We start from the raw sequence: 144,179 nt of genomic DNA on the forward strand, positions 1-144,179 counted from the left end.
TCGTCTGCACCAGATTCCACTTCTTCAAGTATCCCCTCCTATTGCCGTTACGGCTATTGACGGTAAACCTCTACACCCTTCATGTATTACTCAGCAAACCTGTCCTCTGTTGTTCTCCGTGGGAGTTCTACATCAAGAATCGATGCGTTTTCATGTCATTTCCTCTCCCAGATATCCTGTAGTGTTGGGTTTGCCCTGGCTTCGTACTCATTGTCCGTCAATTAGCTGGCAGACTGGTGATATCCTGGCTTGGGGCCCTAATTGTGTTAATTCCTGCCTCTCCAACATCATGTGACGGCCCCGGGTTAATCGGTACCGTCTGTAATAATTATTACAGACGGTACCGATTAACCCGGGGCCGTCACACGTCTATTTCTACTATTACCTCCTCCTTCGTACCTTGGGTCTACCACTCCTATACGGATGTGTTTGATAAAAAACAAGCGGAGGTTCTACCTCCTCATCGTCCCTATGACTGTCCCATTGAGCTTCTTCCTGGCACCATTCCTCCTAGGGGACGTACTTACCCGTTATCTCTACCGGAGTCTCGTGCATTGGAGGACTACATTAAAGAGAACCTAATGAAAGGTTTTATTAGGAAATCTACCTCTCCAGCAGGGGCGGGTTTTTTTTCGTAACCAAAAAGGATGGTGGTTTAAGACCATGTATTGACTATCGCAGACTGAACCAAATCACAATAAAGAATAAGTATCCGTTACCCCTCATCCCTGAACTGTTTGACAGACTTCGAGGTTCTATTGTCTTCACTAAACTAGATCTTAGAGGAGCCTATAATCTCATTCGCATACGTGAGGGAGACGAATGGAAGACTGCGTTTAACACCTGCATGGGGCATTATGAATACACTGTAATGCCATTCGGGCTTTGTAACGCGCCTGCTGTCTTTCAAGAATTTATTAACGATATGTTCAAAGACATCTCCTTGCAATTCGTCATAGTCTATTTAGACGACATATTAATCCACTCTTCCGATTTGTCCTCACATCGTAGACATGTCCGCATTGTACTCCAGCGCCTTCGGCAAAATCGTCTGTATGCTAAATTAGCAAAATGTGTATTTGAAGTTCCTAAAGTGTCGTTTTTGGGTTACGTTATATCGGCCTCTGGTTTCGAGATGGACCCACAGAAACTGTCTGCAATCTCTGACTAGCCGCAACCTCAAGCTCTTAAACCCCTCCAGAGTTTTTTGGGATTCGCCAACTACTACAGAAAATTAATTCATAATTTTTCTAAGATTGTTGCACCCCTCACTTGTATGACCAAGAAGGGAGCTGTTTGTCACAATTGGTCTGAAGACGCAGTTAGTGCATTTTCTCAGTTAAAACTTGCTTTCGCCGCTGCTCCCGTGTTAAGACATCCTGATGTTTCTAAGCCATTTGTGATTGAAGTAGACGCCTCTGAAATAGGAGTGGAAGCTGTACTATCCCAAAGAAGGGAATTTCGCGATAAACTTCATCCCTGTGCTTTTTTTTCCAAGAAATTTTCTCTGGCAGAATCGAATTATGATGTAGGAAATCGTGAGCTTTTGGGTATCATTATGGCCCTTCAAGAGTGGAGACATCTCCTCGAGGGGGCCAGGAATCCTCTTACGGTATTAACAGATCACAAAAATTTGGAATATTTAAGCAGGGCCAAACGTCTCAATCCTCGGCAAGCTAGATGGTCGCTTTTTCTCTCTAGGTTTCAATTTGTTATTTCTTATCGTCCTGGTTCTAAGAATATCAAAGCTGACGCTCTGTCTAGACAATTTGATACTGTCACTAACTCTGCTACCCCTCCTGAACCCATTTTGGCTCCTTCTCAAATCATTGCTGCTGTTTCTACTCATGTGACGTCTTCTCTACTTACCCGTCTTCTTAAGGTACAATCTAGGGTCCCAGTTCACAGCAAGTGGCCTGTTGACACCTTATTCGTGCTCGAGGCGTATAGGGAAGAGGTGTTACGTTGGTTCCATGCGTCCCTACCTTCGGGTCATCCTTGTGCTCGGCGTACCAAGGAGATTATTCGGAGGAAATTTTGGTGGCCCACTATAGATAAGGATTGTAAGCAATTTGTCGCCGCTTGTATTCCTTGTGCTACAGCCAAGGGTTCCCATTCTAGGCGTATGGGTCTCCTGCTTCCTTTAGCTGTTCCGTCGCGTCCATGGTCTCACTTGGCAATGGATTTTATTGTAGAGTTACCTCCGTCCGCGGGTAATACCGTCATTTTCGTTGTCGTTGATCGTTTCTCCAAAATGGCTCATTTTGTGCCGCTCGCTAAGCTACCTTCTGCCCCTGACCTGGTACCTATTTTTGTCAGGGAGATCGTTCGCCTTCATGGGCTTCCTCAGCAAATTGTATCTGATAGGGGGGTTCAATTTACAGCCTTGTTTTGGAGTACCTTTTGTAAATCTCTAAATATAAATTTGGCCTTTTCCTCTGCATACCATCCACAATCCAATGGTATTTCTGAGAGAACCAATCAGTCTCTTGAGCAATTTCTTAGACTGTTTGTAGGGGTTCATCAGGATGATTGGTCCCAGCTTTTACCCTGGGCTGAGTTTGCCAGGAACAATTCTGTTCATGAAGCTTCCAAAGTTTCTCCGTTCTTTTGTACCTACGGTTTTCACCCTGAAGTATTGCCTGATTCTTTTCCCATTTCCCCTGTCCCTGCTATTGACCATTATGTCAAGCAATTGCCCTCCTTGTGGAAATCTGTACATTTGGCCCTGTCTAAAGCCGCCGATACTTATAGACTCCAAGCTAATCGTCATCTAGCTCCGTCGTATTCGGTGGGCGATAGAGTCTGGTTGTCAACCAAGAATTTCAAGCTCAAGGTGCCTTCTATGAAGTTGGCTCCTAGATACATTGGTCCGTTTCGTATCGTTCGCAAGATTAATCCGGTTACTTACCAATTACTCCTTCCCCCGTCTCTTAGGGTTCCTCGTACGTTTCATGTTTCTCTCCTCAAACCGCTTGTCTGTAATAAGTTCGCTAAATATACCCCTCATCCTCGTGCTATTTTGGTGGACTCTCAAGAAGAATATGAGGTCCAATCTATTCTTGATGCTAAAAGAATTCGTAACTCTATTAATTTCTTGGTCCATTGGAAGGGTTATGGTCCGGAGGAGAGGTCCTGGGTTTCTCATAGGGATCTTCATGCTCCTGCCTTGCTCTGTAAATTCTATTCCAAATTCCCTGAGAAACCCAGGATTATTCGGCCTGTGGCCGGCCCTCGAGAGGGGGGTAATGTCACAGTCACCCCTTCATTGCCGCACGCACGCGAGCAGAAGACTGCTCGCGCGCGGCCGCTGCTTCCTAGCACCCCTTCGTTGCCGCACGCACCCGAGCAGAAGACTGCTCGCGCGCGGCGGCTGCTTCCTAGCACCCCTTCGTTGCCGCACACACGCGAGCAGAAGACTGGTCCTCTGGAGATACTATTAATCCCTCCGATGCGGGTGGTCGGGAGTCCGACCACCGGCATCGGGGACGGAGATCCGGAGCTGGGAGTCTTGCTTCTGCCGGGCATCGTATTACCCGACGAAGCAGTGACCCCCAGCATCTGGTACTTACCCGTGCTTGGTCTTCTGCATGTTCTCCTGCTTGTCCTGTAGGGGGAACGGCTAGTCTGCCTCAAAGGCGGGGTTCTGGGAGGTCCTCCACTGCTATTGGCTCACGGGCTGGGAGGCGGAGCTTGTAATTTTGGCGCCGGTTTTAAATACTCCGGATATGCTTTGTTTGGCACCCTGTTGTGGTCTTTATTGCTGTATTTGATTCCTGTCGTTCTACTTCTGATATCTCTGACCCTTTGACCCTTTGCTTGCCTGACCATCCTTTGCCTGCCGATTTTGTACCGTACCCGCTCCGTTGCTGACCCGGCTTGTTGGACTACCCGCTCCGTTGCTGACCCGGCTTCTCTGTTTATCTCGTCCGTTCCTATCTGGCGTTGTTGTTGTGGCTCCTTCTTCCATATCTGCTATTCATACCCTTGCATCCAACTCATTCCGATATTATCCGCTTACACCTAGCCTCCTCACTGTTGGGATCATCTAAGTCCCGGCTCCCTGTCTCTAAGGGTTTCCTTTGGTGATTGGGTTCCGGGCGGAATAACTCCTGCGGTGTGTGCTATCGTGTTAGTGGTCATGACAGCAAATATACAATATGTGTGCAGTTCAGTCCTGAATTTGAATTAATTTATCAATACGGGGGTGCTAATTTTATAAGGAGCTGCTACTCCAAATCAATACAAAGTCCAAAGTGCACAATTGCACACCAACCTTAATTACTCTGCCCGGTGCCTGGTAACTGAAGCAGTAATATAGATTCCAAAAATAGTTACCGGCACTCCTGGGACTTGGTTTCAATAAATCTCTCAAAGCTGTGTGTTACAAGTCAACGTTTCAGTCTTTTATTTTCAGACTTTCATCAGGACATAACAGAGACATAGCGTGTCAAATTCAGGACTGAACTGCATTAATTATCATTAACAAAAGTTAACAATACTGGTACAGAAGGAGAAGACGACCCTGCTCTTGTGAGCTTACAATCAATTGATTGTCTGGGGAGGGGGGAAACAGTAAGAGAGGACTGCTTGGGTGATAATGAGTTGATTGTAGTAAGGGCGAAATAAAGAACTGTGTTGATCTTGGAGGTGGACAATGCAGATCGAGAGAGAAGAGAGATGCAACGCAAGCCCTTATATTGCCTTTGATATATGTGTAATACTTGCTTCTAATTGTACAGTGGAGAAAAGCTATTATGAGCCCCAGGGAGGATTTCGGCAAACAGTCAGTGATACCCTTTGATAATTCAGGTTCTTGGAAATGTCCCAAATAAAAAAGCAACCGGTCATTATGGACGTTCATAAGCTAAATTGTATTGACACTGCATTTACAAAAAGATTTGCTTAACAAACAAAAAGGCAACAATGGTGGGAAAGGTTGCACGATATATTGTTAGGTTAATGAGGTGCATGATACTGGGCGCTGCAGAATATTTAACCCATAGGCACCAATGTACTGAAAAAGATTAATAAAATTGTCACTAAACTGTACACTAACTTAAAAAAATATATATACACGCTTTCTGTATTCACTCAGAGGAAAGCAGGTGAATCAGTCTGTCTGCCAGACCTGTGTTAGGATATATGCAAATTAATACAAATTAGTTATTTTAGCCACGACACAGAGATGCAGGTCACAAAATTCTGAATACGCTTAAGACTTTTTTTTTTAACATAGTTATAAATATGATAAACAGTTGATACAGCTTAAAAAACATTAAGAACTCTCTTGAAGTCCTATGTTAACCCCTTAATGACAAAGCCCGTACATGTACGGGCTCAAAATTTATTGTTTTCAATGGGTTTAGGGACCACCCATTGTCCTTAAGGGGTTAAATTGAAACTAGTTAATAGTAATGGGTGATACTTGTTCTTAGATGCTATCAAGACAGTTTTCTAAAAAAGCAGGAAATAGTGGGAGGAATTAAGATTGTATTCAAGAGTGACATGAGCACCATATATATGTTAAGCCTTGGGAAAGAGAGAAAAGAGGTAATGAAAGTAGCAGAGAAACTGAAGAAAAACGATATACCGGATTGGCTCCAATATAGGCCGCACCCGATTGTAGGCCGCACCCTAAAAGTTTGGTGCTATTTTAAAGAAAAAAATATTTTTAAAGAAAAAATACACCTTAGTGGAATGGTAAAACAGTATTTAACCTAATAATTTAACATTTTTGGTATCTATTATGCATTAAGTCAACATAAGTTATATACAAACAGAAAACCAATAGCCATTTTAAGGTCCCCCCTTAATTCATAATGCACCTTACTTATAGATGTGCCACTCTGCCCCCTAGAAATGCCAATCTGCCCCCCCCAGATATGCCATTCTGCCCCCCCAGATATGCTTTATGTCCCCTAGAAATACCACTCTGCCCCCTGATATGGCACTCTGCTCCTAGATACGCCCCCCCCCCAGACGTACCAATTCACCCCCAGACTCCCTGGTGTCTAGCGGGGTCGGCCGGTGGACGCCTGCACTTCTGCCGGAGAGGAGGATCCAGGTCCCCTGCAGCGCTGCGCGGGATCTGCATCCTAACCCTGCTGCTTACCCGCAGCAGGGCTAAATGAAAAAGAAAACCATCCCTGCACTAAACCCCGAATATAAGACTTAAAGTGGGGGGGGTGCGGCTTATATTCAGGCAAATATGGTATTTGACAGAAACCTGGAGTCAGATTTTTGTCTTTGTGTCGTCAGATTACAAATTACAAAGCATCTAGGTTTCAGATCCTGGTTAATGACCAGTTGACAATAAGCTGTCACAAAGCAATGTACTGTTCTCAAATTCTCCCTGAATTTTGATCTCTGTTCGGGGGTAACTTGCAAACTGCTGAACAAGCCACAAGTTGTGTCCCAGCTGACTTCTCTGCATGCTGAATGTATCATTTGCTGTATAAAAAAGTAAACTGGTGAGGCACAAGCTCACAGATAATTTGTTTAACCCCTTAAGGACAATGGGTTGTCCTTAAACCCATTAAGGACGATGCATTTGACCATACACTGGAACCCTAGGTTTGACCTTAAGTTTCAGGGTTTTTGCCCCAGTCTTAGAGTGAAAAGACAGATTCTCAGGGTCACAAAGGCTAAAATTATATTTATTATATTATATATCTTATCATATATTAAGAGTCCTAGCTGGTGCTTTTGCTACCAGTATGTTATTAGACATGGTATTAGAGCCATTTGGTTAACAAGTTTGGCGAGTTACTACACAGAATCTTCACAATGGGCTAATAAAAGTTTAATATTTCAAGAGTCTCAACAGAAAGTTCTAAGATATGGTGATGACACAACCAGTGGCACATGCAGGCTGTTTGGGGGTTAGGATGGCACTGACGAACTGTTTACATTACACATGATTATCAGATACAGCAGTAAAGATGATACATGGTTAGAGCTCTAGTGTAAAGCCACAGACAGCAACATTCTAGTCGTTAACTATGTCTACTCTTGGTTTTGCTTGCTTATCATCAGCATGAAACTAGCTGTGTAGATAACTACTTAAAACATAACCAACTCATATAAATCGGATTTAAATTACCGTATTTGCTCGATTATAAGACGACCCTGATTATAATACGACCCCCCAAATCTGAATATTAATTTAGGAAAAAAAGAAAAAGCCTGAATATAAGACGACCCTATAGGAAAAAAGTTTTACCAGTAAATGTTAATTCATCTAAACTATTTTTTTTAAAGCTATGATTGAGAAAAATATTTTGGTTTTATTTCCTTCTATTTTCCAACCTGCCCCCCAGTTATGCACATCTGCCCCAGAAATGCCTTATACCCCCTATATGCCACTGTGCCCCATGATATGCCTTTTAAACCTCTAAATGCCACTGTGCCCCATGATATGCCATTTAACCCCCTATGTGCCACTCTGACTCCAGAAATGCCTTATACCCCTATATGCCACTCTGGCATTTAGAGGGTTAAAAGGCATATTATGGGGAAGAGTGGCATATAGGGAGGTTTAAGGCAATTAGGAGGCAGAGTGGAGTATAGAAGGTTAAAAAAGCATTTCTGGAGGCAGAGTGGCATTAAGGGGGTTAAAAGGCATTTCACAGAGCACTCTGCCTGCAGAAATGCCTTATGCCCCCCATTTATAACTCCCCGTCCCCCCCAAACTTACTGGTGCTTCTGACTTCCCTGTCATGTAGCCGGGGCAGCGTGTAGATCCCACGCACTTACGCTGCAGCCGGAAGGAGGCGTGGCTGGCAGCGGGGGTTGTCTGCATCCATCGCGCAGACCTTCCCCGACTGTCAGAGATCAGAGTTCCCCGCACCGGTGCGGAACTCTGATCTCTGACAGCCGGGGAAGGTCTGCCCGATGGACGCAGACAACCCCCCGCTGCTAGCCACACCTCCTTCCTGCTGCAGAGGAAGTTGTCTACGCGAATCGCGTAGACATCTACACGCTGCCCCAGCTACACACCGGGGACTCAGAAGTGGGGCCGGGGGGGGGGAGACAGGAGGATCCAGGTCCCCTGCAGCTGCGGGGGATCTGGATCTTAGTCGTCTCATAGTCAGACCTATTTGAGGTCTGATTATAAGACGACCCCGATTATAAGACGAGGGGTATTTTTCAGAGCATTTTCTCTGAAAAAAACCTCGTCTTATAATCAAGCAAATACGGTACTTTCCACTGAACCCTAGTTGCTACAAGAAAGGTGATCTGAGGAGGAGGATTCTCAGGGGTATAAGAATAGTTAAAAAGATCCCAGTGTAGTCCAGGTGGAAAACCAGATCTGGATTGAAATCTAGGTTGCATAGGTTTTGGAGATTAACAGTGGATTTGGTGCTAAACACTTTGCTGGGCCTCGGATAACTAAAACATCACTGACAGCCTAATGAGGCTTTAGGTGGTTACTGTAATGTGAAACCTTTTGGTGTGGCTGGTTTTAGTTCTAAACAGCATAATTTCCGTGGTAAGAAGTCTCATTTCGACAAAGTGATTGGTTTCAGTTATCACCTAATTACAGTCTTATTTCATAAACTCTGGTGAGCGGAGCCTGCCAAGCCTTCTGACTTTAGCGAAATGTACTTTTTATGTATTACCTTGATATATAGCAGCGTCAAATCTAGTACAGAAATAAAGTATAACAATTATAATGAAACACTCTGAATGAGGCTGTGATTATTTATTGATTTATATAGCTCCATCATATAGAGCAGCACTGTACAATTGAAATAACCATAAATAACTTTTTATATAAGTATTATATAAGTATTGATTTTAGGTATAAGATGTACCCGTTACCTACCCAATAGGTTCATTTTAAAATAATATATATATATATATGTGCATTCTTGTGCATTTAAACAATTTGGACTACGAAAAAACTTTGATTTTCTGATTCTAAGGATTAACTCAATGTCACACTCAAGAGTACGCTTGAATCATTAACCATCCGAGAAGAAAATGATGGAATGAAAAGAGCACTGTGTAGCACCTTCCAACCCCGTTGCACACTTCATCTGGAATTTAAGAAATCCACAATACTTGGCTCATTTTTGGCCTGTAGGTTCCATAAATACACTCTTTGGAAATGTTATTGTTGAAAACAGGGAATGCTATTTGCATCCTGCTTAATCTTGAAATGATGTCGTCCAAAGGTTGCATGAAACTAATGGGTAGGTGTCATTCGTCACCAAGCTTTAAGTAATCATGTCTAATACAGCAGTTGTCAAATATGGTTGGGATTTAGTAGCCAGTCAAAAATGTAGGAGCCAGGTTTTCTTTCAGTGATACTAATTAACACACACTAGAATACTCATACACTAAAACACATAAGCTTATGAATTCCCTAAAGAAACTTGCACAACTGGACAGTGACATCTTCTTCCTGAGCAGATGTAAAAAAGAAAACCTCATCCCTAAAGGATTAATTCTTAAGAATCCTACCTGGACACCTACAACAACCGGTATACACAGGAAATATGTATCAGAACATCGGAACGGATACGGAACAAACTCATCAAAATCTGCTACAACAAAAAAAGACAAGTTAACACAGAGATATCTACTCTCAACGAACAACTGGAACCAAACACAGAGGACAAAGAATATCTACAGCAGTACTATAAAAGACTCCAAAAAGCACTCATCAACACAAAGAAGAAATTACAGAGATTAAGGCTAATTTCGGGATTTTCAACAGAACCTCCCAAACCAACTGGACAATGCTGTGTGATTAACCTCTCCACTTACACTCCAAACAGGGATGAACTGTCAGTACTCACTAAAGGTCTATCATTTTGCCCAACAAGACCTCTGGACAAAATAACCCTGTGCAGTGATATGGAGGAATTCTTTCGAAAACTTAGAGTCAAGGAATTCTTTCATGACAGAACGGACAATGTAACCAGTGACACTATGGAAAGACACAACAAATTGACTAGAAAGAAATCCACTTGGACTCCAAAACCAGAATATAACCCTACACTCGATGGATATATAGAGAGCTTTAGACACAGAGTCAACTCGGAAATATTAGAGAAAAATACCAAACAAACTGCCAACCTAACTAAGAAGGAACAGAAGGCCATTCGATCACTTAAGAACAATCAAGAAATTACAATTAAACCAGCAGACAAGGGAGGTGCTGTAGTTATTATGGACACTGAGGATTACAAAAAAGAAGCACACAGACAACCAGGCCCGGACTGGGACAAAAAATAGGCCCGGGCATTTAAGCCTGAGCAGCCCATATTTATTTATTTATTTATTGTTAAAGCCCACCCTTCATGTACCATCTTTGCATGTAATCATTCACACAAATCATTAACACATTCATTAATGCAGTCTCACGAATCATTCAAGCAATTCATCCACACATGAATTCATTAATTGTCATACGCATTCACACAATTCATCCACACATTTATTCATTCATTCTCATACGCATTCACACTACCCCCTCTCATCATCTTATCTGCCCCTTCTCACTATGTTCCCCCTTTTCACTATGTAACCCCCTTCCCCACTTCTCAATATGTACCGCCTCTATCTATCCCCTCTCCCCCTTTCTCACTACCTAACCCCCCTCTGCCCCTTCTCACTGCAGCCCCTTCCCTCACCCTATTTACCTTGTTGCCAGAGCAAGCAGCAACTGCGACCGTGCCTGTGGCAGGGCAGGATTGACTTAGGGGCTGATGGAGCTGCAGCTCCAGGCTCCTACCTTAAAATAGGCCCAGTCAGGAGCGGACTGACTGGGCCTATATGGCCGCATTAAGGCAGAGCCCCTTAAGCCCGCCGCAACTGCAACCGGGTCCGCCACTCTAAGGCAGAGCCGGCCTTAGGTGTTCTGACGCCCTGTGCGGACTACTCCTCTGGTGCCCCCCCATCCCAAAAAAAGAAAGGAATAAAAACTTGTAACAAAACTCCCCTTTCTCACTATCTATCCCCCTGTATCACTATCTACCACCTCTGCCTCTTCTCACTGTTATCATTATATACTGAGGCAGACATTGACGGTGGTACAGCATAATACTTATCACTATATACTGAGGCAGAAATTGACGGTGGTACAGCATAACACCTACCACTATATACTGAGGCAGACAATGACGGTGGTACAGCATAACACCTATCACTATATACTGAGGCACACATTGACAGTGGTACAGCGTAATCCCTATCACTATACATTGAGCCAGACATTGACAATAGTGCAGCATAACCCCAATCACTATATACTACGCCAAACATTGTTGTGGTGTAGGCCTACCACTTCATTGTCTGGCTTAGTAGTAGGGATGCACCGAAACGAATTCTGGACTGAAACCGAAAATGCAGCATTTACCTGTCCGAAACTGAATATGACCTCCCCACACCATAAAAAAAAACCTTTTATTTAAAGTAACACACCAAAATAGGACAAAACAATTAAAAAACAATATTATATGTATATATATATGATTGTTAACAGCAATCACATTCCTATCATGCCCAGACATACCCAGATTCCAGGATGTACTCGCAGACTTGGCATGATAGAAGTATGATTGCCCTATCTACCCCTTCTCACTCCCTTCTGCCCCATCTACCCCTTCTCACTCCCTTCTCCCTTATCTACCCCCTTTCCCCCTATCTACCCCCTTTCCCCCGTCTCACGCCCTTCTCCCTATCTACCCCCTCCTAACTATCTACCCTCTCCCTCTTTGAAGTTCACTTACCTTTCAGGAGTCCTGCGGTGAGGGTGCAAGGCCTCTGCCTCCCAGCTCTGCCACTGTATGGAACAGTATAGAGTGATGGGAGTTATGATGTACTTTTAGAGCATAATTAGATCATGAAAAAGACATTGGAAATGGTACAGCATAACACCCATCACTCTCACACATTTACCAATCCACACATATATACCAATCCACACCTATATACCAATCCACACGTATATACCAATCCACACGTATATACCAATCCACACGCATATACCAATCCACACATATATACCAATCCACACATACACCAATCCACACATATATACCAATCCACACATATATACCAATCCACACATATATACTAATCCACTCTCACTGAATATTTTCCTACCTTTCCTCTTTTCTCCTTACAGCTCCTTTTCCTCCTCTTCGCTCCTCTTCTTCAGTTCTTCTGTCTTCTTCCGGTTCAGAGGGCACGGACAGCGGTGGGCGCGGCTTCAGTGTTGTGCGCCGGGATCTAACAACAAACCCCGGCGCACAGCAGCTGTTGCCGCGCGGATCACAAGGGAGCGGTATCGGAGGTCTTTAGCAGACCTCCGGCTCCCTTGAGAGCCTGCTCCTCCAGCGGCGGACATTACTGTCCGTCTCTGGAGGGGTGCCGGGTGCCGCAAGTTGGCACCCCCTGATGAGCGGCACCCGGTGCGGACCGCCCCCTAGAGTGTGACGCCCTGTGCGGTCGCACACGTAGAGCTCTAAACGCTGCCCGGACTAAGCACCGGGGACTCAGAAGCACCGGTAAGTTGGAGGGGGGGGGGCATAACACAGGAGGATGCAGGGGACCTGCATCCTCCTGTGTTATGCCCCCTCCAACGTACCGGTGCTTCTGAGTCCCCGGTGCTTAGAGCTCTACGCGATTCGCGTGGAGCTCTACATGCTGCCCGGACTAAGCACCGGGGGCTCAGATGCAGGGGACCTGGACCCTCCTGTGTTATGCGCCCCCCCCAACTCAGAAGCACCGGTAAGTTTGGAGGAGGGAGGGGGAGTGTTAAATGTGGGTTTGAGGCATTTCTGGAGGCAGAGTGCTCTGTGAAATGCCTTTTAACCCCTTTAATGCCACTCTGCCTCCTGAAATGCCTTAAACCTCCCTATATGCCACTCTTCCCCATAATATGCCTTTTAACCCTCTAAGTGCCAGAGTGGCATATAGGGTTAAAAGGCATATCATGGGGCACAGTGGCATATAGGGTTAAAAGGCATATTATGGGGCACTGTGGCATTTAGAGGGTTAAAAGGCATATCATGGGGCACAGTGGCATATAGGGGGTATAAGGCACTTCTGGGGCAGATGTGCATAACTGGGGGACAGGTTGGAAAATAGAAGGAAATAAAACCAAAATATTTTTCTCAAGCATAGCTTTTATTAAAAAAAGTGTTTAAATGAATTAACATTTACTGGTAAAACTTTTTTCCTATAGGGTCGTCTTATATTCAGGCTTTTTCTTTTTTTCCTAAATTAATATTAAGATTTGGGGGGTCGTCTTATAATCAGGGTCGTCTTATAATCGAGCAAATACGGTAATTTAAACCCTGTGCGGCCGCAGACCCGTAAGGCCGGCCTTGGTGGGGACTTCCCGGCCCCTTAGAGTGGCGGACCCGGTCGCAGTTGCGGCCGGCTTAAGGGGCAGGTGCCCCTTATGCCCTGCGTTAATGCGGCCGTAGGTAGGGTAGGGGCCTGGAGCTGCAGCTCCATCAGCCCCTAAGTCAATGCGGCCCTGCCGTGGCCCGGCCCGATGGCCAGTCCGGGCCTGCAGACAACTCTCTGATGACAGACACTACATCCAACTTCAGGAGGACCCCACAAACGCCTATACCAAAACACTCAAGAATATCATAAAAGCACTGCCGCCCAACATCAGACAACAGGTGGAAGGCTTGGTGCCAACTGACCCCAAAAGTGGGCTCCTTCTACATGCTCCCCAAAATAGACAAAGAGGGAAACCCCGGAAGACCCATCATTTCAGGAGTCGGAACCCTTACAGAAAATATTTCTGGCTGGGTTGAAAAAATCCTTAAACCCTTAGTAAAGGGATTGCCCAGTTACCTCCAAGACACCACCGATCTTCTCAACAAACTTACCAACATCGGCACATTTCCTGAGGGCACCATTCTTGCTACCATGGATGTAGAATCCCTCTACACCAACATTCCCCATCGATGCCGCAAATACCTAGAACAGGAGAACCTAGGAATGGAGCCCATAACACAACTAATACATGTTATCCTCAACCATAACTACTTCACATTTGGACAGGACTTTTATCTCCAAAAAATGGGGACTGTAATGTGCACACGAATGGCACCACAATATGCCAATTTATTCATGGCCAGACTGGAGGAGGACTACATCTCCACCTGCCACAACAAACCGCTGGTATATCTCCGCTACATCGACGATATACTAATCATCTGGACTGGTAGCGAAGAGGAACTCCTCAGATTTCATGAAGGCTATAATGACTTTCATCCCACTATAAAACTGAAACTGAGCTACTCCTGCACTAACATCTGCATAAGGAACAAGTCAATTCAGACTTCACTCTACCGCAACCCAACAGATAGACCAACCTATCTGAAACACAACAGCTTCCATCCCAGACATACCAAAAACTCAATCATATACAGTCAAGCTATTCGATATAACCGCATCTGTTTGGATCCTATGGACAGAGATAAACACCTCCAGAATCTCAAGGAGGAATTCATAAACCATGGGTACAGTACAAAAATCACAGACTCCCAAATACAGAAAGCCTTCTGAGATACCAGCAGCCACAAAAAAAAGATCGAGTACCATTAGTGGTCACCTATAATCCACGAATGGAAGCTCTGCGCAAGATCTCAAAGGAACTACAAGAAATCTTGCACACTGATGAAAGACTTCGGACGATATTCCCACATCCCCCACTGCTCTCATTCAAACAGCCTCCCAATCTCAAACAATGTATAGTGAGGAGCACCCTTCACAGGCGAACAACAAATGGTACCTCTCCCTGCCAACAAAAGAGATGTGAGACCTGTGCACACATCCTTCCCACAGATGAAATACAGATACCAGGCTCACACTTACACAAAACCAATGGCTGCTTTACGTGCAAATCATCTAACGTGGTGTACCTCATCACGTGTGCTAAATGCCCAACAGCGATGTACGTGGGGGAAACAGGCCAAGCATTACACAAACGGCTTCATTCCCACAGACATACCATCAAACAGAAAAAAATAGATACTCCTGTTGGAGAACACTTCTGTCAGCTGGACACAGCATTCAGCATGTGAAGCTGTCAGTACTGATGGGATCGTTCCGCACCCAGAGGGAGAGAAAGATATGGGAGATCAAACTAATATACCATTTTAATACCCTACTTACTGGCCTCAACAGAGACAGAGAATTAATCTCCCATTATAACATCACTAACCATTAATGCCTTCACAATTCAAATTAACTACAAACAACTTATTCCTGGGAACATTTGACACCTTCATGGATCTGGCATATGTCTAATGGTTTTATGGCCCCTCTAACCAGGGAGTGAACTGACCAACGATGCTTTGATTGAACCATATCTGTCCATTGGATCTCTGCTAGTCCAACTAATTTACTGCTGAACAAATTCCCCAATACCTCTGTGTTTATCTAAAGTCTTTGTTAATGTGTGAATTGTGCTTTTGTATTTAGAAAAGTCTGTGTTAGCTTCATTAATGCCTGAGGAAGAGACCTAACAACTTGGTCTCGAAAGCTCGCAATCAAACTCTCAGTTGGCTAATAAATGGTATCATTTTAACTATAGTTTACACTAAAACACACAAATTAACATGCATACAGACATATTAACATAATATTAACATGCTAATATTCACACACAGTAACACACTTACACAAAAGAACTCTGACTCACTGATTTAACCAGACACTGGTGTAGGTTTAAATACATCTAGAAGTCAGTGAGTTGGAATGGCAACACTCCTGCAACCCTTTTCTTTTCCTCTTTCAGCCTTGTTCCTGCTCTACAAGAATCTATTTTGGTCTCCCCCTCCCAAAAGAAGAAGAAAAACACAGACATTTAACAAAAGATAAAGACTATTTGACCCATCCAGTCTGCCTAAATTGCCCTGCCTTTAAGACCTTACAATGTAAGGCTTTGTCCAGCTGGTCTATCGCATTTCAATAATCCTTAATGATCTGATAACGTGTACCTCATATTTTCAGGTTACCACAAATACAAAGGTTATATTCATACTCCTTGTAATGGTTCAGTTATGTCGTCAAATATTACTTACGCTTAGATATAACTAAATGTGCCCTTTGTGACAAAGTAATGCATCTAAATAACAAAATGCAATACCAAATGCTAAGTATAAAAACTCCACAAATAATACAGTTGGTACAGTCTTCTAAAGATAGCAACATCCAAAAACCCAAATGAAGGTGATAAGTGAAGCGTGACTGTGATAATCCCACAATAAATGTTTGCGAAGGGAATGGTATTTCAGATCATTGTGGGATTGTGAGAATGGCAGTGTGTTCCTTGGCTCTGCCATTGACATAGTGTTTGGCAACAGAGCTAAAAACAAAAAGTTAATTGTAAGATTCAAAATCTGCCTAGATTTTTAAAAATAGTTCAACCTGTATGTTCTGAAAAGCTTTATGCTGGGGGCAGTCATCCCAGCCGACTTATTTTTGCCAGTTGCATACTGGGTTTACATAATCATTGTGGCAGAAAAGACAGAAAACAAAATAAATGTCTGGCCCTAGGGTACTGTGTTGGGGTGCACAATGGAGGGGACACTGGAGACATAGTAAATCCTGCCGTTGGCCCTCTAGAAAAGTCTTAAAAAACACCATACTGGCAAAAAAGATGTCAGGTAGTTTTCAATGCACCACAAAAAAAAAATGATGTAAAAATTTTTTGTTTAGATAACAGATTAAACTATGTAACAGATTCCAAGATAAAAAAATCTAAATCAGATCATTCTTGTTTTATGATTCTATGATGCCTAATAGGGGAAAAAGTGATACAAAACATACTTTCTACATACAGTGCAAGCCAGTCTATTGGGCACTGTGGAAAGTGTAATCTATCACTTTTTTTTGTAACCCTACCATTTATGGTGATCAAAAAAATAAGTATTTCTTAAAGTTTCAGCCTGCAAGGGAGATGGCCAAAATGTAGAGAGTTTTAAAATACATCTTTAGAGTGGATTTTTCCACACTTTACATTTTTTGTTCAGCACACTAAATAAAAATAAATTGCTTATCTATCTATCTATCTATCATTATTATTTATTATTTTATATAGCACCATCAGATTCAGCAGCGTTGTACAAAGGGTAGACAGGACATAACAGTTAATATATAACATAACAAGATGACATACAGAAACAACAAGTGAGGAGGGCCCTGCTCAAATGAGCTTAATAGAGTGTTAATATGTATATATACACACACATACACACATTTATACACTACTGTTCAGAAGTTTGGGGTAGCTCAGAAATGTCCTTGTTTTTGAAATAAACGTAAATTGTATCCATTAAAATAAACACATAAAAAACACAGTGTAGATGGGTTCAGACAACTTTTGTAAGCTTTGTACGCAGAAGAGTAACAGCTTCAAAACAGTTATTGATTTTGCCACGGTTCACAGATTCCCTGGGTAAAATGTTGAACCAACATCCTGCCTTTTTATTAACCCCTTAAGGACAATGGGCGGTCCCAAAACCCATTGAAAACAATGCATTTTGAGCCCGTACATGTACTGGGCTCAAAAACTGGTATAAGGTCCGTGGAAGTTACAAAATGGTCCAGGACATGACTAAGCAAACTGCGGATCTGCAGCTCTTTAAGACTTTCTTAACGATGATAAACAGCTGTTGGTCCATGGATTGTCGTCTTCTGTAGAGCGAGACCACCATCTTCAAACTGGGCGGTGCAGATGATGAAAATTGGAATATAAAAAAACAAATTAGCGACATTAAATAATTTGGTGTTTAAAAAGACCTCCAGATTGTAGCTAGATGTTAAGGGACTTGATTGTTACAGTCTACTGTATCATTTATTTTTTAAAATTCACATAGATCCACAGAGGATTTGCCACTCATGTCTTTGCCAGAAAGCGGTAATAAAGAAGAGCAGATGGTTGTCAACACAAAGTGGGGTTTATTTACATCTATATTTTGAAGTCATGACAGAATTGATCTTTCTAATGTGTAAGTAGAAATATTGTGGGAAACACTATAAAACATAATCTGGTTTAACATACAGAGCCATTGATCCTTTAATAGCCCAGAAGAGCATTGAAACCTGCTCAATGTCAAAAATGGCCCCAATGAAGGAATATTTCAGAAGAAGGCTGGTGGCTAGTCATCATTTCCGGGTATTGTTAGGTAACTGTTCTATTACCCCCGGCCACTGTCTAGTTACATAGTTGCCAACTCTCTTCCAAATTTGGAGGCCTAAATCATTAACAGGGATGTATTTCGAGTACATAATTTGCATTTAAACAAATCATATTTTACAGTGTGCACCCATTTTAAAAGAGTGCTTTTACACATAAAAAAAACACTTTATTCCTCAATAGTCTTGTCTTCCTGTTTAGCTGGTCTGGGTTAATGTCGTTATGCTTTCTTCCACTTCCGAGAGCCTCTTCAGCACTTGGCTTATCTTTGTTTCATTGAATTCCAAACATAAAAATTCTGATGTCTGCAAAATAAATCAAAATAAATATTAAATAAATACGGTTACTATTTTAGAGATGCAATCTAACCCAACTTTGTTTTACTGTAATTAATGCAGGATGGACAAAGATGGCTTGACTGCAGTTCTAAAATGCAATCCAGTCTACAATTACATACATAACCATTCCTTTTTTAGTTAATGTGAAAAATACTTTTACATTTGGACCTATCTCTGCGAAATTAAAAACAGCAATTTATAAGGGATGATTATGATTGTTTCAGTCATACACATCATTTATTGGTGTTCTCACAGGAACGTTACAATTATCATCTTTTGCAAATCTATTTCCTATCCATTGGCATGGTACCAACACCGACCCAAGGAAGCCAAATGTATAAGTTTTGTGGACGCCCTCCTGCTCCAACCAAGGCAACAAATACCATATCTCCTGGACTTCATAGTCTCAGCTGGCCAGGGGTAGTCATACCCTTTAGCACTGTTTACAGAAATAATTCTTTAGTCAGATAACATTTTCCCCGATACATATTTTCACAGAAAATATTTCCTTCATTCCAGTGCTCATTTGACACATGGAAAAAATACTAAAAGTGATTGTGGTTTCATGCAATTTTTCACGTTGCCGGAACTACCTTACAATGAAGCAGAGAAAGAATATAATCATCCAAGTTCTGGTGACAATTAATTAACGGTGGCTACTCTCACTGATGCAAAGAGTTACTGGCTTTACAACTCGCACATATATGTTCTGGATATGTTAGGTTTTTTATTCTGAACAGTAAAATGCAGAATGAAGAAAAAAAAGTTCTTTTTTTTAAAGTCCTGTAACTAGAACAGAAGTTCTCAAAAAGACCCCGACCGCTATCAAAATGTAGATTACACATGAGTACACTGCCTTAAAGATAATTATCGTTTTGCAAATGGAACATCTAATGATGCATAAAGCTGACAGCCCTCAAACCATCAAACCCTAGCTTGTAGTGGAAAAACAGGGTGCAGTGCATCCAGCACAGTATGCAAAACTACTCTAAGTGTGAAATGTGATGGGAAACATGAAGTAAACACAGCATTTATTGTACAAAGTAAGAGGATACCCTACTGAGAAATGCATTTCAGCAGATTCTAGGGAACAAATCATCATTACAGCTGCCAGTGGCAGGACTGATTTAGAGTAAGCGGTAATAATTTAACATTATAGAGGTAGATGTACAGGAACAAGAAGTCCTTTCCAGAATGCTCACAAAATAATTTTAATAAAAACAACTTATGAATGGCTGTGATTCATCAGGGTCAGCTATGGCATCATCATTACGCCCTAGCAGGGAGGCACACACTAGAGACACAGATAATTCTGTTTTTAGAAGAGACAAGCACAACTTTGGAGCCTTTAGAATAAAGAAGTAATAAACACGTGGCAGTTTGATTCAATCCTGGTCTAATACATCCTAGATTTTATAAAGATGTTGTTTCCAACAAAATTGTATTAATAGGGTTTAGTTAAAATATTTTTGCCAGATTTCCAAGCAAAACACAATCCTGACAAATGGGTGTTTACATAACTTTCCAGGGGTGAGCATGAGAACCCGCATGGACATGGACCTAACTATACTGTATGTGTCACGGCACCTGGTAAGTCTAGAAAAGGCTGGCTATGGATTACCTCCAGTACCAATCTTTCAGAGGAGCATCCTGGAGAACTATCCATACATTTAGAAAGAGCCCTAGGCTAAGGTCCAAGGATTTCCCGGCTACTACTGGTCTGGCTACTATAAATGGTCATGACTTGCATTAAAATTTACAATGTAGATGATGTTCTCCCCCCAAGAATTGCTCGTATGAAACCATTGACCTGTAAAAAGAAAGCTACCACACACACTTCAGTTCAGTAAAAATCATTCAGATAATCTGCAAAGGTTTTTGGGATGACATTTTCTAAATAGATGGGTAAAAGTTTAAACATCTTGGTCTCAACGAGAAATGTCCACCTGTTGTTTCCAGGAGATACGATGCACATAGAAAAAGGTAAATATGTTTTTTCAGCTTCCAACTGGTAAGACGTTATCCTGCTGACTAAGATTAAAATAATTAAACAATTCAGCACCATGTACATCAAGTTAACATTATAAGACAACCAAAATAAAATGCCGACAGAATGTTTAGACATTACTAATTGGCTTTCTGTGTGATACATTTGCCTTGATGGCAACCTCTTCAAAGTCACTCTCTCATAGTAAGGCTTCAGCTTTTGCTCAAAGAGCAAGGACAATGGGAGACTTCAAGAACGTTCACACTACTTGTGACTACCAAGTTCAGGGTCCAGGGCAGCATCCCTGAATTCCTCTGCCAAAAGGCAGCCCTGGGTAAAGTGAGGAATGGAATACAGAAAACTAAGAAACTGGCAATGGAAGCTAGCGCAGAATTGCAGTATACAAAGTTGATATGGAGTGTGAAACATCCAATTGTACAGAGCCAAGGAATATGATGAATTTATAAATTATATAAAAAAACAGATTGGTTAAAACACTGAAGCACTTTCCTGCGGAGAGGAGAGAGGATCAGTCAGAGGATTTGTCAGGCTGGTATGAGGGCATTAGGCTGAAAGCCTCAACAAACAGCTTGACTAAAATGAAATCAAATCACTGTGACCCCTTACAGAAACCAGAAACAAGTTCATGTCGGGGGAAAAAGCTAACACCTAGTAACTGTACCTGCAGAGCAAGGAAAAATAGGCTGTGCATTTTGGCCATATGACTACAACTGGGCATTCTGCAATCTGGTGACATAAATATCAGCACAGTAAGGGTGAGGAGTGAAGTGGACAGTTGGTGATGAGAGGACATAGCTTTGTGATGTTGACTCACTAAAGTGGCAAAGCTGTTTGGCTGTGAAGACTTGCTTTTCTTCCAAAACAAGATGTTATAGAAAAGCTAACCCAAGCAGTAGACTATGTAGGTCCAAAAAAAAATCAGATCTGTACACTGAATACTGTATTCATAAAGTATTTATTAATTAATTAATAGATAACATAAATTGAAAATTGAAACATCATTCAGCTAATCCTAAGAGATACACCTTTTTATGTTGTATGAAGTGTTTTGGAGCAAAACACTCCATATGCAGTGGCTTATTCTGGCCTAGGTTCATCACTTTCACTTAAAAACTATAGTCTATATTTGTCATAACACTTGATATGACTTTTGAGCCTGGTGTTCTAAATATTGTTGAGTCACACGCTGTTAATGTTGGCTACTGTAGCTATCCTTAAAATCTGAGCTGTTGGAACACAGTTACAAACAAATGTTAGGATCTGCCCTGAAACAAAGAATATTGACAAGAGACCCAACCGAGGTGCAATCATGTAAATCTAGTATATATAAGCTAATAGTAGTTCATGCTTGATATCCTAGTATCTTTTGGCTTCACAAAAATCATATTTATTATTATTATTTATTGTTTTATATAGCACCATCAAATTCCGTAGAGCTGTACAATGGGTAGACAAGACATAACAAGTAGCATGTAACATAACAAATTGACTTACAGAGACAACAGGTGAGGAGGGCCCTTTTCTCCCCATATAAATTGACAGCACTTTTGAGATTTTGGTACTGGATAATAGATCAGTAGGGATGACTGTATGATATGCTATGAAGGATATTTTTATTCTGTTTGATTTCCAAGTGATTTATTTATTTAGAACAAGTTTTACCAGGAAGATTTGTCTCGTTTTCCAGTATGTGCTGGGAATCAGCGATGTGTGTTATAACTGCACTGGAGGACAAATCGGCACTGCACATTGTAAAGCGTGGGTTTGCCATGCAGAATGGTAAACTACACGCCCGTAGTCTAAGACCGGCATTAATATTTGCTGGACACCACGTTTCTTGAGGGGGATCGAGGCTAGATTTGTTCCGGTAAAAAGTCAATCCTAGGATATACCTTTGATAAAAGCTTGTCAATACGGAGACCAAAAGAGAAGCTGGGATCTAGCCACATACCGAGATACTTGTAAGAATTTACCTGGATCAAGTTATAACATGATTTGGTCCTGGTGTTTATGTGAGGATTGTTTAAGTAGTTTAGCTTTTGTTCCAAACAACATGGACACAGTTATATCAGTGTTGGTTAATCTCTTCACAGTCAAGGTAACCAAACATCACCATAACTATATTAGCGCAAACCAGTTTTTCTCACTGTTTTCTCCGTTTTTTTCAGCTTCTCTTGGCTTCCAAGAATACTAAACTTAAAAGGTCAAACTATTTTACATGTTTGGCTTTGGGTATGATTGCTTAAAAAACTGAACTAAATGTTTTTACATTTGTTTGATTTGTTGAAAGAAGGCATTAGCCATTACTTGCCAAAATACATAGGTCTGGCTTGACTATAATTAATTTGTTTTGACAAAACTACTTTGGTGGTATTGTGTGTTAGAATACTTAAATGAAAAATATGTACAAAAAGGCAGGCCATGTGAGGAATACATTCTGAGATATATAAAAAAGTATTGGATAAAATATCCTGAAAAAGGGAATTTCTAAATTTTGGTCCTGATTGAAAATTGTAATCAGGCCTAATGCTCTTATATGTATATTTCCCCTTTATGACAACTATAAGGCAGACCTGAGAACCTTTGGGGGGTGATCTGGAATCTTTGGGTGAATCTTCCCTGGAGCTCCAAGTTGGTGTATTCGATCTGTGCGTGGGGAAGCCGGCTGTGAGTAAACTGGTGTAGGTTTATTACAGGTGGAAAACAACAGAAATGTGTAAATAACATCACACAATATAAATACTGCTTGTGATTGGTTGGAAGGTGCATATGCAAATTTTAAACTGCCCTGGTGTCTGCCCATTTCGGGGAGGTTTCACCAACTCAGGTCTAATCCCCACCCATTAAAGTGCAACCAGGACCAACCCTGCCCCTATGTGAATGGCTAGCCACACCCCTTATTACAGCCACACCTCCTACAAGGAGTGAGCCCTGGGAAGTTACCATTTACATTGGCAGGGAATAACCTAAGTGTCAAACATCATGGCAAATCCCTTATTCTACATTAGCTTATGTGTGGAAAAGATGAATTTGCAGTATGTTATAACATTAAAGCACCTGAGCAAGACAAGACTGGGGACGGGTAAGTGGCCCTTAAGGCCGGCTGCCACCAAAGGATGGCTGGATACGCACGGCTACCCATTAAGTATACCCATGCATCATGTGGCCATGTGTATACAGCCAGCAGCCATACTCTGCAGGACCAGATTCCCTGATGGAGTGGCAGATTTGACAAGTATGGGGTCCTATGGGCTATCCAGCCCACCAGGCATTTGCTTGGTATGCCACATGGCCTGTCCGGGCCTGCACGTTAGAACACTTTTAATGTTTGTTAATGTATACATTTAAATGCTTGTGTAATACGACATAATGAGTTCTGGATTTCATAATAAATATGCATGGAAGCTGCTAAACTGATCCAAATAACTTGACTTCGACAATACATTAACAAGACAGCTGGCAGACAAGAAACCTTGGTTGTCGGGACTGATGGCAGCTAAGCCTGAGACTCCTCACCATAGTATGTGTTCATATAGCGCTGTATTGTCCAGCAGAAGACAACATCCCACATTTACAGCTCAGTAAAACACTGTCTTCAATCACGCTTTATTTTTATACACTGCCAAATAACACAGCGCGCTTCACATGGGAGAATGAGCAAAAATGCAGGTCTATAAAAAGATTAACCTACTTTCATTACAGTAATGCATATTTTATGCTCCTGTCTTAAATCCTCCGAATATAACTCAACATCCTAAATATTTCAAAAAATTGAGCAGATTAACATTAAAAGGACACCTCATTTACAGATTTTAGCTTGCAGTTATTATATATTTCTTTACCCATTTTAAATATAATTACATATAAATCATTTCCACTAACATACTTGGATATTACAAAAAAATAAAATAAATCACTATTTATGTACAGTAAGGATAAAAAAAAGTATGTAAAAAGTGGTTTGCTTTAATAGGAGTACCTAAAGAACTATCACTATCCCACTGATCATTATGATTTGCCATCAGTTTAATTTGTGGCACAAGTTCGTGGTCACAGGCCATCGGCTGATGGGAGGAGAGTGACCTGGCGGAAACCATATAGTGTTTCAGCATCTCAAACAACTTTTAAAGGACATGCCGATGGATGCCTGATGAAGTTTAGCCACAGAGGTTCTCCTGGGTCTTTTGGACATAAACTTGAGCAAAATATGTTTACGAATGATTTGGCTGTGCACATTTTCCCCATCCTTTGTTCTGTTCTGTTACGTGAAATGGGGATATATGTCACACAGTATAAGCCATTCTGCCACGGAACACTACAAATGTTCCAAGATAAAGATGTTTGTTGCAGAACTTTCAACAAGGTCAGAGACAGTGAACCCCACTATATAATGTGATTTGTATACCATCTGTTGGGTTCCTACCAAACAGCGGTGCACATTTGTTTTCATCGTAATATTATTTTGCCTGTATTGCTGGTTTTCCTGATTGCCCAAGATCTACGCCTCTGATCTAGAAAAGAGGCCTGTAATAGGCCATACATAACTAAAGAATATGTCTCGCCAACCACCTGTCTCCAAAATCTTCCATCTGTATGACTGTGTCCCACGCAAGCACCAGTCGGTCATGGTCTGGCGGTCTGATGTCAGCAGGGTTACACTGTCAGATATGTGTTCGGCAGCCGTTCTTGGGTGGGTAGTTGAAGACTAATCTCCTCTACCATCCCATCTCAATGCAAGAGACTAAAACAGGCCAGGTAGCCGGAGCCATAAAGTCCTCAGGTATGATGTCTAGAGAAGGATCTTAAATATTTCTTAATATAAATTGTCTAAATCTTGTTTTAAAATAGTTAAAAAAAAACAAGCAAAAAAAACCAGGCAAACACAATAAAAAGAGGTACACACATAAATGGCGTTGTGCATCTTTACACAAGCTATGTATAAAAGTAGAATGTGTTACGTGCATGCACAACAGACCTGGTGGTGCTGCCTCCCAGAAGTACAAGATACCGCTCGTTTTTATGAAAAAGGGGCATAAGTAATACAAACATTACTTTCCCCACAGATAACTAGAGAAAAACGGGCATCACTGTCTCTGCCGCTGAATTTCAGTCAATTAAAAGTTTTTTCAAACACACTAGAAAGAAGTCTGATTCTTAAATAAATAATGACAATTAACTAGCATTTGAAAAACTGAAATATTCCATTGCCATAATTACTGAAAGCTGCAATTACGATCTAAAAATATAAAAAATAGTGTTTTGGTTCTTAACAGCTTGTCTAGTCTAAGAAAATTAAAGGTGTTCTGCTAACCTTCCTGAATCTAACACATTTAGGATTAAATGCAGGATTATAATATGCATTTATATTATATGTCCAAACCTTTCACAGAATTTGTCGATCATGTCGAATTTTGCCTCATTTATCATCTTTGCTGGAAAAACCTAAACATCATCTTACATTAAAGCAAGCCCTGTTAGCTCGTTGCCATGTAATTGAAGACAGCATCTTATAAGTTTTAGTGGCGTTCTTATGCATTTAAACATTCAACAAAAATAATAAAATGAATGGTGAGGTCTAAGTGGGACAGCATCTTTAAGGGAATGGGTGACAGATATTCTAACTTGATATTAGGGAATATGCCGATACGTCACCGTAAGGCTAGGCGGTGAAACGGTTCTGTTGTTCTCATTGTAATTCCAAATGTGTCTGAATGAAGTACGTAAGGTCTAAGTCAAAATTTTAGAAACTAGGTCACAGACATAATTGTATTTTTTTGTCTTGAAGCTGGCTCCTGCTAGGAAAACAAGCCTATGCAAGCTAGAATTAATCCAACAAAGCGGAAAAGGGACAAAACCTATCATTATATATTGCACTGCAAGCGTTTTAAACGGCTGTCATTATATATTTAGTTTTAGTTTTGTTTTTGTATGCAGAGAATCCAAATAAGTCCAAAAAAAATGCAAGTAGGAGCTTTGAGCTCGATTCAGTGACCCGGATAAACCTTAATTGGCCTCAACGGTGTAACAAAAAAAAGTGATGTTGGAACCACAGAAAAACCTGCCCTTCAGCGAGGGGCGCAGTGCGGACGGACAACGGAACTGCATTTCAGCCGCTAACTACTTATATGTATTTTCTCAACTAAGACTTAACTTAGTAAATTGTGTCCAAGTGCTTTCTTAGCATATTACCTGCTCGCCACACGCACAAAACGGGTGGACTTTGGCATCGCACCTTGCGTTGAGTTAGCAAATTGATATTGAAAAGGTCAAAATAACAAAGCGGAAAGAACCTGTTTGTTTGTTTTAAGTACATTAATGGAGCTGTATTTATAGCACTAGGGATATTTCCAGCAAAAGCATATTAATCACCGATACACACAAAGCCAAAGATGGACGTCCGGTAGCTGGAGAAGCCGATAAACTTACCATCTAAATAGGTGTTCGGTAAAACTTAATTATGTAGCTCATTTATATACAGAAGATTAAAAAATGTATGTCATGTATAATCTTTAACACCACATGCTTACACACACGTATACAGCCCATGAAACAAGCGGCCCCGCTTTGATATAAATTGAAAAGCAGCGGGTAAAGTTATATAGAGCAAACGATTAAGCCCATATTTATTAAATAATATGTACCGTTACATGCATATATAAAGAATATATAAATTGCAGAAAAGGCATGTCGGTTACATAATGTTGTTGCCAATGGGGTCAACATTGAGTCAAATTGCCTTGGGCCCTGCACCCCACCAGGAACAGCCCTGTAGGAAGGCTTCAACAGCACATTTTTTACCACGCATTAAATCACAATATTTAGTATAACTGTTCAGATGTTTTGAATCAGGTACATTCTGCCCTACTGAGAGGTCAGCTTATTGGCAGAACAGACTGTATCGAAAGCTGCTGTCTGGTGAACATACAAGCCAAGTTTTTCAAATCCGAGAAAGGAAGTAAATGGATTTGTACATTATTGTTATTGTATTATTTTCTTTCAAAATCCATGAAATGGGAACAAGGTAACAGGAAACCATAGCAGAGCGTTGTGAGCTGTATGGTCCTACTAGCGTTTATAGGATCAAGCGGGTTGGGATCCTACCATTCCGGATCAGTTCCATATTCAGTTAATGAAAAGAAAAAGAATATTTATCTAATTTTTTACATAGTGGCATATTTTCCCCACCCAGCAAACACAATCCAGTATGGTCAGATGTATAACAGGGAAGTCCCAAGGAAAAACAAATATTTGTCTTTAAGAATCAAATACACAGATATTTAACTATGTACTTTAGTATTAAAGCAAACATTTTTTTTGTGCCAATAAACTTCCTGGACGCTGCCATTTTTGTCAACCGTGCAATACCGTGCCAGCTCAAACAACACACCAAACTTACAAAATTCACATGAATCCAAAACAAAGCAGAGTATAAAAGCTCTGAACAGAAAAAAAAAAACCAGTAAGGAGAGGAAAATTACCATCAAGGCTAAACTACTTATTATTCTAATCTTATGCCATGATAGAAACAAACAAAAGACATCTGACATAAAGGAAAAATACTTGTGTGGCATAGTTGAATCTTTACCGATACATTTAGCTGTGACTGTTACAGTAATGACCCCTCCACACAGGAGGCGAAACACCTTGCTTCATCGGAGTCATAACATAGAATATATGGGTAGGGTTTGATAGTAGATTCAAAACACAGAAATGTTCTGGATGCTGATAATGTGACCTTCTAGTTTTAGGCTATGACCTTATCACATGTCTCTTTCTCTCTTCTTTCATCCAAGTTATACATATTGAGTTTCCTTAGTCTTTCCTGATAGTGTTTATCTTGCAAATAACTTAAGCATATCTGTAGCTCTCCTCTGCGCTCTCTCCAGTGTGTCGATATCCTTCTGGTCTGGAGATGGAGTCTCAGAATTGTACACAATACTCTAAGTGAGGTCTGACCAGAGATCTGTAAAGTGGCAGAGCCGCCTCTCTCTACTACTAATGCCTCTCGCTATACAACCCTATTGAATCCTAACCATATTTCTTCATATTATAATTCTGAAGATGCAAGGTGTTTCATCCACTGTGTGACTCCAGTGCCTGGTCCCCTGTAAGATTTTTTTTTATTGAAAGATGTCTGCTAATGTAGGCAGTAGTATTTGACAATGCATCCAGTAAAATATTAACAGAGTATACAATATGTATAATAACCTTCAGTACCATAAATTTGCCAGACAAATATTTTGTTTCACATAAAGGTAGGGCTGTAACAACTAATATCAGGGGGTTATAGGGCATATACGGAGGCATATAGGGGGTAAAAGGTATATCTGGGGGGGCAGAGTGGCATATCTGGGGGGTATAAGACATATAGGGGGTATAAGGCATATCTGGGAGGGCATATTGGCATATCTGGGGGTATAAGGCATATCTGGGGGTATAAGGCATTTCTGGGGGGCAGAGTGGCTAGGCTGTGCTCAAATGTGCATAACTGCTGTTTGTTTTCAACATCCAGTTTGTTCATTAAATTATTTTAAATAAACGAAAATTTTACATTCATTTTTTTATCCGATTAATCGAAAAAAAGAATCGGCCAACTAATCAGTTATGAAAATAATCGTTAGTTGCAGCCCTACATAAAAGCATTCAATGCTAATACAGATGGGGTTAAAATCTTATCCACTCCCACAAATGATATTTCAGGTAGACCCAGAACCACCGAGAGTTGTTTATTAATTCTCTAAAGCTGGCAAAAACACAGAAATAATGAATGAGAGCGTCCATCTGGGATGAATGTCGAAACTGTTCTTTTGAAAAAGCAACTCCGGCAGCATCATGTTGACCTGCCAAACCCTGCAGATCTTTCCGCAACGGACACATATGTAAGTTATTTCAAAGGCTGTATAAAGAAGTAGTTCAAATCAAGCGTTTGTTCTGTTATGTGCTTTCTTTAAAGATCTGTCATCACTACTACAGCATGCAGGCAATTCTTGATGACTCATTTGCAATCGGATGAAGCAACAATATTTTAGAGCAGGGCAATAGCTAATTAAGATTTCCATGCAGCGTTTTTGTTGATTTTAAGATTTTGAAAGGGAGAAAAAATAAGCTCTTATTTCCACCAGTGAGACATGCATTAGGATGTCACCATCAGAAGACCTGCTTCACCGCTTACAATGGCAAGAGGCTATACTGGCCCCCTGTAAGATTGGAACGATCAGTAACAAAACTGTTTTTAAGTCATCTTATAAAGATTAAAATGCCAATTAATGACTAGTTTGTCCATCTAGTTATATATTTTTAACCAGTTAACTAAGTAAATGAGACAGTCGCAATCTCTGGCCTCATGGCACTTTAAGCCAACGGCTGCTAATTGGTGTACATGCTTCTGCCAACCGAGTATATGTGGCCACACGCTGCAATCTTTCAATCTTGAAGAATGCGGCCGCACACTAAAGGATCCCATGAGCCACTGGAGCAGCTGTAAGTGTGTGGCTACCACAGCCACCAGCAATCCGGGCATTTTGCACAGTTTGCCATTTGACCGTTGTCAGGGCTTGCCCAATCTTATTGCTTTGTTGTGTTTATCCCTGTCAATCATACATCTCCAACTATATCAGCCAGTCTATTAAAAGGCTATTGTATGCATATGCACCCAGGCGCTTTCATAAGCAAGTGAATGCCAAGTATAACAAAAAAGGATATTAATTGCATTATCTAGTAGGTTAGGCAAATAAACGTTAGCAGATCTGTCTTCATTTGTTCTTCTGAAGGTTTAATGACATACAACAGCCATCATCAGTGTCTGCCTTTCTGTCACATGACAGTGTTCCAAGTGAAAACCATGAAAGGCAAAATTCTGCATTATTTAAATAATTATTTCTGCGGGGGGGAGGGGGTGTATGCATACTAAGGATGATGCTTCTAATGGTGCATTTTGCCACAAGTATTACATTTAACAAAGCAGATTGAACTACACATTAAGGATAGTAAAGGGAATGTGCCATTTTTCAGAGTGTTTCTCAAAATATTATAAAGCATACACTAGAATGCAGTATTTAAAAAAATAAGTATAAAACAACAGGTTCTGTTTTTGCAGAATAGTAAATGGTGACATCATTTCAATATGAAAATGAATCATAGCCACATCTGTTCTGCATTACGCGTTTAGATTAGGAGCCTCCTAAATGTTTCAGGAGGCAGGAGGGCTAGTTTTTTTTATTTAAAGCCAGACCCACAATATCTGTCCTTATAATTCTCCCTACCCTTATTGAAGTTGCTGAAGAAATCAACAACAATCAGCAACTTAACAATAAGAGAGAGAAGAATAATCATGCAGACCCTGAGAAAAGGAAATTAAGATACCTTTCCCCACGGTATAAAATTAAGCTCTGTTAAACAAAATCTTCAGCACAGTAAACATACGATAATAGCTATTTACTTGGAAGTGGATAAAGAGAATTTCCCTAAGGGTTTGGAATAGTTATGCATTTGTCAAACATCTGTTAGCTTCTCCTTTTCCCAAGATGGTCTCTGTCTCACAAAACACACACACACACATCCTAAAAATATCTACAAAATGAAGACTACTTAACAGCAAGTTTACTTTTATGCCATCTCAGAATAAGTAATTTTGTAAACAATTGTACAGAAGGTTCCAGAGAAGAATTCTAAGTGTATTTTAAGAAGGAATAAAAAAAAAAACCACTGGCCATTATTTAGTTGGCTAGATTATAAGAATTTTGTCCCCGTGCACAGCCAAGAACATGCTGTATCATGAATTCGCTGAATTCCTGAATAATACTTATTATTAAACAATGCCTAATCTATGCTCATTTTAAATCAAATCCAACATTCTACTGCAGGGTAAGTTCTTTAAGGGTCTGCAGCCAGCCCTAGCGATCTTATCCTGAACGAAGTACTTAGTTGCCCCATTAAAATTCATAGTTTAAACCTGTGAGATAACATTTAAGAAATCACCCCACGTTACTTACAATATGCAGGGTTGGCTCACCCTTTCTCATAAGAGACTATCACTGGAGACAGTGAATAGAACTGGTCTTATCATATAGACAACACAGGTGGCTGCTAAGGGCACAAGACCTGGTACGGGCTACCACTGTAAAATGTCCTTGCCTGCAGGAAGGGGCCGCTAAACAGATAGTAATAGGCATTTGAAACATTCATTTCTGGCTTAGTGAATATACTCTATACTTACAAACCAAAATATCATGTATGTTGCCTAGAGAACTCATTAATATACATTGTATACACAGGGATTCATATCTGCCAATACAAAAGAGGTATTGTGCCAAACTCCTTTTCCAGACACAATGATAATCATACCAGGAATAGAAAACAGAGAGAGCTATATCTCCAAGGATGCAACGGGTTTTATTAACCAAAGGGACAATTGGTAGGAGAGTTGCGGTTTAAACTCCATTATTTTAGTCTTGATCATGAAGGCCCAACACTAGAAAAAGATCCTACAGCAGGAAGGGCTGCGCTTGCCCCATATAATGCATAATTCAATGTGTGGGGAGACTGACAAAATCTAATGGATATAACTATGCTTTATGGAGGAAGAGAGGAGCTATTTTTGCAGTAGACGTTCATCATGCACAATAAACTCAAGGCGTTGAAACCACAACTTTCCGGCAAACTCTATCTTTAGTGAATAAACTATAACATTCAGTTATGATGCTAAAAGAAAACATTCTACAGCATTTTTGGTAAAAAAAATAAATAAATTACAAATTAGATTGAACAGGTCTAAGAAATTATTCCCATGTTCCTTCGCAATACATTTTAGATTTCACGTATGTTTGTTGTCAAGAAAAAAAAATAATAGTAATTCAATCTTTTCTCGTTTTTAATTTCCAGCACTATGCTGCATACACGGGTGCATGGTTTAGATTTCCTTTTTTCAATCATCTTTCTGGTGGCTCTCACTCACAAGCTGATGAGTGTCTTTATCACCAGTAGTCATGTGCTGGTTGTATGAATGGGATGTGAAGAAATGGCTTCACTGTGAAAAGGATTACTGAGAGATCTGAAACGAATGGGTTTGAAAGGTTCACAAAAGCCTCTCCAAAGCAGGGTATAAATAACTGAAGAAAGGGTTTTCAGGATGAACTTCTGTTCCTTTTCCTTATCTCTAAATTAGACATTAATTCAAAACAATGAACTTGGATTGAATAGCACAGTTCTTTGAAAAAAATATGCTCCGGTTACGTAGCTCTTTTATAGAGATCCAGTGCTATTCTGAATCTTTTTTTAATTAATTGTACTAATAATTATAAAAACGATTCTAGAATCATTTATCATAGACAAATTAAACATGTTTCATACGCTTCTTTTTATCACATGAAATAAAGTTTATAAATATTAGGTCACGTATACATTTCTTATTACCTTTTATAATTCTGCTAATCAGTTAGGAGCATACAATAGGTAAAAAAAATTATTGGGAAAAAAATATACACGTTAACCTGGAGATTTCTCTGCGGTATGCCGACTGTATGAGCAGAAGTCTCTCTCTAATGACCAGGTAACCGATCCCTAATTCAGTACCTTGCAAAGAAAAATATGTATTGTGAATATTCGAGGAGCACACATGCTAACTGGAGTTGGGATAACGGAGCCCAACAAAGGATAGCACACATCAAGAACTGTTCTAACAATCCACGTACCTTCCATACTACAGACACTATGAATTCTGGGGCTTTCATGGTGTTGAATTAGGGTCTTATTTATAGGTTTTGAGGGTTTCTCTGTAACTGCAGTATTTGTGGATCTTTTGTATTTTGCAGATGCAACGTATAAAGGTTGACCTCCTAAACATTGGAGGTCTTTCTTCTGGGAGACACAAGTCCAACGAAAAGGGTATTACCATAAACAACAGTACTTTTTTTCATTAGATTTTTGTGAATTATTTCCCCCAAAAACAAAGTTTGTTGGTGCCTGCTCAAGACCCATCCTCTGACGGTATTCTCATGGGTATCCTTTCCAGACTACTATAAGGAATCAATGATAGTTTGAGGATATATTTTTGTTCTTTATCCAGTGCCAGAACTCCTTTTAAATGTTATAGGCGTGGATAGCTTCCTCGCATTCAACACAGGAAATAGGAACGTGCTATAACTATTTCCTTGTGATCCGATTTCAGTTCTGTAGACTGCATGGTGTTTATTTTAACAATCCCAGATTTATAGCCCAAATACTGCATGCCACATTCACTTGGCTATGGTTGAAAGTAAGTGTTAATACAAATTAATGGATGGATCCCTCTGAATTCAACAAAGATTTTCTACTTCATGCAAAATTCTGCATTTTTGAAGACCTCAAAATGGAAATATCCATTATTCAGAAATGTACTTTAACAGTTAAATCTAAGCTCAGGAAAGAGTGATATAGTGAAGTTTCTTCCATTAACCAGAGACACATAGTTAATGTGCTTGAATTGTTTTTAATCACCTTAGGGGTGATACTCCGCATTCAAGTGTTTGGGTCTGTTTCTTCAATCTCTGGGCATGGGAGCAGTGCTAGAAGAGGGAGAGCTCTGGGTAGTCTACCCTGGGAAGTTCCCTGGTGTGTGTGTGTATATATATATATATATATATATATATATATATATATATATATATATATGTGTGTGTGTATGTCCCTGGTTAAAGAAGAAACCTGCTCCCCTGCTCAATTATAAAATACAATTAAGAAACGGTCCCTTGCAGAGCACACCTTTTAAAATTGCACACCTTTATGGTCTCAAGTTCAATTTGAGTTTACATGGCAGCTGAAAGTATTGATTCACTGACTTCACTTTGTATTATAAACTGTCAACACCAGTGAGCGTCTCCCGAAGACCTGCGTCAGGCATTAAATGAGACAACTCAAATTATCACACATTATTTAGTTTTTGCAGTAATAAAAACCCATAGGTTTCGTCGCTATATAATTCACAGTAAATCTGAAGGTGTGAACTCACTCAAAAGGACATACTAACCATCAAGGCTGGATGGTGGACGAATAGGCGGCCCTGGCACTTTAAGGCACAGGTGCGGCTGGATACGCACGGCCGCATGTAACTATCCTCACGCAGCGTGAAGCCATATCCAAATGGCGGCCACAAACTGCAGCATCACTTCAGCGGCCAATTGGGTGAATAATGGCTGCTGACGGCCCATGACCCACACTATGCATATAAAGCATTGGTTTTAGAACTCAATGGGACACATTCTCAAGAGCCACCTCTCACTGCTTTATTGTAGTGTCTGTTTAGAGTGGAAAAAGTACTTTCTTGAGGGAACGAAGTTAAGTCTGAACAAGGCACTTCCAGTCTTGGGACCCCTTGACACACTGATTATTGCACATAGGTCATTTGTATGCCTCAAAATAAAGCATAAAGAGTTTGAAAACAGGCTAGAAACATAGAACTTGACAGCAGATAAGAACTACTTGGGCCTAATCTAATCTGCCCATTTTTCCTTATTTAAAGATGCAGACTTTAATCAGTCCTTAGTCTTGTTTTAGATTCAGGACAGCTTTATGCCTATTCTCCTGCATGACTATTAGTCTCTACTACTTCTGATGGGAGGCTGTTCCATTTATACACCACCCTCCCTGTAAAGAAAAACTCCCTTACATTACATGTAAATCCCTGACCGTCACGTTTTAGACTACCACCTCTCCCCTTTCTCTTTTTTCTTCCAAGCCGTACATATTGCGCTCCCTTATTCTTTCCGGATCATTTTTCTCCAGAACTGTACACAATACTCTAGGTGAGTCCTGACCAGAGAACCACCTGCAAGTGACAGAGCCACCTGCTATTTATGCCTCTCGCTATACAACCCAGCACCCTGCTTTCTTTTTGTGACACTTTATAACATTGTCTGCTTACCTTTAAATCATCAGAAATAATTACTCCCAAGTCCCCTTTCTTCTGTTGGCACTGGCAGAACAGTATCCTCAATGCTACATCGCAAGTGCATAATTTTACATTTATCAACATTAAACTGCAACTGCCACATTCTTGACCATTCTTCAAGTTTGCCATTTGGATTGTCTACAGTGTTGCAAACCTTTGTGAAATGATATACCTTACCATTAAGACCTTTTGAACAATTTCTTGAAAAAATATTAAAGGTATAGGATCCAATACCGATTCTTGAGGTACCCTTACTAGTGACAAGACTTTCCTCTGAATATAACTTTAACTAAACTTGCGATTTAACTAAACTCAACGATTCATATAACTATTTTAACATCCAAACCCAATATATTTATTACATTTAATAAACTCCATGCATTTTTGGGGCGACAGACCTGATCACTTGCAGTTTATCTGAAAGTTAAGCTAGCCCTATCACAGTCCTTTGGTTTATAAAGTGTTAAGAGGTCCACCCATGTACTGAGAGTCTCAAAACAACAAGGTATAATACATTGTAATAGCTTGAGGCACCTGCCAATGGAAAGTATTTTCTGAGAAAAACACAGATAAATGTTACCTTGTCATTCTTTCCAATCTCCATCCCCACTAAGGCAACAGACATGTTTACTTGGTCCGTGTGCTTGGACTGTGATTTCAAATCTATTCTCCACTTCATCCCCTTGAGTGTGTTTTCCCACCTTGTTTGATTGATCATACTTTCTCTAATTTTCTTTTTGTGATTCTTCCAAAATTTAGCAATGACTGCAGCTTGTTCCACAGTGATTCCTCCCTGTTTCTTGGTCTGTGCCGTTAGGAACGCTTCTGTTTGATTTAAATCCATATCCGCAGACACTATTGACTGAAAAAGAGAAAGAAGATAATGCTGGGTCTTAAGAGTTACACTATGGGAAGAAGTAAATGAAGATATTATATTTAAATAAAAGTATGTTGTACTGCACATATAGACATATACATACATATATACATACAAACACACCGCTTAACTCATTAAGGACCAGGTTGTTGGTTTTTTTGTGGCATATAAGGGGGTATAAGGAATATCTGGGGGGGGGTCAGATGTGCATAACTGGGGGCAGAGTGGCAAATAAAAGGAAATATAAACAAAAAAACATTTTTTCTCAATCATAGTTTTTATTAAATATAAAATAATAGTTTACATGTGAATTAATATTTACTGGTAAAACTTTTCTTATAGGGTAGTCTTATATTCAGGCTTTTTTCCTAACTTAATATTCAAATTTTGGGGGGTCGTCTTATAATTGAGCAAATACGGTATATACACACACACTAACTATATAGCGCAGTATATTTAAATAAAGATCCATCTACCTCCAATCATTAAGGGATGATGCACACATTACCAATCTCTCCCATGTGTAACCTATGTAGTTGGAGTTACTCGTTTGGAAGACAATGTGCAGTAGTGAGGCACAAAGTTCAGTATGTGATCATGGTTTGGTCCAGTTTAGACACACAGGCATTGGAGTGGGATAACTGTCAGCTGAGTTGACACACATAATGGAATCTACAGTTTTACTAAATTTGGCAATATATAATAATGCCAGACCACGGAGGTCTACTTAACACGGCAAAATACTGTCCAAAAATGTCCAATCAGAAGCAAATGGAATCTACAGTTTACCTGAACGTAGTAGCGTAATGACTTCATATGTTTATTTAGCAAATTCACAATTTCATGTAAACAGCATTAAAACTTAAGTTCACCCAAAATTTTATTATGTCAATTCGTCAACTGTGCTTCATACATGAGGCTCTTTATGCCTTATGTACGGTTCTTTTTAAAAAGATAGTCTAGTCCCAAATGTGTTCAGGTTTTTTTTTTTTCTGTGCACATTGGAATCTATTTTCAACGGCAAAGGTGAGGTGCTAAATGTGACAGAAGTCTAATTTTCTAACAACAATATCTAAAAAAAATGCCTGCACTTATTTGCATCTAATAATTTGACACGATCCCAAGCAAGTAGCATGAAAACATGGCTGGAGTGGACCTTTACATGTGGCTTCATTTTAAAGCAGGGGTTCCAGTAGACATGCACAATAAGGCTATCAAGGATATTACTAGCGCAGAAGACATTGCAGAGCTATATCTGCAGCCCAAACGTCTGCCAAATACCCCTTTGTTACTCCACAAAGTGCTTTCAGGTCAAGTATCAGCAAGAGAAACACTGCAGCCTAGGTCCACCTTATCCTTAAAACTGACACCAAGGAGCAACAAAAAACATTTACACACAAGGCATGTTTCTGATCTGGAAGGCTCTTTAATTTTAGAGCAGCTTGCCTTTGGGATACTGGACAGACAGCCTAGAAAAGAAATGTTTTATTGTTAACAGCGGTGGAAATGTACCGAGGTTGTTCTCTGCCAAAGAGAACAGGATTATCTTCAGCTAAATATTTTCAGGGAGTCTGCCAAAACTTTTTCGATCAATGCAATCCAATTACAACAGAAAGGAAAAAAAAAACAACCTTGCTTGTAACAGCAAGTGCATTTCTACAAATATTTTTTGGTAAACAGTATGAACCTATTAATAAGAATTTACTACAATATTTTGGAAACGTAAATATTAGCAGAATTGCTATAGCAGAGTAATTACAATAATACAAAAAAATGCACGTTAAAACAGATACTCCAGCCATATTATATACTTTAATGTATGAGAAATGGGGGAGCGGTCACTACAGAATCCCCACCACCATATGCATTTGCCCCATTCCCCTCCCTTTTCTCAAACTTAAGTGAGGCCGTATTGAGATACCTAAATATACATGTGTTGCAGACCCTGTCTGAGACACTAGACACCTTTATCCTATGTCCTCCCACTAACCTTCATTTAACTGCCCTTCCTACTCCTGTATATTCTATCTCACATCCTTTTCTACACTCTACACACTTGTCCTATCTCACTGCCTTCCTTAAGAAGATACAATAATTATTTTATTTGACATCATTGGTATTGCCAAGGTCCGGTCTGCTAAAATAGTGGGTGTGCTCACAAAAAGTTGGACAGCTGCAACAAAATGTTACTAACCAGATCTCCCTGTTTTTATACAAACAAGCATGCCCAATAGTGAATTATTGCACCCAAAAATAAACACCTACTTTTTAAGCACAGGAAAAAGGCATATGAAGAGGTAGAGATATAGAGAGAAGGGGGAAATAATAAGGAGAGATGGTGAAAATAGGGAAAGGTAGTGAGAAGGGATTATTGAGAAATAACATACATAGGAGAAAGGGGCATGAAAGAAAATAGAAAAAATAAAACAGGAAAGGAGGAGAGAAAAAAAAAGAGAAAATGGAAAGACAAAGAGACCGGGAAGAGAGAAAGGTGAGGAGATGTAAAAAAAAAAAAAAAAAGGTGAAACGCTAAAGAGAACAAAGAGATGAAGAGAAAAGGGAATCATGAAGAGGGGAGAGATAATGAGATGGGGGTTCAAAGAGAAAGCAGAAGAGATATAGAGAAAATAGATTAGATAAACAGAAAGGGGAGAGATAGGGAAAAAGAGTGAGGAAAAGAGAAAGATGAGGCGAACTAAAAAGGGGTGAGATAGAAGGGAAAGAGGCTGAGAGAAAATGGGAAGGGGGAATCAAAGAGACGGTTGAGACAGAAATAAATTATGAGAAAAGCCAGGAAGTGAGTGTATTTCTGTTTTAAAAGTGTTTGTATGTTAGAGCAAGTATATCTAAGGGCAAGCAAGTGTGGATGCAAGGCCAAGCCAGGATGTCTATGTGTGAGGGCATGCATGTGTATCGAGAAATTTGGGGTCTAAAAACTGGGCGCGTCTTATCCAGTGGTTGTAGATTGTCGAGGGGCGGCACATTTCAGGGGAGCGGCAATAAACGCCGCCCCAAACGCCCCCACAGCAATTACTACTTCCCAGCCCCTCCCTGCAGTCACACGGATGATTGGCCCTGCCCCTTTCCCTATAGCGTCCAAACTGCTCAGCAACTCATCTAGCAGTAAGTATAAAATTAATATTTGGGCTGCTGAAAGTTAGGGAAGGTGGGGGTTAATTTAGGGGCAGTTGTGGTTAATGGGGTGTTTAGGGTTCATTTAGGGGCAGTTATAGTTGATGGGGTCTTTAGGGTTAATTTAGGGGCAGTTAATGGATGGGAGTGATGAGGATGATGAGTATGAATTTTATGATGAATAAAACAAGTTCAATAACTTTATGTAATACATTTTTTTGTCAAATTTCGGGCCTCAAAATTAAGGTGCGTCTTATACATGGGGAAATACGGTACATCATTTTAATTTAATAAGCTTAAACATATTTAAAGATTTGTCAAATGAAAGAAACGGCCCCAGGGAAAAAAATAGCAGAGATTGGAAACTTATTTGTACAGAACTCTTTCTTTATTTGATTATATTATATAAGGATTCTAATTTTGCATTATGTATCTCTTACGGGCCTTAGTGCTATAATGTTGAACCGATTTATTATTTACATACAATAGAAGAAAAAAAACCCATTATCGATAACCTATTTTCCTGCAGCTGTGGCTTTCTAAGGAAATAGCCTTAGTAATTCTTGTTTAGATATTTGCTCTACTTAGACTTCATTCAGTGATCCATGAAGGCTAAATATAATAAACCTTTTATGGCAGCGACAGCCCCATGGTTCTGGGAAAGGGCATCTCCAATCCCAGAGGCCACAAAAGTATACAAACATTAAAGTAAAACACTACAGAGGACCTTGATAAACGTTGGTAGTGATGGGGGGGGGGTAATTAAAAGTCTTGAAATCCTTCTTTGGAAAAGTTAACAATTGTTTATTTTTTGTTTTGTTTTTTCATTTTCTTCAAATTGCAAATACACTTAAACTTATGTGAGAGCCTCTTGTTATATAGATTGTGCTCAGACAATGTTATACACTGATATAGTAACTCACTTATAACGGGAGTCAAAGGGAGAGTCTTCATGAAAACCTTAATTTATCAGGATGTAAGGATACTCTGGATGAAGTCACCTGTATTCAAGCAGTGATGTTACAGTGAGAAAAGCCCCTATTGGATATTCAGATATCACTAAATCAAAGTGGCATATGAAGGAGTCATCTCTAAGATCTGACCCACAGAGAGGGGTAAAACCCCCGAGACTTAGGGGCAAACCAGGCAGTTCAGAGAAATGGATATTGTTAGTGCGCAGCTTTATCAAGCAGATTTATGTGAAATACAATATTCTATTGGTTTGTGGAATTGTAAATGAGTAACATAAGGAGTTAATGTATTTATGGCTCAAAGGAGATAAAAAAACATGTTTGTTTAAAAAATGGAAGTTGAAAATTTTTCCAAGAAGTATTTGATGCATGTGCCATTTCCACAGAAAAAACAATGGCGGGAAAAATGGATAAGCTGTATGGAATCTTTAGTTGATACCTTTTATTGGGCCAACATAGAAAATGATGTAAAGTTACATCCTGGCTTGTGGGAGCTTTTCTTCTTTCCAAGTTAAACAGAGCTGCAAGGGAAATCCTGGAAAAGTGAGGAGTTAATTGCCAGGAAGTAGTTAAAAGGCTGGAAGGGGAGGAGAGTACACGCTTGCACTTCTTGCACGTTTTGGAAGACCAGGGATACCATGCTGGGAAATGCCTCTCAGTGTACATCTTGCCGAATGTATAAACTCTTGGAGCAAGTGCCCCAGGAGCTATATTGTTGTGAGAAGTGTGAGCAAGTTACTTACTTGGAATCCAAAATGTTGGATCTAAGAGAGCAACTGAAACACTGAGGGACATTAATAATACGTAGAGGAGCCTACTCCTTAACGAGCAAGCACTGGCTAGGGTCTGGCGAGGGTGATGGAGGGTATCTAGAACACAGAGCTGGGTAAGTTGCAAGAGCCTGCTGGGGTGATCAGTTCAGATCTGGCATTCCTAGGGCAGGCTAATTCTCCTAGCAGCCAGGTGAGTAGCCTATCTAGCACAGATTGGGAAGAAAAGGTTAGGAAGGCTAGACAGGTTGTGGTGGTAGGCGACTCAATCTGTAGGAAAGTAGGGTAATCGGTCAACCAAGACCCTGAAAGCTGAAGAGGTGCTCGAATTTGGCATGCTGTGGACCGGATGGACAAATTGTTGGGAGGGGCCGGTGATGATCCAGCAGTCATAGTCCACATTGGTACTAATGACAAAATATTTTATGGCTCTAGGGTTTTGCTGAGCTAAATGCATGGCTCCAAAATGGTGTAGGAAGGAAAGATTTGGGTTTTTAGAGAACTGGGCAGACTTTGCAGTCAGCTACAGACTCTAGGGATGGGCTGCACCTCAATGATGAGGGGGCTTCTGTACTGAGGGAGAAAATGGTTAGAGAATATTTTAAACTAGAATGTGGGAGGGTGGCATTAGGTAGTAGCTACTGTAGGTTCAGGGCAGGGCTTAACTTTGGGAAGTTGTGAAAGGAACGATAGGATCAGCATAGATACAGAAATAGCTAAACCACCCCTGTTTCCTATATGTAATTCAGACTTTATCTATCTTTCTTTCTGCTTTTTTTTTTTTTTTTTTAAAGTGCCATAGACTCCTTACGAATTACTTATGGAATGGTAAGGTCCCCAGATTGTCCTACTCCCATTTGGATGGTCAGTGTGAGTCCAAACCATATAATTTAAGCTTGTGTGAAAGGGATCTTACTATCACCTTTCAGTCACATGATTGGGAAGGGCTCTATTTTTAGCAAGATTCAAGAGATAGGGTCGCCCGTATAATTAGGGAAGTGCTAGACTCCAGCTTCGTGGCGACCCCATTATTAATCTTGCATATCATTCTGCATCATTCTACAATCCCGCATTCCACAGATAAAAAATCTTTAACAATCCACTTTTTAAATGCGGCTAAATCTATCATCCCTAGATATTGGAAGTCAATAGATTCGCCATCTATTCAGTTGTGGCTCACGCGAATAGAATTTATATACCAAATGGAGAATTTAATCATGTCTGCGAGAGGCTTGGGATCCCAGAATGAGCTTAAATGGCTCCTGTGTAAAAACTTTTAAACGTCACCATCTTTTCGAAAGGTTGTTGGGACGGGTACCAATTTAGCTCCTTTTTCTTTGTTCAAAATCAAATTTTTTCATAGCAGGGTGATTCACATCCTTTATATGCTAAATCGTTTTTTGGTTTTTTTTCCATTATTTATGGTAACAATACAATACTGGAGTTTGGTTTTTGTTGATCTTCCATATGTCACAATGTCAACTACTTCGTCCTCTCTGGCATTCTTTGGATACACTTGTCACAAGATCCATGCGATGCTGTTAAAATGTTTCTTATGTATATTATGTACCTGACTATTCTGTCATTGTATTGCACTAAGTCTGATTCTGAACCATATATGTCTTCTTGTAATTTTGTGTATAATTCACCGAATGCTTTACACTGTATTTCTCTACTCTTTTGCAAAAGAGAAATAGCTAATCCACATGTTGTGACACATACGTTGAGAGATAGCTTAAAAGTGACATGTACAAATGCCCACTGTTCACAGAATAAGATCCCTAAACTTACTGTATTGGTAACAAGTGATAATGTGGATTTAGTGGCAGTTACTGAGACCTGGTACAATAAGCAAAATAACTGGATTGTTGCCATACCAGGATACATTTTATACAAAAAAGTAAAGAGGAGGGGTTGCCCTTTATCTAAAAATAGCTTAAAGGTTAATCTTATACAAAGCAAGGAGGAGAACCTAGAGACAGTTATAGTAACAAAGTGGTTGTTCACATTGAAAAGACAGCATTAAATTTGGTAGCAAGACTAAAAAAAGAAAAATGGAATCACAGTGGTATTCCACGGATGCGGCAAATATATTAAGGAGAAAAGCTAACTTTTAGGAACTATAAACAGACTCAAAATGAGGAAGATGGGAGCAAATATAATGCCAAGCTTAGGCATTATTACATGTGCCAAAACAAACACTGAGAACACAATTGCAAGGTTAAGAAAAAAGGGTGATACAACCTTTGTTAAATATATACGTGAGAAATAGAAAACATAACCCAGGAATAATTAAACTAAAGATACATGAAGGTAGTAATATAAACAAGGATAAAGATCACTTTATCCTTGAGATTGGATTATAATACTAGAATCCAGCTCCCCCGCAACACTGCAGGGGACCTGGATTCCCCTCACTGTCAGCCGGTCTCTCACTTCCGTCTCTCCCCCCCCATACACCCCTCTGACTCCTCCCCCCTCCCATACACTGCTCTGCCTCTCTACCCGGCTCCCTGGTGTTTTGTGAACCTCCGTTGCTGACAGGCACTTTCGCTGCAGCTTCATAGAAGCCTCAGCGTAAGTGAAGGTGAGTAACAGAGGCTGTCTGTGCACATCGTGCAGACCCCACCAGCTGACAGAGAATCGAGGTCTCCTGCATCCTCTCTGTCAGCTGGTGGGGGTCTGCACCGCACAGACAGCCTCCGTTACTGCCCTTCACTTACGCTGAGGCAACGGAGGTTCACAAAACACCAGGGAGTCGGTAGAGAGGCAGAGTGGAGTATGGGAGGGGGGAGGAGTCAGAGGGGTGTATGGGAGCCACCCTCCCATCCACCACTCTGGCTCCTCCCCCTCCCATACGCCACTCTGCCTCTCTACCCGGCTCCCTGGTGTCTTGTGAACCTCCGTTGCTGACAGGAGGCAGAGTGGAGTATGGGAGAGGGGAGGAGGCAGAGTGGAGTATGGGAGGGGGGAGGAGGCAGAGTGGAGTATGGGAGGTGGGAGGAGGCAGAGTGGAGTATGGGAGGGGGGAGGAGGCAGAGTGGTGTATGGGAGGGGGGAGGAGGCAGAGTGGTGTATGGGAGGGGGGGAGGAGGCAGAGTGGTGTATGGGTGAGTTATAGTGGTGTATGGGGGGTATAATGAATTTCAGGGAGGCAGAATGGCATATCTGGGGGAGTTAGAGTGGTGTATAGGGGGAGGTAGAGTGGTGTATGGGGGGTATAATGAATTTCAGGGTGGTGTAGGGCATTTATGGGGAGCGGAGTGGCATATCAGGGTGCACAGTGGCATATAGGGAGGTATAAGGCAAAAATGGCGGCGAGTGGCATATTGGAAGTTATAAGGCATATAGGGGGTATAAGGCATATCGATATTAGGCATTTCAGGGGGGCATAAGACATATCTGGGGATAAAAGGTATATCAGGGAGCTCAGTTGCATATCACTGGCATATAAGGAGTATAAGGCATATCGGGGGCACAGTGGCATATCAGGTGGCACAGTGGAATCTCTGGCATATAAGAGGTATAAGGCATATATGGGGGCAGAGTGGCAAGCTGGGGGTCAGATGTGCATAACTGGGGGCAGTTTGGTAAATAAAAGAAAATATAAACAAGGCTTTTTTCTCAGTTTTTATTAAATATGAAAAATAGTTAACATATGAATTAATATTTACTAATAACTTTGTATTAAAACCTAGTTTGAGAAACACTGTGTTTGGGTTCTTGTAGCTTTTATTATTATGTCAGTAAAATAAGAAGGTGAATAGAGAGAGGCCATTGCAATAAAGAGATGAAAGTGTAAATTGTACGGTTTTTTATTACATTATTTTAAATTTAAAAAAATTGCATTTTTTATCCGATTAATCAAAAAAATAATCGACCAACTAATCGATTATTAAAATAATCCTTAGTTGCAGCCCTACTTTGAAGTGTCTTGGCAAAACCGCGGGTAGACTTATTTAACCAGTCGCTACTGGCAGGAGTAGTTCCAGAAGACTGAAAATCTGCATTTTTCACAGAAATAGTAGTAGGGAAGACTTGGCCAACTACAGACCAGTTAGTCTTACGTCAGTAATTCTCAAATGAATGGCAACCATGCTAAAGCATAGGATTGTTAAATATCTGGAAGTAAACAGCGCGGGTTTACTACAGGGAATCAAGTTCTTTTTTGACTGGGTTGCTACTGGGTTACTACACCAGGGAGCTTTTCAGTAAAGCATTCAACACAGTCTCATGTCAAAAACGTATCAATAAATTGCATTCTTTGAGTTTGGATTTCTTGGATATCTCAATGGATAAGTCAATGGTTGAGTGGCAGGAGAGAGAAGGTTGTAGTTAATGGTGTATAATCAGAGCAAGGACTTGTCACTAGTGGGGTACCTGAGAGATCAGTATTGGGACCCATATTGTTTTAATATTTTAATCAGCTATATTACAGAAGGTCTTAATGGTAGTAAGGTATATAATTTACAGATGATACAAAGGTCTGCATTAGTGTAGGCACTCCTGGTTTTAACAAGTCAAATTACTTAAGTAAATTAGAAGAATGGTTGAGAGTGAGTCAGCTGCAGTTTAATGCTGATAAATGTAAAATAAATACAAATGGGACATAAAAATCCCAAGGCAGAATATAGCATTGGGGACACTGTTCTGTCAGTGAAAACTTAAGAGAGGAGTAATTATTTCCAACAAACTTAAAGGTAACCATACAATGCAATAAAGCATTTCAAAAAGCAAACAGGGTGTTGGGTTGTACAGAGAGAGGCATTGAAAGCAGAGGATGTTCTGCCACGTTACAGATCTCTCGCCTGGCCTCACCTACAATATTGTGCACAGTTCTGGAGACCCCATCTCCAGAAGAATATTGGCACACTGGAGTGAGTGCAGAGGAGAGCTACAAAAATGATAAGTGGTTTGCAGGATAAAAATGATGAGCTTGAAGGGAGGAGAGATGCGATACAAACATACTTAAAACTTACCAAGGAGCTGAATCAGTGGGACTGCACTGCATGTTAACTCAAAAGAGACTCTTGAGCATTTAAATTGCTTGAGAGTCTCTTCTGGGTTTAAATGCAAAGCAACCCCACTGATTCATTTCCTTGGTAATCAATATAGTGATGAAAAATTAGATTTTACATAATGGCGGGCTAAGCAATAAATGGCCATTTAGTGTAAAGGTATCCCCAATGTTTACGCCTTAAATTATTTTTTTCTTTTTTTTTTTTATGATATTCTCTGGGTATGCGCCGAATTCTTGCTTTGTTTTTTTTGTAAAATAAATTAGAATCTCAGCAAATAATGAAAATAACCCCTGGGAGCAGCTCAGTTACCCCCCCCCCCCCCGTAGACATGGCCCTTAGCATAGACCCCACTTTTAAAAAGAGGATACTGGGCAATACCTACATTGCCCTTAGCTGGCAAGACTAAGGCTCATATATATATATTGGTCCCAATCATTGCCTGTTTCATCTTCAATACTACTTTACTTGAATTGATTCTCCCTCTTTGCTCAAAATAGTCCTTTTTACATTTACAGCATTATTCTATATGATAAAATGATGATTCGCTTACATTAAAGTTAGAATTATTATAAAGGCCAGGATTTTGCAGTGTTCATGTATTTATTTGGTGGCCTCTGTTATTTTGTTCTCTTTGTTCTTAAGACAGATATCTAGATCATCTTGGCACAATCACAACTTAGTATATCCCATGCTGTGAATTTAAGAGAATAATACATAATACTATCATCACAAGTGTGGGCCATTTTGTCCATATAAGGAAATGAGTAGTTTAAAATAGATCTATTTACTGTCCAGCCGGTTGCTGCGCCAGTGTTTTTTTTACGAATCATCTTTACGCAGTACAGTCTACGTCAAAGTTCTGCACAATGGTCTGCCACTGAAACAGACTTACCAACAGTCATGCTAATGTCTCAAACTTTATAGTTTTTTTTTTTGTTTTTTTTTTATACAGAACAAGTAGGGCCTTAAACTGTTGAAACTATTGGAAATTGTAGAGTGCTACTGAAAATATTCTCTTATGTGTCCTAAATTTGGGAGCACGTCACACAGTCACATGCTTAAAACCAGTGCTCAGAACTAATGGGAGTTGGCTGGAGCTGGACTTTTCCTGTTTCCAGGCAGCCAGCAACAGCCAAGCTCCAGCAATCACCAAGTAAAACAGTATCTGCTTTGCTGCCTGATATGTATACACATTACTCTGCATTAAATGCTGGAATCAGGTGATGTGTATACGCCGAAATTTCCAGAAACAGGTTAACGTTTTTAAAGTTTGTGTGCTTTTGTATGTATGGGGTGGGGGTAGTGTCCAGACATAAACAGACCAAGTTATTGTGACATTTTGATCTCAAAAATATCCATAGGAACATACCCAACGACTTGCCTTCTTTTTAATGCATGAAACACGGGATGTGATGACCCAATGGACAGGCTGTTGAAGAAAGCTCTGACCGAACCCAGTATTACCCAGTAACACACAGCAGCGGGGATTCATCCCACCTGTTCTAGACTTTAAAAAAAGAAACATTTTCTTGCAGGCTCATTATGTAAAGCTATTCAAAGGAGTCAAAATAGTCGGGAACATTCATGTGGCTTAAGGCAAATCATGCCACTTTTGTAAATAAATAAAGGTTTATTGGCAGGACAAACACTATGTAGCGCCCTTGGTGGCATCAGTAGGTTGCAACCACCTTCTGACCACAAATCCAAAGGGAAAAGAACTCACCTTGGGAGTGCTAAATAGCACACTCATGGACCCATTTATAGTCTATTTAATAGAAAAAACAAGTGAACCCCTTTGAAATTACCAGCATTTATGTATAAAATACTACATGATATGAACTTCATCTGACTTACAAAAATGAACAATCTGTTTTAACTAATAACACACAAATTATTGTATTGTTCTCTATATTGAAAACATCAAATATTCACACTGTGGATTGGAAAAAGTATGTGAACCCCCAGGGCAATCACTTCAACAAAAGCTAATTGTTGTCAGGAGTTAGCAAACCTGGATTCCAGGCAATTAAACAGGTTTTGGGGGGTGTTTTAGAGCTACTTTGACATAAAAAACACTCAAACATTTTGCGTTTGCTATTTTCAAGAAGCATCTACCCAAAAAAAAAGAAATCTCAGAAGACATACAATCGAGAACTGATGATTTGCATAAAGCTGGAAAGGGTTAGACTAATATCAAAGAGTTTACTCATTCACTATTACTATTCATTCAAACAAACTGTTTATAAATGAAGACGATTTAGTACTGAGGCTACTCTCCCTAGAAGTGAGCACCCAGCCTAGATGACTCCAAGGGCACAACGCACTTAGTGTCCAGTGTTGGTCCAAATTTTTTGAGGCTCCATGAACCTCTAACAATCAACAGAGTTGCCAAATACACAATAAAACATATCAGCTACATGGATATTACCATACTGTTCCCAGCGCAAACAGAACATAGTAATACAGAAAACCAACATGCTTCCAGAACACAGAGTAGAGATACACACACTTTTACAACCCTAGATACATTTTCTGATTACATGAAGAATAAACCTCTTAAGGGTTGAACATCAATACAATACATATTATTCTGTGGACACAATGGCTAACTAACAGGGTATTACCAGTACTACTGTCTGTAGACCCCAATAAGAGGTAAGAGAATATGTTTCCTAATTGTTAGAATGTTTTTTTCTACTTACGGTCAAGAGAGCTCACGTTGTTTTAACGGCAATTCAAAATATATGTTTTTATGACCGTTGATACATTTACAGTAGGAAGCTCTGTCCATACAAGAAGAGTCTTACTTAAGCAAGATTTACTAGGTTTATGATTTATAGGGTTTTCACACAACATATATTTGTGTATAGCTGACCAACATTAGAGTTTGCAGAAAGATTTTATAACCAACGCTGTATGTTCCCCATTGTTAAGTGCTGAAATGATACATGCTCTATTATTAGCTTTTACTTCTCTCATAACAAGATAGCAGTGTTGTGTCCACTTCATTAATCTTTCTTTTGTTCACCATGGGGGAGAGTAGCGTTTGCTTTCCGCTCACAAGCACCTGGCACAGGTCTACATGTAAACATGTCTTTGTACCTATTAGCCTCATCGGTATCATTTATCATATTACGTATACAATTGACTTGGCACAATTTTTCTTTACAAATGACTATAAAAATGCCTTAACACATAAGGAATCAATCAAAAGTTATTTTATTCAGGACACTATCCACTGAACTGGGACACGACAAGCTATGATTTCATGAAAGAAGAAAAATGCAAAAAATAAAATCTGTATATCAGCCAAATATGTCCCGCAACTGCAAGGTAACCAGAGAGAGGGGTTATAGCCAGTACAGCTGTATGTGGGACCCCTACAGTGCTACACAATGTAAGAATTATACAGGCTTCCAATTAAATACAAATGCAAAAAGAGGGAAGCTGAGCGATTAGGTGAGAAGAGGTGGTACTGTAAGACAAAAAAACAAAAATTACCATATTGGCTCGATTATAGGCTGCACCCGATTATAGGCTGGACCCTTTGGTGCTATTTTAGAGAAAGGAAAAAATTTCAAGAAAAAAAATACACATTATTGTAAAACAGTTTTTTTTATCTAATTAACATGTATTTTAATATTTTTGGTATGTATTATACAGTTAGTCAGCATATGTTATATACAAACAGAAAACCAATAGCCATTTTTAGGTGCCCACCCTTAATTCATAATGCACTTATAGATATGCCCCTCTGCCCCCCTCAGATATGCCACTCTGCCCCGCTCAGATATGCCACTCTGCCTCCCTCAGACTTACCAATGCATTCCCAGACTGTCTGCACGCATTGCACAGAGGTTCACCGGCTGCCAAGGAGGAGGATACAGGTCCCCTGCAGCACTGCGGGGAATCCTCCTCCCGCTGCAGGAAATAGGTGCAAAAACACCTTTGTGCCCCTCCTGCTTCAAATATATAAAAGAAAACGGTGTAGAATGTAAGGGGCTTTTTACGCCCTTATAAAATAACAATACGCTACATGTACTTATAACCCTATAACTTGCAGGAAAAAACAAAAACAAAAAACTTAAAAACATTGGGTATTTCTAAACTCAGGATAATTTTTAGAATCTATTTACCATAAAGAGTCATGAAGAGGTTAAGAAACCCGAACATGTAATGCAGGGCTCGACAAATCCCAGGCGCCAGGAAGCCATGGCGACTCAGAATTTTGTCCTTGCGCCTAGGTGTTTGTCAGCCTGTGATCGCGGGGGCGCTGCTGCTGCTTTCTGCCCAGGACTCTGGGCAGACAGCACAGGCACTCAGAGCCCGCCCCCGAGCCTGAGATCACTCCCATGGAGTGATTCTGTAGGCTGAAACCGCGATTGCAGGAAAACCTGCAATCACGTTTTCAGCTGCCACAGGCAGCTTCAGGAAAGGGAGTTGAGTGTTGATTGGGTCCCCACACAAGTGCGGAGACCAGCCTAAACACTCCCCTGCTGCCTGATCGCTCCCTGAGAGCGACAGTGCAGCGTTAACCCCTTCAATGCCGCGGCATTTAGGGGTTAATTCACGTTTTGTAAGGGGCTCTGCTGCTGGTGGTCTGCCAGGCAGACCAGCAACAGCAAAAACGAGCCCCCACAAGCCCTTTGATGATTTCAGAGACTCCCCCTGCAATGGCTGGTCTATAGACCAGCCATTGCGTCCCAGCTACCAGAGGCAGCTTCAGGGACAGGGGGAGAGGGTTCTTTGGTCTCCACATGAGTGTGGAGACCAGCCCCAACACCCAACTGCTGCTTGATCGCTCCATGAGAGCAACAGTGCAGCGTTAACCCCTTCAATTCCACAATTGTGTATAACACATTCATAGCATTGCAGGGGTTAACATTTGTCCCCACAAGCTTGTGGGGACTAAATATCAGTCAATGCTGTGCTCCAATGGAACATCAGCATTGAAAGCGTTAAAAATATATCTAAAAAAAAAAAAATAGGGGTGCTTCCAGGTCAAATGCTGTGATTTTAGTAAGTGGGCTGATGATGATCAGATCATTCCTAACCAATTGTTAGTTTAAAAATAATCCTGGTTCCTAACTTTTTTAGGTGGCGCCTAGATTCACAACAAATTTGTCAAGCCCTGATGAAATGCCAGTAGAAAGAGGAATAACTAAAAATGATGTACCGGTAATCAGCCACAGTACTAAAAAGTTTAAAGACTTTTTCAAGAGGCAGCTGGAGTACAAAGGCAATGCACTTTATTACATGTTGTGTTACTGCCACCTAGAGATTATATTCAGAACTCAAAAACTGGCAATTCTTTATGAATAATTATTATTATTATCTTTTATTTGTATAGCACCAACAATTTTTGCAGAGATTTGAGGTTTCAGATCCTTGACTTCATACCAACCCCAGTGGAGGACCAACCCCAGTGATCTTTTGATGCAGGAAGAGCTTGGTTGACCATGTATTATGTCTAGTTTCATAGGTCAGGTTTTTTCAATGTCTTTTTACACCTTGAATTATACATTATAAAAGGCCAGCTCTGTACGCTGAAGAAACTCGCGAGTATTGGTCCTTTATAAGAGAAAACCATAACTCTCCTTTTAGTGAGTTGCACCCTATTTTTTGTTGATACAAAACTGATGTATCACATTTGTATGTTCTAACTATGTTGGTTTATCCTAATCTAAAAGACAAACACCCTAAACAATAAAATGGCTGTTTTAATTTTTACCTTTGCAACCAGGTACATCACAGGTAAAAAAACGATCACGCATTACTGATTTAACATGCTCTCAGTGATCACAGGGTCAACGCTGTTGCTGTCCCCTCCTCAAACGGAGAGGTCAGTCTATAGGAGATCCCCTGCACGTCCATGCAAGTGATGTATTGTAGAGGACTGAATTGGGAGGCGGGTCCTGTGGTCTTGCTGGTGCTGCGGGGGGTCAGGTACTGTACCTGCGGGTCCCGGTAATCCCACGCAGTCCCGCAAGGCTGCCTTCTCGCTGCTCCCTTACAGTGTCTCCTCTCTTGCTCCGCCCAGGAACAAAACAGAGTCGCGTGATGTGACGTCACTTCCTGTGACTCCGCCTTGTTCCTGGGCGGAGCAAGAGAAGAGATGCTGTGAGGGAGCAACTCGAGGGCAGCCTTGCGGGACTGCCCGGGAAATCTGCAGTTCAGGTAAGGAGGTGGGCGTGATTGGCCACAAATGTGGCGGGAGTGGAACACCCACATTGCGGGAGCGGGTGGGATTGGTCAAAAAATCAGCTGGAGCGGGATTAAAAAAGCAGTCCCGCGCAGGGCTCTAATGTATTGCTTCTACACCCAATCACATGAACGGATACAATAGATGACAAATGCTATGCTTGTTAGCACTGCCTTTGTCTCTGTTCTCTGCCTGTCTCCTCACTGTGATTGTGACCTGACAAGAGACAGAAAACACTAAGAAACTGTGACCCTCTCGATATATATATATATTTTTTAAATGTAATCTAATCTTAAAGGGTTAATCACCCAGCTGGACGCTTTGACTAATGAAAGTCTATAAACTTCATGTGTATTGCCATAAGTAATCAGCTCAGTGTGGTGTTACAGCAGGAAAAGCCATCCAAAATATCACATGACCGACAATGGCAGCCTCAATATGACTTCCCCTTTAGAACTCAGTGGAGCATGAAATAAACTGTGAGATAAATAAAGTGCAGAAGATATATGTCTTTAACCCCTTCGTGACAATGGCTGATTTTATTTTTTCTACCCTTCGTGACAATGGCTGTTTTAACATCTCTGCGGTGTTCGTGTTTAGCTGTAATTTTTTTCTTTCCCATTTACTGAACCCACGCAAGTTATATATTGTTTTTTTCAGGACAAAAGGCCTTTCTTTAGATGCCATTATTTTGATTGTATCATATAATTTAGTGTAAAAAAAGTATAAAATATGGTGTAAAATTGATAAACAAAAAGGACTTTTTCTGACTTTTACTTGAAAAATCTTTTACTTATCTATAAAATCTAATGATAAATAAAATGAATTCAACTATTTGTCCTGAGTTTAAGAGTATTTAGTAAGCCACCAATTGTGAAAGTTCTCCCACTTAAAAAAGATGAGAGAGGCCTGTAATTTTCACCATAGGTACACTTCAACTATGAGAGACAGAATGGGGGGAAAGAATACAGGAAATCACATTGTAGGATTTCTAATGAATTCATTGGTAAATTCCTCGGTAAAATAAGTATTTGGTCACCTACAAACAAGCAAGATATCTGGCTCTCACAGACCTGTAACATCCTCTTTAAGAGTCTCCTCTGTCCTCCACTCGTTACCTGTCTTAATGGCACCTGTTTGAACTTGTTATCAGTATAAAAGACATCTGTCCACAACCTCAAACAGTCACACTCCAAACCCCACTATGGCCGAGACCAAAGAGCTGTCGAAGGACACCATAAACAAAATTGTAGACCTGCACCAGGCTGGGAAGACTGAATCTGCAATACGCAAGCAGCTTGGTGTGAAGAAATCAACTGTGGGAGCAATTATTCGAAAATGGAAGACATACAGGACCACTGATAATCTCGCTCGATCTGGGGCTCCACGCAAGATCTCACCCCGTGGTGTCAAAATGATCACAAGAACGGTGAGCAAAAATCCCAAAACCACACGGGGGGGCCTAGTGAATGACCTGCAGAGAGCTGGGACCAAAGTAACAAAGGCTACCATCAGTAACTCCGCTGCCAGGGACTCAAATCATGCAGTGCCAGACGTGTTCCCCTGCTTAAGCCAGTACATGTCCGGGCCCATCTGAAGTTTGCTAGAGAACATTTGGATGATCCAGAAGAGGATTGGGCGAATGTCATATGGTCAGATGAAACCAAGGTAGAACTTTTTGGTAGAAACTCAACTCGTCGTGTTTGGAGGAGAAAGAATGCTGAGTTGCATCCAAAGAACACCATACCTACGGTGAAGCAGGGGGTAGAAACATCATGCTTTGGGGCTGTTTTTCTGCAAAGGGACCAGGACGACCGTGTAAAGGAAAGAATGAATGGGGCCATGTATCGTGAGATTTTGAGTGAAAACCTCCTTCCATCAGCAAGGGCATTGAAGATGAAACGTGGCTGGGTCTTTCAGCATGACAATGATCCCAAACCCACCGCCCAGGCAACGAAGGAGTGGCTTCATAAGCATTTCAAGGTCCTGGAGTGGCCTAGCCAGTCTCCAGATCTCAGCCCCATAGAAAACCTTTGGAGGGAGTTGAAAGTCCGTGTTGCCCAGCGACAGCCCCAAAACATCACTGCTCTAGAGGAGATCTGCATGGAGGAATGGTCCAAAATACCAGCAGCAGTGTGTGAAAACCTTGTGAAGACTTACAGAAAACGTTTGACCTCTGTCATTGCCAACAAAGGGTATATAACAAAGTATTGATATGAACTTTTGTTATTGACCAAATACTTATTTTCCACCATAATTTGCAAATAAATTCTTTAAAAATCAGACAATGTGATTTATGGACTTTGTTGTCTCATTCTGTCTCTCATAGTTGAAGTGTACCTATGGTGAAAATTACAGGCCTCTCTCATCTTTTTAAGTGGGAGAACTTGCACAATTGGTGGCTGACTAAATACTTTTTTGCCCCACTGTATCCAGTGTTTTATGTTTTTTTCTACACGTTATAGGGCAATAATTACAAGTAGCGTTTTGCTATTTCAACATTTTTTTTACAAATCTGGTAATTGTTCCCCCATATGCTATTCCGGGTATCTTTGAAGCCCGCCAATACAATTTGCCCCATCAAATCATATATTTTTGAGGACTAGACACCCCAGGGTATTTCAAATGCAAGTCATTTTTTTCACACACATTTTACTTCAGTTATGAATTTACATACGGTATATGTCACTGTCACATAACACCCCAATATGTGTTCAGTAATGTCTCTTGAGTACAGTGATACCACCCATGCAAGGACTTGTCTGGCTGTTTGGGGACAAAAGGCAACATTTGGGTCATGTGCATTTTTCATTTTTTTGACATTTGGTGATCCACTGCGCATGCCCAATTTGGTACATCTTTGAGCCCGGCCAATTCAATGTACCCAATAAAACCATATATTTTTTAAAACTATACACCCCAGGTCTTTTTAAATGCTGTTATCACCAGCCTTTGTCAAAGTTTGCAGTAGTATTTTTCCCACAAATGTTGTACTTTAAGTATAAATGTATAGCTCCTGGTATATGTCACTGTCACACAACACACAAATATGTGTTCAGCAACATCTCCTGAGTACAGTGATACCCCCCATGCATGGGCTTGTCTGGTTGTTTGGAGGCTAAAAGTCAACATTTGGGACGTGTGCATTTTTCAAATTGGAAATTAGACATGTGGTCATCCTTACCCGTATGTTAATTGGGACATTGTTTACCCCATCAAATCATACATTTTTTAAAAGTGGACACCCCATGGGCATTTAACATGCCAGTATTTTAACGCTTTCCATGAGGGAAAATTGTTTGAAGATGAAGTGGTAATTTTAGGGCTTGCTCATAAAATAAATATATTTATATATTTCGGGGGGGTTGGAACTGGAAGGTTTTACACATGCACACTAAACGTCTGATTGCATCTTCTGCAAGGCATTTAGCACTGGGGGGGGCAAAAGCACTTGGGGGTTCTGCAAAAGCCCCCCATCCATTTGCAAAATGGACCACACTAAAATTTAAAGGGACCACACACCTTTCATATGTATGCAGAAAAGCTAGAGATAGGCTTTGGAAGAAGATCAAACAAGTACCAATGTCCTGGTAGGAGATGTAGGGACAGGGGAATAACATACCTTAAAAAATGTTGGTACCTTCTAATGAGCAAAAGTTACTGTTAATATGTCACTTTCCTTTAGCTTGTACATTTTTGAAATAAACAGTCCTAAGAGCTGCACATGTGGGATCTACAGAAATGAAATGCATTCAAAACTTTTTCTATTGATCTATATTTAGCAAATGTTTTACATGACTGCTTTGTAAGAAGTATTTATTAAGTTATGCACACTGTATAGTGTGTGTGTGTGTGTGTGTGTGTGTGTTTTACTCTACAGTGCTGATGCAAAGGCATAAGGCTCCTCTTACAGTCTGATCCAGGGATCTGTGCTCCTAGATTGCAAGCTCCTACAATCATTGTCATAAACGAAGAATGCATTTTTTAAGGTATATGGGTCACTTGAGCCATTAAAATGCATGTGAGCGGAGACACGGATCGGTCACTCTTCCGGTTCCCAGGAATTAGGGACCACTGAATTACCTTCACGATACCGGTCATCTTCTCCAGCAGAGCCACGAACTCATTCTGGGGTAACTCCGGATACAGCTCCCGTTTTAACAGCTCATCTGTGATCTCCTTGTTTCCATAGTACCGGCTCTGAGCGATGCCATTCAACAACCCGCTTAAGGGTTTGGCACTATCCACATCAGCCATGACAGGCGAACGACCACGTGACACAGCGGGTCCTCTGTCACGTGACGCCCTGGCTGGCGGAAATGTAGCTATAGGAGCTCGGTCCGCGATTTGGTAGAAAACACATGCGGTTGGATTCGGCGCGCAGGGTTTTATCTTCTCGTTTCTGGACAGAGGACACGCGAAGTTTACTTCACATTCTATTGTGTTGTCACTGACGTTTTTATGATGTAATAGCACGGTGAATACGCCATTGGTCTGCAGGGAAATTCATCAGTTTAGCAGCACAAGCTATAGAATAGCTTCTGTAATCTTTATGTTTAACCGGGTGGGATTGGCTCTTTGGAGTAAAGGCGATGTAGAAACGACTTTTTTCTCGTTTATTTGATTGTCCAGTGTATGGGTTGGTAGCTGAACCAATTCACCAAACTGCAGTTAGTGCACATTTAGTACTAGTGAGTGATTTGCTGGCTAATGGCCCACGGGTGGCCAGCTTCACAGTTTGTCCCGGGTGATGAGGTCCGCAGGTTCTTAACAGCATGTTATGTGAACTTCAGACACTTGAGTTGTGCATTTATACATCTTAAAACGCCACACACTAAAGTGTAAGGAGTGTGCTTTCAAAGTCCCTGAATTCACTATGCATCATACAGGGCCATCCCTGGCAAACGTCTGAGGATACCCCACATAGTGACATTCAAGCACTCTCACTAGTGTCAGTCAGCGTTAGTACAGGTCTGTCTAAACTGTTCTGCTGTCAGGATCTCAGGGTTAGCCCTTCAGAACGTAACGTGACATCAAAGTGGTGAAACTGCAGCTCTCCTGCAAAAACACACACGTTAACATACACATTCACTATAAAACACACACTAAAACATTCCCACTTTATCACACATCACTATCAATCACATCTCATACATCAACATTCACAACATGACACTGTGACCTAGCCTGGACTGAAGCTCTTATAGCTTCCTATATACACTGTGTGATCAGGGACTGTATTACCGCTGGGTCATGTAATATCATGGGGGGCACTTTCCCCGGGGCCAGCATGTTTCAAATAAATATGGTTACATATACTAAGTGATTCTTACCTGGCATCGGATATTGTTATAGCAATAGTGCTGTGCAGAGCCCATGGAGTATACAGTGAGTTCAGTTATTCCTACTTAAGCCCAAATATATTGCAGCAAACTCATGTAATAATGACATAGGTAGAGCACCATTGGGCTTCTGAAAAGGGGGACATTCTTTTAACTGAGAGCAGTATTCACTGACAATGCAGAATCAGAGCGTATTATCTAACAGCTAAGTGAATAGCCAGGCTCTAAGTGTCCCGTTATACAGCACTATGGAATATGATGGCGCTACAGAAATCAAAATATGATAATGTCGGTACTCGGATACTACAGAATAAGTGAAACAAACATTGGAGATTACCTTTAATCCATAGAGTTCGAGCTGCATACGACATACATAGCTGGCAATCTGAGCTCATATGCTCTATATGATGGTATTCTGTTGGTTAAATAAAGCAATGACTTTAAATCACTTTCTGTGATGTAGTGAGGCTGCTGCTTGGTCTGTTACCAATTGTTAGCTTCTCTAAAAACAAGTAGAATTACATTCTAATTGCTGCCTGACCCATGGAACAGGGAGCTTAATGTGGCTGCTTGCTCCTATGGAAATTTGGGCTGCAGGAGAATAAAAAGTGACAGCTTGCTTCCAGTTGATCTAATGGGAAATTAGCAGGCTAGCATGATTGAAAAAATGTATGATGCCAGCAGACATGCAGAGATTGGCCATTGTGATGCACCACCATACCTGGGAACTCCCCGGGTGACCCGGCATGACCCACTCCTCGGCCACTTCCCAACGGCATGCGTCCCGCAACGTCAGTGTGACCTTCTACCTACATGCCGCATGCGGGGCTTTGGGTAGCTGGAGCCAAAATGTTTCCAGGTATACGCAGACATTCTCTCACCAATAAAATACAGTGAAAACAAAAATTAGATGGGTGCATTTACTATAAGGTCTACTTTGTGCCTACTGTGTGTTATATTATTACCTACATTGGCTGCATGTGCAATGTATGTACAACCACACATCTATCGGATTCATTTACAAACGATAGCGGGGTATTATAAGAAAATTCAATGGAGGGAAAGGGTTTTTTTTTATAACCGATTGGAGCGCTTTCCAGTTGCGCATGTGGGATTGAACAGATGCCCACAGCCTTCGCACAGCCATCGGTGGAGCTCACCGGAGGTAGGGACACTGCAAGGAGATGGGTTTGGCTGAACACATCTGCATGGAAAATAGCTAGGGGGCAGGGAAAGGGGCAAACGTGCATCTGCAAGGGTGACCACAGAGTCATGGGTGTCCACAGAAATATTTCGGGGAAGGGGGCAAAATGCTAGCTCTGGCCAAGGTGTGGGACATAGTCACGAGACGGCGTGGGTGGGGCAGCCCATTCCAGTTGGGCATGGAACCATCAGAATGATATGGAGTGCTAGTCCTGCCGTCTTTGATCATCATGGTTGATGTTGTAGCAGCCTCCCATGTACAGTACAAAGACAGACTTTAGTTTTATTAGGATTTATTATCTCCCCCAGGCTAGTCTTGTGCAGGAGTTCAGCCCTGCTCCGCGGTGATCTCCTGCCTAACGTGCGCCAAGGGCGTCACGTGACATCGACACACTGCGGCTCCTCTCTGCTGTTCACGCCAATCACACGCAGGTTCACGAAGAATCGGACCTGGCTTTTAAATGAAATTGAAGGCAGGAGAGAGTGAAATGGATTTATCCCCTGCAGGCCGTCCACAATCAGCCCTGCTCGGTAGGATAGAAAAGCCCTGTCTCTGTAAAGTGCTGCTGATGGCCTTTAAGATGCTTTCCTGGAACAGTATACCACAAATGAATCGTTTAAAGGCCGGTCTCAACCTGGAAGTCTCTGAATTATCCGGTAGTTGAGAAAAGCTAACTCTACGGACGATTACAGACGATGCGGAACCCGAACCCGCATCGGTTCCCCTGCCAGGAAGCACGGCCGTCCTCCTGCCAGTAGCCTGCAGAGGCGCGAGGAGTGGCGCCCTGTGATGTCATCACGCACATCAGTCTACAGCACGTTGCTAAGAGCCCCACCTCCAACCGGCGTTTTGTTCTGGAAGCTTCATGCACTAGGTTCGGTAGGGTGGCATTCGATCTGCGTCCATCCTTCGCCTAGTGAGCCTTCCCGGTACCGGCGTAGCACCGCCATCCATCAGTTGGGTCAGCGCTAGCGAAACGGACCAAGATGCCGGACATCTCCGCTCCAAAAGTGGCCGTAGCCGCCCCCGGGGCTGCTGGTAACGGCGCAGGGAAGAGGAAGGGTGCTTACCAGGATAAGGATAAGCCGGCCCAGATCCGCTTTAGCAATATCTCAGCCGGGAAGGGTAAGTTCTGACTCCTGCACTGACGGCTGCACGTGGAACGGCATGAATTCGGGACCTGTGTGGGAGTGGGCGGCCCGCACCTGTCACTGAACTACAACACCCATCACTCCTGACAGCCAGCCAGCTAGGGGCTTTCGGTGTTCTAACTGGGCCTATGCAGCATGGGCCTATAACTCCTCCGGTTTAACGGGAAGAGGGTTACTCATTTCGCTGTGAATGTGGGGTTGCTGCGTCATACATGTCCTTTTAGCACAATAGGTCTGCACCAGGCCCTGTTACCCCAGCAACGCCTTCCTCAGCAAAAAGACCCAGTGAAGGGACCCTGGGCAAAACTAACCAGGACGCATGCGCAGCCAGTGTGTCTGTCTCTTTAGTGTAATATTGGCTGCTAAATACATGGATACCTGCATCTCCTATATTAATGAGCGAGCATGCTAACTCACACATGCCTGTGCTTCTTTATCACTATCTGAGATTCATTTCTATGATCTAGCCTTCCACAATTCTGCTCTGATGGTATCCAACTTTCCTCACACCCTCTAGATTGTGAGCAGATCCCTCTTCACCGAATGTATCGGCTTGTCATACACTTTGGATGTATTATTATGATTATTAGTATTAACTGATGTGTATGCTCCTTAAGAAGCACTGCGGAATAGGTGCTGTAGAAATAAGATGGATATAAGCAGATTTATTTACGTGTAAATAACCAATAGAGGCTCAGAATGCTTTGTGATCCTTTAGAGCTGCTCTCTTTCCATATATGGGCGGCCTGACCGACCAATCAGGCGTTGAGCACATCTTGCTGTCTAAAGAATTTATTTCACCGTCTGAAGGACCACGGCTGAGAAACTAGAGTTTGAAAGCTTCACTCGGCATTAATAATTCTTACGTGTCCACTTACCGCATGCGCAGCTTTGTATTTTATCTTCCTTAATTGAAATTAAGTGTTTAATGAGCTCTTTTTCACAGCTGTTGCTGATGCTGTTAGGACCAGTCTTGGACCAAAAGGCATGGACAAAATGGTATGTGATATGTCCCTGTATATTCATTATGTACACAGTTATTTATATGATAAATACGGGGCTTACCGTCTTTTTGTTAATTTTAAGATTCAAGATGGAAAAGGAGACGTAACCATCACAAATGATGGCGCAACGATCTTGAAACAAATGCAGGTTCTTCACCCAGCAGCAAAGATGGTGAGGGGGACATTCTTCATCTCCAGTTAATTTTGTCATGGGGGGCTGTTCAATTATTATACAGTTATTGCATGCAATAATAAAACATACTTAAGAATAAGGCATTTTTTTTTGTATGAATGGAGTGCTGAACCAACTTTAGAATTGCTAAATATCCAAACCTGTGAACGATTTATCCCACCAGTCAATCAGTTGTAATACAAATACTCTACTTTGAAGTTAGAACCTGGTTGTAAAATAGCTTGGAAGTCCTAATTGATAAATTGGCAAAACATCTTGCATTCATGTTATTTTACAATAATGTCCTAATCATCGTCCTTCTCCTCAAAGTGGAAGCAATTAAGTAACCAAACATATTCACATTACAAGATCGTTCTTTTAAGTGTTTGTGACCCCTGCACTTATCTGCCATTCCTCACTTTCTCCCCGATGTTTAGTGCAGAGCTACTCTCTAGCAGTATGTGAGCCGGCTGTTAACAAGCTTTTCTGCCATTTCATGGACGTTACATTATATGTTACCGTAAATTCCCATTTCTGATCACTTTTGCCTCTTTAGCACAGTGTTGCTTGTACTGTGACATTGTGCTCTCTTCTTTTAGGGCGATCGCTTATAGCACTCATTGATATAGCAAAGCATTAAGAACCTTTTGCGTGCCAGACTGTAACACGTGGAAAATAATTATTTCATAGCTGTACCGTACTAATTTTACTGTTTACTTGAAGCTATTTTTCATGAATGTAATAATCAAATATACTGTTGGGGTATAGAATGTCTTCCTTGTTGTCGGCTGGTATGCCTGGTTTGCTCTTAGGAGGCTGCTGGTTTTGCTTATGTTCTTTGGTTCCTGCGTTGATATTGTGCTTTGTTTCTTGATGTAACCTGTGGCATGCTGTGTAGCCCTTTTCTGCCACTAAAGTTGTCCATATAATGCATTCTATCTGCTTTTGTGCTTTCAGTTGGTTGAGTTGTCTAAAGCCCAGGACATTGAAGCTGGTGATGGAACTACATCTGTTGTCGTTATTGCTGGAGCATTGTTGGAATCCTGTACCAATCTCCTGCAGAAAGGTATTGGACCGGTACCCCTTTTTCCTAAAATCTATATGGTTCTTTATAATCAAACAATTCTACCAAAAGGGAAGGTTTGTTTGGCAAACAAAACATCCATAAATTAATTGGTTTTAAATATTGACTGTAAATGTCTTTAATTAACCTTTTTTGATTGATTCTGTGACTAGGTCAGAAGAAATCGCATGCCTACTGCAGCTCCTAGACGCATTTGAAAATGTCATTCTATGTTGCTTTATGCCATATAAATACAGGGTGTAAAGCTTTTAGCTATGCCTTTTCTCCTTGTGCCTGTTTAAACCAAAAAGCGCATAAGTACAGAATTAAAGAACTATAGAGAGAAAAATGTTTCTTTAAATTCTTTAAACACTATTAACGTAATTTCAGTAAACCTATAGCATGCCGGGGACATCCGTATTACATAAAATATCGGTCGACAAAAGAGGAGCGTGTCTGCCTGTTTATGAAGGTTAGCACTTTGCCATAACATACAGATGGGGGACGCACATCTTCGGCCCGATTCGACCGACAGCTTATGCAATAGCATGCTGGTGGCATCCATATGTTTTACTACAATTATTTTGTTATTGCTGAAGGAATTCAAAAACATTTTCTTACGGTCATCCTTTTAAGTAATGTATGATCTTTTTGTCTGCTGACGCTAATAGAGTAGTCTTTGCATCTCGTGAATTTCTTTGTCATTACTTTTTTTTTTTTTTTTGCTTCCTATGTAGGGATTCACCCCACTACCATTTCAGAGTCATTTCAGCTGGCAGTAGAGAAAGGAGTTGAAATCTTGAGTAATATGGGAACCCCCGTAGAGTTAAGTGACAGAGAAACACTACTGAACAGTGCATCGACTTCACTGAACTCAAAGGTGTGTTTCATGCTTTTTCCACCCTTTGTGTACTGTATTAATCTGAGAAGCAAGTTCATTTGTTGCTTAGCACTAAACTTGCGTTCTTTTTTTTAGAAGTTTGTGCATTTCATGTGGGTGTCTTACCTACCCTAGAATCTGGTCTCCCCGATACAGTCCTCTAGTCTAAAAATGCCAGTTTTTACTTACTGTATGTTAAAATGCTAAAGTCGTAGGAAGTTTCTTTTCTGTATAGAAATAACGGTTAAAGCATCTGGTAATAGGACAGCAGGTAGGCTCATCGAGCATTGAAGACAAATAAACTGGACAAGAAAGGATCTAACTTTTGTATGGCTGGTGACCTCACAATCTCTGTAAGGTATCTGTAATGCTTTATATTGTTTTAGTTCCCCAAGGATACCCTATAAGAATCAAGCCCTGTGACTGTAGTTACAGTGGTTACAATTCACCCAAAACGTTGCATATGACATGCAATATACTCATTGGATCTCCAAACATGAAGGTCCTTGTTACCAATATTGCTGTTTTCTGATATATTTTCCAGGTTGTGTCTCAGTATTCCAGCTTGCTTGCACCAATGTGTGTTGATGCAGTAATGAATGTGATTGATCCACTGACAGCAAATAGCGTGGACCTCAGAGATATAAAAATTGTCAAGAAACTTGGGTGAGAAACATTTTCTAATAAATCTTCCCTGTATCACAGGCCTTTGCTTTATTATCTCTTGGCGATTCGCTACAATTATAAGATCTAAAACTATTAATGCATTTAATATGCAGATATATCACTCTGTCTGAGTTGTATCTGCAGAATACCGATAACTTTCTGTATATGTTAATTGCGTGGAGCTTTGTTTGTCTTGGTTTTGAACTAAACCTTAGTAACAATTCTAGTTTGCATTGTTATTACATTCTGTACTCTGTGAGCCCCAATATACTAACTCGCTATAGCCTGAAGTAGTCGTCTCCAAATGGATGCTATAAAGTAGCGGCTTAGGGAGGGTACGATTGTTAGCAGTAACAAATTGTTTAGATGCAGTATGGAAAGAGCAATGTGACCAACTGGACAAGAGGTTTTTACATTGTGTGAGAAAATAGATGACGGCTGAAACCTATAAGTTAAAACCATGCTTGATACTGAGTGAATTGTCAATGTTTCCTTGTAACTTTTTTTTTTTTCTAGTGGAACCATTGATGATTGTGAACTGGTAGAAGGCCTTGTGCTCACGCAGAAAACTGCAAATACGGGTGTAACGCGGGTAGAAAAGGCAAAGATCGGCCTGATACAGTTTTGTTTGTCTGCTCCAAAAACAGATGTAAGTATTTTCATTTCTTTTTGGATATGCAACCTTGTGTCTGGCAAGATATGTATCTCATATAATTGTACAATTAATAGGCCCACTTTTTCTCCTAACCGCAAGACTTATTTTATTTTCCTGCACCTTGGAGAATGCAATGTTTTCCTGTTCCTAATGAGCAGAGCCAATTCCTGACAAGTCCTATATGGTGATCACATTTGCTTTATTCTGTTAAATTTGAACACGCATTTCTGGTTTCCTGGTGGTTTCTACTAGCTAGGCTGGCAAGGTGTTTAGCCCTCCCTAATATAGCAAGTAGGAGCATGGAATACCTCTAAATCTGCTAAGGTGTTGGCTAATCTGTCGATAGATGTGTTCATAGAGTGATACTATAATAATACAAGGCATTTAGTCTATTGTGCTCCGTTTCATCTTGTTACAGTAACATAGCTTAGCTTGTTTGGCTTATGTGTTGGCATTTGCCATGAAAAGCATTTGTGCTACCTGATATTCCTTATACAACACCTATTTAATAACATTTCTCAATGTGTGGTATATGCCACATATAAAATACTGTCGGCTTATCTTTTAAGCTATTTTTGTGTACCGCTCTAGTTAGAGGTAGTTCTCCATACACTTAACCCTTTAAAGATTGGGTTCAGGGTGAACCTGAAACATTCAATGTTGTAGAGGTGAAGGTCCACATCCTACAGCTTTTGGACTCGCCAGAAAGACTTTAAATTTGCGTCAAATAATCATTTTGTTGACAGGCACTTGGTAAACAGCTGTTGTAACTTGCCTTCGCAACCAATGAGTTATTGTTAATTGGAGATTAAATATCAAACATTCATACTCTAATTTAAAGAACTGGATATTACGACTAAACTTTGACCGTTTGTATCCTTGTAGATGGACAACCAAATTGTGGTATCTGACTATGCCCAAATGGACAGAGTTTTGCGTGAGGAAAGAACATATATCCTTAACCTTGTGAAGCAGATTAAGAAGGCTGGTTGTAATGTGCTGCTGATTCAGAAGTCCATTCTAAGGTATATAAATCCAAATGCTGTGCAGGATATTTTGTTTAAATCACTAGTCCCTGTCGCAGAATACTATAATCCACTTGTAATAATTTTTTTCCCCCACCGCAGGGATGCACTTAGTGATCTGGCCTTACATTTCTTGAATAAGATGAAAATAATGGTGATTAAAGATATTGAGAGAGAAGACATTGAGTTCATTTGTAAGGTAAGGAAATGCTTCTATTTTAGGGGGATCTTTCTAGAGGGTTAAAGAGGGATAAAGCCCAGGTTGATTTTCTGAAATGTAATGTCCTGCATTTGAACCTCCACTGGTTTCTAAGTGGTTGGCGTATTAAATCATTGTTTAAAATAGATTGGCTTCACCCTTTTAAAGTTGTGTATACTCCTATAGCACGGACAGCCTTAGAATTGTATGCATGTTTTGTGTTCTAGACAATTGGAACCAAGCCTGTTGCACACATTGACCAATTCACTCCTGATATGTTGGCATCTGCTGAGATGGCTGAGGAAGTTAGTCTGAATGGGTCTGGCAAATTGATAAAGGTAAGAAGTTCTCAGGTCCTGTCTTATAAATGCATGCATGCATGCGCACGATAATTACATTGGGGTTTTCATCGTTTTATGTCTTCCTTCGTTAAATTTGTAGATAACGGGCTGTGCAAACCCAGGAAAAACTGTTTCTATTGTTGTTCGTGGGTCCAACAAACTTGTGATTGAAGAGGCAGAACGCTCCATTCATGATGCCCTTTGTGTTATCAGGTGTTTGGTAAAGAAAAGGTATGGGACTTTATCTTGAATTTTGGTTGATCTTGACAGCGTGTTAACCCCTTGATGACAATTGCCGGTCCGGGCACGTCACCGAAAATCAAGTCGTTAATGATAATTGACGTGCCAGGACCGGCACGTCTTTAAACGGGTGCTTTCTGCACCAAAACGGCGTTGCTGTAATGCCTCGACCTTGAGGCATTCAGCAACGCCATGATCGGCCCCTCCCCGGGGTGTCAACATCTGCCATACTTTGTATGGCGGCGGACGCCCGTTTTAAAAGCGTTTAGGAGGCGATCAACGACCTTCTAGAGAACGCTGGCTCCACTTGCAGGTTGAGTACAGGTACTGCATTCAACCATGCAAGTCATTGGAGCTCAGCTTTGTAATCACAGTGTGATTAGTAAAAATAAATTAAAAATAAAATTAATAATTAGAAAAAAAACAGTAAAATGTAAAAATAATTTCCCACTGATGTCACTATCAGGGGAACCTTCAAGTTGAAAAAAAATGTGAAATTTTTTTTTAAAAAAAAAGGCAAAATAAAAAATATATATATATAATTTTTGTGAGCAAGTCCTAAAATTAGCATATTGGCTTAAAACAATTCTCGCATGGAAAGAGTTTAAAATACTGGCATATTAAATGCCCATGGGGTGTCTACTTGATGGGGTAAATTGAATTGGCCAGGTTCAACAAGGTCCCAATTAACAGGGGGAAGGATGGCCACACATCTAATTTCCAATTAGAAAAATGCACACGTACCAAATGTGGCCTTTTAGTTCCCCCAAGAAATGACAAACCCATGCATGTGGGGTATCACTGTACTCAGGAGATGTTGCTGAACACACATTGGGGTGTCGTGTGACAGCGGCATATACCAGGAGCTGTAAATTCATACATAAATTAGGTGTGTGTGTGGGGAAAAATACACACACAAAAATACTACTGCAAACTTTGAAAAAATGCTGGTGGTAAAATGTGTACATGCAAAGAGTTAAAATACCCTGTGGTGTCTAGTTTTCAAAAATATATGGTTTTGGGCACACTGAAATGGCCCGGCTCAAAGATGTACCAAATAGGGCATGGGCAGTTGATCACCAAACGCCAAAGTTCAACATTGAAAAATGTGCATGCCCCAAATGTGGCCCTTTTTCCCCCGAACAGCCAGGCAAAATAATTCATGTGAGGTATCGCTGTACTCAGGAGATGTTGCTGAACACATATATTGGGGTGTCTTATGATAGTGATATTCATACCTGAAGTAAAATGTTTGTGAAAAAACAAATGCAAAAAAAATTACTACCATAAAGTTTGACAAAGGCTGATGGTAGAATAAGTGCTTGGAAAGGGTTAAATACTAGCATTTGGAATACCCTGGGCTGTCTAGTTTTCAAAAATATATGACTTGATGGGGTAAATTGCATTGTCCGGGTTCAAAGATACCCGAAATGGCACATGGGGGGAAGAATTACCAGATTTGGAGAAAATGGCTTTGAAATAGCAAAACGCTACCTGTACTTATTGCTCCATAACGTGCAGAAAAAAGCAAAAAAACATAAAAACATTGGGTATTTCTAAACTCAGGACAAATAGTAGAATCTATTTAGCAGGTTTTTTTATTACCTTTTATAGATGAGTAAAAGATTTTTCAACTAAAAGTTAGAAACAGTCATTTTTTTTTCTAAATGTTTCACCATATTTTATACTTTTTTTAATAGTAAATAATATGATACAATCAAAACAATGTCATCTAAAGAAAGCCCTTCTTGTCCTGAAAAAAACAATATATAATGTGTGTGGGTTCAGTAAACGGGAAAGAAGAAAATTACAGCTAAACACAAGCAGCGCAGAAATGTTAAAACCGCCATTGTCACGAAGGGTACAAAAAGTAAAATCAGCCTTTGTCACGAAGGGGTTAAAGGGCTCATATTTTTTTGTGACAAAGGCCACTGATATTATGTACAGCGTTTGCATGTTCATTTTTCTTTCAGACCTTAATGCTTAAGACTGCCATCGTAGCTCAAATCATAGGGAGACTTATGCCAATAAACATGAATCCAGTCTTGTTCTCAGGGTGTGCGTGTGTCATTCTTCCAAAACTTTAGCATCTAATATGTTGATTGGTATCTGTAAAGTAAATTATCAGGATTTAAACTTATATTTTAGCATAAGGGTAATTTTCATCAAAGCATTAAGAATAAACAAGTTCAATCAAAGCATGAATGCATTTTCTCTTTAATGAAGCAGAGATCTGCTCCTAACCATGGGAGAACGTTTTCATCCCTTCTTCTCGGGCTGCCCTTACAAAGCCAGCCATTACCAATGACTTAGAATTAGTGGGAGCAGGAAGTTAAGATGTCTATAAAGGATCTTTTTCTTAAACCTTGATTTATAATTTTAACATTTTAGGGCTCTAATCGCCGGAGGTGGCGCTCCTGAGATTGAATTAGCCCTGCGTTTGAATGAATATGCCCGAACACTGAGTGGCATGGAGTCCTACTGTATCAGAGCCTTTGCAGATGCCATGGAAGTTATACCATCCACGCTGGCTGAGAACGCAGGTCTTAACCCAATATCAACCGTGACAGAACTGAGAAACAGACATGCACAGGGCGAGAAAACCGCTGGAATAAATATCCGAAAGGTAACATCCCAAATTATGCCTTTAGGTATTTTTGCACTAATTTGGCATAACTATGTTTCTGACGGATGTGATTTATCTTTCACTTGTTACCAAATGTACAGTTAATAAGCTGGTTTCTGCTTAAATTGTATGTATGTTCTCATTTCTTGCTCTGTCAAATCCAGCTGTCACATTTAGTTATGTCAAAAGACTTTTAAGTGTCTGGTACAAGCTCTCCAGCCCTGACCAATTTTGTTTCTCTTACTTAGGGAGGAATTTCTAATATCTTGGAAGAACTTGTCGTTCAGCCGTTATTGGTGTCCATCAGCTCCCTTACTCTGGCTACAGAAACTGTGCGCAGTATTCTGAAGATCGATGATGTGGTGAGTATGTAAAAATGACATGAAAGTAAACCATTGTTTTTAGACCACCCTGCTTCCTCAGTCTTTCTGTGTCTGTCTACGTTTTCCCTGTGTTTATCCTTTTTTTATATAAATTTGTGATTTGGGGTGCCCTTTTCCCGGAAAGCCCTTAGTAACTAAGCTGCAAGACACGCCCTGCCAGGCTACCTTAATACCACTTCTTGTACAAGAACAAAAACACTGCTATAAGGATGATTATAAGAATATATTATTCAAGCTTTTGGCAGGCTGAAAAAAAATCAGATGGATACTAAGTAAAGGATGAGTACTGGCTGCCTTGCCTGGTTCATGGTTGAATAACTGTTTGTTGTTTTTTCCCCTTTAGGTAAACACAAGATAAGCTTTACTGATGCTGTCTGACCTGATGAGCTGTGCCATGGTGTGCATCAAAGCTGACCGTCAATGTTTATATACCTGTTGGCACTTAATTTAATAAAATTGTTACATGAGCTGATTGGTTTCTCTATTATTCCATAGATAATTAATGGGCATGATTTAGTGCAGTGTCTTTTGTTATATCTAAGGCTAGCCTTTCTGGTTTACATTTGGCCTCAAAGCAGGTGCAATTATCTTTATGTAAATAGTTAAATGCAGGAGAACAAGGATGTAGCCCCCTTCATATCAGAAAGCACTATTTACTAAACAGCTGTGGTGAGACTCAAAACGCTGTCTCACCATATTAATATGCAAACAAGAAACCCTTGTCAGTCTATCTCAAAGCAAAAGATGTCATCAGCAACGTACTGGTGATGAACAGCAGGTGAATGAGCCCTTTCGCATAATAAATGTATGGAAACTATAATGTAAATTAACAAATTGTAGAGCATGATTACCAATACTATAACACTAGGAAAGCTGAGGTCTCTAATCACAGGGAGGGGTGGAATAAGTGCAACTGGGTGTAATTTGAGCTTGGAGGGGGGGGGTGATTACCTGGCAAGGTGTGCGTGTGTTATGACGCATCCACCGTAGTAGTGAGCTCTCCTTTATATGTGACGTCTGTGGGATCTTTTTAATAGGTAAGTTGGTGAGACTGCCCATGCTGTAGAAGAAACTCACTGGGGGACTTTAGCGACCTTGAAGTTGGAGTGTCCTCTCACCCCAAATCCATGGACAAACTATGTTTGAAAGACAATTGAAACACAGAGGAGTGGGCTTATTGAATACAATCCTCTGTTTTTGGAGTCCCAGCTAATGGAGTCTAATAAGTAGAAGCAACATACAGGGCCGGCCCAAGGCAAAATGCTGCCCCCCCCCCCTTATCTACCCTTCCTCTCCCTCCGTCCCTGCCGCCCCCCCTTATCTAGCCTTCCTCTCCCTCAGTCCCTGCCGCCCCCTCCCCCTTCTTGTACTTGCCGGCTTGTAATGCTGAGCGCCGGAAATCTTCCGGCGCTCAGCATTACAACCCAGCACTGAGACCGAACAGGGAGACTCGCCGCAGAGGAGAGAGCGAGGGGCGCCGAGCGGGTACTGACAGCGGCGCCCCTTTCTCTCTTTCGCTTTTAAAAAAAAAAAAAAAAAAGGGGCTTGGGGCGGCGAAGTGCCGCCCGTTCAAGAGTGCCTCCTGGAGCGGTTGCCCCACTTGGCTCCATTGTCGGGCCGGCCCTGGTAACAAATACATTCTCCCAGGAGCTCTTGGGTTTTGTTGCCATCGGTGTAGTCCCCTCGTTTAATTGAGGAAGAAGCTCATGAGCACTGGAGCGCTTCCGCACTGGCCCCATCGGGACGACGTGCTTTAAAGCTTGTTATATGCGGTCTTCAGCAGATTTGTTTCCTCATCTGTACGATTTATATCAAATGTGGGGATGGGCTCACAATTATTTGATTGAGGAATTAAAAGGCTTAGGGTTTCTTTAAAATAAATATTTTTGTTCCATGAGGTTGCTCCTAAACCCTTGTCTGTCCGTTTTATTTTTATCAAATCGGTTAGTAAAAGTCTTCAATCACTCGGGGGAAAAAAATCGTCTTTTGCACGGTATGAGTCAGATGGTCGGGTTAATGCAGCGATTCAACTGTCGCCTGCTGTACAAATTGGCGTTTTCACGTTCTGTATACAGTTTGGCCGATGGCAGATTCCGTAGTAGCGTCCATAGTTACAAAGTAGCGGGCGGTTGCAGATCTCTCCAGGAACATGGCGAAGTCGCACCGTGACTCTGTTCTCGCAACGGCTTGTGTCCAGACTCCGGTGAACCCTGCCACCCGGACACCGTGTACCCTATACGAGCGGAAACAGGAGGAGAGCCAGCGAAATAGACACCCGGTAACCTCAAACACCGGGCACGAGTCTGAGAGCACATCGGAGGTATTAGGAATCCCCAACAATCTTATTCCTACCCCTCTCCATTCGGTAATAGGACGCTATGTGCTCATGTATTTACATAGATGGTAACGGAAATCCAGACGGACATTCAAAGTGCTTACACGGATAAATAGTTGGAGTCATCCTGGGCTTAAATTAATTAGCAACCACAAGACACCGAAGCACTAAGTGGATGTTTAAGGCTGTGATGTGCTTTAATGTTTCTGAACATAGAGCTGATTGCAAGTTCTCAAACATTCCGTCTGGAAATCATCTGATAAAAGGGACCCAAAGGGCCACCTCTGTGCCACTGGCTACTGAGCCAAGGGCTGGTCTGAGGCCAGATACCTCCCTGGTTAATCCTCTGACGCCCCAACGCCATATTCCCCGACTGTATCGTTACGCAGTTTATTTTCAGCTCTAAATAGTGTGGAGTCCTCAGAGGACAAAGCGCTGTCCTGTTAGCAGTAGCCTAGAAACGGCTTTTAAATTCCCTCACAGTATGAACCTCTATCTCTTCTCCTGGGAAGCTGTTCCACTCGTCCACCACCTTCTCAGTAAAGATAATCGTTCTTGCATTACATCTAAAACTCTGTCACTCGTTTCTTCCCCCTTTGATATAGATACTCCCCTGTTGCATTTTATTAAATCCTTTTTATGTATTTTAATAAATCAAGCAATCAATGTGTCATTTAAGTGTTCAGTTCCTTGATTCGGTTGCTAGAATGTGCGTTTTATTCTTTAAAATCCGTTGTCTGGGGCCGCACTGTTATTGTGTGATCTTGGTAATTGGGTCCCAACCTGCAAGTCCCTACGGCTTTGCTGTGAGATTAATGGTGATGTACAATACATTATCTTTTGCCATCTGTTTCTATCGGACAAAACAAAACAAGGTCAGAGCCATCTGTTACCCCATCACTTAATTATATATAATATGCCTTTTAGCAATATCAATGCCTGTGTTCATAGGTAGGAAACTGTGAAACGATAATATATAATGTTAACAGTGTATGCAGTGCACAGGGCATACATTTAAAGGCTATGACCAAACTAGAATAGAAAAAAGGATACATTAGGTAAAGAGGGTCCTGCTCACAATATATATATATATATATATATATATATATATATACACATATATATATACACACACACACAGTATATACACACCTAACTATTCACTTAGGGCTGGATTTAGCCCACATGCATCCATAGAGGTGAGTTGCTGTTAGCAAAGGCAGCAGGAATTACCTAATACCCTTCTGCTCTATGGCTGGTTGTCCCCTTATGGTAATTATGAACCACAATTAACATACTATTGAAATCTGTAACATTCATTAATACTGCTGTGTTAGTTCTCTATCATCCATTATACTCATCCCTACACATTAGGAAGTTCCTATATGGGCTGGTTTTTCCAGGGTTTTTATTACAGGTAGCTGACAGCACATGTTAAGTACTAACCTGCAGTATGTGTGATGTATAACTAAGCAGCTGATTCTCCTCTGTGATTTTATCCTCATACTGCCTGCTTCCTAGCCTTTTGTTTCTGTAAATCACTATGTGATGCGCTATTCACTATGTCCTGGTTACCTGTTGGACAACAATGTGGTATATGATGGCACTATATACCGTATATCAATAAATAAGGATAATACTGCAGAGCAGCACTTTACATATCCTAGACAGCGACATATGAAATTTATGTGTCCTGGAAAAATGGCCAATACGTTAGTGATGTGATCATCCTTATTACATGTATACCCAGCATACCTCTCTTATTTATCATATGTGCTGCGTGTGAGAACTGTCATGTTAAATGTTGGTCCCATGTTTTATTGCCGTTACTGCCTCTTTATCATTTGTGTTACCACTTTGAGTTCAAGAATTAATCGGATTGATTGCTTACTCAAAAAATACTTCTAGCAGTATTCATCAAATATAATGCCAAATCACTTTAATGGTGGCAAGTTGAGCATTATTGATAAAATAACATACTTTCTTAATCATTTGACCAGGATGACACTGGTTCCGATTCTGACACGGAAAGAAAACAACATGGCAAGAGCTGTGAAAGTAAAGGTTGGTTTTTTGACATCTCCAAAATAAAGAATTCAGACAAAGAATACTACATACAACTGGAACAACTAAAGAACGCTCATCTACAGAACATGGCACAACTAGAAAGAATGTATGAACAGAAACTGAAGCTAAAGGGGGTTCAGAACATTAATACTGACCAGGAGGTCAACAAAAACTGCTACAGGTAAGCAAACAGAGTCAACATTTAATTAAAAAAATTCTTATAGAATCAGGAATCAATTACAGTAATGGGTTTAGTATCATTTCGGCAATACCATAATATGCTATTGTGCTATAGCCAGGAGATGTCACCCAGTCTTTAGCTCTACTGACCTATGACATCATATCCAGTGCTTCTTAGCGCATGGAAACACTGAGCAGTTGCCCAGAAACCCAACATTCTAAAGGCCCTAGGTGAATTACATTGCTGATGTCATTACACCAATAAGAGAGATCGCTGTGCATCTGTGTAAAAAGTGGTTTTTGGGAATTCACCACCATTGGACAGTGCCCTCCTTAGCAATAGGTATAGCATCAGAAAGGAAGCAGGTAATATAAGACATTATAAAATATATTTTGAGTCTATTATTTAGATAATGATTAGGTTCCCACAGTACAGTTAGTACAGTTCACAAAGAAATAGTACCTTCTATGCCATATGTGGTGTTTCTATTATTGCATAATATTCACAATCGTTGCCCAGTTAAGTATAACACATTTATTTTCTTAATTTCTAGGTCAATGTGGGATAAAACAAATTTGTACCCAGCTGTGTTTCATGACGGCAATGATTTCCACTGTAATGTTTCTTCTGCCTTATCAGAAAACTCACTTAGTGAATGGTCTGATGGAGGACATTGTAGTGATTCAGAAGAGTCCATGTCTGCCAGGGAGAAAATATTTCAAATGTGGAATGGTTTTTCAGTGGATGATTATATACAAAATTCCACATATGTCAATCACAGCAAGGAGAAATGTCAAACTATCAAGTCCAAAAAGTGGTCCCACAGAATAACCATCCCTGAACCTTTCCAGATGACCATTAGAGAAACCAAGAAAAAGGAGACGAATATGAAATCAAAGTTTGAAATAGAACTTGAAAATAAGTTGTTGAAAAAAGCTCTAGAAGAGGAGGCAGAGTGTCAGAAGAAGTTCAGAGCTAACCCTGTCCCAGCTTCTGTCTACCTGCCACTGTATCACGAAATAGTTGGGAGGAATGAGGAGAGGCGCAAATTTGTGAAAGAGAAAAGCAAAGAGATTCTTTTAGCATCTCAAAAACCCTTCAAATTCATAGAGCGAGAAAAACACAAGAAAGAAATTCAGAAGAAACAACTCTCTGGTCTATCAGCTTCAAGAAACAATGTAAAGTATTTTAAGGCAAAACCAGTCCCTAGATCTATTTACGGAAGCTCAGCTAAGGAGAGGCTAAAAGAAGAGGAGTTGTATAGAGATATTAGAATACACATGAGAGCACAAGAACTGCTACATAATTCCTCATACCCTACCAGTACGCTAGCTTCTAGGAGTGCTGCGGTGAGTAGGAAGACGAGATGCTACGAACCAAAAGAAGAACCAGAGCACAAACCAAAAATAAAAGAATCCATACCTAACTTTGAAGCTCTCCATCAAAAGCAACATAAACGTTTGTTAAAAGCCAAACATTCAAAGCATGTTACGGTTTGTGATCCTTTTCACTTGCGGACCGAACACATTTCCCATACAGGAAAAATTATTAAAGACATTGAAGCAGATGAGGACAACTTAAATGAAACTCGTTGGCCATATAAATCCCCAAGGAAATGGACACCAGTTAAATCCCCCAGAGACAGCTCATTGCCCAGTGATGAGGCATTATCTTCAGCTCTGAGATCAACAGAATCTTCCAAAAAAAGGCAACAAGCCATCAGGTAAACATGGTGTTATTTCTGATATCCCTGTGATCCTTTCACTCTCTGGGGTTTATTCACTAAGGAAAGAGTGTACAGGAGAGTTGCATCTCTAGCTGAAGAACTTCAATCATATTATGACTGGCCAACCTCAGGGAGCTTCTACACCAGAAAGAGCTTGGTTGGCCCCTTGAGAGCAAAAAATGTATGTATAAGCATCACTGTCACCACCATAATAATATCCGTATAATACAATAGAAAAAAGGATATATAGTAATAATGTGAATTGTTTGATATTTTTTAAAAGACCCAGTTGATTTCATTATGCAGGGTTGGTTCAACACTTCCGACAGGGAAAGTGTATTTGGGTAGATCTTGAGTAGACACTCACCTGCAATCTCCCACTTCAGTGAATAAACCCCTTTAAAATATCTCTGAATATTTGTCAATTAAGCAAAAAACAAAAACTGTCTGCGCTTCTCACCCTAATAAAGTTGGCAACAAATATATAAACATAATATAAATGAGAGGTTTTGCGTATATGAATTGGCCAAAGCATAATTAAGCTCACCCGCCACGTCAAGGCACACTCTCAATAGGGTGAGAACCTACTCTCACCTCCTACATAGTGGGCACACAAAGCAGTTTATACTTGACGTGACCAATTCATATAACCAAAACCTCTCATTTATATTATGTTTATATATTTGTTGCCAACTTTATTAGGGTGAGAAGCGCAGACAGTTTTTGTTTTTTGTATACACTGTACAGACAACACACTGTATTTGCAGCATGCTCACACTGTTTGGTAGGCCTCAATTTACACATTTGTATTATTTGAGCCTGAGACTAGCTTAGTGCACTGACACTTTTTCTCTCCCCTATTTGTCAATTAAGGGCTATACAAAAAGTCTAAGCATGTGGCTTGTTTTGCTATCAGTGAATCATTTGTGAATTCCCACCTGCCATTACTTACACGTATTTTTCCTGTAGGCCCCCCAGTCTTTCCTTAGTAGGCTGTAGGCAATTCCTTGACCCCACCTCTCTTTTGAAGTGACTCGCTTTGAGATGGTTTATATCCCCACCTCAGGAAGTCTATTGAAGAAAAAATTAAAATTGAAGAAGAGTGGAAAAGAAAAAGAGCCAGACAGAAACACAAAGAGAAACTATTGAAGAAACATATTTGTTCCAGAGCTAAAGCTATCGACCCACTCCAAAGAGCAGCTCTGTTGTCCCGTAGAAAATTAAACGAGTTGAGGTAATTGTTTCCCCCCAAAATATATACCTCATTTTACAAGCTTTTGCCCCTTTACCCGTTAGAGAAATTAATTTCATAGAGTTTTTTAGTCTTAGTCTGGCATTGCGTAGGCCCTAGTTGGCCACTTTCATTTTATCACTTATTAAAAACGTGGTAGGATTATCCTTTGGTGGACAAAACACTTGCCTACATACCATCATGATTACAAAACCTTTTACACTAAACATGGAGATGTAAGGCATGAGGAGAAATCTGAAAAATGTCAATATGGTGCTAATTAAAATGATGCCCTTTGGCTATTGAAAATTGCCATCAAATCATTGTATGGCGACTATCAAAAATATGTCGACTCAAAACGAGAGCGGGTGTATGACTGGCAGGTATGACTGAAAGGAAGTTTTTCTGTTACCATAGTAAGGAAATATTGTGAGGCATGTGACCTCATACCTTAACACCTCCTCCACCTGAAAAAGTTTTTACTCATAGGGACCTAACATTAAAAACTATTTTTTTATTGGTAACTGGCCCTGATGGCTGCGTATGGAATATCTGAACAAAATTATATAAAGAACAGATCCAACTTCATTAAAGAACCAAGATTCACCAAAGCAAAGCGTTCAAAAGCATTCCAAAATGTATATAGAAATCATACGCAGCATGCTACCTACAGTCCAGGGCATCTTACTGTCTTTATCTCGGGTTCTGAGGAAGTAAGACTAGAGATTCACGTGGACCTTGGACATGGCTGAAATCCCAACACAAGCTGATATGTGAGTAGAGGTAAAATATACTGTATGTTTTATTCAGTACTGGCTTTCATTATTTTGCAAAATTCTGTACCAGGAAACAGGAAAAACAGAGAACTAAAGAATACTTACAGGAATTGGAAGAAATGAAAGATCGAGTAAACAAGAAGCCACTTTTGTTGGAAAGAGCGTCGCAGGTTTGTCAACTGAATGTGAGCTTTTCTGCTTTCTTCGTGGTCACCTTGGACTCTTGATTTCTCTTCTTCTGTCACAGCACAATGCAGGAAGATGTAATGCCTATGCCTGCTGTATGCATTCCTGTATCATGATTTAATACCCGCCATTTATATTTTTATAGCAGCAGAGCTATTTGCCGTAATGAATTGGTTACTTCATCTACATTTGTTCACTTTCTAGTTTGTAAAGTTGAAAAAACAAGTCCATGGGGTAAAACATTTCCAAGATATACTCTTTGCACTATTCCAAATAAAAGCAAAAACAAGCAGTTTATCACTAGTATCAGATTATAAATGGGGCTTCAAAATATTTTAACATTTTTATTTTTTTATTTTTGCAGTTGTATGTTAACCATTTGTATTCTAGCTCTGTTATCTTAGCCCAATATATCAGACAAATACCGTGACTCTTTATCGCACTACCTGAAGTAAACAACAGAATGATTCAGTCTTAATCACCCAGGCAGACACCCTAACTTAGTCTATCGGGGAAAGGGTTTTGTTTTACAGCGCTACGGAATTTGATGGCGCTATATAAAACAATAAATAATAATAATAATATTTGACATTGCACATTTCAATTTCTATTTCATGCAGAAAAATGCTCGCCTCTCTGCTGAAAAGCACTACTCTACAGTGCTACAGAACCTGGGATTGTGCGAGGATTTTGTTTCACAAAAAGGACAAACATCTCATCTGAAAGATGTTGCCAGAATCGAGCAACACAGCATGGATGAAGACGGGTAATTTGGAATTTTCATATACATATAGAGCTTGTAATACTACTACTTGTAATATTTATTAAATGTAAGGATATACATGTGTATGTATGTATATATGTATACATTATTTAGAGCTCACATATCACAGTTTACAGTACAATGAAGAGGAAGTACAAGTGCGGTTATGCAGCAGTATACCATTAGGCAAGGAGCTTATGCATGCCCGTGGATTAGAGAGGGCGCAAGGTTGATGCTTGTCATCGCAAAGAAACATAGACTTTGTTTATAAGTCATCTTTTTATCAGAGAATGTACCCTATGTCCTGGCCAAGCACATGAGACCAAATATATGTAGGTTTCATTTTGTATTCAAAGAGATGTCACATTAAATGTATTTATTTCATACTCCAAATCCCATTTGAGTATTTTTTTCCCCACATCCCATTTAAACTGGCAGTCCGCCTACCGTGCACCTGCACGCTCACAGTTTATTTTGCTCTAGCACGCCAGCCACCTCACCGTTTCCATCAAGTTTATGTTGGCTGTGGATTGAGCAGGATGGGAAGGCTATTGGACAGCGGGTGGAAGGCGAAATGTGGAATGGCCGGGTAACCGGCACTAAATGCTGCGGAATGCAACTCCCATAAAGCAGGTTACTGTATTAGCGTAATATGGGTTGTAATAAAAGTTGCTTTATGACAAACACTGCTTTTAGGCAAGAAAGAAACTGAAGAAGACACAAAAAGCACACACACATTCTCATGGTAGGAAAGTGAAAAAATACCATTCTTTTAAGGACCTTTTTTTAAGATGTACTTCTCTTTTATAAGCACTGTCCTATCGTTGCACAGTATGACCTATTTCCTTCTGATAGGTTCAGTCTTCTTTTCATTTGTTTCCAGCAGCAGTGAAGGCACTTTGGAATTAGAGGACTTGCAAGATGACGGATATAGCTATAAAGATGAATCGGAGGATTCTGAAATTGAAGATGAGAACCAGGGAGATTACAGCACAGATGATGATCACACGGAGGATGAAATGTAATCTATCCACAAGCATGACTGGCCAGAAATTAATAAACCCATGGTGCTAGAGAGGGAATAGGTACCGTCCCAAAAACTTTGCAACATTGAGGGAATATTTTCAGATTAAGTAGTTTATTGGAAGAGTGTGTCCATGATTTAGAGGGCAGGAGTGAATTCATCCCTAACAAAGCTGCAGGAAAGTGGCTGAATTATGATGTTTGTTATGGTGTTTCTACTACAGGACCAGAGTGTTCTGTTTATCCTTTTGATAAAAATATGGATGGCCTAATGGGCACATCCAACACTGAAACTGGTTATTGCTGCTGTGGGATAACAGATCCCCATGCAAACCGCAACTTGTCCATTGTTTACATTTAAACGTGCAGTTACCTTATCGGTTATCAGTTTCTTTAAGTTTTTCAATTCTTATGAGCTTGCAGATTCTATTTAGAATTATACCTGAGTTGCAGATAAAACCAAGGGATCTATTGTTTGGCTTTACTTGCTCAATTTTCTGTGCTGATCATCAAGATGATATACAACGCATTCTCAAAAATAGAGCAGATGTTAGATTTAGCCTTCTAGATGAGGTGGTGTAGTGGAATTAAAATATAACTATGCCAAATCTTGTCCTATAGGGCATTACATATATGTATATGGGCAGGTTAGATAGGCAGGCTAGTTCTTATTTTTGTCAAATAATTCTGGATCAGCAATAGTTAAATCTTTACAGTCCTGTGCGTCATTATAACACCACGTATGAAATACGCTTATGTAGTTAATTCATGTGTTATTTTGTACTGAAAGCCTGTGTTGATTTGTTCAGGGCAGATCTATTTGGATGGGCTAATTACCTTATCAATATGACATTATCTTCCATAATTACAAATGCTGTTGTCCCCAATATAGAATGGAATCCCAACCTATTGTTGTTCTGCTATTACATTACTTATAAAATGAAATGTGTGTATGTTTTTCAATTTTTGTTGCCATTGCTTGGTTCTCATGTTTGTAAACTCAAACCACAGGCAGATTTTATTAAAAAAGAAAAAAAGAAGCTCATGTATTAGCCATTATCAGATTATGATTTGTTTATTTAGGTGACTGCTTACAGTGAATTATTTTTACTTTTATTTATCTGATTTTTTTCATGAAAAAATTAAATATTTATATTTAATTAAACAAATATGTTTCTTTGTATGTATTACCATCTTTCTTGGATTAGCAGTAGTAAAAGATTAGGTTGCCTCTAATGTGCCTTTTGATGCAACTAACCTGGTCATCATATCCTCACTAAATGCACATGCCTTTATAAAAATGCATACTATATATTACTTAAAAATCTTTAAGTAATCTTTTTGCTGTTCCACCTCCATTGCTGAATTGAACACTTTATTTCAAGTACATCTCAATGTCCAAACTCTTCATAGAATCATTTTTTAGTCATGGGAAATTGTCTCTTTTTGCCAGGAACATTTACTCGTCATGTGACACAAGTGCAGCTCTCATGGATTGTTGTCATAAAACCTGATTTATGGTAATTTGTTGGGAATCATAATGAGATGTGCAGAGCATAACATTTTTTTTCCTGAGGGCGGCCGGTGTGATGCTTCCCTTGCATTGTAGTATTTTAGCATTTTAGCATTTTCTTATTATTTCTTTTATCTAAATGACATAGTCCTGTATAATAATGTAATATCTCTAATATATAAAAAAGTACATTGCCCGTTCATTAACATCTGGGATTTACACTCCCTGGAAAGCAATACTTAAACGCAAAAAATATTAAAATATTAAAAATATTTTAGAAGATTGACTGGCACCAGCACCAGCCCATTAGACTCTTTGTCTGACCCCCAGCCCACCTAAAAAACATACGCGTTCTATTGCATTACTATAGCTAGGTGAGCCAGCACTAGGTCAAGCTTGACATCTGGCTTTTCCTGGAAGTGTGCTCCAGAGCCGAGTCAGCTCTAACCCCTTCTCTTCTCTAGTGTTGCACGGAAAGAGGATTCTTGCTCAATTGGACATGCCAAGCCTAGGGTTTAGTTTGGCCCAGACTCAGTAGATGCTCGCTTTATGTAACTAATTTAATTGTCCAGGACTGTAAGCTCTACAGCGCAGTGACCTCCTTTCCTAACATAGTCATACCTACTGTACTTTAACATGTAGAATTTGAAACTATTCAGACTATCTAGTCTGCCCATTTTTCCTGATTTATAGACTCAGACCTTAATTAGTACTTGGTCTTGTCTTAAATTCGGGATAACTTTATGTCTCTTCCGATGCATGGTTAAATTTCATCACTGTATTTACTTCTACAGTTTCTGATGGACTGCTGTTCCATTTAACTACCACCCTAGGCCCATCTTTCTTGTTTCCTCCAAGCTATACATATTATGATTTCTTTGGCCATCCTCCTTATTTTACCTCCCTTATACATTAAACTGTAATAATAAATAAACATACTCATACCTACAGATATAGCCTTACACATATCCCTCCACCTAAAACAAGCTGTCGACATGTCTGTATGCAGAAGGTTTAACAATAGATCATTATTTCATTTTAAAGACTGTGATTGCTGAAAACAATCTAAACCTGATTCGAAATGTCCCTGGTTTGTGTTGGTTTTAGTGAAAGACCATATAAAATCCATTTAAAACACGCTTTATTTGGTGACGTGGTACCAAATGGTATTGTGAGATGCTGTGGCGACCTGTTCAGAACATTTGTTTGCTGTCTGCTGACATAGTTGGAACTTTGCTTGAGGCTGTTTATTTCACAGTGTTTCCAACAAAATATTCAGGGAATGCTATAAAGTGCTTGTTTTTCGCACAATAACAGAGTTTGTCAATACCCTAACACATCTTTGTTGTAATCCAGGGAATTATCCAACAGCTCAGCCAGAACTACGATTCTATTACATTTTCAATATTCAGACACTGTTGCCAAAACAGGATGTGGGTTCACAAAAGCTGCATTGTCAACTTGAGGCCTGATTCTCGTAAAATGTTACACACAAAAGGCTGTGATTTCAGTTTACAAAACAAACGTGAGCCTCATTACACTTGGGCATTTACACAATGGAGCAGTAAAAACCAGACACAACCAGGTCATGTAAGACATCCCACAGAAGTATGATCTTGATTCCTTCTAACCGGTATCTTCTGGTAACGCATCGCATTTCCTCAGGGCTCTTCTGACATGTGGGACAGCTTCTTCCACAAACCATCTTCTGGCATACATGATCAGCATGACATCCAGCAAAAGGTTCCGCTCCCGTTTCCTGCAGCAAAGTAATCAAGACATTGATCCTCCAATAATCCTCCCATTACCATCAAGAGGAAATTACAGGGGAAAACTATCACTGCCACAGGAAAACTGTACTTGAATTATAGACATGTACATACAGTGTTATTACACAAAGAAAAGTATTTTTTCTTCTTTTTTTTTTGCAGCGTCATGTCATTTACAGCTGTTGATAATCATTACAGTTCTTAATGAAATGGCCACATGTGTAAACAAATTTGTTAGCGAACATGTTTGCCTATCGTTGAGGAACATGTGTTGGCTAGACGTTGGGCAGTTGTTTCTGTGTGCAACCTCAATGATGTCCAAGTCACATGATTGTACAAAGCAACCTGCTTATCCTAAAGGAAGAATCGTTCAGGTAAAATACTGTGTTATCTATTCCCTTCCTAGTTAGGTGCACGTAGCTCTCTCATGCACTCCCCCATCATCTACTTATTTGAGGATGTTAGTAGAGTTGGATGAACTTGTAAAATGCCCCCAGGTGGCAAGGGCATCACTATGAGAGGTCTAAATAGGCTGACATCCCCAGTGTTTCAGAGGGCAGCCCCGAATGGTTACTCCAGGAGTATGAGCAGTATCACTACTATGTTTTAAATGGTGGTTCTGAGATTCTACACAGATGTTACTACAAACTATCCTGTTCGGTGTTATATCACAAGAAAGTGTCATTCATTTTTTATATTCCTGTAGTTGACAGTAAGCAACCAAGTAACGTATTTCCCCGTGTGTAAGAGGCACCTTTTTTTCGATAAATTTGGGGTGTTAAAATAGGGTGTGTCTTATACAGTGGTTGTATTTATATTTATATATATATATATATATATATATATATATATATACATACCCCGTATTTGCTCGATTATAAGACGACCCTGATTATAAGATGACCCCCCAAAATCTGAATATTAATTTAGGAAAAAAAGAAAAAGCCTGAATATAAGACGACCCTATAGGAAAAAAGTTTTACCAGTAAATGTTAATTCATGTAAACTACCGTATTTGCTCAATAATAAGACGACCCTGATTATAAGACAACCCCCCAAAATCTGAATATTAACTTAGGAAAAAAAGAAAAAGCCTGAATATAAGACGACCCTAAAGGAAAAAAGTTTTACCAGTAAATGTTAATTCATGTAAACTATTTTTTTAAATAAAAGCTATGATTGAGAAAAATATTTTTTTTGTTTTTATTTCCTTGTATTTTCCAACCTGTCCCCCAGTTACACACATCTGCCCCCAGGCTTGCCACACCAATATGGCACTGTGGCCCATGATATGCCTTTTAACCCTCTATATGACACTGTGCCCCATGGTATGCCTTTTGACCCCCTATGTGCCACTCTGCCTCCAGAAATGCCTTATACCCCTATATCCCATTCTGGCATTTAGGGGGTTAAATGGCATATTATGGGGCAGAGTGGCATATAGGGAGGTATAAGGCATTTCAGGAGGCAGAGTGGCGTTCAGGGGGTTAAAAGGCATTTCATAGAGCACTCTGCCTCCAGAAATGCCCTATGCCCCCCTTTAACACTCCCCCCCCACCCCACACACACTTACCGGTCTGCGCGATGGACGCAGACAACCCCCGCTGCTAGCCACACCTCCTTCCGGCTGCAGCGGGAGACAGAAGGAAGACTGCTGCCCCGGTATACAGCAGGAAATTGGAAGCACCGGTAAGTGTGTGTGGGGTGGGAGTGTTAAATGGGGGGGGAGACAGAAGGATCCAGGTCCCCTGCAGCGGTGCAGGGGATCTGGATCTTAGTCTCATAGTCAGACCTCTATTTGAGGTCTGATTATAAGACGACCCCGATTAGAAGACGAGGGGTATTTTTCAGAGCATTTGCTCTGAAAAAACCTAGTCTTATAATCGAGCAAATACGGTATATATTTATTTATTTTCCCGCTTACCTCTGTGTTGCTCAGCAGCGTCTCTTGTTCCGTCGAGGAGACACAGGAATCCAGCGGAGTCACGTGAATGTACATCACATCACATGACTCCGCTCCGTTCCTGCTCCCCTGGGCTGGACAAAAGAAGTTCACTCAGAGTTCGAGCAACGCAGAGGGAAACAAAGACTGTGAGCGGCACCGAAAGATCTGCAGTTCAGGTAAGGGTGGGGGAGGGTGTATGAGTCTGCATGAATGAGAGAATGAATGAATATGTGTGTGATAGCATGGATGTATAAGTAGGGGGGGCAGGGCACAGGGAGGCTGAAAGTGATGTGCATGTGTTGGCTGCTTGTGCATGATAGGAGTGTGATTGCTAATACATGTGTCAGTAGTGAATGGCTCCAAAAATTATATCTTCTAATGAAGAAGTCATTTTTTTTTAAACATAACTGTGCCTTTCATTGCCCTTACTTATTGTCCCTGCTTAGCTACCCATATTTTATTTATTGGGCTGGCATTTTATTTACTTGTACAGTTTAGTGTTTGTTCCTTTTGTTTGTGCACATGGTTATCATAAATTCTATGAAGTTCGATATTGCCACAGGATCTAGTCCCAGATCTTTTTGGAACCTGGCAATGTCCTTGATCTTAGCCCTTGTTTTGACCCACTTTCTCGGTAACTCCCACGGTAGAAAAAAAAAGCTGACAAATATATCCTGAAACACTGCCTGCTTTGTGATGCCAAGGAATGCTTTTTTTCCCCATTGTAGTTTCCATGTGGTGGAAAGTGCCTTATTATACTTAAAGGAGGAGTCTCAGAAAAGACACCATCTCCCCAAGCTCCGCAATATGTTTCTGTGCAGAACCATGTCGCTCCAACCATTTTTACCTGTTCAGCAAGCTAATGTGACATCACGCCAAACAGGTGCCGACCGGCACATTTCTAATTAAAACACCCCTTGTTTTGGTGAATGAAGGGCATTAATGAGATAAATACTATTTGCTTTGCTAATGCTTTGGAAACAAATCTTGGGTTTTCTGCCCCTTTTAATACCAACATAGACAGAGGAGCTAACACATAATTATTAATCCTTCCAACAAATTTCAAATTGCACTATTGTGGTTAATTGAAGTAAGATTCCGTACAATTGTTTGTACATCTCTTTTACTCTGATTTCGTCCCCGTCCACCTGGGTCATAGCACTTTGGTTGGAAGAGGAGCTTAAATGATGGACAGTTCTCCCGCAGCTGCAGATCTCGTGGTACTTATACTCTGAAAGAGAAAAATTATATCTCATGAACTAAAAAGTGAATTAATGCCCAGTTTTCAGGATGAGTGTGATGTTAGCTGTGCTGGAATCTGAGTATGTCTGGGCATGATAGGAGTGTGATTGCTGTTAGCAACCACACTCCTATCATGCACAAGCAGCCAACACATGCACGTCACTTTCAGCCTCCCTGTGCCCTGCCCCCCCTACTTACACATCCATCCCTATTTGATGAACTATACTGTTTTGAATATACAAAAAGTGTGCAATTCAATGTGCATTCTTGCAGCATTAGCACCGATGAAAGTTCAGGTACATAAATCCTCTTCTATGTAACTGTGCTGAATGAGAGTGCCGTTAAACTGAATCTTCTTGCTCTCATGAAAGAGGAGACCTGGCTAGAGCAGCCCGGTTTCTCATATGCTATTATATACCCTCCAACATTTCAGATGTCCAAAGCAGGGCACCTGTGTTGGGGGTTTGAAAAAGGGCAGGTAGGGGATGGTCCTGGAAGTGGGTAAAGAAGGAGACATGGTAACCCACCTGCTTAACCTGAACAGCATTGCAAGGAGGCAAAGTAGCAGCTGCAATGGAGTAAATGAAGTCAGCTCATCTTCCCCACTGCTCGCAAAAGTGGGGCAGCTACCCAGGACAGTGAGACAATGCCTCAAAACCGGGACTGCCCTGCGGAAACTGAGACTGTAGGCAAGTATGCTTTTGCTATTCTTAACTGAGACAGAAAAGTAAGAGGGAAAAAACATGATCACATGATCACCTGTCCCACCTGCGTAACCACTTTCTGGAGGAGCTCTGTGTGAAATGAGAAGCACCTCGGCACCAGCACTATACACCTGGGACGTGAAACAGGAGCATGCGGGTCTCTTCTCCAGGTCTTGCTGTAGACGTGTTATAGTGTCAGAAAGGGAAACGTTCTCTGCCTTCACCTACAACCAGTGTGAAAACCTTTAGGGTTAGGTATTGGTTTCTATGAGCAGCAAAGTACACACAATATATATCTCTAGATAGATGATAATGATGGTGTTTATTTGCACACATTTTCTACTGTTTAAATACATTTTATCATCATCTAAAGGGTTGAAGGACATTGTGAAAACTAGTAAACATTCTGAATCCAGAGAAAAGAGGGACAATAGTGGGGAGGTAAAAAGAACCGAGATATTCTGACCCAAAGAGGAACATTTGGGAAGCATGCAACAAAATAATGATGTTTCTTTGGGATTGTTAGGATTAGCTGACAAAAACTTCAATACAACCCAAAAAAGTAAAAGTGTTAATTCTCAGTACATTTCCTATTTTTTATAGTTATTTGGTCATCCCTACCACCCGTTTTCATAAATCTGTGTGGTCCCTTAATTGTTTACCCAATATTATCACCCACTCGTTATTTTAATTGTTTTTGTTTTGCATTAAAATTGTAGAAAATCTGTATTGCGTTGGTGTACTGTCAGGGGTGCAATATTTTTCGTATGAACTAGCATACCTCACAATGTTATTGTTACCTGAATGTAAAACCAACATTTAACGTATTAAACAGATAAACTGCATGGATATATTGCATATAGTTTCAGCTGATCTGAGTGCACAGAATTGATAAGTATCATATTACTGTACCTTTTCTACATAGGCATTCAGTTTCTCGATTTCCATTAAGCAGCCATCCTGTTAGGAGAAATACAGAACATTAACATATGACATCCATCCTCCACCTTTTTGGCACTTCTAATAAGAGCACTTTGTGGCCCTCACTAGCACTTCTCTTTATCTGTCACTAGTCCCAGCCATTTAGGCTAGGTGTGCGGTGCAGAGAGTTTGTAACACGTGTAACACAAGCCTAAAAGGCTGGGGCCGTAATGATGCACTTCTGTGTTTTGCATTTCATCACATTGCACTTGTTCTCCTTTTGCATTGTGGATGTGATTTTTTTTATATTCATTATATACTCCAACGGACATAAGACACAGCTTTGTTTTGTTTGTTTCTTTAAATGAAAATGGCGATGGCGGAGCCAGATCCCCAAAAGATTCTGCTTTTTTGATGAAGGAGTTGTGGTAGCCCTTCTGGGTGCCCCACCCCCCCGCCTAAGGGAAGGAACATGAAGATCCAGCCCTCCTGCAGGCCTTCTGGCCAACTGGGGGATCTGGTGTCTATTGTGGACCCTAAATGGACACATTTTGGGCACTTTTTCACCTTTTGCTTTTATTCACAGCAAAGCACTGTCCTCGTGTTCAATAAAAATGGCTGAACATTGGCATTTACTCACTGCCCAAAAACTTGTCAGTGTAATGTTATGCATTGATAGTTACATAATCATAGATAGTCATAATCATAGATAATTAGTGAGGATAAAAAAGGCAGAAGTTCTACCCTTAGATATTCCTCCCAAACTGAATTGATCCAAATGAAGGCAAGAAAAAGGAAGAGCAGTCATATTAATACATTGACATCTCTTGCCCCACAATATATCCAACCTGCGTCTGCACTTTCTGCGATCATCATTCATCAATTCCACCTTTATATTTCCCGTTAGGCACACTAGACAGATGCCTAGGACGACATATGATTTCCCCACCAATACCTGAAATTTGTGTGCATGAAAGCATCCAAGATGGACGCGCTGTGTCAGCGTAAATATACAATGGACAGGTTATGCACAGGATACCCAATTTAATAGACGTTGTGATACAGCTAGGAATCCACGGATATGAATCTGATGACTATAGAGACACTGTATGCTTGTGCAGTAGAGCTATGTACCAAGATTTACTATATTTCATAGACATTTCATCAGGCTAAGTCTTGTTCTAGGACCAAAAAGACTTTTCATGTTAAAGTACAATTACAGACGCTGCTAGATTTATACCTATAAGTTTCGAAACAGACCTTTTCCTTACGTAACTCGGCAATTAATAATGATCTTCTTTTCTTGAACTTCTCCAGTTCAGAATTTGTATTTTCCAGTTGCTTACGCATATTTTCCTGAAAACATAAATGTTGAGATTGTCTTGATGTGTGATTCTTTTCAAAGTGTTTACAAATCAACAAGAGAATTTGACTTCAAATTTTGACTTCTTTTGCAATCTATTGCAGGTTGTAGGTTAGTCTTTAACCTAAACTTGTCATTCAGACACTTATCATGCTAACTGAACTGATCCAGAATATGTCTTAGATTATTGAATTATTGGCTTAGAACAACACCTCTGCTCTTGACCTAAACTTTCTTAACTAAATTAACAGACAATTGGGTGCAACGGCAATTAATAAACAATTTCTGCAAAGTTTTGTGCGGTTTCTTTACAAATAATATTTTCTATGTTTTGTTCAGAGGAGGAATCTGAAATGAGGCATCGCTGGACAGGGGATGTCATAAAAAGCAGAGAGACCTGGTTAAAACAAAGACAAGACATGTAAATTTGATACATGTTAAATGGGCAAAACACAAGCAATATTGTCATTTTAAATTTGATACAGTTAAATTAATCAATTAAACATACAGATTCTGTTAAGACACTTTGGCTTTCTAGAAAGACATAGAGAATGGACAGACAAGAGAGAAAATGAACTCCAACCATACTAGTATCCTTTTATTTATCCTCCAGTTGTTGTATGGAATACATATACCGTATGTAACATTTGTCAAAAAAACTATAGCAGTGCTTTACAATAACATTTCTTTTCTCCTGTACCTTCTCGCTCTCGAGAGCTGAGAGTCTCATGATTTCCTGCTCCTTTGCTCTGTGAAGTTGTTGCTTTAATTCTTCCACATCAAAAGCAAGTTTGCCTTCCTTGCTTTTGAACAACTGTTCCTTTTCTCTTTCGGATTCTCGCATTTTATCGAGCTGAGCTCTTAGCTCTTGAACCTCTATTAAACAGTCCTGTGGTAAACAAGAAAAAAAGGTTTCTGATTCTTACTAATATATTTTCTGTGGGTCCTATTATTTTAGATGATTTTAGTCAGAGCCGTAGCTGGCTCCATTTGCACCCGGGGCAAGAATGGCAAATTGTGGCCCCAGCTATTTTTTTTACAGAGGCTTTATTTACACTGCCCTTACACACACATATACACATACACTGCCCTTACACATGACTTCCATAAACACACATATATACCTACACTGCCTTTACACAAACCTGCCCATAAACACACATATACACATACACTGCCCTTAAACACGACTGCCATATACACTGCCTTTACACATATCTGCCCAATAAACACACATATACACATACACTGTCCTTCCACGCTGCCTTTACACACACCTGCCTATAAACATGCATATACACATACATTGCCCTTACACACAACTGCCCCTAAACGTTGCCTTTACACACACCTGCCTATAAACATGCATATACACATATACTGCCCTTACACACAACTGCCCTTACACACAACTGTCCATACACACTGCCTTTACAAATACCTGCCCATACACACACATATACACATACACTGCCCTTACACACACCTGCCCCTACACGTTGTCTTTACACACACCTGGCCATTTGCATGTATATACACATACACTGCCCATACACACTGCTTTTACACACGACAGCCCACAAACACGCATATACCCATACACTGTCTTTACACACACCTGCCCATACACACTGCCTTCACACACACCTGCCCATTAACATGCATGTAAACATACACTGGCTTTGCACACACCTCCCAAAAAACATGCATATACACATACACTGCCTTTACACATACCTGCCCATAAACACACATATACACATACACTGTCCTTACACACACCTGCCCATAGGCAATGCCTTTACACATACCTGCCCAGTAACACACTGTGATAGGGTGAAAGATGGCTTCTACGTAAGCAGGAGATTGGAAAGAGCAGTTTATCCGAGTGACTAATGGATTAACTGCTGGTCCTAATAACACAGATGCCCCAGGTTTAACTTTGCACTGTGAGATAAATGTAGTAAAGGAAACAGTCTCTCGGTCTGACTGAGAACAGCCAATTGCAATTTGTCTACATCTTCGAAGGAACAGGAGGTGTACCTGAGTTCCAGTGTGCTACAAGGTGGGCTGGTACGAGAGATGACTTTTGGAAACCAGCTTAGCTGGCCAGTTCTTTGTTAGTCAGGTAAGACTACTGTATAGTATGCCTCCTAAATAGGAGTAAGTTTTTATTTGGGTGTTTGATTGTTTTGGTGCAATAAAACCCTGGAAACATATTGGGTCTCCTAATGTCCCCGCTGCACTAGAAGTGTCCTAGCAGGTACCTTACTACAACACATATACACATACATTGCCCTTACACACACCTGCCCATACACATGTATACATACACTGCCTTTACACGCTCCCTTACACACACATATGCACATACAGATACACACACCAGCTTACAAACACACATATACCTACACTGCTCTTAAACACACACACCTGCACATAAACACACACACACACATATATATATATATATATATATATATATATACACATACACTGCCCTTACACCCATTTCTCCCTATATCTTACCTTTCTCATCTTCCATCCAATTCCCCAGAGTGATGGCGTTTAGGATAAAGGATAGGAGAGAACATTAAAGAATAAGAGGTTTAAAGCCATGGTGTTCTGGAAGTGGAGCAGGGTGTATCTTTACGCACAGATCCACTCTCCTCCATGCAAGTCCACACATTGCTGCAGACTCAGATGCTGTGCTAAAACATCATAACACAAACTTTCTCTGTCCTATGTTCCCTGCTGATGCTTAGTGGCTTGGAGCAAACCTCCCTGCGCTCCTATCAAGTGAGCAGGTTGTGGATAGGCTTGCTTGGGGCCAGTTGCCGCTGCACAAACTCTGTTGTTTCACCATCGGGAAAAGTACAGAGTGACACAAAAGAATAGAGGATTAAAGTAAGGTGATTGAAGGGTAGAAAAGGAAAGAGGATGAGCAGACAAGAGAGAAACTGAACCAGACGCGTTCTAAAAATTTTTTTTTTATGAACTCCAACCATGCTTGTATCCTTATTGTCCAGTGGTTGTAGGGAATACATATCCGTAAGCTAGTTCTCACAGACTTAAGGCCACTCGGAGATCAGAACACAGCACAGATTGTGTGCAATGGTATCATGTAAATATTGATGCCACAAATTGTGTCAAATGCCTTCATCGCAAAAATAGCAACATGTGTCGGTAGAGACAAGGACCTCTATGTACTAAAATATTCTAGAGTAAAATGTGAGGCCATCTGGTCAAAATTGGGTCATGCAACAGGACAATGATCCCAAGCACACCAGCAAATCTACAACAGAATGACTGAAAAATAATCAAGGTGTTCGAATCGCCCAGTCAAAGTCCAAACCCGATTTGAAATGCTGTGGAAGCCTTATGAGAGCTGTGCATAAAAAAATGCCCGCAAACTTTAATGAGTTGTAAAGAAGAGTAGGACAAATGTAAAGGAGAGTAGGACACAATTCCTCCACAACGATATGAGAGACTAAAGCCATATAGAAAACAATAGCTTTACATTATTGCTGCTAAAGGTGGTTCTACAAGCTATTGAATCATGAGGTGTACTTAGTTTTTTACAAGTTGCTTCTCCATTTTGGCTTTATTTTTGTTTAATAAATCAAGACACAGTGTAATGTGCTATGTGTTGTTGTGTATGCAAAGAGGGTGTACATTCCTTTTCAGAGTATCTACCCCCACCCCTAAAAATTCAGAAGAGCCGGAGATAAGTTTTCTTTAAAGATAATCTGGCTCTTCAGAACAACATCCAAACAATTAGAAGAAGAGTCTACAATTGCATGGTAAAAAAAATGCTTAGGATGCCTATATTTTGTAATTAATTTGTAGGTGAAAAACAGTACTGTACAAATCAACAGTGATAAAAAAGGGAAGTCTGTTACTTACAACCTGTTCCTGCTTGTCTTTGTTTCTCTCCTGCAGTTGTCTATATTCTCCCCAGCGTATTATAGGGCATTTATTTTCAAAGAGCTCATGGTGATTACCTCCATTTTGATATGCCTGTTCCAATGGAAGTAAAATTACAATCACCGTATTTTAAGTATTTATACATTTTTATAGGGGAGATGTATTAAGACACAATAAGAGCTTCTGGCCATTAAAATATCCAGGATTCACTAACCTGAACTAATCAGCAGTTCCACTGGTTGATACAGGAACCAATGGAAACTGGACACCTATCAATTCTTCATGGTGAAAGACAGTGCTAACCAGCAATGTGTAATATTCATATGCTGAATGGATTTTATGGTACAAGTGTATGAAATTTACATGCTGGAATGCACTTGTCAAACACTAGTGCGCTACGTATAGGATTCACAGGTGTCTGGCTTAAAATGACCTGGAAACCATATTGACAAATAAATTAATCTTGTATCCTATGGTGTTCATTTTAGTTCCAGCAGCTCAGATTGCTAGTAAAATTATGTTTACTCTCCGTTGAAAAAAATAACTACATTTTTGAACATATAACTGCATCTAGCATGCAAATTTCTTTACTTTTCGCCCCCCTTTCTCCATACCTTATGTTTCTCTATACCACATTCTCTTATTACCTAATGTATTGGTTTGTCTTAGTCTGTTAATTCTGGTTTTCTCAAACCCTTTCTATAAACTTGGTGGCTCTATATAACTAAAAGATAATAATAATTTAGACTTGTGCATTCAGATTCATACGAATTGCTTTGTCAATTCATACCGCTCTCTGAAAACAAGACCAGACCCTCCACAAAATGGACGAAATGAAGCAAAAAGCTCAGAATTTTCAGCTGAAATCCGTCGGCTCTTTCACTCACACTCTCTTATTGTCTTCCTACCTTCTCATCCAGCCACTTCCCTGTCTCTCTGTTCCGCTTCCGTGTTTTACATCTTTTTTGTTCTTCATCTTCTTGTTCTTCCCTCTTCTCTTTTCTTTTTTTGCCAGCATATCCGAGGACATGACCTTTTGGCCAAGTTGCGCAAAAACGTTGAAACTTCCGGTGACGTCCTCTCTCCCAGATTGGAGGATCGGGGGAAAGGACGTCACAGGAAGCTCCGCCAGTAAAAAGTTGAACAAGAAGATGCGAGACACGGAAGCAGAGCTGCAACACACGGAAGTGGAAGTGGTCAGCAATAGAGGTAGGGAGACGTTTAGAGAGTATGAGAGAGTGAATGAAAATGAGAGTGTAAGAGGGTGAGAATGTGAGAGTAAATGTTAGCGTGGAGCAATAAAATTTGTTTCTGAATTTAACATGCTACCCGATTTTCATCCAAAATGAAAGAGCAGGAACCAGAATTCTTTGTCCAAAAATAAATGGGCCAAAAATGAACCAAAAAATGTGTTTACATTTTTGGCCCATCTGCACATTTTATATAATATTTTGTTGATAGCATCTCACAGGAAGACACCAACCACTCCTTCGCTTAATCCTTAAGGGAAGGAGTGGTTGGTCTCTTCCAGTGAGATGCTATCAACAAGGTTGAACAGATGTTAAATGAAGGAACTGATCCTCTCCACTTCAAACAAAGACTACACATACTTAGATATTTGGTTCTACTGGTTGGTTTTAGTGATACTATTGATTAGCTTTCAAAAGGGCGCCACCAGCCACCTAGCTGTCAGCTTGGCCTATGAGTGGGAAGTTGTGGGGATTCGTTCTATTTCACTATTCTTACTTTTTCTTCTTCTTTCCTTCTTAAGGGGGTTTCTTATTTTTTCGAGGAGGGGTTAGGGGAGAGTAAGTATGAGGTTACAATTGTATGTTTTGGAAAATCTTTCAATGAACAGTGAGTGAAAAAAAGAAATAATCATAATAATTATTATTATTATTATTATTATTATTATTTATTGCAAGCACCTCATCACCAGTTCAGCACACACTGTGGTCTGGTGGATAGGGTTACTGCTTTTTCCAAGTGGAAAGGCACCATTAAGGGATCTCTGCAATATAAAAAAGGCCAGCAAGCATATGGACCATTAGATGAAATAATATCAGTATTACCAGAAGCCTTAGGAATAAACAGTCCATGTAAGGTTCTCAGTTGAGAAATCGTTGGAACATTTGCAGATACAAGTCCAATAAGGCTAACATTAATTACACTTACCGGAGTTGCTTCTCCTTGTGCTCTCTTTGTCGTTTTGCTAATTTCTTCAAATTTTTTCAATTCGGCCTCTAATTCTCTAACTTTCTGTTGCAAAGCCTCCTTCTCCCTCTTCGAGTGTAAAAGGATCTTGTCATAATCATTTCTAATCCGTCTCTCATTTTTGCATGAGAGGCATTCAGTAAATTTTGTTACCTCGGGTGTAAGCCTGTCCAACGCTGACTTTGTAACAGGTAGGTCTAGCCAGCTTTGCTTTTCTACCAATCTGCAGTCTTTTTGTCCATCGTAAGGATATGATGGAAGGTTTGACAAGGAACTAATTGAGCATCCATAATCTTTGGAGAATTTGGATTTGTCAAGAAATGACTTAATAGGTTTTGGTTTGTTTTCGGCCGCTATTTCCACTTGTGGCAAATTAAGTTTTTCCCCCCACACATCTCTCGAGACATCCAGATTTGAGGCATAGTCCTTGTGCTTTTTATCCAGTGGTTTAGTGTTGGAAATTAGACTTAAATGAATAGGAGGGAATGACGTTTGTAGCTGTAGGGAGCAATGTAGGATTTAGTTACTGTTGGTTTATTACATTTTAGATATTTAAAAAATCCAAGGTAATATTGTCTTAATTTGCAGTGTGTGTGTGGTTCGAATTCTTCACATTTTACAGGTATTGATATAAGTTCGAAAAATTTGCTGTCAACAGAAATTCAAAATAATCAAGCCTTCTTACAAATGGAAGAAATCCTGACAGTTACCATGGCCATCACCAAGTTATTTACACATTTCGGAATGTTTAATTAATCATTCTGAGTTCACCCTTATTCTTATTTATCAAGCAAATAAATTCAAATATTTAATTCTAGAACATTATTTCCAAAAGCATGTCATGAATGCAAAATATGCAAATATATTTATTCGACAGTTAATTTGTTAGCTAGAAAAATGATAATTACAAATGGTTAAAATGGAAAAAACAACCAAGCTAGCAATAGCTTGCAGATGGAAGTCTATACTGAGTCTTATTTTGGTTTTGATATATAGCATAAGAAACTGGAGGAATGTCTCACAGGGTAGGTAACACCATAGGAGCACCAAAAGAGGACTTGGAGCATGTGGTTAATCAGAAATGAGTATTCCTCTATATCTCCGAACAGAAAAGCATCATTTATTTTGTATCCTAATTATAATCTCAAATGCAGATCTCTCCTTAGGTGCTTCATTACACATTTGGAAATTGATCCTATCTCTTAGATGTCACATATAAGTAATTACTCAACAACCTAGGCCTTTTACAAGACCGTAGAAGGCTTTTTTTTAACGTATATACTATATTTGCTCGATTATAAGACGACCCCACAAAATCTGAATATTAATTTTAAAAAAAGAAAAAGCCTGATTATAAGACGACCCTATAGGAAAAAAGTTTAATTCATGTAAACTTTTTGTTTGTTTTTATTTTCTTTTATTTGCCGCTCTGCCCCCAGAAATGCCTTATACCCCCTATGTGCCACTTTGCCTCCCTGATATGCCTTTTACCCTCCTATATGCCACTCTGCCCCATGTTATGCCTTTTAACCTCCTATATGCCACTCTGCCTCCAGAAATGCCTTATACCCCTATATGCCACTCTGGCATATAGGGGGTTAAAAGGCATATCATGGAACAGAGTGGCATATAAGGGGTTAAAAGGCATAACATGGGGCAGAGTGGCATATAGGGGGACACTTACACACCCAGACACTAATATACCCACTTACATACCCAGACCCTAATATACACTCAAGCAACTAAGAGACTTCACTCACTATGATGCCTCAGCAGGCGCTTACTGCAGCTCCCACGGGATCACACACAATGACGCTGTGTGACCCAGCTAGGCCCCGCCTCCTCCAGAAAATTGCCGGATCCGCCGATGACTTTGGGACGGCACAGTGCCGCCGGGGTCCTGGTCTTTCTTCTGATCTCTCCGACCGGCTCTGCTTCCCCGGCAGTGGGCGGGCTATCCCGGCAGTGAGAAGGTACGCACATATGCAACCTCCGCTGCTGTCCACACTTTCGCCGGCGCTCGGTGATAGACGCCGGTGGAAGTGCCGGCAGCAGCTGAGGTTATCAGACAGGAGGATCCAGGTCCCCTGCAGAGCTGCAGGGGATCTGGATCTTAGTCTCATAGTCAGACCTCTATTTGAGGTCTGATTAGAAGACCACCCCGATTATAAGACGAGGGGTATTTTTCAGAGCATTTGCTCTGAAAGAACCTCGTCTTATAATCGAGCAAATACGGTATATAGTAATTTGTACTAAAATGAAAAATACAACACCATTTGAGTTTCAAAAAATAAAATAGTGTGACTAATAGAGGGGTACTAAATCTCCCTAAAATTACTTTATGCAAACATATAATCTGATATGTCTGCTCTCCTCCATTATTATTGTACTTTTAATCAGCTTGGATATATATTACCTTAATTCTTCTTGTATTTGTGTTTTCATCTGAAGATCCACTTCCCTTTCTTCTGTGATTCTTTTGGGAGGGAAATGCACCCACTCTCTTGAAATAAAATAAAAAAATGTTTCACAGTTATAATAGCTATTTAAAAGCTTAATTGTATGTATAATAAGACCATCTTACTTAAATGTTATGTTTCTATGTATCCATTTTGCTTGAGTTGTGTGTTTCATCCAGTACATACAGTTATTAGTGTAGCCTCCTGTAGGATGAGCGGAGTGACAATGTAGCGAAGGCTTGCTAACTCCCCTTGAATTTCCCCCGCTATTACCAACATTTCTCAAAAGCCAATTTAAGGAAATAGACTTTGTAGAGGAACTTAGAAATAACAGTATTGGTTGTTTAAGTAAAGAAATGGGTTGGTATACATAAGGTAAGTCATTAGGTAATTTTGAACCATATTAGTATTATTATTAACTGTCAAAATCATCTTAATACCCTACATTAATACCTGATCAGTACTGTCTTGCATCAAGTTGGCTTTCACTGCTTCCTCAGTTACACTCCATATTTCATCTGCAAATTTCATTGATTTGTTGAACTAATTCGCCAGCCTATTCAACACTGTAGTTTGTTAACCATTCCTATAAGAAGACAACGGATCATATTGGTCAGTGTTCAGATCACACATACACATTACACTCACAGCAATAAAAACAACCATTCAGTGCCTGCATTAGTGACATTATCAAATAATTATAGTGTTTCTAATACTATATTTAGTTATAAAAGTGTTGAATTCAGCACAGTAGGGGGCCAGTACATTTATTTATTATTGCACTGAGATCCATGGTAGCTATGTAAATATTATAACATATTAGCCTGGGGGTCAGTTAAAGCCAGATGATCCTGCAATAAAGAAGCCTAAAGAAAACATGACAAATACATACTATCCTGTCTTGTGCACAATACATTAACTGAAAGGGAATACAAAGAAACAGAAAGTATTCAGTTAATAGGTTAATTCTTCCTAAAGCCTTTGTTATGCTTTTCACCCTTGTGGTTGTATGTGGATTGCATGTACAACACACAAAAAAGCTTTATGCCATTTTATTCCATTCTGCACTAAATATAAGCCTATCAAAGAAATGCATAAAGAATTATTTTTCTAATACTCCCTGGCTCACTTACACATAATTCATTTCCAAACTGTCAACCACAACTGAGCTTAAATTAAAAATGTAAAATTCCATCAGGTAGTCCTTTTTTAATCTTTCTAACGACATAAGGTGCAGGATATCATACTGGATATCACTGGAATAAAAAGTAGCAGAAGGCACCCAGCGTTGCTTACCATACCAGTGACTTCTGAAGATGGTGACTTTGTGAGGCATGTTTTTTTCACAAGGTTTACAAAACCTCTAGAATTGCAAAGCTGCAAAATATTAATACAATTTCTGTACAGAGCATGAATTTTATCACTCAAAGAAAATGAATGCAGGTCCCAGACCTACAAAACCCTACGCTTTGAAGGCCAGTCAGTTACCTACCCCAATAAAAATACCAGCCCTATTAAAAAAAAGGACGTCTTTATGTATAATAGTTTACTGGAGTTGTAATCGTTGATTACAAATGTGATGATTAACCTGTCTCTTAGAGGTGGTATCTAGGAGATAGACATCCACAAACATAAGAGATTGAGTACATTTAAAGATTTATTGTATTTTGAGCTACAGGGGAGCAGGCAACTTAAAAGGCTGTGTAGACTGCCTCCCCTAGCATACCCATCCCAAGCTAAGTAACCACTAAATAAACAGTAGAATACATTACAAATGATAGTTGATGTTCCTCTAGCTGGCCAGGTCCTTATCAGGGATGCCCTGGTCCTTCAAGGCAGCCACCTGGACGCTACACTCTGACACTGCAGAATGTATCCAGCCGGCAACCACAAGGTAAAGGACAAGATCAAGTCACAATAAAGGTATGTTAGAGAAGTCATTGAGCACAGACCATATTTGTGGATATAAGTGTGAAAAGGTGCATTTCTAATGAGTGCACAAACACAATAAAAAAAGCACCTAACAGATGTGCAGATATCAAGTGGGTAATCTAGAACGGCAGCTAACAGGATCATAAAAAAGCAGGTTATTTTGCTGGCTTACAGGGGCAGTGAAACAAACAGAAATTACTTTGTTGATCCCATGGCTGTGGATGACTAAGCGGCCCTGGCACTTTAAGGCCAGAGTCCGCCAAATCATTAGTGTATGGTTGCATGTTGCATTCGCATACTTAGCAGGCATGGGGTCATGTGTAAACTGTCCCTTTAACTGTCCCCTTTGGACCAAATTCTTCTGTTAAGCTTTCCTTCCCTCTTAATATCCCCTGTTAATATATTTGCCAGCAAGTATGGTATCTGAGAATTAATGTCTCCGTGTTTTTATATGTACATTGCTGTCTCTTTGTTTCTATATCTGTCAATAATTTAGAATCGGAAGATTAATGCAGTCCCCTAGAAAAAATATACGTAAGTTCACTCTGTAGTAACAATATATCTTGTCAAATATTTAATAACCATACATGTGGACAGCCATACAGTCATTCTATTGTACTTTCAAAACTGAATACAGCTGTATAAATAGTAATTACAATGTGCTTAGTGCAAGGAAATGTAAATGATTTCAATTTGTGAAAATTGGTCTTAAATGGGTGGCCAGAATAACATGTTTTTTAATTTACATTTAAGCGGTTTATAGTGTTTTTTATTCTGTAAAATTATTTTTTAGTTCTGTCGATGTGTGTATTACTCTGTTAAAAAATGTATGATGTCTCCCAACTGTAAATAATAGCAATAAATGGTATCAAAATTTTTAACACATGTTCCAAATCTTTATATACCTTTTGTTTTTAAGTAACAGGATGTGGCGCCATAACCAAGGATCTTTTACATCTGATCCAATGAAAATATCAAGGCTCCATGGAAACCATCACGAATATATTAGATTCAGATTCTATAAGATGTCACATGGAACAAAATAAATCGGCATAAAGATATATTACGAAAATATAAAAAAACCACAACCCTTTAAAATGTAGACTTTGTACACAATAAGTACATTCTACTTTTTTCAGTAGAATGTAAGATATTCTTTTATTTGTGACACAAGAAATAAATTGTAAATTCTATATAGATCAAGATGGGCTTCCTCTAGACAAAAAAGGAACTAGATAGATTCTATTCCATTTTCAAAAAAGGAACATAAATACTGGTAACAACTGTGTTGTTACGAGAGATGAGGAGGAGTGTGAGAGGAGGTGAACGTGGGGAGGGCCGGGTCCTGAAGTAGACAAACAAAAGGTGTGAAAAGCCTCCTACCTAACCTGAAGAGTCATCTTGTGGCGCTTAGCTGTAGAGCGTTGTGAGTTGGTCATGTGTGAGCTACAATGGAGGTCCTTGCTGCAACAGTAGAGACCTTCACTGATTTTACCGCTCCCTGAATGGGACAGCAGGGCATTGCCTAAAATTTGGGACTGTCCTGCAAATACTAGGACACTTGGGGGGGTACGGCATCATAGCCCTGGGACTGTCTACCTTTTTTTTTTTTTATGAAACCCATCTTAAGCTATCTGTTGTGATGCTGTGAAATCACAAAATTAATATCATTACTAGTGGCTTCTTGTGTACTCATTGGGGCACCGCTTTTAGTTCCATGTATTTTCACAATAGTAGAGGAAGCATTTTTACTTAAAACTCCAGGCACCCCTGCTGGGTAGTTCACAGGTATGGTCAGGAGGATGATAACTTTATAGAAATAAAGCTTATAAGCTTCGTTGTCCCCACTCTCTTTCCTTTAATATTTTACCCAGGAAATAGCATTAATAATTTACATTGGCAGTTTTGTATGCGTCCGACTTGCGTGTTCAATTTCTCTGCCAAGCAAATCAGAATCACAAATTCATAATATCTATTGTGGTTTAGGAGAAATGTAGAAAACGTTATATGTGGGTTTGGCATCGCAAAAGGAGTGAATAATTCACAACTTTTTTTATTTTATTTATTTATTTTTTACAAATTCTTCTGGCTACACAAGTGGGATAAGAATAATGCCTAAGTGAAAATGGTGACAGGGTTGTAAATTTGAATAAGATATTTCCATTGAAAAGTAGATACAGCAGATTTTCCTGCAACTTTCTTTGCTCGTACATACAACCTTTCATGTTTAAGGTCGTAGTTTTGCATCTTCCATGTCTCTCCTGGTTGACCTATAAGTGACAAGACCAAGGAGACCGGAGTATTGGGTTCCAGTATGATTAGATAGCGACACCAGCCTTAATTATTACCATACCTGGGGACTTTCAGTGTTTTTGCTCCAATCTAAGGGTGAAGGGCAGATTATTAGGTCATCCAGTCTACAGCTGACTCCTGGACACCCCAGTGTCTTCTGCAGCCTCCTAAACAAGGGAGGCATATTAAAGTACTTTGTTAGTACACCATGAAAATGTAAAGGGATCATACAGACATCTTGTGTATTAAAGTGTTTATGATGGCTGTAGTTTCCCTTTAAAACAGCTTTTGGTGGAGCAGCACAGGCTGAACTGAGTCTGTAAGTGCCATGCTGAACTTGACCAGAACATAAAGAAGCATAAGGAGTGTTTGTGTCCTCTCAGCTCTAGTTCACACTTCTTCACTCCTGATGAGTTGCATCAAGCTAGGTCTTAAATCTTGCCCAGTCTGGGGGAAATGTATTTCTTGGAGTGGGGGTTGGCAAGACATTTAATAGGGTTTTGGTAGATTAGCTGTAACACAGATCCTGTACTAGCTGTATCTGTGGCGATGGTTTAGCGCAGGGGCGTGCTGGGCCGGGGGGCAATTGCCCCCCAGGGCGCCCAAAATCTAATCTAAACGGCCGCTGGGTGCTGATGCCACCGACTGGCGCTACTATAATACTTTTTTAAAAAATGTAATATGGCAAGCCGATCCGGCTTGGCATATTACATTTAAAAAAAAAAAGTATTAAAGTAGCGCCGGCCGGCCGCATCAGCACGCATCGGCCGTTTAGATCAGTTTTCCAGCAATCTGATGGCCGCATAGTGATGGGAGCAGCGTGAGGGGTGAAAGCTCCGCACTCAGACTGCTGGAGCACTGGATGTCGTGTCACTAGCATCCTGTTCAAGTAGAAAACAGTCTGCTGCTATCAGGGACGGAGGCCTAGACGATCCCCCACCCCCCAAGTAGAAGGTTAGTAAACCAATACATTTTTTTACAAACTATATTTTTTTGTATTCGTTAAAAACTAAAAAAAATAGGTATGTGTGTGTATGTAAGTGTGTCCGTAGGGGACAAACAACATAGTTCAGCTCCCCAGTGTCACCTCTGTCACTAATCAGCCCCTCCCAGTGTCACCTCTGTCCCCAATCAGCCCCTCCCAGTGTAACCTCTGTCCCCAATCAGCCCTCCATGTCATTGCTGTCCCCAATCAGCCCCTCCCAGTGTCACCTCTGTACCCTTTCAGCCCCAATGTCATTGCTGTCCCCATTCAGCTCCCCAGTGTCACCTCTGTCCCCAATCAGTCCCTCCCAGTGTCACCTCTGTCCCCTTTCAGCCCCCGTGTCATTGCTGTCCCCATTCAGCTCTTCAGTGTCAGCCCTCTCCCCAATCAGCCCACTTTAGGGTATGATCCTGGTAGGGTACTAATATTAGCCTTTACAATTTCCCTGCTGCGGTGTACTATACTTCCCATAATCCTCAGCCAGTATCATGGGGGACATTTAACTGGCTGAGCATCAGGGGGACATTAGGTTTTGATTTTTTTTTTACCATCCTTTGTTGCTATTACATTTACTTATGTTAAACCACATTTGAATCATCTTTGTATTTTTATAATCAATATGCGTTAGAAAATCAGGAAAAGATGGGCATGTATTGTGGGCTGATTCAGTGGCACAATGGGCCACTTCACTGGACTTGCCCCCCAGGCCTTAGGCTGCCAGCCCTCCCCTGGTTTAGCGGATATGTAAGAAATCCATCCTGTAAGCCTTTGGCAGTAGCAATCGTTACCATTACCCAGATATTGTACCACATAGCAATTTAGTTTCCTAGAAGAATAAACGAGGAATTGTGCGATTGAAAATATAAGTACAAGTGCTGACTGACTGGCTTTTGTTGGCTTCAGTTACAGTACAATCCTGCAAAGTTCAAACATATATCGAGTAAATGCTATTAAATTAATAATGATTTTTGGGAAGACGGAGCTTCAAGTTAGTGCCACCATTACATAGATCATCAAAGATTCAGTCTTCTAAATAGTTAGAACATCGCTTGTATCCACTACAGTCTGATGCAGGATATAGTGATAGGATACCACGGTCTATGGAAATTATTTAAACCTGAACAGTAGTAAAACAATAATTCCATATAACAAGACATATGGGATCCTTTGACACGCTGGAAATATTTAATCTGGCTCATGAGCCTCTCAGTTGCCCCCCTTGTCTTAAACTGAGTGGAAATTAACCCTTTGAATGTCAAATTAGTGCCAAATGCAATACAATACACACCATTTTGGTGTTCAAACAGTTGGTGAAATGATCAGGTAAAGAGTGTCAGGATTGTCATGAACAGACCGTTTTATACAAATGTGAGAGAAATGTGGGAATGCAGGACTGTCTTTAATGCAGGACAAGATGGGAAGCTGCCCTGGGCCAAAGTGAACCATAGAAGACCATGTCAGCTGCTCCTTGGGTCCCTTAAAAGCCATCATAGCCTGTAGGTCTGTGCAAATATTGGCACAAACCATCCAACAAGTGCTTTCTTCCTCAGAGCAGGTGGCATACACGTTTGGTGTGGAGTGGTTAGCTGCATTTAGGTACAGGGGAGGCTTGCTGTAGGCCTCATTACATATAAAGATGGCCCAGGGGGGAGTGTGTGTTATGACTTTGAATATGGACTGTCTGTAGCAAAGCTTCACTAGGAAGTGCTTCAGAACACACCACTTTATCAATGGATTCTAAGCTGAGGTTCGAAGTGAGTAGGAAATAACTGGGATATTGCCTATTCTGGACCGGGAAAGGGCAATGTAAAAGGGAAAGTATAAAAGGCCATGGTAAAGTCAATTGAATTCCTTTTTCCTGATATATATTTTCTATATAGACCTGCATTACCTTTTCCATACCTCTTACATGACTAAACTATATCAATGTGTAGGTTGAATGCAAAATGTTTCTGATAAAATGTAACACATGCAGATCTGTTCATATAAAACATTTTGATGTGGTTTGGGTGGAACCAGCCAAGAAAGAAGTTGGAGCGTAAATGTTTGCTTCACTCATTTTTTTTTTTTTGCTTCAGGCTGTAAGGGGAAGCTGTTACAACACTTTTGTGTATCCAGGCTCATGGCTGGGAACTGAACTCTGGATCAACAAACTACCACACTTATTTGCTGACTCTGTGCACTCCTGTAGCTATGGTTGAAATTGATAACATAAAACATTTTTCTTTGAAAAAAATGGAAACTAGACCTCTGAATAAAAACCTTTGAGGGCAGGAGCCTCCACTCTCCTCTCTTTCTCCTCCCCTGCAATCTGCAAAAGTGAACACACACACACATTATATATATACCGTATTGGCTCGAATATAGGCCGCACTTTTTCCCCCCACTTTAAGTCTTTAAAGTGGGGGTGCGCCTGACAGGCAGCGGGGTTAGGATACAGATCCCCCGCAGCGGTGCAGGGGACCCGTATCCTACTCTCGGATGTGCCCAGACAGCCTCCCCTGCCAGCACTTCCCACGGGGGGAGTGCCGGCACGGGAGGTAGTGTAAGCGCGTTGCGCAGACGTTCACCGGCAGCGACGATGCGAGTAAACAGCCTCCGCTGCCGGCACGTCTGCACGATGTGCTTTAACAAACCTTGCCGGGACTCCCCCGTGGGAATTCCCGGCAAGGGAGATTTTTAAAGCACATCTTGCAGACGTGCCGGCAGCAGAGGTTGTTTCTGCTCGCATCGCCGCTGCCGGTGAACGTCTGCGCGAACAATCTTCCTTGCCGGTACTTCCCACGGCCGAAGTGCCGGCACCGGAAGGTGTTATGTGTAGATGTCCCCCGCTGGCCCCGCAAGACCCAGTGGAGTCTGCACCGGTAAGTCTGGTGGGGGGGACATCTTGGGGACAGAGTGGCAGCATATCTCGGGGGAGAGTGGCAGCATATCTCGGGGGGGTAGAGTGGCAGCATATCTCGGGGGGGGTAGAGTGGCAGCATATCTCGGGGGGGTAGAGTGGCAGCATATCTCGGGGGGTAGAGTGGCAGCATATCTCGGGGGGGTACATCTTCGTGGCAGCATATCTCGGGGGGGGCAGAACTTTTTTCATTAAAAAAGCACCTAACTTTTAGGGTGCGGCCTATATTCGGGTGCGGCCTATATCCGAGCCAATACGGTATATATATATATATATAAATACACACTAACTGGCCACTTTATTAGGTACACCTTGCTAGTACCGGGTTGGACCCCCTTTTGCCTTCAGAATTGCCTTCATTTTTCATGGCATCATTTCTACAAGGTGCTGGAAACATTCCTCAGAGATTTTGGTCCATATGGACATGATGGCATCACCCAGTTGCTGCACGTCCATGATGCGAATCTCCAATTCCACCACATCCCAAAGGTGCTCTGTTGGATTGAGATCTGGTGACTGTGGAGGCCTTTGGAGTTCAGTGAACTCATTGTCATGTTCAAGAAACCAGTTTGAGATGATGAGAGCTTTGTGACATGGTGCATTATCCTGCATGCCCACATTCACTCTCACTCACTTCTTCAAGCAAGCAAGGTCCCTAAAAACGTGATTGGATGAGTTAAGTGTGGAAGAACATGACTGAGCCCTGACCTTAATCCCATCATACACCTTTTGTCTTAACAACCTTCTATAGGCACGTATGAGATACGGTAGACCAATTGTCAAATTTAGTTTTTTATCGTTAATGTCTTCGTTATGTCTTGTAATGGCCACCACTCGGGGGCTTAAAGGGTTTAATCTAGCTAGCATTGAAATGCTACTTTTGTTAAACTTGGCAAAACTGAAGTTAAGTGGAGAGGGATCCCGCCACTCTTTGAAGTGGTACTTTTCCATAATAATAAGAATACCTATAGACGGTACCTTTTCTGAAAGTTCTTTTCTAACTTTACAGAGCCCAATAAAATAAAGGCAATAAAAATTCCAGAAAACTTGTTAACAGACAATAGTTGCCCATGTTACAAAATAGGGGGTTAAATAACAACAAAGTATTGAAACCCACTTTGTTTCTATTATACTCTGTGGTGGAGTAAAATCCTTGAGATTGTAAGGGATTTTACCAACAAAATAGTAGGCTAATTGGTAGTAATAACAAGACATCAGGTCAATACACCATTGTAAGTGTAATGAGATGTTTTGTGTCTTCTTGTTCTGCATCTTCTCCTTTCTCGTTTCTATCATCTCTGTTCTTTCTTCATCTGCATCTTCGTAGACATAACCTCCCAGCGAACTTCCACCAAAATGGCGAAGCTTCCGGTAAGGTCCTGTCCCCTGATCCTCTAATAGAGGTAGAGGACATCACTTTGGATGCTCCAGCACTTTGAAAGAAGTTCACATAAGGTTATTGTAGCGCAAAATGGTGGATCTTCCGGTGATGTCCTCTCCCAATTCTTCAATTAGGTGGAGAGGACGTCAGGAGATGATCCCTCACTTTGACGTAAGTATAGACAGGGTTATCTTTGGGCAAAAGGGCGGAGTTTCTGGTGATGTATGCGCCAACATTTTGGCAAAAGTTTTCCCCAGGAGGTTATGTCCATGGACATGCGGACACAGAAAGAAGACAGAAAAGAGAAGATGTGAGACACGGAAGTGCAGCTGTAAGACACAGAAGCAGATGTAGTCGGCAAAGAAAGGCAGGGAGACTCAGAGAATGTGAGAGCCTGCGAACTTCAGAATTGACAAAATCTAAATGCACATGTCTAGTCCACAATCTTATGAAAAACACATTTAAAGAATCCTCACACAGTGAATGATGAAATGAATACCAAGCACAGTGAGGTAAAATAAACATTTAACAATCCCCTTTTAACTACAAGTCCTTTGACAACTACTACATGCCAAATGCACTTGTACCAGTTTGGACACGTACCCTTCAAATCAATAACATACCAAAGCATAATTTCTTGTGCCTAGCAAAATAATAACTGTACAGTACAGGTATCCACCAATCAACTCCCACTTTTCAAACGACCTGTAAAGCATACAGGAAGATCAACAAGTATTCTGTCAGATTATTAATTTGACCCAGGAAGTAACAGCAAGGGGAGGCACAACCAGAATGTTAATCACATAAACGCTGGACCTTATTTAAATTGAAGGACAAAAGACAATGTGCAACCTTATGTTACAGTATGAGGGATGTACAGTTTTCATTTTTTTTTTCAAGCCTGCAAGGTTTGGACATTTTGAAAAGTTACACTTGGGTCTGCACAGATGCGACATTGAACAACAATCAGATGGATGGTGCATTATGGGGCTCTATCAGGTGTCTGAACAAACGGCCGAATGGTGGGCCGTCACATCATAGGCTATGCCAATGGTGGTACTGACTCTTTGGTAGTAGGTGATCATCCAGCTGCACTGTGGTTGGGGTTCGGTCTCTGGAAGATCCTGCTTTGATGTGATTCAGAGTATAAATTGCAATCAAGAAACATTTAATACCTGCTTTACATTTCCAAATAGCTCAGAAGTTCATATCTTCATGAACTTCAGCATATGATTTTGCCTAGTTTCCCACTTACTCTACACTCTTAGATGGGGACATATATGAATGGTAAATGGGTATGTCTGATTTTAGTAATGGTCAGATATACCTAGAGGTGTATCTGCTTCCTCTAGAAATAATGTTATGCTAGTCATCATAACATATTGTACACCATATCTCATCTACTGACTATGATACAAATATGTTGTGAAAGGAGCTATTACTTACAGACCAGAAAGGGCAGATCTCCTTTGTCCAATCATTCAGGAATGTTGGTGACTGTGGTGGCATCTTAGTCCTACATCTTCTTTACTTTATCCAAGCTGCTGACAGTCTATTCAGTTTGTTGCCATACTCTCCCTTTTCAGCCAGCAACACCTTTGACGCCTTCTGGATGATAACCTGATAACCCGAACTTGGGGCCACCATCATCTGCAACCTTCTTCTCGTGTACTGGTTGTGGGGCAGCATTCTGGCCCATTGTGTAGACATGATGTCCTACTAGGGCTGACTCTCGTTGCCTGAATCTAGGTAAATCTAGATGAACTTAGATATGTGCATTCAAAAAATTTTTGAGTGTGATATTTACTTATGCTCTTCAGATAACAAACTACATTTTAGACTGATCGTAGAATAAATTGTCTAACGCTGCTTCCCACTGATTTACATTTAACTTACTGACTATGGAAAGTATAACTCATCAAGGGGCGGTGTCATAAAATAAGACAGGTAGTGTAACACAGAGTAGTGTAGTGTTGTTTCAGTTCTTCTTCTTAATATACATTCTCTATAAGTGACCTTTATTCAGGAACAGCTACGGCACTATAAAGTCAGTTTCCTGTGCTGATGTTCTACTTTTTTTATTGCATTGAGTAGAGTATTGCTTCGTCTTGTTAAAAAATCTGCAGGTAACAATACTTTCTGGGTAGTGAAAATATTTTCACACAGACATACAGCACTGGATGTTGACATTAAATCTCTTGCTGAGGCTTTCGGTGAAATGCCCATGGAGGTCTGCCTCTCTGTCACCTCCCTGTCCACCCACAGCTCCAAAATCTAGTTCTTCACATTCAATTACAGTGCATAATTTCTCAAGTTAGAAAAACATCGAGAGAGACGAGGAATGCCAAATCAGTGACAGGGTAGAATTTTATTTTCATAATCACATTTCCATGCAAGTATTCAAGAAAATTTAAACAATTCGACTCCTGGGTTTGTTACAAAGACAGACATTTTTCTGCATTCTTGGTCTCTGTAACATCTGGAACACTTTAAATCTGACCTATTATTTTTTGTGGGTAACAAACTCTACCCAAGCGTTATCTTGGCCCTAACAATTTGCCTGTCTGTCATAGTGATCAGTTTGTTTTCCAGCAATAACCCAACACTATACAAACATTCTTTACTTTTTTTTAAACCATGAGCTTTGTGATATTGATGTTGCAGACAACATAAAAAAGGTTCGGACCACCTATCGGTTCAACCGCCATTTTATCCTTTGAAACAGAAAACTGTGAGTTCAAATATTACATACTTGACTGTATTCTAGTAGCTGATGTGCCCAAGATTAAAATGTCCCACCTACTTTTATATCAGTTTCCAACCAAATCTGTGTTGAGTGGTTTCATTTCTGTTTTTTCCTTATGCTGTCATGCTGTGGTGGAAGCACCTCCTCGCAGTCCATCGCTGGTAGCAACTGGAGGACCACCAGGAGATGGCCTCACAGCATCAGGCAATTGTATATTTCTATCTGGGGGCCTGGGCTGTACAGAACATATAGACATCGTCACTGGGTGAGCCTATGCCAAGTAAGCACATGATGAGATCCAGGTCTACAATCCATTGCTGTGCTGATTGCTGCTCTGTGTCTGTAAGGTGTCTGGGTTGCAGGAGCAGGGTCCTGACACGCCCCACTGCCTGCCCATTTCCCAGTAATTAGGATCAGGTAGTCCTGGCCGCATCCCAGGTATATAGTGACAAAACCCTATAGCTGAGGGCCACTAAGTCACTTTTTGGGAAACCTTCCCCAAGCAGCACACACAGTTCCAGGCAGCACGTAGCTCAGGGACCTTCTTCAGGGCCTCCCCTTGCCCTGGGATCCTGCAGACATCCAGTCTCTTGCAAAAACTGGAGTTGGAGCTTTGGCATCTATAAATCTATATATATTGCGACAAAAGAGGGCCTTAAATGTCACAGGTAGGGCTTTTCAGCACAGCCTTCTAGGGCAATAAGGCCCAGGAACACCGACTACTAGAAAACTGTGATTTATTTTCAACTGCTCAAATGAACCACCCCAAAACAAAATCATAAAAGAAACATACCTAGCTCCCGATTGGAGCCTTCTCTAACCATACTATGCTGGCCCAGACTGACCAGCCTAATCACCCACTAACTGGACCTCCTAGCCAGACCCAACTAAGCCCGGCTCTGGAAAACCTCCCCCAGACAGGACACAAATATCCAGGTAGGTATTGCCTCACTTGGCTCAGGGATGGTCTTCTTCTGGGCCTTTCCTTGCCCTGGGAGCACAGAGGAACTCCCTCTTCCCCCAACAGTCTCTCTGATCATCAGGCCCCAGGGGGTTTGAATGCCCAGCACCTGTAGCTGATGCCGCCCACATAGGAATCGTGGGCCGGATCCTGGAGACCTCTAGCCGGCATGGATTTAAATTAGGAAGGGCTGGTGTAATGTATAATATTTGTATTAACGCACGCACATGCATATACTCACACACATGTTGCTGAAACCACTGCCTCCTTGTAGTAGCCCTGCACAGTGCTTTTCTGTTGATTTGTAAGACTTCTATTTTTGATCTTATAATTAAGAATGATTGCATGAGAAATATGTTGGCCCACTGCCTCAAAGCAAAGCCAGCGAGTTGGATGAGCACAACTCACTGAATGAAACCCAGCGTTGAATAACTACAAAAGCAGCCCATCTCTACCCAATACTCATGTTTCTAAGGTGATTCCCAGGAATGCGTTAGCGTTTATTTAGATACTCTTGTATCCAGCTGTATCTTAGTTAAATAAATGACTAGCTTGGAAATGCCATGTTTCTACTGGAAACCTATCCAGATCTGCCTAGGAAACTATTATTTGTTATGATTCCTGGTATCACTTTTTAGGCATTATTTGTAACACTCCAAAGTATGATAGCATATTAACAAAAAAATAAGCAATTGGGGGAGGGGTGTCTATTTCATTTGGTAAAAGACACAGGGCCATACAGCATTGTGCAAAAGTTCTAGGCAGGTGTGAAGGAATGCTGTAAAGTAAGAATGCTTTTCGAAAATAGACATGTTAACAGTTTAGTTTTATCCTTAGACAAAATGCAAAGTGAGTGAACAGAAGGAAAATCTCAATCAAATTAATATTTGATGTGACCACTTTATGTCTTTCTAGATACTATTTCATCTACATTGTAGGCGTATACTTGATGGAACTGACTTGTCTTAGTCTGCCAATTCTAGTGTCCTTTGGATATACTGTAAGAAGCACAGCGTACATTTTTTGCGCTATTTAGAATCTTGATTGACTATGAAAATAATAGTCTAACTAATGTATATAGTCACCTATTAAAATCAATGGAGAGCCATATCAGAAACTATATACCGTATTTGCTCGATTATAAGACAAGGTTTTTTCCAGAGCAAATGCTCTGAAAAATACCCCTCATCTTATAATCAGACCTCAAATAGGTCTGACTATGAGACTAAGTTCCAGATCCCCCGCAGCGATGCAGGGGACCTGGATCCTCCTGTGTTATGCCCCCCCCCCCAACTTACCGGTGCTTCTGAGTCCCCGGTGCTTAGTCCGGGAAGCGTGTAGAGCTCTACGCGATTCGCGTAGACAACGTCCGCTCAGTTGTCTATGCCAATCGCGTAGAGCTCTACACGCTGCACGGATTAAGCACCGGGGACTCAGAAATACCGGTAAGTTTGGAGGAGGGAGGGGAGGGAGGGGAGGGAGTGTTAAATGGGGGGCATAAGGCATTTCTGGAGGCAGAGTGCTCTGTGAAATGCCTTTTAACCCCCTTAATGCCACTCTGCCTCCAGAAATGCCTTTTAACCCTCTATACGCCACTCTGCCTCCTGAAATGCCCTATACCTCCCTATATGCCACTCTGCCCCATAATATGCCTTTTATGCATATGGCATATAGGGGTATCAGGCAGTTCTGGAGGCAGAGTGGCACATAGGAGGTCAAAAGGCATATCATGGGGCACAGTGGCATATAGAGGGTTAAAAGGTGTATCATGGGGCAGAGTGGCATTTAGAGGGTAAAAAGGCATATCATGGGGCACAGTGGCATATATGGGGTATAAGGCATTTCTGGGGCAGAGTGGCAAGCCTGGGGGCAGATGTGCATAACTGGAAATAAAAACAAAATATTTTTCTCAATCATAGCTTTTATTAACAAACAATTGTTCACATAGTTTACATGAATTAACATTTACTGGTAAAACTTTTTTCCTATAGCGTCGTCTTATATTCAGGCTTTTTCTTTTTTTCATAAATTAATATTCAGATTTGGGGGGGGTCATCTTATAATCAGGGTGGTCTTATAATCGAGCAAATGCGGTATTAACCACTTAGATGAAATACTCTGTAGAAATCAACAGAATTAAGTATTCTTCAAGCAAACTCCATTCCAGGAACTGCTTTCTGAACATTACTTAAAGGTGCTAATTCAATTATTCTGTTAAATGTAATATTTTTCTGAATAATTATACCATTAGAAACATTCCTAGAACAACATCTTGCCAAAATCATGTCCAGAAATAATTTAATGTAATAGTAAATGAATGTAATGTTAACATTACAGTTTTTCAGGGAATGTTTATTTAAAGCCAGTAGATGTGACAAAAAGAAAGACTGAAAAGGTCAAAGCTTTTTTTTTTCCTATATGAAAAAGAAAAAGGCTTTGCACATCTTTCTGGTTTCTTAGACATTAAACCATCTGATAACCCCAAAAATGACATGTATTTAAGCTATTTTTGTCAATTTGCTGAAACCTTTGTTTAATCTTTTGTGAAACATCGCTTGTAGCAAAAAAATGGCAATTACTGACGTCATCGACAGCAGTGCAACATTCAGCAAATGCTTTCGCCCCCCAAAAAGTTACTTGGGAAACACGAAAACAAATTAAGAGCCGTTCTATACAGTTGTCATGGCAGAAGAACAAGATCTTAACAATTACACATGAATAGTCTGCTCTGTGTCTACTGAAAAGCAGCGATGTCTTTTTACTGTTGCTTCTGTGAACCAGACCAAGGGTCCAGGTCAATGATACAGCGTGACCCTGCTGAGAACCAGTGCTTTGTTACCAAACCTGAACCATACCTGAACTGCACAAAAACCTAAAGGAACGCCTGTATGCACTTTAATACGTCTGATAGTTGAGTGCTCCTGGAAAATTATTTGGGTTTTCTGGGCCCAATACATTTGTCCTCTCTCTCTCTCAAATCCCCTTCCTGCTTGTCAATATGTACTTTTGCTATATGCACCGTCAACCAGCCGCCAAAAAAGGAGAGAAACTCGGACTGCAGCTCTGGAGCTGCAGCATTTTTATTTTTTTTCTAGAAATTACAGAATGCGTATTAAAGTACTTCGTTGGTGGGGCTGCAATGGACTATACACGGTCCCTATTAAGTTTTGCATATTTTCTCCTCCGCTACAGTGGTTTTGCTCATTCTTCTAATAAAAAAAATGAAGCCGGCTGTTATGTAGCCAAACGCTATACAAAAAAAAAAGGATTCCAAATAAAAATCCGAAGGACCCTGAAGAAAAACCTAATGTGTTCATCTAACATAAAGATTCTTTCAAACATGGGGGCATCTGTGCATTCCCCGCTGCACGTGTGTACAAGCATTGGGAATGCATTCTCTTGTGGCGTTGAGGAATTAGTAAAATTGCATTTTCTGCGCTAAAGTGACGGCTCATAATAGCTGCTCTTCCTAGATATTCCCATGGAAACACTCTGCAGGGTCCATAGAGAAAAAAAAATTATATGTGTATGATAATGAATAATACAACTGTCAGACTGCACCAAAAAAAGAGCCGGTGGAAGCTGGAATTTTATGTAAGGCTATATTCTAGTGTTAAAATAGTGTAGTGGTAGCATTGATGGACAGACTGCAATTTGGGCTTCTGTATTTATTGGCTTTTGGCCCACTTTATCAGTTTCTATCTATGCCTAATATTTGCTGGCCCCCTCATTTTTAAATCATGTACTTTAAGCATGCCTGCCATTTTGTGTACTAAAAGCTTTCAAACTTTGTTTAAGACTTTATTTAAATGTGGAGCTTGTTAAAATTTTGATACAAAAAATGTCATTTTCACAATTAGAATGTTGTGAAACAGGAATATTTTTCACAATGGACATGCTTGGGAACTTGTCAGGGTAGGCTACTGACAGCTCTCCTTTCCTGGAGGAGTGGCTTTATGAAGAGACAGGCCCTAAACAGCTTTTATTGGGTGGGGCATGGGCAGGGAGTGGGCGTGGTCAAATGATGGTCTCCAGCCCAAAAAAAGAAGAAACTAACTCGGAGACCCGGGGAGCAGGGTCAAACCCCGGGAGTTTGCAGGTATGCCAGCGAGATATGTATTATGTATTTTATTTATTACACACTAACAGAGGTACTAAGCGGAGAGAAACAATAAGTCCATTCATATAATAAGTACATTAGTCATAAACACATGTTAATCGGAGTATAACAGGCAGGAATACATGAGTGTAAGTATTTGATCTCATATGTGATAGGATTTATTTTTTTTTAGAAAAAGTGCTCTAGCATCTGCAATAAAAGTAGTCCATCAAAAACGTTGAACTGTATTTGCACTAGTATGATGTGAAACAGACTTATTACAATGAAGGCTGGTTACTTTTAACATTGAGAACTTCCTAAATACCGTATTTGCTCGATTATAAGACGAGGTTTTTTTCAGAGCAAATGCTCTGAAAAATACCCCTCGTCTTCTAATCGGGGTCGTCTTCTAATCAGACCTCAAATAGAGTCTGATTAGGAGACTAAGATCCAGATCCCCCGCACCGCTGCAGGGGACCTGGATCCTCCTGTCTCACCCCCCCCCCCCCATCATACACACTTACCGGTGCTTCCTGCTGTATTGCCGGGGCAGCGGGTTGACGTCTACGCGATCCGCGTAGACAACGTCCGCTGCAGCCGGAAGGAGGTGTGGCTAGCAGCGGGGGTTGTCTGCGTCCGTCGCGTAGACCTTCCCCGACTGTCAGAGATCTCTGATCTCTGACAGCCGGGGAAAGTATACGCGACGGACGCATACAAACCCCCGCTGCCAACTCCACCTCCTTCCGGCTGCAGCAGAAGGCGACGTCAACCCGCTGCCCCGGCTGGAAGCACCGGTAAGAGAGGGCTGAGAGGGGAGAGAGGGGAGAGAGGAGAGAGGAGAGGGGAGGGGAGGGGGGGGGGGAGAGTGTGTGTGTGTTAGTTAAATGGGGGCATAGGGCATTTCTGGAGTGGCGTTAAGGGGGCATTTAATAGAGCACTCTGCCTCCTGAAATGCCTTATACCTCCCTATATGCCACTCTGCCCCATAATATGCCTTTTAACCCCCTAAATGCCAGAGTGGCATATAGGGGTATAAGGCATTTCTGGAGGCAGAGTGCTCTATACAATGCCTTTTAACTCCCTTAATGCCACTCTGCCTCCTGAAATGCCTTATACCTCCCTATATGCCACTCTGCCCCATAATATGCATTTTAACCCCCTAAATGCCAGAATGGGATATAGGGGTATAAGGCATTTCTGGAGGCAGAGTGGCATATAGGGGGTCAAAAGGCATACCATGGGGCACAGTGGCATATAGAGGGTTAAAAGGCATATCATGGGACACAGTGCCATTTTGGTGTGGCAAGCCTGGGGGCAGATGTGCGTAACTGGGGGACAGGCTGGAAAATACAAGAAATAAAAACAAAAAAAATATTTTTCTCAATCATAGCTTTTATTAAAAAAAATAGTTTACATGAATTAACATTTACTGGTAAAACTTTTTTCCTTTAGGGTCGTCTTATATTCAGGCTTTTTCTTTTTTCCTAAGTTAATATTCAGATTTTGGGGGGTCGTCTTATAATCAGGGTCGTCTTATAATCGAGCAAATACGGTATATGTTGGAGGCTAAATACAGGAAAAGATCCTCCACCTTGTATTGAAATTATTTTTATATTTGTTTTAAAGGAAAAAAAACATGAAAAACAGATAAAATACAGTATATATAAAATAATTTACAATGTGATACTTTTATGTAAATTGTAACTAGCATTTTGTGTATTTTCAGTGTGCTGAGGGGACTGGTGTATATTATTCTCTATTTATGAGACATGGACAGAAGAATCTTACTATAATTATAACTAATAGGCTTTTGTTAGAGGTTTCTACAAGGTAATGGCATGACATTCTCTCCAGACATTGTAAAGGCAAGATGTAGACATAACACACACTTGCACAGTGCCACAGGAATAGTGTAAAGTTTACAGATACACAAAACAAGTACACTTTTGTATCATCAGATCATCAGATTGCAAGGAATTTTAGACATGTTCATTATCCAGTCCCATGGATTAACACAGTTAATATTTCATTCATATTGACATAAATGGACTCTAGATGTGTTCTAAGATAATTAAACATAGGAGGTCCTCTTAAGCCCAAAGTTTTGTTAATCTTACCTGGTTGTGGAGAGCTCCTGATCACATGACTGGGAATCAGAGTGTTTTGTATGCTGTCATTTTGATGGGTATAGCAAGTTGGTTCAGTGCCTTAGCTGAGGATGGGGCACCCAGAGATTGCCTCCTAAGATACTACACGCTGGCTACTGGTGCATGTCCCTCTACACTTTGACTTGATCCTAGTCCTTTTCATTCTTTCCTTGGGATTCCTGCACATGAGAACCAGAGCTAGCTTGGGGGAGAAGCAGGGGGGGGGGAGAGAGGGGGTGGGATATGAGAGGGGGGGGGCAGAAAAGGGAGGGGGTGTCATTTTGGCAGTCTCCTCTAACAGCAACAGTTCCACCACTGGCTCCCTTTCTATCAAGCCTCACTCCTACTCACAAGAACATCATGGGGCTGCCAAACCTGCGATCTATGCTGATCAGAGTGTATATAATTAACCCTTACAATGCTGCATCCACAAGTATAGTCAGTGCAGAATTACATTAGTATACAGGATTTTGTTGTGGACATTGTTCTGTATTCTGTAATAACTTTTAGTATTTTGTTTTCAGTTCATGTATTTCTTTACACAATATACATACTATTTCTTACAAATGAACATGCATTCAGGACAGACAATGTGTCTTTGCAGCTCACATCTAGAATGTAAATATTTTTTTTTCCTCCTAAATATCTTACTTAACTGCAGAAGTAGTTACAGGTCACAAAGTCACATGAAAAGTCTCAGTAAAGTCCTGCTTCCTAGCTATGCCTATACCCACAGCCCATAAAATGTGTCTTTCTTTGGCCATTTAAAATGCTGGGAGGTATATCCTATGGTCACATGCATCTTTCATTTCCTTAGTCCCTCTATATTAATTATTAAAAGCATCCTATAAATACAGCACAGGTACAGAAATTAGTATTAATATGTTTTGTGTGCATTAATGTTTCCACAACATGTTTGGCTTAATGTGTGTTGTCTGCAGAAAAAGAATTAGGGTAAGAAAGTTGCAATTTGGGGGAAAATGAACATTGAAAGAAATAAAATAGAAGCGATGTCCAGCTCTGTCCCCAAATCTGATAGATGTTTAGAATTTATCTGTTTACTGAAGCATTATAATTCTAAGCAATGTGCTGTGTTTTGCCCCCTACCACTATGGGAAGTTCCCAGTTATGGCCCCCTGGGTTATACTCATCACCAGTCAGCTCCAGTTCATGCAAGTTGCCCATGTGCAAAAAATGCTTCCATTGACCTCAGTGGGACTGCTTTCCTACCAGTGACTGGCTGCTTAAACTAGCCAAACCCAGCATGATAATCGGGAAAAAGCAGTGTGCTGCAGCTTCTTCAAAAAGTTTTTTTTTTTTATTCTTTCACATAAGGAACTTTAATGTGTATTTTTTTTTGGGCGAGGCTGTGTGGGCGCTGGAGTGTCCCTTTATGTCCTTGATGTGCCCAAATGTTACTGAGCAGTATCAATGCATGTCCTATGATTCCTGTTTAGACTGATTAAGTACTTTAAATTTACAAATATTTAAAAATCATTTAAGATTTTATAAAGAAAAATTAGCATAACATGGGAATCATAGATTACAAAGTAAAGGGCAACTGTCACATCTGAGTGAAATTTGTATTATTATTTTAACTTGCAGTTCGTTTCCAAAGCTACTTTTGTACTTGTCGTTATCTGTAAGTTTTTCATCTTTGTACAGCGCTGCGGAATCTGTAGGCGCTTTATAAATAAAGTAATAGTAATAGCAGGTGCATTCACAGAACAGCTCATGGTAGGCAGGTGTGTAAGTATCCGTGCTTGACAAACACTACATTCTACTTGGAGCCAGAAAGGCTCCTGGCTGAGTACCAGACTTCAAAGACGGCTTTTTAATTATAATAAGTAAAAAACACAAGCCCTTATATTTAATTTCTTGTTTTGACATATCGGTTTCCTGAAGTTGAATGTTTGTGAGTGTATTACTGTAAAAAAAAAAAAAACAAAAAAAAAAAACTTTTCCTCTGGGCCGTAATAATGCCACATTCCTTTATGACCCATTTTCCATTCTACAATTATGTGTGTGCAGCACTTGGAAGGACCTCAGCTGACCACAGTAAAATAACAAATGTTATTTTGCCAAAAAAATGTTTTTTAAAAGGGCCGAGGAAATATGTTGCATCTAACGTTCAATGTAATCAAAGACTTATTTGCTTTGTAGTTTGTTTTTAAAATTCCTACTTAGCAGGGGATTTCCAAGATTTTTAGAACAGGCGAAGGAGCTGTTTCTTAGTAGTAACTTGTAGTTATTCCAATGGTACCCATTTTGAATCAAGATATCTCCTTCTGATGGTTGGGTGAATGCTTTTGGAAAAATGAGGATTCCTCAGCAGTGTAAATACAATTCGATACTGTTTGTCCTGTCTGGGTACAAGAAAAACAGGTCCCAAAGAAAATTGATTGACCGGTATTTAATGACAAGCCTAAGAACAAATGTTTAATGATCCTAACATCTAATAGAGACATGGGAAGCAGACAAATATAGTTTCCACTATTCATTTTACTGTGAACATGGATGTACAAGTATAGAGGATGTCTCTGTAGAGGCTTGCACTTCAAAAAAATATTTAGTAGAAAAAATATTTAATGTCAATTTAACTTTTTTGGGGGAATCTATAAAACGGGCAGAATTATAGAACAAAAAAGAACAAATGGTTTTGTACAATTCCTTAAATTAGATTAAGAAACTAGCATTGGGGAACACAAGATTACCAATTACATAAATTGACAACATACAAAATTAAGACTAACATTAACGAAGAACACACTGGTGCGGAAGGAGAAGAAGCCCCTCTCCTTGAGAGCTCCCAATTGTTTTAGTGATCTAGGCTACATCCTTTTAATTGCAGCCCCTATAAATAGCTTAATATAAGTATTGGATTAAGGTACATGGTTAAAATGCATAGCTGTTTTTCACATAGCCCATTCTAACATTCGTAGCGAATCAAATCTTATTTGTGTGTGATATTTTTTTGTAGAATAGTAGTTATTCACGCTCTCATTAGAATGTTGGTGGATAGTGGTCCCCCTCTAGTGGAAGCTTCCAAGAATTCTGAGTTCACAGCTGGAATAGACCAACTACGTTATAGGAGTTCCTAAAATCTAATATCCAGTATTCATCACATTTACCACTAGGCGACAATGAAAGAGCTTACTTGAACTATAAACACTGTCTTTAACCACTATGAATATACTTTTCAAAGATCAGAGATCTAAATGAACTAAATGTTTTAATGTTGCTTTAATCTGTGATCTCAAATGATTCAGCAGGCAATATTTGAGTTATCTAAAACTAATTGGTAGTTTAATATGGTAAATTCCACATTCATTAAGTGGACCTTTACATACAGCATCTGCTAACTGGGCTTAATGAGTTTTAAAAAAAAAAACCCTACTGCAATACTATGTTGGAACATCACTCTTAGCTGTTGCCATACATCTCGTGATTGTGCATCAATATCAGCTGCCAGCATTTAAAAAAGGAGCGTGTCTGCATTTCCTTGTGTAAACTGGAGTCTAGCCAGGCCATTCCAAATACAAAAACCAGCTACAATAAACCCATAGTAGGGGGGTCAACATAGATTCAGTGATGAAAGATCTTCTTCCGCGGCAGTTCCAAGATGATATGGTCAGTTTAAAATGGGGTATATTATAATAAAAGTGATAAGCTGTCTCATATGGTTAACTACGTCTCCCTAAACGATTGGATACCTAGACAATGGTAAAGGTCTGCCCGCTCTTCTTGACATTTAGGACAACAGCTGGATGAAGAATTTACCATTAAATACAGCCTATACAGTGATACATACATTCTATGAGTCATGTAGTGCATCTCGGTATATATTGAACATTTTAGTTAATTCTGATTTTGCTTTAATTATATCTATATGGGATATGTTTTACAACATCCTACACCGTTGAGAAGCCATACTTTTTCTTTGATCATAGCTAAGCCTCTTCTGGATGAGAGAGTAAAGAACACTAACTCTCTGACAGACTGACACGTACGCATAAGGGTCTCTAGAGACCAACTCAAAGATTAGCCAAATCAAGGTTTGAGAATTGGCCTTTTTGATGGGTAATATAACTTTTGACGTGTAAATACATAAACAGCAGGAATCTCTGCAGTCTGTACAGCTTCTTATTGATTGTGATCACGATGTAGGAACTGATCAAAAAGACATGCCCCCTTTTGTTGCCATTGATTTAATACCAACAAGGCTTTGCCATTTTGGTTAAGATGCAGGGGAGGACTGGCAGCCTAAGGCCTGGGGGGCAAGTCTAGTCAAGTGGCCCGTTGCCCCACCAAATCAGCCCACCATCCATGCCAATCTTTCAAATGATGTCATGTGATGGGACTGGGAGTAATCAGTAGACTAAAAAAAAAGGCATCATACACATGATGCCTGAAGCCACAATTTATTGCCACTAATCCTTTTTAATAAAATATGCAAATTGAAATAGAGTAAATAACATGAAACCTTTACTTTTCCTCTCACTGATTTCTGGGCCTAGAAAGTTTTGTCCTCTGGAGTGACTACAAATTCAGGAGGGCATTTTATCTCTGGATAAGTAAAAATTACATTTGTTCAATTTATTCCTACAGAAAATAAAGTGCCTGGAAGCAGATGACTAAATACACACACCAGCATGGGTGTAGGAACCCCTAAAAATCTGGGTATAAAATGGGCATTTTTCCCCATAAGATACCTCTTTCCTCACTACCCCCTACCCCACTTTCTCCTCATCTTTTTTTTTGCAAACAAGTACAATAATATATAACGTGAAACACTGGTAAAATAATGTACATTTAATACATTAAACATAGGAAGAAAACATTATTTTAAATATTGAAAAATTGGACCCTATGCAAGCATTTCCTTGGGTCCCACTCCCTAGCATGCAATCACTCCCTCCGCTCCCGAACCAAAAAAAAATATTTGCCACACTGATTGCAGATTAGGGGAAGACTGTGAGAGTCAGTGAAGTCTCCCCCCCCCATAATCATCCCCAGAGTCCCTTTGTCCCCTCATTCACTGCCTTTCTTTTCTTTCCTCTCTGTAGTCCAGATAGAGATCAAATAAACAACACATGTAAACAGCACTTGCATGTATAGATCAACAGAATAACATACAAACCCAGTTTTGCATGTATAAATCAACTTGAAATCACATGTAAATTTAGCATTAAAGGTATAGATAAAACCCCCTAAATTACAGGCATAGATCACAGGTTGCACACCCCCAAAGGCCAGCCCTGGCATCCACACTGCCCACATAGAACCAGACCAGCACCCAGATTACACAAACAAATTACAGTCCAGAGTGAGCCATCTTTGTCCCCAAACAGCCCAGAATAAGCCAACTTTGTCCCTAAACAGCCCAGTGTGCGCCATCTTTGTCCCCAAACAGCCTGCCCTGACACCAGTACAGGCTCTGCAACATCGACACACCAAACACACACACCAGGACAGGCTCTGCCACACCGACACCCAAACACACACACCAGGACAGGCTCTGCCACACCGACACCCAAACACACACATTAGGACAGGCTCTGCCACACTGACACCCAGACACACACACCAGGACAGACTCTGCCACACTGACATCCGCATCAGTAGGGGTTAATCTACACAAAGTATAAAAAATGCTTTTCAGACTGGTTTGGTTTTTTTGTGTTCCGCACCTTGTGTTTTGTTCCCTCAGCCAGGCCCCCCTTTGGTTTTTATTTATTCCCCCCACAGCCTTGTGTATTGCCCCATGTGCATTTATGCCCCAACACCCTTGTGATGATCCCAGCCAGCCCCCTCCCTTGTGTATTGATGCCCCCTTTTGTACTGGTTAATGTAGCCATGTGTATTGCCCCCTGCCACCAACCCCTCTTTGTGTATTGATTTATGTGATGTTCACATGAGGCTCAGCCAGACATACTGCTTCCATGATGCTGGCTGAGCATCATGGTTAGTGCAGTCAACAGTAAAGCTGCAGATGCTAGCTGTGAACCACGGTTCCTTTGATTCTCAGCCAGCCAGGCGTCCACCATAATGCTGACCGAGTATAATTAGAAGAGTAGTCAACAACAGCAGAGATTTTTTTTATTAAAAAAAGGCTAATGTTAGTCTCCCTCCCAGGACCCTTTCACACACCTGTCTATACACACACATATACACATACACTGCCCTTACACAAACCTGCTCATACACACTGCCTTTACATCTTCGCATAAACATACATATACGCATACAGTGCCCTTACACACACACACTGCCCTTACACACACCTGCTCATAAACACACATATACACATACACTGTCCTTACACACACATATAAACATATACTGCCCTTACACACAACTGCCTTTACATACACAAATATATACATATATATATATATATATACACCTGTCCATACACACACACACAAGCTTACAAACACATACATTCATATACACTGCCATTACACCCCATCTCCCCATCTCTTACCTCTTCCACCATCCTTCTTCCTTCATTCTTCATCCTCCATCCTGTGGTGGGATCATGAGGCCTGTCACTTCAGACCTCGCATTACTGCTCCCTCATCACTAAGAGCAGGCTATTGCTGCAGAGCGCAACGATGATGTCATATCCCCGCACTTGGCATTATTTGCCGGCGTGTAGTGATGAGGGAGCAGTAAAGCGAGGTCTGAAGTGACAGACCTCTCTCTCCCTAATGTTGAGCCGACTAGAAGGAGATCATGATCTTCCAACTAGTCCTACAGGCTGCAGCTGCTGATCGGGTGGCTGTGCACCTGAGGTGAGAACGGCTCTCACCCTACCTCTGCCCCTGCAAAGCGGGACAAAGGTAGGGATAGGTGGGACAGCGGCATAGAGACCCAAAATCATGACAGTTGGGGGCATGCTTAAAGAAGGCCTGGCGCGGCCGAATCGGCCACTTCAGTGGGAGGCCGCGTGGCCGATTTATTTCGATTCAGGTCCCTGTTAAGAAGGAACGATTAAAAGGGTGAGTATTGCCAATTTAGCCCCATAACTGAATCCTGAATGTTCGAGTTATTGAGGTCCAAATATCCTTCAGCTGCTGAACCCGAAATAGACTAATCCTCTCCTTCCATCTCTTCCTTAAGAATGCTTGCAAACCTTTCTCTATTCTTTTATTACCCCTCGACAGCAACAAAAGAGGTAAACACTGTAGTGGTACCGCACGTTTGGAAAAATTTTAAGCAGCGAGTTCTGCCCAAAAACGTAAGCCGTAAAGAATACCAACTCGTAATCTGTGTCAGCACCGAATCAAACACACGGGAAACATTCAGTCTATATAGCTAAGATGGTTTTTGTGAAATATATGTAGCCAGGTAGTCAATACATTGCCAAGCCCTGAGGTATCCCATCGGCAGAGAGTATTTAGGTTTATGTAACAGATTCAGATAGAGAGCATGGGACTTTTCCACACTGAACACATAACTCATCACTTTCCTGTATGTCTCCAACAATCTCGGTCAAGGAGGAAGAAAGGTTGGAAACAGTACATATACTGTACAGTAACAAATCGCCGGCAAAGGCTAATTAAAGAATTCAGTGCAATGTTAAAGAGTTACAGGGAGAGTGCTAATAGGCACTAAACACAAACCATTAGTTAATACTTGAATCTACTGCAAGTCATATAGTTTACGAATAAGCTGCAAGTAGGGCATACATACTATAATGACTGGTATGACACAGTTGTAGTACTCTTGGTCAACCACCTTTTCGGTCTAGAAGCTTAGCAACATCATATCCATCGGCCAATGTGACATCTTGACGACTACCGTTTCAACAACTGCAGTCCGCACTCCTACATTATAACATCTGCCTTTGATGAATCCATATTACCGTCGACATATAATACAGGGTAGAAAAGTTTGGCAAGGGGCTGCCATATTCATGGTTAGTAGTTCACATCCTGGTTTAGCAGAGTGATAGGCCCATATGAATTAATCTGGGTAAGATCTTTATCAAGGTTAAGCTATAAGAATAGTGTTTGCCCCGGTAAATGTGGACAAAGAGGTTTCCTCATGGAGGATTTTATTAAACAGGGCCAAGAGGGTGCCTCAAATATGAAACCTATCCTTGTACTGGTGAGCAATCAAGATGAAGCACAACTTGGGGAATTTTGTTGATATTGATTTCAATTGGAACCTTTCCCCAGGGAACTTCAATGCAGCCAGCATTATTCAAATGGTTGCTTGAGCTATTACTGTAGAACCACACAACATTTGTTTAACTCTTTCCCTAGATATATTTCAGTTTCACAGAAAACAATTTCAAACCAAGCTAGTAAAACAGATACTATTATTTTATTGTAACATATGTCACATAATTATTTTTATTATGTATTCTCCTTGTTTTGCCAAATTATTCTGGAATATGCCACTACTCTGATCACAGATGGCAATAGTCGAATGGTCTGTGCCAGAGGTCAATGCACATATGCTCAGGCATTGGAACACATTGGAATGTTCCCAGTACATTCTCCAGGAGGAGATGGGTTTAGGATTGAAATCAGAGGAGACCAATCACTGCAATGGCATACTAGCCTACAAAAAGGTGAACATGTTAGCTCACATAATAGAGAATATTGTATCTGTCTTGTAGAGGGTTTCATGGGGACTAGAACTTAATTTGCAATAAAAATAAATCTTGGCATGTCTTTTACTAAGCACCAATCAAACATTTTCTGGTTTGGTATCAATTTAAGGCCCAGGCCCTTACCATGCCATGGTCTAAAATGTTAATTAAAAAAGCCTGTCCCATGAGTTCTCTATATTAAAAAAAAAGAAAAAGAAAAAAACAAACATCTATTTACCTTCCATATAGCCCTATTTTATACACCCCCTTACACCATGGTCACTAATGTTTTTTTAAAAAAATACAAAAATCCTTCTCCACAGGGCTCAGTATTAAAGAAGAACAATCTTCTTCCCCTTGGTCTCATTTAACAAATCTGTGCCTTAAAACAATGCAAGTATAAGGGATAGTATGAAAACCAGTAAGAGGAGTAGAATGTATAAAAATAATGGTGAATTGGGACTTTCCTTTTATATATATGGAAAAACACAGCTGCAACCCTTAAAACACACTCTCCGGGTGTTGAAGTCAAGCCAAGGTACACTAGGGGGCGCTCATGTATTCCATCCAGTGAAGATCCAAAATAATAATGAGAAAAAAACAAAAAAAAGAGGTATATAGTGTAGATGTATAATTAAATATAATGTGCCCTGCGTGTCACAGATTCGCACTCACAGTGTTTCTCACTTGTTTCTCGCATTGTTGTTCAATGCGTAGCAGGGGTCACGTGGGGGTCAACAGTGGGAATCCACAATGGGAAATGTATATCCAAGGGAAAAAACACAAAGAGGATCCAATGGTGTGTTAACGTTCCAAAGTGCAGAAGACGCAAAAAGGTGGAAGTGTACTTACACTCAGGAGGGTATAAATAAGCCCGTAGTTCCTGGTCACAAACTGGTCCTGTCTGTTTGATCCTGTGAGAGAAACAGAGAAACACTGTGAGTGCGAATCTGTGACACGCAGGGCACATTATATTTAATTATACATCTACACTATATACCTCTTTTTGTTTTTTTTTTTCTCATTATTATTTTGGATCTTCACTGGATGGAATACATGAGCGCCCCCTAGTGTACCTTGCCTTAAAACAATGCTTCAGCATTTAAAGTAGGTATGTGTGGAGCATACCTGTATAGAACTATGAGGGTCCAATACCTTATGGAGACAGGGCCCATCCTGCTCTACTAACTGTACTTCCCTTTATTGATGATATATCTGAAAATTATGTAAATAGAAAACTGCTCATCATGATCACGCTTTGTGCCCAATTACCCAAGTTGTCCCTAGTGTCTCCTATTTTGTTCCACTGTCTTACACTTTTTTATTTTCCTTTGTGGTACTCTAGGTAGCCACTAGAGGGGGCTGGATAGTCTGTTCTCTGTGCTTGTTAATTATACCTGTTTGCAGAACACTGCTGGATAAACTTGTTTTTACTAACATTCATTGTCAGAGATTATATGTCCCTGTTCTGTTAGCTTATGTGGGTTCAGGCATTCGTTCCTGTACCCTATTGCTACCATACCTGTGTGGCTGATCTACAGGATCCCTTGACGTTCTTATTTTCTAGACGTTATGGATGTTGACTATACTAATTTGGCTGTTGCAGTCCAGTGTTTATTCCATTAACAGAGACTGACATGCAGCCATTTAAACACAGGGGCTAAACTACTGATGGAGTACGGTTGTCTGGGTACCATGTCAGGTCATCTACTGGAACTGTTATTAGCACAACACAAATACTACAAATGGACCTCTGTAATAGCAGATTGAGGGCAGTTGTGGAGTGATCACAAGGTACAGACGTGGACACGTTTTTTCTTTCTCTAGTTTATGGAAATAAGCACTGTGGCCTCAGCACTGAAGGCAGAGTTAGGAGACCTGAACATCTGTAGTAATATTGGCTGTATTTACTGAACATATCTAACTTTTACATGTAACAGACCACCGCCTATTCTGCCCCTCCACAATAGTTTGTATATAAAATCTCCTGCGAGGAAGTCAATTACATAATCAAGTTTATACAACCCCCATAATGTAGGGAAGCTTTTAGATATTGTACTCTGCAGTCAGAGCCGGGCAACACATTAGGCTAGTGCTTAGAGGCCCTAGTGGATCTGTGGGTGGTAGAACTGGTAGTCTAATGGCACCCATTCCCACTTCTGCCCATGTAGCCTATGTACTGTGTATCTGATAGCATAGATGTTACTACTCTAACGAGTAATTTGAAATAATGACTTCATATTAAAGATGAAAGTTTGCTTTCTTGCATATTTTGGTTATGTAAACATGCAATGATTTTGCAGGAATGACACTCTAAGCATATAGTAATTAGAGCTGGTTGCCGGAGAAGGCACCACCCTTAGGGGAAGGCTGGTCAGCCAAAAGTCACTTACATAATACACAAACAACACTGGCACCTAGCATTTAAAAAACACAAGTGTAACATATGTGGTTAACCGATAGACTGTACACGAGGGAGGTAAATACAGTGAAGGAACTGGAGCATATGTGGAATGGCCTTAATGATATCTGGAATATAAGGCCAAAGAGTAAGGTTTAAGCTTTTACAGGAGGCAGAAAAAGACCGCAATTAGGGGAAAATGAATTATATGATGACAAATGGGGGGGGGTATATACCTGTTGCTTGTAAGTGTAACTGTTAGATTCACATGGACGAGTAAGTCACAAAATATAATGTTTCTCATGAAAACGCTATCCATCGTTACAAGAAAGAGATTGTCAATTGATATAAAAAAAATGCTACAAACCTAACACAAAAAAACAACAAGGAAGCTGGGAAAATATAAGTGCAAAGAAGGGACTTGGTGGTGGGCCACTGTGATAAATGCTGCAACCTGAGTGATGCGATCCAACAGGGTTAATCTTATAAGGGCAGACCGGTCCATAGAGGTTACTGGGCTAGTCACACTTTCCTAGAGTCATGGTTAATGAATCTCTATGGACAATCATGTGTTCGCTAGCAAGAAGAATTTAGCAACTGTTGCAACCATCAGACAGCCTGTTCAGACTTTGACTTAAAGAAAGTGCTGAAACTTTAACATTCCCATTTTCCAGTCTGTCTGCTCCCTATCTTTTAGAACAGTGGTTCTCAACCTTCCTAATGCCGCAACCCTTTAATACAGTTCCTCATGTTGTGGTGACCCCCAACCATAAAATTATGTAATTATATATTGTGAAATATGTGTTTTCCGATGGTCTTAGGCGACCCCTGTGAGAACCACTGTTTTAGAAGAACAAGCATTTTCATGTATAAATAATGATCACAGATTTACAACTGTTTCCTGAATTTAGAATTGACAGCTTCATAATACATTCTCCCATAGCTGGGGTTTCAAGTGTGATTCTAGCTGCGCCCACCTTATAGAGCTACATAAGTAAAAGACAGAAAGAAACCTCCTAAGGCTCCTCTCTGAGTGCATGTAGTGAGCACTGTGACCCATCTGCAGCTGTATACACAGGGAAGAAGGGTGACTGACGACCATGTTATTTTAGAAAATGACAACAGATAAAAACCGTGCGGCCCATCTATTCTGTCCTATTTTCCTGATGTAAAAACTCAGACCTGAATCAGTCCATGGTCTTGTTTTGGATTCGAGATAGCTATATGGTTATTCCATGATTTTCTCACTGTATTAGCCTCTACCGCTTCTTCTGAGAGGCTGTTCCATTAATCCCACGTGGCTTGTTGCATCTGTATTTCTTAGGAACATACAGGAGACAAATGATTTGCATGATCAACAGAAAAAAAAGAACTTACTTGACAAGGAGGTGAAAAATTCATGACCAGAAAAGCGCAGGCAAGAAGAATCATGACTGGGTAAAGTCTACCTGCCACCAGCGAGTGCCTTGGCCACCACATTTGTGCATGCGGCAGCCCCATACACTGTGTTTGTTGTGTGGTTTTATAGTGGAGCTGGTAGCTGGATCAATTAATTATTCATATTTCTGTTTCTCAGCTATGGCCGGAGGTGCCACATCAGATAAGGGAGGCACACGATTTCTCCTACAAAAAAAAGCTGCACAACCATAAAAATATACAAAAATGCTTTATTATACCACAAAGCACATATAAAAGCTGTTATCAACCAATACATTGACAAAAGCACACAAACCACAGGACAGGACCTCAATGTTTCGGCTAAAAGGGTCTCTTGAGGATGGATTGGGGGGCACGACCCTAAATAACCCTAGAACTAAAATATGGCCCCCATGTCATATGACCATGTTGAAATGTGATGACATCACAATGCGAGACACACTCTGTCCCAAGACTTCTCCACAATTCCAGTGGAATGTTACACTCCCAGAATTTTTTAGGTATATATTTTCTAAGTATTGCATTAATTAGTTGTGGTGCCTTTAAAGCCCTGCTGTACACTAGATTTTAAACTTGTTTGAGCAGGGCCCTCGTCATCTGTTGTTTCTGTAAGACAAATTGTTATATATTAGTTGTTATGTCCTGTTTACTTATTGTACAGCACTGTGGAATATGATGCCGCTATGCATATCGTTTGTAAGAGAGCCAGATGCTTCTTTTATTTCCTTTACACAAATCCATTTATATAGCAATAAATAATTATAAAGGAAATAACATTGGGGATTTGTTCACTAAAGGGCGAGTTATCAGAAGACTTGGGCTTCAGCTCCTTGACTTCACTATACATCACGAAGGGCCACCACCGGCAGCTTTCTCCAGCAAAAAGCCTAAGCTGGTCCTGTATAATAAATACATTTATGAAGAAATCTCGTTAGAAGGGGCCACCAAGCTCTTCGAGCCGCAGGTTACTGGTGTTGAACCCCAATAACATATATTGAAGTCGAGCAGGGGAAACACTACTCTTCTGATAACGCCTTAGTTAGCGAATAAACCCCACTGGATTTGATCACGTTCGGTTTTTAGGGGGGTGGGTGCCGGGCACACTTCTCAATGCATTTATCGCTTTATTTTCTTCACTGCCTCTGGAATACAGTTAAGGTGTCAGACGCAGCCATAAAGTCACACAGTCCGGCGGATTATCCATTAGATGCTTATGTAACCAACAGGGAATGTAGAGCGGCAGACACAGGCGGGTTTGTGCGTTTTTCAGCAGGCGATCATACACTTGTGGTGTTTGTGAAGCCCCAATAGGGGGAAAAATGGAACCCTAGAGGATCTTAAACTTTCTGGAGTGAGACCATGTTAAGCTGTTGGCGTCAGAAATTCCACCTAATGCTAACTCAGCTGTTCTCATGGGTTAGTGAATAAAACCCTAAACTGAACCGACAGACATGATCGCCCTGTGTGTAATACCACAGGAGAATCACGTGGTGAGCAGCCCTACCATTTACTATTACGTTACATTAACGTAAAAGCACTACGACAAAAAAACCATCAGCTTGTTTCCATCCATTAACTGAAACCGCCTCAGGCAAGGTATAAACGGAAACCAGCGCCAGGACACATTATCAACTAAATAGCACCATCACGGTGCCAAACACCCTCACTACCAGCAGCATGCAACGCTACAACTCGAGTGGCGGGGAAAAGGTTCTGTCTCTATGGCAACCAAACCTTGCCCCTTGACTGACATGTCATGGCCACCAATCGGATACTAGGATCATCGCCAATACGTCATTCCTCCCCTCCCACCCCTCTTTACACAAGGTCTTCGCGGCAAAAGGAGAAAAAACAGGAGAGGCGGTAACCTTTTTGTTATTGACAGACGTGACACCTGACCAATCGCTAGGTACGTAGCGGTCAGATTGAGCCAATGGGGATTCCCAGCGGGAGGAGTTGCATGGGTTTCCAAACGCTCGGCGGCGCCATGGGCTTGAGAACTGAACGGAGATGGAATGTCCCAGTCTGAACCGGTTTCAGCCGGTTGCGAGTGTGTTGCACTAGAGCAGAAGAAGCGCCTCTTTCAGCCTCCCAGCTCGCTACGTCGCGCCTCCACCACGGGTAGAAACTTACTAATACAGTCTTACCCGCAACCAACGGGGATTTTACCTGAACACATGTGCCAGGGCTCTAATTGACAACCACCGACCATTATTAATTTCACCCATAGTATTATTTGCCTCAGCCAGCTACTTTCTCAGTGGGTGTGTGGAAAGCAGACCCCGCCAACCTGGGCCTTCGGAGAATTGAATCCACCTCCGTTTAATTTCATTTGGTTTCATCCTTCATTCATTTAAAAACTAAATCCCAACCAAGGACGGGATATAAATATCCGCCACGATTTATTTACCTCCAGGGAGAAAATAATAATAAAAAAAGGCTGTTTCCAAATCTCTGTTATAAAGGAGGGCCGCCGCTGCCTGCTTAGCCCGTGTGTGCACGTTTTTGGGGGTTGTACTGGTAAGAGGTGTAGAATTACTCTTTTCGGGGTCCTTCTTTTGGCGGAGTTTCACTCCCCTTTCTCATCGTCCGATTTGCCCCACGTTGTCCTGAGGAAAAGGGACCTCCAGATCACGGTAAGTGAAAGGGTTCTCGCGTGGGTGAGGGCTTGTGTACGGGCACTAGAAAGGGTGTATCGGAGTGGAGACTGGGGCATTAGTGCACGAGTGGGGTGTGCGTGTAGCACACGCGATATGCAGCAATGTGGTGTTTATGTGACCCCTATTACCCACGTGGTTTATTCTGCGTGGGTTGTGTTTCGTGGGATGAGGATAGGTCTGTTGAGGGCCCATCAGGCACACATTGTTTTTATGAAGGGCCGCATCGTCTCGGCCTCTCTTGAATGGAACCTGGGCCAGGCCTTGACCGAGTAGGCCTCAGGCTTCTAACGGCCTTTCCTACTGGTGTACCCGAGGTATTGCATCTCTGTGGCCGGCCCATACCCGTCGTGACTGGCTAGCTGGGCTTATGTATGCTTTGGCGAATTGCTGGTGGAGTGGAAATTTCCAGAAATGTTACTGTGTGTGGAAAGGTCCGTAAGCATCACGTGCTGGGGAGGGAGGGGCAGGGAGAGGCTGATGTGGTTACCATGATTTCTGGGCCTCACCTGCCTGTGACACTTGGGGTTCACAATCGGCTGCGGGGTTCGTGTGCTCACATGTGCTAAAAAACCGACATCGCACCACCGAACGCCTTAGCTGCATGTCGACCTTTTTCACTGGTATGCTTACAGTATGCACGTTAACAAACGTTTGTGAATTGCAGATGTAAGTTGCTTACGAGTTTACTAAGCGTGACCTCTGACATTAATCGAAGAACCCTTTGACATTCCTTTTAGGGCTGTTTGCACCTTGCTAAAGTGACCCGAAAAGCGCTAATCACCTGTGACCAGCTCCAGCCAGCATTGTTCTTCTGCGTTCTATTCGTGGTCTCAGTAGATTGCATCCTATGCAGTGTGGGCACGTGTGACACACAATTCGCACTTCCGATCCATCCGTTATGTTGTAGAGTTGTGTAGTTTGGAACACTGTTGACAGGTGGCTTTTATTTAAACTGCGTTGCAATCAATTTATGGGAGAATGCTGAGGGCGTTTGATTTCGTTTTCAAGTCCTTTTGTTGCATCAGTGCACCGTCTGCCGCATGATGGATAGGATCAGCAACCCGTTCTCTTGCTCCGAAAACTGTATCCGTGATAGTTTTATATCTCTGAATCGGAATAATCCATAGTTTTATGTCTGTGTTGAGAGAATGATACAGTTTGTGGGTGAATAGGTTGGAGCAGACTGGGTACCCTTGTGGACATGTGGGATTAATTATACTAACCACCAAAATCTCCGAGCCCATATAAACATCGGTTATAGAATGAGAGCAGCATTAGGGTTGGTGTACCAGGGCTGTTCCTTCCCATGTTTCAAATATGTATCTGAGAGATAATGTCTGCAGGTTTGCAGTGAATGTTATTTGATGAAATGCCAGCTGGCCAGTTTCGGTTTCACATGCTGGTGTTTGTCATGACTTTATGAATAAATTGTTGGTTGCCTCCCATCAGCAGTGCTGTTAGAAATGTTGGCATTTCAGTGGCAATAAAATGGTTATTGCTTGGGTGCCCCCCTCAGTATCTACATTTAAATATTTGTTACTGGGGCTCTGTTTTGGAATACAAAATTACTGTCATTTGAGGAGGGGACTTCTTTATCCAATTGTTTAAGCCTAGATGAGGGAGACGTTTTGATTATGTTCTTGTTATGCCAGTTATTACATTTATTATGCATAATCAATATTGTGATTTTGTGTAAGTAAATGTACATGTATGCAGCCTTGAGTAACATCTCTATGCACATTACTTCTGGGTTTTTTTGGGGGGGCGGGGGTCCATAAGATGAGGCACAGATTAGAAGCTTCACAGAACTTGCAGAACTAAATGTTAAATATTTGATATGACAGTCGTGATGGGAATGTAGGGCTCCCTTACCTTTTGTAAGAGTATATTTTGAGACTGTCTTCTAAAACAATCGACAAATGTTAAGAAAATTTAGTTTTTCAAATGTACTTATTAAAATATGAGAAACATGGTTTTAAAGGGATTATCTAAACTAATTGCATTTTGCCATAGATATTACACACACTTTTAATGGTGATAATAATGCTGCTTAAGTCACCTTTTAAGATAATGTCATATGGCCTCGGCAGGCCTTTCAACAAAGTATATAAAAGTACTTTTATATAATTACATTATAAAGTGCATTCTGGAAAAGTGGCAACCTTCTAGTAGAAGTTGCAGCTGACTGGCTGCTTCAAGGAGCCAATCCAGTGACAGGAAAGTGCCCCTGTTAAAACCAATTGAAGTGCTTCCCACATTTGCTCACATCACATCAACTAGCTGGGAGATGGGGAAAGTGGCAAATGCAGCAGGAGCACGCCATGTAGTGTTAAAGGGACTATTCGGCTATCCTATGCATTAAATTTCATAGGATGGCTTGGGTGTCCCTATAAGTCTTTCCAAGCCAGATCTATCAAGCTTTGACACTGATGGCAGGAATAGAGCCAAAATGTATCGGCCTAATTATATATAATCATGGCGAGTCAACACCATATGACTCTTAATACTGTAATGTTTCTCTGAGCTGAAGGGATGTGTGATTGTTTTCTGCACTAATGTGGAAGTAACAAGTACAAAAGCTAGACACAGGAAAATTGATGGTGTTCGTTTACCAGTCATAGATTAGTACACGTTTTTAGCCATGATTATGTGATAAATTAGAGATCAGTGTGAGCAGTTACATTGACTTCAACACGGGAATGTTTATATTTCTATTGACTTGTACCGGCTTAACTTATGTAGCCTAAATACATATAACAAGCATAAAGCCTTTCAACATGGTGAATGTGACTGTTGCGAGGAGTTATCAAACTGCCCCTCTACATATGTTTTTGGTGTTGTAGAGCGCCCCTTATGTTGAAGCATTGCAGCAGCACTATCTAAGTGTAGTAAGTGATCATTGATGCCTGGTGCGAGGCACGTCATTGGTCCTTAACGGAGTTTTTCCCCTGACGTGCATGGCATGTCGTCGATCATCCATATGAAACCTTGAAATAACGCTTTGGCTGGTAAACAAAAAGGGGAATAATGGTAAAACATACAAGATTTTGTCTGTGCCCCAATACCCTTTCTTTAACTGCAGAATAGTCGGTAGTATATGGGGGGGGGGGGGGCTGACTCCAGGATCCCAACCAAATTTTTTTAACTCCTGCTTTAACCCAATAAGCATTACAAAATCTCAGTTGGTGGCCTTTTCCTATTGCCCAGACTTAACTATAAGCTTTTTTGTGACTTGATTGTAATTTTAGGTTTTTGATTTTCTGAGGAATTTCCGGCTTAAACTCTTACCATTTTGGCTTAGTTTCTATCTGTCATAGCCATATTGTACCACTTGAATTAGAGCTAAAATCCAAGATCGACAGGACTGCTACTTATTTTTGTTAGTGCTGTGGTCTGCCATGTAACTTCGCCTATAGGGAAGTTTATTGTGCCTGACACCACTACTATAGGAGAATACGTGTTAAAGTAGTCTGTGTGTACTTTAATATGCATTCTTCCAAGGTGTGTGTGTGTGGGGGGGGTGAAACAGCATTTGCAGTCATGGTGCAAAATATTCTTCCTTCCGTCATGATCCCTTCTAACACTTCTTGCCACCCATTGGCTGCTAAAGCTGTCAATCAGTTGCAGTAAAGTGCTTCCAATAAATTGGAATGGGAATGCTGTACACATGTGCACTGGAGTCTACAGACGCTTCTGTTCAGCGGAGTGAAATCATCTCTTGCAAGACATTTAGGTGGACTATACATCACCCTATCATGTGATATGTGCTTAAATAAGAAATAAAAATAAGAATAAACAATACTCCCCTTACAGTGCACTGCAGCAACCCTACAAACACTCAGGATGTTCAAGGCCAGACGTTATCAAAGAAAAAGGGGCACATGTACATAGGGAAAGAAACAAGAAACAAAAAACAACCACAATAGTGTAATAAATCTTAGAAATGGGGATATGGAAATGTACTGATTGATCTCGCATTAAATATAAAGACATTTAGGTGGCCTGCAGTTTGTCAAGCCCTGCCATACACGAACACACATCTACACAACACTATACAGTAATAGAAATGCTTACATCTTGTGCTCACAAACACTAACATACTGTAACAGACATGCTAACATTCTTCATCATGTACACATATGCTAACACAGTTTGACTAACAAACGATACTATACAAACTAGCACCACACACACTTATGCACACAGTATCTAGCAACATACACACACTGGCTAACACTATGCATATATAAAAATACCTGGACGCGTACACACTGAATCTGGCACCACAATACGGTAGACATACTGACTAGCACTATAAATACTGATACTACATTGCACACACTCAGACTGACTCTGGCACTATACATATACCCACTGACTGACGGTACAGACTCGTATAGCACTATAGATACATACACTACTCAACCCCCCCATGCCATTGTGAATGCAGTCTATGATTTTCCGTGGGTGCGTGAATAAACCTCACTGACATGGTGTAGATGAACCGCTTATCTGATGTGACATTCTAACCTATCCTGCCTGATATCTGGCCGTGCGTGGCTGAGTTTAAGAATGTCCTCGTGTCCTTTTGTTGATAGGGGCAGTCACGCTTTAAAAAGGTGCACCTCCTGTTCCATTCATTTTGGTAGAAGACTTATGAATATGAGCTGCTAGTTATATTTAGCATGTGAATGGTTGTTAACTTTGCATGTATGGTGCCTTCATTAGCTGTGAGGTACTCGAGTATCATTTCACATCTTTAACTCTTTACAGTCTACATACTTTTAAAACCTAAAACACTGCATGTAGATTCATGTTTGATGCTAAAATACCCTGTTTGTTAAATATTCTAAATACATGTACGCTGGAAGCGGTAACAAATGTACAAAAAAATAATTTTCTCTTTAGCTGCCACATGCAGTGGCCCACCAAGCGTACCAGAGAATGTGAGGGACGAGAGATTAGTGGAGGAGCCCCCACCATCGCAGGAAGCAATGCCGGCTATCGCTTATGGCTTTGAGGCTCGCTAAAGTTTTCGTTTTTTGGTTTTTTTTTCTAACAAAAGTTTTTTATGTTAGTTTATCGCAAGATTTTCACAGTTGTCGGAAAGCACGGCTGTACTTTGGAATAAGCATATTGAAATCATCCAACAATTTTGATGGGGTAGGGTTACATCCCCGTATATTTTCATCAAAAAGCTTTTTTGTGAATATACATGAAAAGGAAAGCAAATGGAAGTGTGTATGTATACCCAGTAAAGAAAACGACAATAATCAACATGACATAAACAACGAAAAAGATCAGGAAATAATAAATAAGGGGGAGAAAGTAAATCCACCAACCTAGTAGCGTGATTCCAGTGACCAAAATTGTATATTTCAATTGACACTCTTAATACTGCGCTTAGCCCGTCGCTCATGCCTCACAGTTCCTAAGTATTTAAGGTATTCCTCCCGCCTCAGGAAGGATGCTCCCGGATAGACTCTGTAGTGTATGGGGAACCCTGTACCGTCTGGTTAAGACTTTGAATGCGTTTTCTTGTATATCGATGGACAGCAAGCAATTTGTGTTGGCTCTGCTGGTCGGTCACGGCCACCCCAGGATCTCTCTCCCATAGCGATGTATTGTAAGGTTTTTGGAATGGGCAAGCGTAAGGATCTGAGCGACTTTGACAAGGGCCAAATTGTCAAAGTGGTGCAAGGAAGGAAAAGCGTCGACAGGGTCGTGGGCAGCTCATTAACGCACGTGGGGGGAGCGAAGGCTGGTCCGTCTTGTGAAATTCAACAGACGAGCCACTGTAACTCAGTGCCGAAAATTTGTTTTGGGTCTGATAGAAAGGTGTCACACTTTAATAACTTTGTATTAAAACCTAGTTTGAGAAACACTGTGTTTGGGTTCTTGTAGCTTTTATTATTATGTCAGTAAAATAAGAAGGTGAATAGCGAGAGATCATTGCAATAAAGAGATGAAAGTGTAAATTGTATGTTTTTTATTACATTATTTTAAATGAAAAAAAATTGCATTTTTATCCGATTAATCGAAAAAATAATCGGCCAACCAATCGATTTATTAAAATAATCGTTAGTTGCAGCCCTAACATAATCATTTGATGTACAGAAATGGGTGATGAGGACCTGCTCAAACGAGGTTACAATCTAGGGTCAATAAACGTTTGCATAGTTTGAAGTGTTTCCTGTATGTGAATAAAACCAAAAAAAAAAAGCTTTTCTCCCACGTGGGACGTATTTCTTGCTCTATATCTGCTCTCCAAACTGCTTATTTCACACATGAAGACATAATCTGTATCCGTGATGATCACAGCTCTACTTTTTGGTGTGTGAGATGCTGTTACGCCATATGTTTACGCCGGCAAACTGATACGAGTTTCGGGTTCCAGCACCTGACATCGGTCTCTGGCTAAAGAGGTTTACTTTGCGAGAAATGTTTATCCAAGAGTATGAGCTGAGGATTATCCGCAGTTTTATTGTGTAGAATCACGTATCGGACACTTGCTGTATTCTGAAAACCTATGGCTCCTACTTTTTCCTTGTAAGCATGTGTGTGATATGCTTCATCGAGAGAGATGACTATATGCCAAATATTTTTATTTATTTTTTAAACAGTGATGCGTAGTTTTTTTTTTTCTTCCAGATTTGCCCTAAATTATTTATATTTCCTTTATATTTTTTTCCCTTTATATGTTAAGAGCTACCTTGTGTGCTCAGAAGAAAGCTCTAAGTGTCCAGAAAAAAAACTAATAAAATGCAAGGGTTTGAGGGAAATTAAAGGAAGACTTGCAGAAGTGCTGAAAATGTTTCCATCTTTCAGTGTATCACACCCTTCATCCTTAACCCTTTATGTCAGGTGTCTGTTAAACCATTATTTCCCTTTTTCATATCTCATGTACCCACACAAATTATACATAATCAGGACAACGAGGCTCTTTTTAAAATCATAGAACTACATAATTAGTGATAATGGGTAAGAAAAGGACATATACTAAAATAGAAAAAATATCTAACATTTCCAAAAAAATAATTCTTATACACAGCTGAACAATGACCCAAATTATGCTCCTGATTAGTCACACCTCAGATATTATGTCCCAGAGGGCCGCATCCATGCTTTACGTATTACGCTATGTGACATATTTTATCAATACTACTGGTTTTGAGGGTAGTGTTTTTATTTGGTGGGTAAATTGGTGCATTACATATTTCATTCATTCTTTGCCAAACATCCAATCTAGCATCGCATGACATTATCACGTTCTGATTTTTAGTGGCAGTGAAGGCTGTAATGTAAAAAGCATTTAAGTGTAGTTTTTATGTATTTGTAATTTTTGCAGAGACTTTGTTCAAATGTTCGCTTATGACTGACTTAATGATATACACCACCTTACTTTAATTGTTTGTAAATCCCTTTTCCAAATGCACCTTCCGCCTTTTCCCCAATTAATATTTTCAGCTTTAAAGGGCGCTCTAATGCTTTTGGTGGCCGGTACCTTTTTTTAATTTAAATCAACGTTGTGCTTTTTTCATGCAACCACATAGATCGTTTCGCTCTCTCCCTGCTCCGCGGCGATTCACATTTCACGAGCTGGGTTTGGCTGAGTGCATCTCCTGCGCAGCACCGTGTTTGCATGCATACTACCGGCAACTTCCAGCACCGGCTCGCGCAAGACATTCATTTAAACGTGAGCCCTTTCTTGCCAGTGGCTGCCGGTTTGAAGCAGCTAAAACCCGTGGCAAACAGTGGGTGCGGTGGGAAAAAAATGCCTTTCAAACTACTTGAATATACATTTTCTGTATTCCATGCTGTATGATATATTGTTGAATGAGGAATACAAGCAATAAACAGCAAGTGTGTGGGGTTTGAACTAATTACTAAAAGCACATTGTGTCAATATTGTGATATTTCTCATGTTGCGTGTTTCTGAAATGCAGGCAGATATGCGTATTTGCATCTAACGGCTGTTGTGTTACTTTTTTCAGTAATCTATGCCAGCAATTATGACCATGTTAGCGGACCATGCAGCTCGGCAGCTGCTGGACTTCACTCAGAAACTCGACATCAACCTTCTGGACAACGTGGTGAATTGCTTGTACCATGGAGAGGGGGCTCAGGTACATACAGAAATATTTTTTCTCTACTATTAAAAAAAAATAAAAAATAAAAAAATGGACGGCTTCTCGATTTCAGTCTTTGAAAAATAAAAACCTGGCGCACTGCGGTAAAAGTATTTCTGAAAGCTGTACTAGTGTGCTGCTATGGGAAATGTCTTAATCACCTAGCGAAAAACACCAATGCAATCAAAGCCTATGGGAAGCACCTATGTAGGGCAACATATGTAACTTTAGGTAGTCTCTCTCAAATGTGGCCATTTACAGGAGCCGGGTTATTAAGACTCGCATTCTGTTCAGTATGAGAGCTGTCGCTTATAACCGAGCAGCTTACCTCAAATTTTTACCTCAAACGTTTTTTTTGAGGAGTTGGTGATCATAAGGGACTTTTGTGTCCTCATTTCAGTGTTTTCGGGAATTCACCGTGCAGCTTGTTAGGGACGCGGGGTGCCTTTTTTGCATGCTTGTCTCTGGGAGCCGCTATCGATTTATTCCTGCCTATATAGCCAATCTCTAAACCCAGCTGTATGCAGTCTTATGTGACTCTACTTACTATATTTCTTTGTTATACTGCGAAGAGCTACAATTGTATGTGAATACCTATTCTGTCACTGTCTTTGCAATGACTGTTCAACTTTTTTTTTCGACGAGTTCCCTTTTTGCATTGTGTTAAAACATTTACTGTGTAAACACGCTCTAAAATTTGTTTTAATACAGCAAAGAATGGCGCAGGAAGTCCTGACACACTTAAAAGAACATCCTGATGCTTGGACAAGAGTCGACACCATTTTAGAGTTCTCGCAGAACATGAATACCAAAGTAAGCGTGCGCGTGTATTTGAGGCGGCTTTTTGGTTTTAGCCCCTGTCCTTCAGCTTTGAGGAAGGTGTCTCACTGCTCAGCCGTAGCTTTATGTAATTATTCTCAATACCTCGCATGTACCAGGGAAACAATCTAGGAATGCTTGTGAAAACAAAGTCGATTAAGTTAAATTAGATTAGATTTTTTTTTTTTTTTATATTAAGTTTGGCTTTAATATGGCGGCGTATGGGGAAAAGAGACATGGACGCCTTGTTTTATTCAATGTGAGGGAACGATACCCCAAAACTCAGATCCTATGCTTATAGAAATTTGCCAAATCAAGCAGTGCTCTCTGTTGAGATTTACTCTGTTGAGTAACTGTCCCACTTGCTACTTTCAGATAAATGTGAAAGTTTTTTACCTGTTTTTCAATGCACTTTGTTGGATGCACAATCTGGCATTTGGTTTTGCACCTTGAGGTTTGTGTCTGGAAGTTTAAAACCGTGTTGTTGTAGAATTTTTCTTTTTTACTTTATATAAAATACCACTAACGTATGAGTTGTAAAAAGCAAAACATGGTATGTTACTTGCTTTTAAGTATTTTTGATATTACAACATTGCTTTGTGGAGCTACATTAAAGCCACATTTTAAATGTTCCTTTTAACTACACTTAAATATAAAACACTTTAAAAATAAATAAATATATATATATAAAAAAATAAAAAAAATACAGGCTTAAGGTAGTGTTTCCACAAACGCTATTGCCATGAGGAAATACTAATTAAAGCGCTGAATTTTATACACCCCCCATATCCCGTAACCGTGTCCACCTTTTCTTCTTTAACGATTACTTTGTTTTTTGAGGACAAAAATCTCAGAACTTCCTCAAAGTGCTAACCTCAGTAACCGTTTTGCTTTGCCTGGTCGTTTTCTGCTTTTGATACTGACAGACATTACTAATGTTTAAGTTGATTTATCAACAGTATTTTTAAAAACTCAAAATTGTCTTGTGAAAATTGACATGATTAGCGGAACAGAAAGAAAGCAACAGGTAAAGAACTTTTCGATTTACATAAACTGCAAATGATTTGGTGCTAAAACATACGCACTATTACATTTGGCTTTTATGATTATTTATAAAGCTGTTATGACACTACTTGATATTAATCATAATGTTCCATTATGTTGATTGCTTGTAATAGGAAGAAAAGGGGTGTCTTCCTGTGCAACTGACACAGCTAGGCTTTGACGGCAGGCCTCCACAAGGTCTACCTTTTCATTCCCTTTAACTCAATTCTGTTCATCAATTGTTTTTGTTCGGTGGGTGGGTGGATGGGAAGTGTCATGGGGGGGGGGGGGTTCACTATGTAGACTTTGATATGAGGGCGTAAAGAAGCTTCTACCACAGGGATCATCTAAACTATGTTGACATCTTCTTTGTTGCTATTAAAACTTTCGGACAAGTTAAACTGCATTACGGCATTTTCAGCCAATGTTTCCTGACTGATGCCAACGTCTCTTCAGTGTTTCTAACCTAGTTTTTAGGTCTGGAGTATCTTGACCAAGCTCAGCTAAGTTAAAGAAACTTATTTGTTCAATAGCTGCTGCTTTAGTTGGTATTTAAGTCATTTTCCTGCACCTTCTATGCCATGTCGCTGTGCTCTGCCACATGTTTGTGCACAACACTTTGGACTAGTTTTAACTTGATTGCATGCTAATAAGCTAACCAGCTTTAATCCTGTACACTGCTTTTAGTGGACAATCTGAGTATACCTCCCCATGCCTGGACATGTACAGATGGGTCTGTGGTGCTGCCGGCAAGGAGGCAGTTCACAGTACAGTGAGCTATCACGATTATGTTGAGGCAAGTTATTCGAGATATATCAGTATTATATAAGCAGGCCAGTACTGGCCATCTGGCACACTGGGCAAATGCCCGGTGGGCTTCTGGCTGACAGCACCACCCAGTTTGCCCCTACAGTGGCGAATCTGGTGCTGCCGGCCACTGGACATGTCCAGCTGCGTGCTAATAAATACATGCGGGCAGCCATGCTTGCCAGGGCCACCTCATCGTCAGTCTGGCCCTGTATATAATGGTTAAAATTCCAGTGGAAACCTTTAGTTCGCTTACTTTTTAATTACTGTTTACAACTCCAATGAGACTCTTAAACTTAGCTTAAAGGTCATGGGGTTGTACGCTATAAGAAGTGTGTGGTTTTATGAATTGAAGTGGGTTTTATTTTTATTTTTTAATGTGCTGTAATACATGTGTTGGAGGAATCACATGTTACATCGCAGGAACATTTTCAGGAGATTTGTGCTTTCAGTTCATTGTCTTCACTGTATGTTATGATGGTCTAACCCCAGTTTGCTGCAGTAAGTGCTTGGCAGGGCCTGGGTAATGTATCGTTGAGTCAATGAGGTTTCTTCCGTCTCCTTGCCCGTTGAATTGTGCATCATACATGGCGACCTCAGCTGGAGAAACTTGCCCATCATAGTGAATTGTGTAGTGAGGTAGTTGAAACCACAGTTCTCTTGCCAACTCTTCCCATAGTGAATAAATGCCAGTGTATGAAAGCAGGTAACACTTTGGCCAAAAGCAGGCGAAAGTGCTGCTTATCGGCTCCACGGCTGATCTATGTGCAGAGATAATGGAGAATTAGGTTTCGTGTGCTACCCTTTGAGATACTTGGTTGGCTTTCTGGGTCTACTTGACCAACCTTTTATCTGTGGCTGGCACTCAAAGGGTTAATACACATTTCATGAGAAAATAGGCTGGAATGAATAGCCAAAATTAACACATTTGCCGGAGTCCCCTGTTTTTCTAAATATTGGCTTCCCAATATTGCCCAAATGTCTAATTCTTTTCCTTTGAGAAGATTGACACAATTATTAGGAGGAATATCCAATGTGACTCAAGGCAAGATCAGTGTGATCCTGTCATCCAACCTAAACCCAAGACGCATGCAAAAGACTTAACTGTGG

The 144,179-nt window shown here is 40.5% G+C and overlaps 4 protein-coding genes across 5 annotated transcripts in view; 3 read left to right on the plus strand and 1 right to left on the minus strand.

Moving 5' to 3' along the window:
* Positions 1-18,381: 18,381 nt before the first annotated feature.
* LOC149303270 (COMM domain-containing protein 1-like) lies at positions 18,382-56,683 on the minus strand. Its single transcript, XM_089481652.1, has 3 exons — positions 56,510-56,683; positions 36,034-36,315; positions 18,382-18,489 (listed from the first exon to the last, which is right to left on the minus strand). Exons 1-3 carry the CDS (start codon positions 56,681-56,683, stop codon positions 18,382-18,384), a joined length of 564 nt encoding a protein of 187 aa, XP_089337778.1.
* Positions 56,684-59,958: 3,275 nt separating this feature from the next.
* LOC149303271 (T-complex protein 1 subunit delta-like) lies at positions 59,959-69,735 on the plus strand. Its single transcript, XM_089481409.1, has 14 exons — positions 59,959-60,097; positions 61,070-61,122; positions 61,210-61,299; positions 62,257-62,365; positions 63,100-63,242; positions 63,787-63,908; positions 64,425-64,557; positions 65,449-65,588; positions 65,691-65,787; positions 66,015-66,125; positions 66,229-66,359; positions 68,760-68,994; positions 69,243-69,356; positions 69,721-69,735. Exons 1-14 carry the CDS (start codon positions 59,959-59,961, stop codon positions 69,733-69,735), a joined length of 1,632 nt encoding a protein of 543 aa, XP_089337535.1.
* A 1,791-nt stretch (positions 69,736-71,526) lies between these two features.
* Positions 71,527-79,667, plus strand: LOC149303272 (protein FAM161A-like). Its single transcript, XM_089481410.1, has 7 exons — positions 71,527-71,742; positions 73,713-73,960; positions 74,514-75,683; positions 76,753-76,920; positions 77,764-77,863; positions 78,500-78,645; positions 79,526-79,667. The coding sequence occupies exons 1-7, from the start codon at positions 71,527-71,529 to the stop codon at positions 79,665-79,667; spliced, it is 2,190 nt and encodes a 729-aa protein (XP_089337536.1).
* Positions 79,668-140,270: 60,603 nt separating this feature from the next.
* LOC149303273 (exportin-1-like) overlaps positions 140,271-144,179 on the plus strand; it is a 19,133-nt gene continuing 15,224 nt past the window's right edge. For both annotated transcript variants that reach the window (XM_089481518.1, XM_089481519.1), the window contains exons 1-2: positions 140,271-140,396; positions 141,111-141,212. In XM_089481518.1, the coding sequence (XP_089337644.1) occupies positions 140,271-140,396; positions 141,111-141,212 (228 nt within the window). The remainder of the gene's footprint in view (positions 140,397-141,110; positions 141,213-144,179) is intronic.

The sequence above is a fragment of the Sceloporus occidentalis genome, unplaced genomic scaffold (assembly GCF_023333645.1).
Source record: "Sceloporus occidentalis isolate IW3139 unplaced genomic scaffold, rSceOcc1.0.p SCAF_15, whole genome shotgun sequence".
Lineage (NCBI taxonomy): Eukaryota > Metazoa > Chordata > Lepidosauria > Squamata > Phrynosomatidae > Sceloporus > Sceloporus occidentalis.

Excerpts from the sequence above, each read along its gene's own strand:
- LOC149303270 (XM_089481652.1), bottom strand. The coding sequence starts at position 56,683 with ATGGCTGATGTGGATAGTGCCAAACCCTTAAGCGGGTTGTTGAATGGC. Across the intron at positions 36,316-56,509 it reads AGATGACCGGTATCGTGAAG|TCAATAGTGTCTGCGGATAT; the intron begins GTAATTCAGTGG and ends TCTCTTTTTCAG. Across the intron at positions 18,490-36,033 it reads AGATTGGAAAGAATGACAAG|ACATCAGAATTTTTATGTTT; the intron begins GTAACATTTATC and ends TTTATTTTGCAG.
- LOC149303271 (XM_089481409.1), top strand. The coding sequence starts at position 59,959 with ATGCCGGACATCTCCGCTCCAAAAGTGGCCGTAGCCGCCCCCGGGGCT. Across the intron at positions 61,123-61,209 it reads CAAAAGGCATGGACAAAATG|ATTCAAGATGGAAAAGGAGA; the intron begins GTATGTGATATG and ends GTTAATTTTAAG. Across the intron at positions 65,589-65,690 it reads ATTCAGAAGTCCATTCTAAG|GGATGCACTTAGTGATCTGG; the intron begins GTATATAAATCC and ends CCCCCACCGCAG.
- LOC149303272 (XM_089481410.1), top strand. The coding sequence starts at position 71,527 with ATGGCGAAGTCGCACCGTGACTCTGTTCTCGCAACGGCTTGTGTCCAG. Across the intron at positions 75,684-76,752 it reads AAAAGGCAACAAGCCATCAG|GAAGTCTATTGAAGAAAAAA; the intron begins GTAAACATGGTG and ends TCCCCACCTCAG. Across the intron at positions 77,864-78,499 it reads TGTTGGAAAGAGCGTCGCAG|AAAAATGCTCGCCTCTCTGC; the intron begins GTTTGTCAACTG and ends TATTTCATGCAG.